The sequence below is a fragment of the Macrotis lagotis genome, chromosome X (genome assembly GCF_037893015.1).
Source record: "Macrotis lagotis isolate mMagLag1 chromosome X, bilby.v1.9.chrom.fasta, whole genome shotgun sequence".
Classification (NCBI taxonomy): domain Eukaryota; kingdom Metazoa; phylum Chordata; class Mammalia; order Peramelemorphia; family Peramelidae; genus Macrotis; species Macrotis lagotis.
In genome coordinates this window covers 280554094-280682338 of record NC_133666.1, presented here as the reverse complement: position 1 = coordinate 280682338, position 128245 = coordinate 280554094, and the positions used below count along the sequence as shown (strand labels likewise).

General features: G+C 36.1%; 3 protein-coding genes across 4 annotated transcripts; 2 read left to right on the top strand and 1 right to left on the bottom strand.

Moving 5' to 3' along the window:
* Positions 1-16601: 16601 nt before the first annotated feature.
* On the bottom strand, positions 16602-18559 carry LOC141496932 (legumain-like). The gene has a single exon (XM_074199509.1). The coding sequence runs from the start codon at positions 18542-18544 to the stop codon at positions 17234-17236; it is 1311 nt and encodes a 436-aa protein (XP_074055610.1). The 5' UTR covers positions 18545-18559; the 3' UTR covers positions 16602-17233.
* A 2563-nt stretch (positions 18560-21122) lies between these two features.
* RIMOC1 (RAB7A interacting MON1-CCZ1 complex subunit 1) lies at positions 21123-41787 on the top strand. Of its 2 annotated transcripts, none has more exons than XM_074199451.1 (6): positions 21123-21260; positions 23389-23495; positions 28827-28973; positions 34962-35093; positions 36150-36264; positions 39057-41787. In XM_074199451.1, exons 1-6 carry the CDS (start codon positions 21155-21157, stop codon positions 39338-39340), a joined length of 891 nt encoding a protein of 296 aa, XP_074055552.1. In that variant the 5' UTR covers positions 21123-21154; the 3' UTR covers positions 39341-41787. The 2 variants fall into 2 exon arrangements, with proteins under 2 accessions (XP_074055552.1, XP_074055553.1); XM_074199452.1 differs by lacking the exon at positions 21123-21260 and adding an exon at positions 22498-22828 and having other exon boundaries at positions 23406-23495.
* A 4933-nt stretch (positions 41788-46720) lies between these two features.
* Positions 46721-87864, top strand: FBXO4 (F-box protein 4). The gene is made up of 7 exons (XM_074207136.1): positions 46721-46980; positions 59439-59674; positions 61696-61916; positions 75782-75857; positions 75971-76146; positions 78930-79105; positions 81888-87864. The coding sequence occupies exons 1-7, from the start codon at positions 46813-46815 to the stop codon at positions 81975-81977; spliced, it is 1143 nt and encodes a 380-aa protein (XP_074063237.1). The 5' UTR covers positions 46721-46812; the 3' UTR covers positions 81978-87864.
* Positions 87865-128245: the final 40381 nt, after the last annotated feature.

The window sequence follows — 128245 nt, the reverse complement described above, 5'->3', positions numbered from 1 at the left end:
CACACATACTTACAATTTTAAGTTTTCAAAGTGCTTCACATATATTCATTTTGTTTGTTTCTCATAACAATCCTGAAAGGTAGATGCTCTTATTATCTCCATTTTATAAATGAACTGAGACTGGGAGAAGTTAAATGGCTTGCAAGGGCAAAAAGACAAAAAAAAATGTCGAGGCAGGATTTGAACCATGGTTCCTTGACTCAAACGTTAGCAAGCTCTACATTGCATTACTTCTCTGCCTAGCATTTTATTCTGTGCCCTTTATGAAAGAAGAAATGTTAGATTTTTTATGAAGTTCTCTAAGACAGTGATATCAAATTCAAACATAAAAAGTTAACCATCCTTATGGATTCCAGTGGGAGTATATTGAAATAGAAAACTACATAATGACATGATTTATGTCCTACTGTATTTTTATTTATTTTGTTAAACATTTCTCAATTACATTTTAATCTTTTTAGCCTCACTCAGGAATGTTGCAAGTCAACTGTTTGACACATGTGCTCTAGGAAATTTTCACTGTGGAGCTGTGCTGGGATCTCATTATACTAGGGTATAATTAATTATTCATAAATTCACATTGTCACAAAAAAAACATGGAATCTAGTCTTAAATACAAATATGGACAAAATATCTGTGACAAATCAAGAGGAAGAAGACATTTTTAGAAAATCTAAATTTGGAAAATTCTCAGATTGTTATAATGGCTGCAGAGAAATAGAAAAAATAGTCTTTAGATAGATGGCCAGAGTGTGTTGTCCAAGAAACAGCTTAGCTATGTACAGAGATAATTGTCATTTGTTGACTGCTAGGAGATGAATTTTTTTGGTTCTCAGCAACCTGTGAAGACTCCATGTAAGAGATGGAGGGATTGAATTGGTGTGACTGGTCATAACACTAATGAATTCATGGGTTTTTTGAAATACTGAAGATTCACAGAATCATGGCCTGTGTTCCCTTCCTTCTCTTCATTACTTTTCTCTCAACACTTCCCCTCTTCTAACATCTCTAATTCAATGCTGTCAACTCTCTAGAGAGACTAGCTGTCAACCAAGGTAGTAAAATCTATTAGTCATTTTATACTCTGCCTTTTCCTAATCTTCACATGAAATCACTAGATAAATGTTTTTGATGTTATTTCAAGAATATTTCTTCCTCCATGACCTTTTTTCATTTCCTTGGTTACCACCCTAGTTTTACCAGTCAGTTAATATCTAAGGCAATAATGATGATAATGTTTATCCTTCTTTTTTGAAGAACACCATATCAGGGAAGTGATGCCATGATATGTCTGTGAACTGAATTTGAGTGAGGGGGTGCTGTGCTAAGTCACCAGCTTCATTTTCTCTTCCAGAGCCATCTGGGTCCAGTGGCCAGATATAAATCAGGACTACAATTACATTAGGTGACTTGCCCAAGATCACCCAGCTAGTAAGTGTCTGAGACCAGATTTGAACTCAGGTCCTCCTGACTTTAGGGTTAGTGTTCTACCAATTGCTTTCTTTTGCACAGCTAGTATTACTTCTTTGTTCAAAAGAAACTGCAGTGACTCCTTATTGCTTCCTAAATGAAAGGCACATTTCTCAGTATCTGTTGAGTTCCTTTCCGGACTCCCTCAATCTTTTCCCCAGGTAAGCATTGGAGAGACAGGAGTCAAGGAAGACAAGTTTTCCCTTTGTACACTAAGGTCTCCAAGGTCTCCATTTATTGAACCAAATACCAATACTTAAATACCTCCCCAGTCCCTTAATCCACTCCCACTCCTGTGGCACTTAGTAAAATAAGGCTCTGGTGCTCAAGGACACCAGGTGATGATAGTTTACAATGCTCTCCCACACACAACTGTCCCTAATATATCCCCCTTCTTGTCTTTTTTTGAAACAAAATTATTACATAATGAATGCTACATAAATTGTAAACAAAAGTTCAAAAATAGTAAAAATAAATGTCAATTAAAGAATAGTAAAAACCAATATTCCCAAATTCCTTAAAATGCATTTTATCCCCAATTTACAACGATCACAAAGTTTTTCTTTTGCCAACAAAAAACCTTTCAAAGCAATCAAATTCAAAATCCAAACTAAAAGGAGTAACATTTAACTGAATTACACACACATGGGAGTTTAGATACTAACACAAACACAGAAATAACTCTCTTGTATCACATTTACCAAGCCAGTACATTTACCTGGCCAGTACCAGATCTCAGAATAAAGAAATATTTTCCCACCTCTCTAGGCCAGTGGAGCAATGTAAAATGTCCTATAGATGTTTAAATATACATATACACACATAACACACCAAAATATTAGCCACAGGCACAGGTTTCATTTGGAAGACAAAATTGAAATTTCCCAACCCCAGAAAAAAAGTCTTCTTCCTAATGATGTTGGTTCTCTCCTTCGGTGATAATGCGGACATTCCTTTCAGGAACCTAGATTTTTTCCATTTACTGTGGAAATACAAACATATCCTAGCCCTTGGATTATTACCTGGTCAGGTCCTTTCCATTTTCCTTCCCTATCTTTCTACGTTACTTTTTCTTGCATAGGGTATTCATATTGATTCTCTTGAAATACCTGCTTATTTTGTTTGTACTGTTCAATTCCCCAAAATTTCATAGCCGGAATAAGCCAATTGGAATCAAATTTCAAAAAATTAATGGTATAAGTTGCATAATTCAATCTATTGGTGGGTGTATCATGTATTCCCCCTTTTTGTTTTTGAAGCACAATTTTAAGCATCTGGGTCATTATTTCCACTACCCCTTGCCCCTCTGGATTGTAAGTAATTCCAGTAATATATGTGTGATAGCAAATTCTGCACAAAAGTTTTTACACGATTGAGTCAGATAGGCCAGACCATTATCAGTCTTCAAAGTCTCAGTAAGTCCACCAGGAGAAAAGCAACTCAATAAATTATTTCTCACATGTTTAAAGGCCTCCCTGATTTGTGAAGTCACCCAGACAAAGCCCAAATAGGTATCAACACAGACATGAACATACTTCAGTCTGCCAAACTCAGATACATGAGTGACATCCATCTGCCAAAGAGAATTCAGACTCATCCCTTTGAGATTCATGGAATCCCTTGATGTTTTCAGGAGAAAAGGCACACAATGAGTACACCATACCACAATTTTTCTAGCTTGTTCTTTGGTAATCTCATACAAACTTCAAAATGAACACACCGACAGATGTAATTTATCATGACCCTTCATAAGCTTCAAAAAATGGGAAATAATATAGCATCAGCAATATTATTTCCTTTAGCTATAGGGCCTGGAACATAAGTATGAGATCTAATATATAAGCAAAATAAAGGATAAGTGTGTTTTCTAAGTAAAAGTTGCAATTCCTGAAATAAATGAATAATATTCTGGTTATTGGTGTCCTTGATTTGGGAAGTTTCTAACCCAAATATATTTACTATCTGTGATAATAATGATGGGTTCATTAATTGTCATAGCTTGTATTATTGCATAAAGTTCATTTTGTTGGGTGGATTGAAGATTTAAGTCTTTAGATGCAGGAGTTTGACTTCCTTATCTTCAGATTGAGTATTTTGATCCTAGAGATCATAGAGAATGTATTTCTCAATTTCTCCAGCCTGTTCCTGGTTTTGGGGTGCTTCCTGAGTTTTTTTGAGTATTATTGGGATCCCCCAAACAGGGATCTCCTTGTGTGAAGCTCTGTCCTCCCTCCTGATTTGTGAATGAACACAAGTGCACTCCTCTGCCATGGGGCTGAGGTGGGGCCGGGGGAGCTGTTCTATGGAGGGCCTAGACTGTGATCAGGATATGAATGTGGTCAGAGCCCCAGAGTCCTGTTCCAGGTACAGAGGACAAATCTCAGAAGTCTCCTTCCCTTCAATGGACTTCAGTTGCCTGGAAGCTCCTGCTTGCAGGCTCTACACCTTTTTCAGTTTCCTGGACCTGGGCTGCAAGGGCCACTGCCGCTGCACTGAATCCACTGACTGTGGCAACGGCCCTGATAGCCTGGGCTTTGCACACTCTCTCTGGTAGAGGTCCCCCCCACTGATCCCCCAAGTTGTGCCCGGTATTCCCAGGGTTGCAGATCAGGAACCTTCATCTACTGCTGTGAGCTGTAGGTTGAAGTTTTTTCACTCCTCTAACCCATGGACCTGAGCCTTTCCACTATTTTGCAGGTTACCTTGGTCTGGATAATTACCTCACTAGATCTTTCTGTGGGTTCTGTCTCTCAAAAATTTAGTTAGAGTCATAATTTTAAGATTTTTGAAATATTATGGAGAGAACACCTAGGTGAGGATCTTCTGTTGCCATCTTGTCTCCACCCTCCTCATTCTGCTCTTTTCCATGAATATCATTATCCAGGCCTGAAATTGTTCTCCCCTACCCCCTTAATTTCTACTTGATGAAAAGCTTCCTTTCATTCTTTCATTCAAGGGCCAGCTCAAGATTTATCACTTCCATGGAGTATTTCCAGGATCTCCTCAATTGATAAGCAACTATTCAGTGCTAACTATGTACTCTGCACTGGACCAAGAACTGGGGAAACACATGTAAGGATATATGTAAATTAACAAAGTTAAAGGTTAGAAAGGGCAAACCTAGAGACCTTGAAATATAAAGGTAATCCCTTTTGGATGTAAAGGGAAGTAAGATTTCCCTGAAGGTAGTATAATGATTTAGAAAACCACAAATCCATATTATTCATATATTATTGCATTTTAATTTATTTTATAACATTTTTCAATTACATTTTAAACTGATTCCTCAGAGAATTTTTGTGGAATTTTCCTGTCAACTGATTTGATGCCTGAGCTCCACACCTTAGAAAGGGTCTGAAACATAAATAGTTTAACTGTAAATAAAAAGAAAAGCAGAAACAGCTAACTTATCCCTGAAGTGAATCCTGCTTTTTTGTCTGGAGCTACTCATCTGTATAAGATTTCACTTGGAATCTGGGAAGGATAACCATTGATTACCACAATAAACAATTTTAAACTGGGGTAACAAGGGAGGCTAGAATTTTTCCATTTCCTGCCTGGAAAAAGGAATATTCAAAGCTAAATGCTTAAGGGACTCAGAATCCTTCTCAGTTTCTGTCAATAACAGGGTAAACTTAATAATAAAAGAGCATTGTAACACTCTAGTTGGGAGAGTTGGCAGTTCAGTAAATTGGCCCCTTCAGCTAAGGTTGTGTCCCTCTTAATCTGTGAACTGAGGAATACTCCCCTTCAAGGCTGTTGAGTGGCATGCCTAGCTCTGCCCATCAGCAGCCAAATCTGGCAGGGAGATCCATCTATAATTAAGCTGCCTATTTGACTCAATAAAAAATGAGGAGTCAGCCTAGCTAGCAGCCAAGCAGCTCACACATCATTGGTGCCAGATTCAAAGTGAACTTTATGAGAATCCTCTGGAAAAAGATCCTGTAGTTCTACAATTATGAGTTGCTTTTGCCCCTAAACTCCCTACATATGTCCTTCAATACCCTATAAATTTAGGACCATTCTTTCTTCTTCATGGACTTTCTATAGATGGCACCCTAGGTTTGAGACAGAAAAATTTTACAACTATTATTACTATAGTACTGAGGAGTTAGGGTTTTTGAGGTAATATCAATATGTAAAATTTTGGGTGACTTCACATGTAGAATTACATGTGGTGGGGGAGGGCCAGGGAAAGAATTTGGAACTCAAGAATTTTTTTTAATGAATGTTAAAAAATTTAAATATAATTGAGAAATATTTATAAAAAGAAATAAAGACATAATTTTAAAGTATGAATAGTTAGGTTCTCTAGTATAAGGACAGGAGTTGAGATGGAGAGGGTGACTGTGAAAGACATTTAATTCACTGAAGAAGGAGGGAACATATCCTGGTGACAAAGAGATATTGACCATCAGGGTCTGGATCAGGTGACAAGTCTGGATTATGTGAATCTCAAAGGAAGAAGTGTTGCTGAATGAGAAGAAAGGAGGGAAAGAAAGGAAGTAGTTCTTATTGGGAGTAAGGAGTATACTGAGTACATCTCCAGGATGATCTAGTTGAGGGGTATGAGTGAAAGTGGGGCAACTAGGAGTGGACCTCCTCTTCCTGAGTTCATATCTAGCCTTAGAGACTTATTAGTTTCATGACCCTGGACAAGTCACTTAAACGCTGTTTACCTTAGTCTATTTGTCTATAAATGGGCTGGAGAAGAAAATGATAAAATTTTGCACATCTTTGCCAAGAAAACCCAACTAGGATGATGGAGAATCAGACACAATTGAAAAATGACTTAACAACAGTAGCAACAACGTGACTTCAGGAGGGCCAGGTTTCAGTGAGTTTCAGAAGATAAATAGAGGTAGAAAAACTTCAGTAACTCTGGGATGAGAAAAATTAGAATTAATAGGAGTCTCTTAATCTTTGGGGAATGGATCTTAGAAGGGTATTAGTGAGGTCTTCTGAAGAAAGGCAAGTGAGTAGAAGGTCACAGAAGCATAGAATGTCAAAGCAGAGAGGGACTTTTCATAGAATAATGACTTGCATTATACTTATTTGTATATTTGTCTCATTCCTTCTACTAGAACAAGATCCAGTATGGTTTGATGGAAAGATCACTGGACTTGGCATCAGGAGAACAGAATCTGAATTCTGACTACTTCAAGCTAAAGTCTAGCTAAGGGAAAATAATTCAATATTCAATATCTAACAAACATTTAAGTGTCTACTCAGGTTCTGTGCTGAATCCTGGGTACACAATTCACAAAGAATTCTTAAAGAGGACAATCCCTGCCCTCAACCTAATGATTTTTGGTTTTACATTCTGGAATATTTTAAAAATCTGACTCTATTTTATAGAATGCTACATAGTAAAGGCACTTCCTAATTGATTTGAAGTTTTGGAAAACTGCGTAACAAATGAAACATACTTTCATTCTTTGTCCAAAGATATTTTAAAAACTAAGAAATTGCACATGATAAAAGAATGAAGGCATAGCCCCTTATAAAAGGTGAATCCATTTCTAAATTGACACTATCCAGCCTCTTTTGAAGGCGAGATATTTTATTTCACTTTCCCAAGTCCAGTTTTTTTCTATTAAAGGGTAGATTGGTGCATTCCCTTATTTCCGTTTAATGTAAGGTAACTTTAATCTAGATGAGTAAGTGACAGTGATTGTATGCATATAAAATTGATATCTTGTTTTTTCATAACTTAAAATTAGAAAGGGCAAAATACTTCACTTGCTTGAAAGATGTAGCAACATAACTAAAGGGGAAAAAACTGTCATAAGTGTTTCAGAATAATTTAGGCCAACAGGTCTTTGTTGGAATACTTTGTATACCATGAAGTATTGTGCTTATCCCAGAAAAGTGTTTGCTAGATTTAAATGAAGACTTCATAAAATAATGTCAGCTGTACATGATTATTTCTACATCAATTTTGGTGGGGAAAATTTTTATAGGTACTATAGTAAAAGTGTTGTTATTTAACATACAGTTGGCAGAACTGGATGTTGTGTGATTCCAAGAAAATACAAAAGGATAGAAGTATATTTTCCAGAAAAACGAACATTAGTATTCTTGTACTCCTTACTTATTAAGTATTACTTATTATTACCTCTTAGACCACATCTGGAATATGTTAAGTTTTAGACACTATATTTTAAGACTGGCATGGACAGGCTGCTCTGCATATATAAGAAGGCAATTATGAAGGTAATGGATTAGGAAATAGTCTCATAACATGATTTAAAGGAATTATAGATGTTTAGCCTTCAAAAGAGACATTGTAGGAGGAACACAATGTCTTATTCACATTGATGGCCCTTCAAATAGTTGAAGATGCATTAGGCTCATTCTGGTTGTTCAAAAAGTTAAAAAAGTAGGACTAAAATAAGATTTTCCAGGAGGCAGATTTTAATATAGTGTAAGAAAGAACTTTTTAACAAGTAGAGTTTTTCCAAGATGGATCATATTCTACTTTGTAAAGCAATTATCCTCTATATCTGGTGGGAACCCTGGACGAGTTCTCTTTTCTTTGTAAAGAGTAGAGTGTCTTGGTAAAGGTGGTTGTGACTTGGAAAATGAGCTCTGGGAAGTTCACTTGCAGAGCTGAGCATCATAAACCACTGAGTTATAGGTTGGCTTTGTCATATTATTGAGGGCTTCTTGCCAACTCAATACAGTTGAGTGGTCCATTATGAGGTAAGCTAGTTTTTTACCTTATTGAGCAGGTTAGCTTTACCTTACTGGCAAAAGACTGTCACCAAAATCATTTCACAGTGTGGTAGATTTGGATGTATCATGTTGTTGCCAATGCTGTGAGACAGATTATCAAGTTTATCAAGTTTATCAAGTTTAGTTTATCAAGAGACAGGTTTGAATTTACCAAGTTCTCATATTAAATCTATAATAATCACATGCTGGTGGCACCAATACAGGAGCAAATGAAACCAATTCAAAGGCCAAGAGACTCCTGCAGCAGCCAGATCATCATCAATAGTCCTGTTTCCCATCAGATCAGATCATAGGGTTCTGGTATAGGCAAGTGAGAAGGATGTTTTTGCACAACATTCCTCTCACTATAATAAACATGGTTGTGTAAGTCTTGTCATCATGTATATGAGACATGGTTGAGTTGTCTTTGATTACAAAGGACAAACAGCAGCAGTCTAAAGGAGAACACAACACACAGTGGTGGGATTCCAATAAATTAACAACTAGTTGTCTTCCCTAATGACCATTTTAAGGATACAAAATGTTATACCAAAAAGTAATTTAGTATTTCATGCATTTAATCCTCAAATAAGAATAATAAAAGAGGTACACAAAACTAGATTATGTTCTATAACTCACAATAAGCAAACATCCTATGTAAATGTAAGCAGCTATGTGACCACAGCAGTCAATGTTGTAATACAGGCAGAACCAAAACTTATTCTACCTATTCTAACTCTTTTTTTTCCTTCTACTTCTGTGGCTTCCAAAATGGGCGCTAAGATAACCCTTAAAATCTATACTACTATTGGTTCATTGTATTTCAGCTTCCTATTAGTTTCACCATTCAGGAAACACCAGCACACTATAATATCTTGGGGGAATTTAGGGCATAATACAAAGCAAAAACAAATGACAGTTTGTCACCCCCTCGTTGTTAGGCACTTTCCCTTTTTACAGTATATGCTTGTTTACTGAAGTAACAAAAATGATGGAACTAAAATGTAGTATTTTATCAAAGGTATAATGAGTTTTAAGAAACAAATAAATAAATATTCCAAGTATATTTCTGTCAATTTTTTGTAACCTTATGGATGGAATGAATGTTATTGCATATGCTTAGAAAACACTGTTGCACAGATGAATATTAAAAAAGAGTAAGGAATGCAAATTTTCCACATTGAGTGACTTGACTGCCCATATGCTTACCTTAGAGAGAACCCTGATTACAAGTGCTATTTTAACAACTGGTTCACTGAACTCAACATAAAATTAGGTATTTGTTCTGCCAAACCGGAATAAACCAACTGAATCCCACCATCGACAACTCAAAAAAGGAGGCAGGGAAAAAGGGGGATGATACCAGTGTGTACCTGGCCCAGGGCTATCTTATTCAGTAGACTTGAAATCCAGCAGAGTAACAGATGCAAAAATGGAGAATTAATACTTCTGAGCTTCAGTTTCTTCATCTGTAAAATAAACCTGTGTGTCATACTGGATAGAAAGCATAGCATAGTTAGGAAATTAAAGTCCTAGTATCTGATGCATCCTGGTTGTCCAACCCTGGGCATTTAATCTCCCATTGGCCATAGGTAACTCTCTAAGTCTGTAAATTGTAGAGAAGTTCATGACCTGCCCTGGGAGAAGGTGTGTCTTCAACTCTACCCTTCCTGACCAAAAAAAAAAAAAATCAACCGAAAGCAAAAGCAAACACCAACAATTTTGCATTGTCTATTTCACAGGGCTATTTTGAGGAAAACACTTTGTGACCTGAATGCTATATAAATGTGAGTTAATACTACAATCTTTTAGAAATATTTTATTTATTTTGAATTTTACAATATTCCCCCTAATCTTGCTTCCCCCCCCACAGCAGGTAATGTTAGTCTTTACATTGTTTCCATGGTATACATTGATCTAATTTGAATGTGATGAAAGAGAAATCATATCCTTATGAAGAAACATAAAGTATAAGAGGAGTTGATACTATTATTGTAAATTCTTTGAGGGCACATTATTTCATCCTAATAATTCTAGTATAGTGTGTTACATAGAGTCATTTGTTTTGACATATCTTAGCTGGATTGAAAACAAATATTGAGTTTAATTGAATTGCTCTGCTTCCTCTTAGCTAGTGAGTACAATCAGTTATGCTTAGGTCATGGAAACATTTAAATGATATTTGAAGCCCAGGCAATAAGTGCATGCCAAGAATCTAAACTTCTCATTAGTGTTAAGGAAACAAGGTAGCATAGCTTACTGAAGTGAATAAATCTGGTGATTTGTACCTATATTTATTGCAAATAGGTGTCCTTTGGGAAAATTAAGTTAAATGTTGACAAAATCTTGAGGAATAGATCTGGAAATGTGAAATCTTAAACAATAATATCACTGTTCAGATGTTAAAGACTGTTCAGAACTTGTTTTACTGTTTTGACTGAAATTAAGCCATTTATTCTGATTATTTTGAATGAAGAAAATTGCTTGAATGGACTTTTTAGTTAGACCAGGACAGATAAATGGGCTGTCCACAAAAAGGAGTGGAAAATGGAGGAAATAATAAAAAGAGTTCACATTTGTATAGTGCCCCTGAACTCACAAAAGAAGTCATCAGAAATATAGAAGTTAGGGATAGTCTACAGATTCTACAGATTTGCAATATCTCTGTTAGTGACCAGTTCTTTACCAGTTTGGGTACTTCTTTGACACCATCAAGATCCTATATTTAAATCACAGAAAAGTTTTCAATGGAAGAAATTTTGTCACACTAGTGTTATCAGTGATATCATTCTAAGTCCAAGTCCAATGACTTTTTTCCTTTTCCTTCTTCCCCCTTCTTTTTCTTCCTTTCTCTTCTTTTCTTCCTTTTTATTCTTTGTTCACTTCTCTTTCTCTGTCTTTCTCTTTCTCTCTCTTCTATCTCTCTAGGAAATGTTTATTTTTTTAAATCACTCTCATTTCCCAATAATACTACCCTCTTCAATAAAATCCTCCCTACATCAAAGAAGTACAGATAAGCAAATTGACACATTGACTATCTTTGACAGAATATACTTCATTCTATATCTGTAGTCTACTGCCTCTCTAGGATGATGGGGGACTGGGGGGGATTGGGTGGTACTGCCATGAAGATGAGAATTCTTTTGAAAGTGAAAAATTCGCAATTAGCCCCAGAGGTGGAAAAGCTCAAAATTTTTATTTTACAAGCCCGAAAAGTTCACAGAAACAACATAGACCTAGGAAAGAATTTTGTTACATGCCTAGAAACAACATAGGTAAGACCTTAGAGGAAAGAAGAAAGAAGGAAATGTCAGGGAGCCCAGGTGAAGAGTGAAGAAAAGCTTAGCCCAGCATAAACCTGGCCACATGAAGTTGAGGCCATATTTCTCCAGCGGCATAGGCTGGGAGTATGTGAGTCTATCTTAGAGAAAGTGGCCATGCTGCAAAGAAGAAAAGAGAGAGAAAAAGAGAGCTCCACTCCAGAAGACCTTGCTTAAATGCATTTCCAAGTGGGTTAGACAAGATTGGTGCATGGGGAATGCTTCAGCATCTGGTTCCAGGTATTCTCCAATACGTATGCCACAGGGGCAGCCCCCCAAGAAGTAGCTATTCTGCACATGGGTGGCATTAGTCTTTCCTGTTCCAAAGGGTGTGACCTTCAAGTCCAACATGGCTATTTTTTGCATGACCTTCAAGTCCAATATGGCCATTTCCCTGTGCCCTGCTTCACTGATAAAAAGATTTATTCAGTCATCTGTATCCAGGATTGGTCATTGCAGGGAGTTAAATTCTGATGCTTTTTTGCAGTCCAATGTTTCTTCCATTGCACCATGCTGCTTTTCTACATCAGAGGACATCAAGGGACCACTGGTGGTCTATTAAATTCTTAATACCTTTTTCTAGCAGCAGGAGTTAATGATTCTCTTTTAGGGAATCCTGATTAATTCTTACCTTAAATCTGTGGTGATGATTTACTTAAATGATTTACATTTAATTAGACTTTTTTAGTAATTTGAATTGTTGATTTTTTTCCCCTTTAGCACACAAACTGTTACAGGAAGGGTGTAAGGGTATCTGTGTAGAGAAGACCATTATTTTGAGACATCTACCTGCCTACTTAAAGCTGGCTTTGGTCTTATTCATGCTAGCCCAGGAACATAATTCAGCTTTATTTGCAGCAGAGCTGACCTTCCACATTTGTCCAATTTCTATACCCTCAAATTGTCCCCAAGGAGACTATGACTTTAAAACTTCACTGATGACTATTAGTAGTATTTTCTCATTTTCAAAATGAGCATATCAATATTTGTACTATCTTCCTCCTATAATTATTTTAAGAAAAGTACTTTTATGTCTTTTTTTGTTTGTTTTTTACAAGATTATGGAGTTAAGTGATTACCCAAGGACACACTGCTTGATAATTATTAAGTCTAAGATCAGATTTGAACTTAGACCCTCCTGACTCAGGCTTGGTGCTCTAATCACTGCACCACCTAGCTGTCCCACTTAAGTCTTAGAAGGCTAGATCTGTGAATTATAACAACTACTATTATTATTTTTACTACTTCTAATTTATTTATTCTCCATATTTTCAGACTTCATTTCTGCTCATAGAAATTTAAGAGCCCACTTTGAACATAATAGCCTCTAGTTTCACCATCTTCTTCTTCTCTCCCTTTTGAACTCTTCGATAGCCCAAAGGCAGGCTATTCTTATAACTCTTCTGTTCCTAGTCTCCTTATTTGTTGAAAGGAATTCATAAGGAGGTTGCATGAGGTAATTAAAAGAAAACTGCATGGGAAAGTAGAAAACTTGGGCTCAAGTCCAATCCCTGCCCCTACTAGTTATATGATCTGGGGCAAATCATTTAATATCTATAGGTTTAGGTTAATTTGCATGTGAAATATTATTGTCTGACTAGATAATTCCTAAAGTGCTTACCATTCTGACATTTTGTGATTCTGTGATGATAACTTGTTTAAAGTGAATAAGATAAGGAAGTCTGACATGATTTAAGTTGAGATCATACACCTGAAAGATACCAGAGAAAAAAAGACATTAATTAGGGTTAGTGGCAATGACTACCTTTGTCCAATAAGCTACACTGCCTTCTCCCTAAGTCCTTAATAGTTCTCTCCACTACTCTGACTACTTACTCAAAAATAGCAGCCCCCCCCCCCCCCATTTGTATCCTACACATCTCACCCTTTGGTCCTTAAAGTGGAGGGAAAAAGAAATGGACAAAGGGACTGCAAAATTAGAAATGCTGTGGTAGATCAATCGAGGCCAGTATTTTGTCTCTAACCCTGAGAGATTTGACATCTAGCATAAACATCCTTTACTTACCTTCGATGTGTTATATTTGAAATTATCTAAGTGCTTCTTGAATCCATTTATAATAGCAGCTTACACAGATTTTTGTTGCGGAGAACCCTGTATCTGAATGGCTTCAACACTTGAAGGAGTTGGGGTTCTGGGTGGGGAGATGGGGGGGAAGGGAGACAGAGAGACAGAGAGTGGGAGGGAGAGTAGCAGGTCACATAATTCATATATGTGACTCAAGTCTTTAGGAATTTCAATTGCTAAAAAAATCGCTGCAACTAACACAGGGAGCCTTTTTAAATTTAACCAACTTGTTCCTCAGTCAAAAGGCATTCTACCCACATTGGCCCATATATGAAACTTTCCAGCTTGGTAGGACCTACCAGAACTATAGACACATAGATGACTTCTCTTAGGCTTAAAATAATTTGAAGGATTAAAGGCTTCAAAATACCTGTAGAGAGTGCCTTATTTTTGAGGTTGCCTTGTTTCTACTTTGTATATATCTTGGATGTACCAATAAGATACACATTATCTCTTCCATTTGGGTATATTTTCCTTGAGGACAGGGATAACATTTTTTTTACAACCCTAGAATTTGGTGGCATATAGGGAGCTGGCCTCAAAACCAGGAAGATCTGGGTTTAAGTTCTACCTTTGACCCATACTGGATGTGTCTCTAGAAAAGTGACTTAACTGCTCAGTGCTTTTGATGGATAAGAGGCTGATCTGTATTGGTAGAAGTTTCCACACCACTGGGGGTTCTCTATACCAATGAAATCATAGGTCTAGCCCCATCCTTATCTCCTAGTACTTAGCACCAATTGTATAATAATCACCTAAATGCTTGCTGACTATTATTTAACAGGTAATAATGATAATTAACATTTATAAAGTGTTTAGTATGTATCAGCAACTGTACTTAGCACTTTATAATTATTTTCCATATGATTCTTACAACCCAGGGAGGTAGTGCTATTACTATCCCTGAAACTGAGGCAGATCAAAGTTAAATGATTTGCTCAGTATCACGCTGCTAGTCATTGTCCGAGACTGGATTTGGACTCTGGTTTACCTGACTTCAGACTGTACCATTTAGCTGCTTCTTATGGTCACCTGAAACTTTCTCTGGATTTAAAGTTCCAAGTTTCTTTAACTAGTTCTCATATGATCTTCATATGAGGTTGGCTTCTTGAGCTGTTTTCCAGGTCTTCTCCTCTGAGGAGACCACATGGCCCAGCCTCATAAAGCTAGACTTCAAATCTTTATGTTGTTTTCAACATTTATTTCCCTAGACTAAGGTTTTTGTGTCTTTGCTCATCAGGTTCACTCTTCTTATTATATATAAATATTATTTATTTTATTCTGAACTTAAGAAATAAAATAAGCATTTCTATAACATAGTAGAATAGAAAAAATGTGCATAAAATTGCAAATCTATTGGGTACAATTTGCTCTTCCTTTTAAATTTATGATAAAGTTACCATGTAACTTCCTCTTTTTTTCCTCTTTCCTCTCCCCACCTCTCCCCCCTCCCTGCCCCAATGGCTACCATTTTATACACAGTTCTATTTCTCAGTTCTTTCTCTGGAGGCAGATAGTCTTCCTTCATATATCCTTTACAGCTAATGTCAGTATTTACAATAGTTACAATGACTTAGCTCCCCAAAATTGTTTTTCAAACAATATTACTGCTATTGTATATACAACATTCTATTTTACTCTTCATTATTTCACGTGTCTATCCTTGTTTTTCTAAGATCATCAAGCTCATCATTTCTTAGCACAGTAGTAGTATTCCATCATAATCATATACCACAACTTGTTTAGTCATTCACTAACTGATGGACATCCTAATAATTTCAGTCCTTTGCTACCACAAAGAGAGCTATTATAAATATCTAAAATACATTAATATTTTAAAATGTTCTTTTGCATTTTCCATATTGGGAAACAGACTTAGTGGTGGTATTGCTAAGTCAAATTGTATAGGTAGTTTAACAACTCTTTGAACATAATTCCAAATTACCCTCCAAAATGGTTGGATCAGTTCACATTTCCATCAACAATGAATTAGTGTCCCATTTTCCCCCTCATATCCTCTTCAACATTTGTCATTTTCCCCTTAAATCATTTTAGCCAATCTTATAAGTGTAAGCTTGTTCTTCTAGCTTCACTTTCCACCAAGTACCTCTTTCCAGGGGTAGGAAAAGCCTATGTTTGCCACCATGGGGCTGATTTGGTTTGGGGAGTGCTTAGTCCAGAGAGGGGAATGGTGAAGTAGTTACTCACCAGAGGAGGGCACCAGAGAGTCTAGTCATGAAATGAAGTGAAAAAAATATCAGTGTCTTTACAGATGAGGAAGTAGAATCCAACTATGAATCCAATCCGTACACCGGGGTGTCTTGTGGATTTCTATTCTATTGCATAATTCCTTTATTTATATTTTTTATTTTTATTTTATTATTATTTATTTATACTTATAGTTATCTATCTCTATTGTACTATATATTTATACTTACAGTTATCTATCTCTATTGTGTCTCCATCTTTATTTTTCTATCATTCTCTATGTCTATCTATCTTCCTATCTATACTCACACATATCTGGACTGGACCTGTGACTTCACTGATATAGGGAACTATCTCTACCAATACATATCAGCAAATACTCTGCCACTTAGAGTCATAGAAAAGAGGAGACAAGGATTATAGATGGCCTACTTAAAGAGATTAGACACACAAAAAAGAAGAATATAACACCAGATTATTGAGATGGATGAATCAAGTAAGGACTTTTTGAGGAGAGGAGAAACCTGGGCATATTTGAAGCCAATAGAGAAGAACCAGAAGATAAGGAAAAACTGAAGATAAGTTAGAGGATGGGGATGATGGAAGAGATAATCTGTCCAATAGTGGTATGAAGATGAGATCAAATGAAATGGTATCTGAAAAAGAGTTTAGCGAAGAGTTTGGCACATATTAGGAGATTACTGAATGTCCTTTCACTGGTACTTGCCATGGGGTTAAATAAATGTGTAGTTATGGAATCATATATTTATTTATTTATTTTTTAAGAGTATAAAAAATAACAAATCATAAAACTTTATTTTTAGGCACTGAACTTGTCATATACAAACTCTATGCATCTTCACAATAATCTTGGAGAAACATGATCGTAAGATAAGTTTTCAGAAAATAACTTTCTAGTCCATGTTTGCAATTTCTCTAAGTATAAGTCTTCTTACAGCTCTGTGAACTTCAGCAATAAAGTGAACACTCAGGTCAAGCATAGTGAGGTTACTCTAAAGGGAACCAAGTGAACTTGTTTTGGTTAAGTTACTAGTTTCCAAACTGGAAAATTTTATATGTTAAGATTTGGAAATGTTTCAACCATACCATTTTTCAGCAATAAGTCATATATCTGAGAGTGAGGGAAAGGAGGAAGAAAGTGAGCAACAGAAGCTTTGGGAAAGCTTCCTGGAGAAAAGCTCCACATATAGAGCTTCTGAAGATTTAGCAGCATTCACGAGAGGACAAAGATGTCATCCTTTTTCTTGCTACCAAGCTGTAGTTTCAGTCTTCAATCAGTATAAATTTCACATTTGTTCTTAGAAATCCCTGGAAAGCCTTAGTAGTAACTCAAGCACACTTTGTCCATGGCCAGCTTGATTCTGTCAAGTGAATGAGCTCCTTCACAAAGATTGGCGAACACATATAATTGTCAGAGAGCATACTCATACAAGGGGTTGTGCCAGTTAAAACAGTGGGTCCTATAATGAGTCACAGCTGCCTGGGCTGTGAGTGGCCATCTCTCAGAGAGCATTGTCTCAGTCTGTATACTCGATTCAGTCACTACTGATACAATTTGCTGCATAGTCTTCTGAATAATGGTTCTAACCTGTAGATGTGTGTGCAATTGATCAACAATTTTCTTAGATTCATTTGCATCATTAGTAGCCATTAATTTCCTTTTCAGGATTGCAATGGGAACATCAGGGCTTAGAGTAAGGTCATAGTGTTTTACAGGTGGCAGAAAGATGGGAGAACTCTCTTGGTGTTTCATTCCCTGGAACTGCATCACTTTCATGTAAGAGATTGTCTTGTTTCCAAACTGCATGACATGACTGGTATTGGTATGCTTTTTCACTAATTGAAATTGCTTATGCAGAGTCTCTTTAGTCAAATCTTCCACATCAGAATCTTCCATCCAGTTGACACTATACCAATCACCCAGGAAAGTACCTCTCTCTTCATCATAGTAACAGGCATACGAAGATTCCACAGAATTGGCAGCAGTAGTTGCAAAAACATCAATATTATCAGGCAGGTGGTTCATCATTGAGCCAGATTCACATGCTTCAATATATATCACCATCTTTTTATATTTTTTATGTTGGTGCATGTAATGGATAGTCTTATTCAAATCCTTTACATGAAGATCATCACTAGGGAAAGCCAAGAGTCCAGGAGCTCCATGATCCGTGAAGTAAATAAACACATGATCCTTGGGACTTTTCAAAACCTTCCCAGACCCTTTATTCTTCACAGTTTCAGCATCACCTCTTAATACAGCAAGGAAATTTTTTGGGTTGACATCCTCTCCTGTATAGTCTTTTGGGACCCCTTTATACACATCAGTGCCATTGGGTCTATTGATGACAATACCTTTTGTAGGATTTGCTTCATTATCTGCAATATCATTATACATCATGACAATTATTTGTTCATCAGGAATCCCATTTCGATGAACGATCTGGTATGCATGGCAGGCATCAGCCTGGTGTCTATAGTTGTCCCACCCATTTGAGCCTGCCACAATAACAATCCAGTGCTTGCCTCCATCCTCAGGATCACCAAGAGGTAAAGTATTAATTCCTAGGACTACAGTCAACAATAAAATTGCCTTCAAAATCATTCTGTTCTTTGGGCTCAGACTGCTCGGAGGGGGCAAGGTGTCCGTTCGCGGGAGGGCCCCAGAGAGCACGGTGGCAGGCTCTGCACTGATTGAGCGCAGCCCCAGCTCTGGAATCATATATTTAGAACAGGAAGAAACTTCTGAGAGCAACTAGGTCAGTCTTCTCATTTTACATATGAGGAATGTTGAGGCCCAGAGAGGCTGAGTAACTTTCCCAGAGACACATAGGTAGTAGGCAGCAGAGCCAGCATTTGAACTTGAAGTCTTCTCTTAAATTTAGTGCTCTTTCCCAGTAGCACACTGTCAGTAATGCACACATAAAAAGAAATAACTCCTTTGTTATTTTACCTTGAAACTGTCTGATACAAACAGCCATGAAAACAAAACAAACAAACACATGCTCAGTTACATGATACTGGCTCTGGATATTTTCATTATTAGGAGAATATTTGTGAAATTCCTGGGTAGGAGAGAAGGATTAAAAGGAGATTTCACAGGAACACACACAGAAGGGGAGAGTTTTGGATAGCTATAAAAGAAATAGCTTTGAGGAAATGGCAAAGGGGCAGGAGAAGGAGGGGGAAGAAAAAACATGAAACCTACTAGGTTTGTATCATACATTTCATAGGTAGTTTTTTTTTGAAGGGGTAGTCAATGGGAGGAAAATACCCTAGATTTGACATCAGAATACTTGGTTCAATCTAAGCTGTGTGTGTGTGTGTGTGTGTGTGTGTGTGTGTGTGTGTGTGTGTGTGTGACCTCGAACAATCTTTCTGGGTCTCCTTTCCTTAATCTGTAAACCATACTGACTAGGTTACATGAACACTAACTCTAACCTTATGATCTAAATTTAATTCAACAAATAGTTTTCTATTGTCAATTAGATGCAAGGCTAGAATGCTTTACAGCTTTTGCTTGTTTCTTAAATTAGACTAAGCTTTTAGGAGTCTAGGATAATGTCTTATGCTTACTTTTCAGAGTTGGGAGTTAAGAAAGAGTTTTGTAAATCTTTCTTTTTTGCAAGGCAATGGGGTTAAGTGACTTGCCCAAGGCCACACAGCTAAGTAATTATTAAGTGTCTGACTTCAGATTTGAACTCAGGTACTCCTGACTCCAGGGCCTGTGCTCTATCCACCGCACTACCTAGCTGCCCCAGAGTTTTGTAAATCTTAAAGTCCAAGTATAAATATTGATATTATTCTAATTTTGTCTCTGTACAAAATATATAGCACATAAGGCATCGCAGAAAACAACTTGATACTTGATGACCAGAATTTGAATCTAGCATCTGGTACTTACTAGCTATGTGTGCTTGGACAACTGAATCTTTCTCAGCCTCAGTTTTCCTCATCTGTAAAATGAAGAAATTAGCACCTACCTGGCATCTGGGGGGGTTGAAGTAGATAGAGCACTGATCTTGGAGTCTGGAAAAGTTACTTATCCTCTGTATGCTTCAACTTCCTCAACCACAAAAAGGAATTATAGCAATAATGATGATGATGAAAATAGTAATAATAGTACCTATCTTACAGGGTTGTGAGAATCGAATGAGATATTTGTAAAGTGCTTACTACATTGTCTAGTGGACATAATGAATCTTTAGCAAATTAATCCTTTCTTCATTTTTTTCCTTGTTTCCTTCTATCCTCATGAGGATCAAATGAGATACACATATAGTGCTTTGAAGTTATAAAATTTCATTTTTATATCATTAAGTATTACAATACTTTATAATATAATTATGGTGGGGCGGCTAGGTTGCACGGTGGATAGAGCAGTGGCCCTGGAGTCAGGAGAACCCTGAGTTCAAATCTGACCTCAGACACTTAATAATTACCTAGCTGTGTGGCCTAGAGCAAGCCAGGTAACCCCATTGCCTTGCAAAAACCTAAAAAAAATAACTATGGCAATTATTATAATTACTATGAATTCAGGTCTACACCTGCTCTGAAACTTAAGAGTGCTGCCCTGAGCATTGCAGGTTATAGGGATCTTAACCACGTGGTGCAGTGGATAGAGCCAGGAAGGTCTGAATTCAAATATGACCTCCGATACTAGCTTAACTTGTTTACCTTAGTTTCCTCAACTGTAAAATTAGGACAGTAATAGCTTCTACCTTCCAGGGCTGATGTGAAGGCCAAATGAGATACCTTGCCGCGTGACGGGTGTTCTATACATGCTAGTTATTACTGTCTTCAGTGAGACCGGGAGGCTGTGCACCCTCAAAGCGCTGCACTGCAATTATTAGGCCTGTGACCGAGACTGCCAGCGCAGAGGCAACTATTCCTGACTTTCTGGGAATACTTGTACAACTTGTCTCGGAGCAGACTTCCAGCGGGGCAATTTAATACTTTGGTGGAAGACCGTGTGGTCTCCCCGCAGCCAGACAGCAGCCGCCCCACTGGCTTCTTTTCTGGGCCATTGCTGCCTTCTGATAGGTTCACGGTTAGGGGTGGGGCTGAGGACGGCTTTCTATTGGTGGAGAGGAGGGGCGGGGGAGGGGCGGGCTCCGGCGTTTCCGCCCTCGTGGAGGCCTTGGCGGGGGAGGGAATGGAGAAGTGAGGCGGGACCCGATGGACTTGACCTTCTGACGCGGCCGGGCTCCAAGCTTTTCTTGCTGCTCCTCCTCCCCCCCTCCCCGCGCGGATCAGGTGATCCCGTCCGACCACCGCCCCTGCCGCGTGACGGACTCGGGCGGGGCGGCCCTTCCGGAAGCTCGCGGGCGCCATGGCTGCGGGCCGGCGGGGCCTCGGCGTGGCCCGCCTGCTGCGAGGCCGAGGCGATCGGGCCCTGGCTCGCCTCCTGCCGCTGCGCGACGCGGCCGGCGGAGACGGTGAGAGGCAGGGGAGGGCTGGGGGCGAGGGCTCCGCGACCGCCAGCGGCCCGAACCGGGGCGGATCGGGCGTCCCGGGGCCGGAACCTGGGGCCCGCGCACCGGCCTTGCGCTTGGCCCGGGAAAACGGCGGCGTGATTGGTTCCACCTGCTAGCGTGGCTGTGCGCAGGTGTGCGTCCACGCGTGCACGCGCGTGCACAGACGGTGGGCCTGTTTGCATATCACATAATGTCGTGCGTGTACATTTGGTGCCCATCTCGATAAATAAATAAAGTTTACATAAAGCATTTGTGCCGGCGTCCGTACATCGGTAGTTGTAGATGCATGTTTATTTTGCACCGAGCCGCAGGGCAGCGCGGTGCTGGGCATGAAGTCAGGAAGACAGCTCCCTGAATTAAAACCTGGCCGCGGGTTCCAGCTGGGTTCCTCTGTTTGCTTCAGTGTAAAAGAATTAAAGATTAAAAAAAAAAACATGCTCCCGTATCTTTGCTAAGAAAACTTTTAAGTGGGGTCATAAGGAATCAGATGCAACTGAAAGGAGGCAGCATTGTACACACATGTCCGTATACACATCATTTCATGCATTTAGAAACATTCCGAAAAAAGGAGCTTTTAAGTATTGCCGTGTCGCCAACAAAATCAAGAATCCCTGATTCTGAAGATTTTCAGGATGTTTTCAGATCTAAGATTGTGTGATTCAGTTCACTAGTTTTTAAATAAGAGCGATCTAGTGACTCAAATGACGGAGAAGCTATGATCAGATGAATTGTAACTAGCTGAGAAAAGACTTTAGAGATTGAGTTAAAATCCCTTCATTTACTGACTGCCTTTTCTTAATCCTTGCACATAATAAGCTGTTCATAAATGCTGACTAATTCATACCACTAGGTACCAAATAAATGTTAATGTTTAAGTTGAATTCAGTAACAACAGTCAACACCTGGTATCAACATGTAAAGTCTGCCAATAATAATTTTCAAAGCTGGAAATCAAATAGTTCAAAAGAAAACAGGAATAAAAAAAAGATTTTTTTTTCATTTAATAGGAAGGCTGTGAGGTATTTGTTTCTACTGATTGTGTGTTTAAGCTTAACAGTTCAAATATTAGTTTTAATTATGATTTGTCATAATTTGGTTTTGTATCCTTTTCCCATATAGATCTTGATTTTTTATTTGAATTTTTTAAAGTTTTGAAGTCCAGTTCTAAAGCTTTCTGTTAATATAAGTCCAATGCTCAACTATTTTTATTCTAAATTGTTACACATTTATATATTATATCAACATATTGAAAATGAAAATATTACACTCTTCCAAAAATTTTTCAACTTCCAATTTTTAATCACATAGAGCCTTTTTCAAAGATGTCAAAATGTGTAACAAAAGAAGTCATTAATGTAACTATTTATGTCCAGAGATAACTTAGGAACCCCTGACTGCTAGATTTATTCTTGCCTTTCTCCCATCTGTCATCATATACTGCAAGAGGCCCATAGTATTTATTACATTTCATTCCTAGGAACCTTGGATGAATGGAAAGGGATGTACAGAGTAGGAAGAAAAGGCACAAGGTAAGGGAGTGCTAAGTTAGAAAAAGAAAAGAGAAATTAAGAGTAGAATGGTGTGAAAATAAACTTATATTGGGAGCAATTTTACTTATTTGTTTCTCCTAGACTTTGATGGAAGAAAAATGCTTACTTTAAAACTGAAAAAGAGGTTAACAAAAGTGCTACTTGTCTTTGTGTATATATTGTTCCTAAGGAAAAATGAAAATTCTGTAATATTTTTTATTTGATCATCCATGACTTAACAGAAGATGGTTTGAGTTTTAAGAGAAAATTAATACTTTTAAATTGAAACCTTCAAATGCATGTAATTATTATTATTATACTATATTATAAAATCAATATTGCAGAAAAAAATACCAGACCTATAAGAAAAAGCAAAGTTTGGAATGTATTTAGTGTTTAAAGTACATGGTGTGACTTGTAGTAGACCTTTTATAGAAGGCACTGTATTATAGATACTATAAAATAATACTTTGGGGAGAATAAAGGGAGATAATAGCAGGGTTTTTTTAATTGTTTTGGAAAAGATACTGTATGACATTGTACTCATTTCTCTTTAACAGATATATTTTTAATTCAGGCTTCCACATCTCTTGAGAAATTAAAAGTCCTTTGTAAAGAAGATGAAGAAAATGTGAATCCATCGATTCTTATAAAACTTTTCACACAGGTAGGTAGATTAATTTGTTGAAATAAAGTTCTTGTGTAGGTGGCGTTTGTGTGTGTGTGTGTGTGTGTATTTGATGAAGCATTAACTGGTCAAAATTTATGTTTAATTTTGCTTGTCAGAGTGCTTTTTTATATGTTGATAGTTTGTCAAGTCATTGCTTAGAAAGGTGGGGTTGATATATAGGAAATGAACAAAAAGATAACTTCTAGCATTTTGTGTTCAAACACTATGTTTGAGTGGAGAGAGGGGGAAGTTGGAGATAACTTTGCCCACCAAAACCACCCAAAGCATAGGGCTGGGCCTCACTTCCTTCCTAAAGAAGTATCAGTATCTCTACAATAATATACAAAGCCCTCTGTTTGGCATTTAAAGCCTTTCACATTTTGGCTCCAATTTATCTCTTTATCTATATTCAATGTTATTTGCTCTCACATAATTTTTCTTCCACCTGAAATGGACCTCAGCTTGCTGTTCTTTGTACATTACATTTTGTGTCACACCTTGTCTCTGTTACTGAAATGTTCTCCTCATTTCTACCTCTAGTCAAATTGCTACACAAATATCCCTTCTACCTGAGGTCTTTTCTGATAAATCTTTCAATCAGCAATCATTTATTCAGCACCTAATTATGTGCCAACCATTGGATTAGATGTTTGAGGATGGGGGGAGAAGGATGCCTAATAATAAATGAAGCAGACCTACTTTCAGGGGGCTTACATTCTATTTGGAGAGACAAGGACATATGTAAGTATATCTAGAGTTACTATATAAGAAAAAATACACACTTAATTCAAGAATGTTTGAAAGGGAAGTCACTGGGCTATTAAGGGGATCAGGAAAGGCTTTATGTAGAAAAGGTGAAAGGGAAGGAAGAAGAAGAAATGAGGAGGAAGTGCTTTTCAGTCATAGAGGACTGGAGTGGCACTGAGATGGAAGATTGTTGACATTGTTCCCACCCAAGTTCCTTTTTTAAAATTTTTTTAGTCATAAAATAATACTTTCCTGCCTACTCATGTAGGTTAAAGATCATATGAAATGTCTGCAAGAGATTAAACATAAGGCATGCTGTTACCATCTAATTTGACCCTCTTAACTTTACAAATGAGGAAACAAACATTTAGAGTACTTGAGTAATTTAACCAAGGGATACAGCAAGCAAATGCTAGACCTGCTTGTTCAACTGTATCATGCTACACCTTTTTACAAGGTAGAGCAACAAAACTTTTTTTTTTAAATCTAACGGTAGGAAAGACTGATTCATAGCAGATTACCTTAAAAATTAGTCTGTGGCTGCCTTCTTGGGGGAGGGGAGGGAGGGGGGGGAATTGTAGAATTCAAAACCTTACAAAAATGATAGGTAGAAACTACTATTGTATGTAATGGAAAACATAAAATATTAACAAAAAATTTGGTCTGTGGAAGACAACCTGGAATTATATTAAAGTCACTATGTCCATACCTAGAGTTAAGAGCAAATGATCCAAAAGCTTTTACAACATTTTAAGTTTTAGAACCACTTACTATGCAACATTCTGATTGGTTTGTATATAAATTTTAGAATTAAATGCTCAAGAAGAAAAGATCAGAAAAGGAAGACATTCTGTATCAAAGGAATTTAGTTTTTTTTTTCTCCAAATGATTTGTCTTTAAAAAATATCTACACTGAACTTTTGATAAATTTGGATAGTTTTCATCTTTATTTTTTGAAGGGTATAGGAAACTTAGGACTATGAATCTTTGGGGATTTGAGTAGAAACTTCATCTAGACCATCAGCACAGATGCCGTATCACTGTTTGAATGAGGTGTTTGTGGTACACTGACTCCACTCAGAGGCAGTATACTTAAATTGCAGGAGCTGCATTTGTGAACTTTGAATCAAAATTCCTTAAAGATGAATAAATACTGTGACCTTAGGAATTAGGGCTGGAAGGGACCTTAGCAGTCATCTAGTACTAAATCCCTAATTTTACAAATGAAGGAAGTGACTTGCTGAAGACTGTAAAATCCTGTCTTTTTGACAAAAAAGAAAATATTAGGAAGCTTCAACCACCTTTCTCATGCAGGAATACCCTATAATATTAATGACAAATAGATATTCAATCTTTTCTTGTCTCCCCTTATTTCCTATTCAGGAGTTCTATTTCTGAAGCTATGATTTTTTAAATCTCTTTTATATGATAGCTTTTCAATATTAAGATAACTGTCATATTGCAGTTATTCCATGTTCTGCTTAATGCTAATTAAGTGATTAATCTTTATCTGATATGGTTTCAATTTAGTAACACTCTTTATTAAGTGTAAAGTACTGAACTGGGCACTAGAAAAACAGAGATGAGTGATAAAATAATTCTCTACTCTCCAAGAGTTTACATTCTATTGGGAGAATATGATATAACTATAATGCAGTATTTGATATTTCTGGGAAGACAGAAGGAAAGATCCAGACAAATTGCTTCAAGAAAATTTGACATGGGACAGGTCATTTTCAGCTAAAGGAATAGCCCTCTGTTTTGGAGGAATAGGCAGGATTCTAAAGGTTGAAAGTGAGAACAGCCTGTTTGGCAACCTGTGGGAATGCTCAGAATCTGGAGACAACTTATCAAATTCAGTAGCATTCCAATGTAGTTAGTAAGGTAGTATTCTGAAGTAAGACCAGAGAGGGAGGTTGAAGCTAGATAACCTTAAATGGTACATATTTAGACAGTAGAGAAGCAGTGAATGATTTTAGTAAGAGGGTCATGTATTGGAATTATTAGTATTAGATGGATTATTTTGGCAGTTATGTTAAAAAAAAGGTTAAAGCTATGGGATGACAACTGGAAGCAACAAAATCATTTTGGAAATGTTTGAAAGAGTCCAAATGAGAAGTATGAGGACCTAATAGGATGGTGATTTTAAGAGTTTTATGTGAGAAGAGGACAATTGGGAGAGAAATGAAAGTAGAATTATAAAGACTTAATTGGGCAATTAGATTTAATGGGGTAGGGGAAAGCCCAAGATGTCTCATTTTTTTTTAAATTTCAGAGTAGAGCATGATGGTGAGGATTTAAACTCAGGTCCTCCTTATTCTAGCCTGGTACTCTATCCACTGTGCCATCTAGCTGCCCCAAACACATCTTTCTCAATAATATTGTTAATTTTGTTTTTCTTTTTGGGGTTTTGTTGTTATTGTTGTTGTTTTGTAAGGCAATGGGATTTAGTAACTTGCCCAAAGTCACATAGCTAAGTATTTCGTTTCTGTGGTTAGATTTGAATTCAGGTCCTCCTGACTCCAGAGCCAGAGCTGTATCCATTACACCACCTAGCTGCCCCAATATACCAAACACTGAGGTTTTTTTTTTTAGGTATTACAAGGCAATGGGGTTAAATTACTTGTCCAAGGTCATACAGCTAGGTAATTATTAAGTGTCTGAGGCCATATTTAAACTCCTAACTCCCCAGGGGCAGTGCTCTATCCACTGTGCCACTTAGCTGCCTTTTGGAAGTTTTAAGGTATAGATAAATTTACCTTTTATTTTATTAATGGTTAGAAAATTATACAAACAATATGGGTAGCAGTCATGCTATATGAGTGTATTATTTAATTGTCTTCAAGGAATATATTTTATAGTGATTGTTGGGAGGTGATTATTGTGTCAAAGGAACATGTATTGCAAGAAAGAGAGGAGGGGGTGGCTAGGTGGCTCAGTGGATAGAGCACTGACCTGGGAGTCAGGAGTACCTGAGTTCAAATCCAGCTTCAGACACTTAATAATTACCTAGCTGTGTGGCCTTGGGCAAGCCACTTAACCCGATTGCCTTGCAAAAACAAAAACAAAAAAAAAAAGAGAGAGGAGCATCCAACACGACCTTGGGAGAATCTGTATGCTTAGAGTACAGATGTAGGATAATAAACCAGTAAAGGGACATCAAGAAGGAATAAATGAGATGAGATGAATGCCATAGAAGACATGGAGAAGAAAGAGTAGTTAGGATTTGGGGAATCAAATACTACAAAAGAGTCAAGGAGAGTGAAGCCTGAGCAAAGGCCACTCACCAATTTTCTTTTGGCTGCAGCTTCACAAAATTGAAAATCTGATTGCATGGGTTTGAGGAATAAATGAGTAATGAGAGAGTAGAGGCAGTTTTCTCCTGTGTATGCATAAATAGGAAGATATATATTAATTATAAATATTTATTTCAATATTAATTGCAAAATTTTTTTAAGGAACTAATGGCAATTAAATATTTTAATAAAGACCTAACTGTCCAAATTTGTATAAGATTTAGAACTTTACATTTTTCCTCATTATATTTCACAACCTTTAATGAAATGAAGATAAATAGAGATAGAAAGAAGAGAGACATAGAGAAGAAAAAAGAGAGGGAAAGGAGAGAGGAAGATTAAAATTAACTCTATGCAAATCAAGAAGCATGAGAAAAAGAACCCTGAATTTTAATATGACCAGTTGGACTTAAATAACCTTCTAAGATTCCTTGAGGTGCTAAGTCTAGAATCCTATAAAAAGTGAGACCAGGGGAGGAGATTACAGCAGATAATTAGTGGATGCAGAATTCCAAGTCTGTAGAGAGAGAACCACAACCCAAAGCAGAGAACTATTAATTAAGAAACTTTGTCAGTATTAATGTACAAAGGTACACACAGTCACATTCATTTCTTTTGCAATTTTGATTTGTTTGTTTGTTTGTTTGTTTTTTTAGGTTTTTGCAAGGCAAATGGGGTTAAAGTGACTTGCCCAAGGCCACACAGCTAGGTAATTATTAAGTGTCTGAGATCAGATTTGAACCCAAGTACTCCACTCCAGGGCCGATGCTTTATCCACTACGCCACCTAGCTGCCCCACAATTTTGATTTGTTAATAAACACATAGATAAGGAGGATTTCTGGCCCACTGCTGGAAATATTAGATGTTGAATTGTTGAAGAGCTTAGAGTAAAGCTCTTTAAGGTATTACTTTTATACTTCTAATCTTTACCTAGATCTTATTCTTCATTAGACTAAATGTCCATGGATGTAGGGACCACAAAGAGTTCATGTTTCACCCAGTAAGCAGTGCCTACACATGATAGGAACGGAATGTTTGTTAAACAGAATTTTGTATAGTGTTCATTTCTCAGGAGAGTCAAAAGGGAAAAGGCCTAGCATAGTGCTTCAGGGGTAAATTATTCTTGTGGTTTTTGTTGTTATTGTTTTTAAGTATTATTTGTTTTTTGCTTCAGTCATTTTCTCATCAGTTACTGTCTCATATTGTATACTATACATTTAGAAAAGTCATACTTATGGGTTTGAACACCTTAAGTAAATACCTCTGCCCCTCCAATTTCTCCAGGCTATATTGGACATGACATATTTTGAAGAGAATAAGTTGGTAGATGAAGATTTTCCAGAAGATACTTCTTTTCCAAAAGTAAAGGAACTAATCGCTATTCTTTCAGAACCAGAAGTTGTCGTTAAAGAGAGTAATCTGCATCCAAAAGTGAGTATAGAAATACTTTGGATTATATTGGAAGGTGGATATTTCTTAAATTTTATTATTCCTACTCCTCTGATATGTATCTTGTCTTGAATAATGATTGACTAGGAAGACTGTGTCAGATCTTAGATTATACTATAAAGCAATATTTATCAAAATGATTTGGTAATAGTTAAAAATCTAGAGAGTTTGGTCAGCAAAACAGATTAGGTGCACAACATCAAACAAACAAGTAACAGACTGTTGGATAAACCCATTGAATCTAATTATTGGGTTAAGACTTCAATATTTGACAAAAATTACTGAGAAAACTGAAAAAGTCCAGCAAAAATTAGGTCTAAATTAATATTTCACTCCGAGATAAGCTCCAACTCAATACATGACTTAGACCAAAAAAAGACTGTCATAAGGAAATTCGAGGAACAAGAAAGAAACCATTTTTTGTCCTCTAGAAAAGGAAAGGTCCATTATTCCTCCTAAAAAAGGATGGAGAAGATTACAGAATATGAAACAGATGATTTTGATTACATAAAATCAAAACTCTTTTTTACAAGCAAAACCAGTATAAATCAAAATTAAAAGGGGAACAAGAAATAGAAAAAATTTTTGTAGCAAGTTCTGATAAAGGTATCCTATTTAAGATTTGTAAAGAACTGATTGAAATTTGTAAGACTAGGAGCCTTTCCCAAATAGATCAATGGTCAAAGGATATGGAGGCAATTTTCAAAGGAAGAGATTTAAGCCATTAAAAAAAAATACAAAAATGCTTTAGATCACTAATAATTAGATAAATGAACATTATAGCAACTCTGAAATTTCACCTCACACCTAGAAAATTGGCAGATGACAAAAATAGGAAAATGACAAAGAGTAGAAGATCTAGGGACATATAGGCACAGTGATACACTGTTGATGGAGCTGTGACCATTTTTACTCTGACCATTTTTGAAAGAAATTTGAAATTGCCCAGAGTCACTATAGTGTGTGTGTGCACCCTTTAACTTAATCATAGCTCTACTAGGTCTGTATCTCAAAGAGATCAAAGAAGGAGGAAAAGGACCCATATATTTAAAAATATATTTTTAGCCATCCCTTCTATGATAGCAAAAAACTGGAAACTAAGACCAAATTTCCATTTTTGGGGGAATGACTGAACAAAATATGATGTATGAATGTAATTGAAGTTTATTAAGTCATTATATATGAAGAACTGGATAGTGTCAGAGAAATTATGAATTAACAATAGGTAGCATTTATGTCATATGTTAAGGTTCACAAATGATAGACATCAATTATAAGTATTATCTCCTTTATTCCTTGTAGCAACCTTGAGAGGTTTGTGCTATTAATATCCTCATTCTGAGATGAGAAAAATGAGATTTAGAGACAATAGGTGACTTGCCCAAAGTCACACATCTATAAAATGTCTGAGGGAGTATTTGAATTGGGGGTCTTCCTGATTTAGGATAAGAACTTTGTCCACTATGTCACCTAGTTGCCACCCAATTCTGTGAATTGGTAGAGATTGAAATGAGCAGAACTAGAAGAACCATTTATACAGTAACAACAAAATGATAAAAACAATATGAAAGATTGTAGAACTGTATCAGTGTAGTGACAAAACATTTTTCCAGAGGACCAGAGCTGAAGTTCTATACCCATCTCCTATCAGAAAAATAATGGCCTTAAAATATGAAGTGAGACATAATGTTTGGTCATGACTAGCATAGGAATTTGTTTGGCTTGAATATGTATTATTTCTTCTAAGCATTTATTTTTACTTGTCTTAATTATTTGGGAGAGTGAGGAGAGAGAATATAGATTTGTTAAGGAGGAAAAAAATTAAGTTAAATTAAAAAAACCTGTAAAATACTAAGAAAAAAGGATAGAAAAAACTACATTGTAATCTGATTATATAAATTCCTCATTTTATATTTTACACATACATTTTATAATATTAGTGTAATTAAAATGCAGTAGAACAATGTTTTCAAAAACATGACTATTCACTGTTTTGCTAAATTCAATATTTTCTCACAAAGAATAGAAATTAGTGGTTTCCTTTTTAGTATCACTTTATTTGAATATCTTTTTATAGCTAATATAGAAACATCCTGCTTTTAAAAAACTCTGAACAAAATTCATCTGTTACAAAAACCTAATTTCATAAAATTTTAAGTTAGGGGATGATATTCAAATCCCATCACAGAAGTATTGTTCATAGTAGAGTTTTTTTTTTAGGTAGCGGTGTCTACACTAAACAGAAAGATTCATATTTCAAAAGAACCTTAGCATATCATATATCTTGAGACTGAGAGGATTTCAGAGGCTCTCAAATACAACCTTCATTTTATAGATGAGGAAATTGAGGCCTAAAGTGGTAAATGGACTTGTCCAAGTTAAATAGCTAGTATCTGAGGTCAAATTTAAATCCAGGTCTTCCTGATACTAAATCTAGTGTCTATTATTCTCTCTCAAGTTTCATTTCAATTTGGCTTAATTTGTTTTTATATTAATATTATTTATTTTATATTATTACAATAATCTTATTGTGGAAGTAAACATGAACCCCCTTCCCTAAAAAGATAGAGAAACCTCAAGAAAAATGAAGTGAGAGAAAAAAAAGTGTACTTCAGTCTGTGTTCATATTCCATTGGCTCTGTCTCTGGGATAAGTTGCCTTCTTTATCATAAGTCCACTAGACAAGGTGCTTCAGTATTTTTTTCTACAGTTGCCTTTACTAACTGTATTTCCCACCATTCTATTCCTTCCCACTCTGATTTATTCCATTTTCTCTCTATACTTTCACCCCTATCCCTGTTGTATCTGAGTACTTTCTCTCATGATCTTCCCTCTCTTCTATCATCTACCACTCCCCCACCCCCAGTCCCCCTTATTCCATCCCCTTTCCTCTCATTTTTTCTAAGGTAAGATAGATTTCTAAACCCTATTTAAGTGTGTTATTTCTTCACTAAACCATTTCTGATGAGAATGAAGGCTCATTCATTCCCCCTTGCCTTCCTTCCATTCCATTGCAAAAACTTTTTCTTGACTCTTATGTGAAGTATCTTAGCTCCTTCTTCCTCTCCTTTCTCTTCTTCCCAATACTTTCCTTTATCATCCATTGATTCCATCTTTTTACTATATTATACCATTATATTCAGCTTCTTCCTGTGTCATATATATATATATATATATATATATATATATATATATATATATATATATGTATGCTCCCTCTAACTGCTCTTATATGAGAAGGTTCATATGAGATTTCAGTATCTTCTTTGCCTGAAGAAATGTCCATAGTTCAGCATCATTAAGATCTTCATAATTAGTCCTCTTCTCATCTACTCTTTTTATGTTTCACTTGAGTCCTGTACTTGGAGATCATTTCTAGTTGTTTCAATGGGAAAATTTGAAAGTACTCAGTTCCCTTGAAAATTCATCTTTTCCCCTGAAAAAGTATTTTCAGTTTTGCTGGGTAGTTGATTCTCAGTTGTAAACCAAGCACTTTTGTTTTCCAGAATATCATATTCCAAGTCCTACGAGCCCTTAATGTAGACACTGCCAAATCCTATGTAATCCCGACTGTAGAGCCACAATAGTTGAATTATATGTTTCTGGCAGCTTTTATTATTTTCTCTTTGCCTTGAGAGTTTTGGAATTTGGCTATAATATTCCTGGGAGTTTTTCTTTTGGGATCCCTTCAGGAGGTGATTGGTCAATTCCCTCAATTTCTATTTTACCCTCTGCTTCTTAGGATCTCAGGGCAATTTTGTTGAATTATTTCTTGAAAAATGATGCCCAGGTCCTTTTCCTGGTCATGACTTTAAGCTAGTTCAATAGTTTTTAAATTATCTCTCCTGGATTTGTTTTCTAAGTCAATTGTGTTTCTAATGAGATATTTCATATTTTCTTCTAATTTTTTGTTCTTTTGATATTGTTTTATTGTTTCTTGATTTCTTGTAAAGTCATCAGCTTCCTTTAGCTCAATTCTACATTTGAAGGAGTTATTTTCTTCAGAGGGCTTTTTTAATCTCCTTTTCCAGCTGGCCAATTCTGCTTTTTAAGGCATTCTTCTCCTCATTTGCCTTTTGGGCTGCTTTTTCCAATTGGACTAAACTGATTTTTAATATGTTATTTTCTTAAGTATTTTTTATTTTTCTTTCACTAAGCTGTTGACTTGGTTTTCATGATTTTCCTGCATCTCATTTCTCTTCCCAGTTTTTCCTCTACCTCCCTTACTTGTTTTTCGAAGTCTTTTTTGAGCTCTACCATAGCCTGAGCCCATTTTCTGTTTCTCTTGGAGACGTTGGATACAGAAGTTCCCATCTTTGTCGTCTTCTGAGTGTGTATTTTGATCCTGCAGGGGACCAAAGTAATTTTCTATGGTCTGGTTCTTTTTTTTTTTAGGTTCTTCTTTTTCTATTGTTTACTCATTTTCTTAGCTTATGACTGATTTACTGTACTTCCAAGGCTTTGGAGGGTTTTGGGGGCTCTGACTGCCCTCTTGCCTGTGGTCTGGTCTTTGGATGACCACAGCACTCCCTCTGCCCTGGAGCTTTGAGAAAAGTCTCTGCTCCTCTGTGGTAGTATGGGGACCCAGACTGTGACCTGGATCTGAGTATGGGCAAAGCAACAGAGTCCTTCCCCAGAGAGAGCAGAGAGACCTCTGCACTCTTACTGTCTGTGGGCTGAGTGCTCTGGAAGCAGCTGCTGGGTGGCTTTGTAGATTGCTGTCCCAGGCCAGTGCTGGCTGGGCCTCCAGGCTCACTTGGTGCTTCAGAGTTCTCTCACTGCCCCTTCAAACTGTCCTTGGAGATCTCTTGGTCAAGAGGTCTGGAAAACACCCCCACTGTCACAGACACAGGCATGCCCAGGGACCCAGGTGCCCCATGGGCTGTTCCTGGAAGGCTGGACTAGTTTGCTCCAGCCCAGCTGCTCCGCAGCTCTTTCTAATTCCCAGTCCCAATGAAACAGACCTTTCCTGTGCCTCTTCTAAGTTGTCTTGGACTGGGAAATTGTATCATTCATTCTTTCTGTGGGTTTACCCCTCTAAATTTTGGCTAGAGTTATAATTTGTTGGCTTTTGAAATTTTTTTGAGGGCCTGAATTTCTGGAAATTCCTGCCCCTCACACTACCATCTGGGTTCTGCCTGGTATAATTTGTTTTAAAAAAAATTTGTACTCAAGTTTTTTGAGTCACCTATCTCATTTCGTGTTTGTTCGTTACTTTTTTTCAGTAATACTGAATAATATACAATGGTAATATATCATATTTTAGGGAAGCAATTGATTCCTGAAAAATTGAGTATAATTTATGACCCAGAAGTATATTTTTTTTTTGCAAGGCAATGGTGTTAAGTGGCTTGCCCAAGGCCACACAGCTAGGTAATTATTAAGTGTCTGAGGTTGGATTTGAACTCAGGTATTCCTGACTCCAAGGCCGCTGCTCTATCCACTGTGCCACCTAGCCACCTCCTAGAAATGTATTTTTAAATTCATAAGATTTCTCCAACTATATTACACTGAATTGATATTTCATTCTATGTAAATAATATCCTAAAAGAAAGTGCATATGCTAGTGATATTTTCCAAATTAATATTTCATAGGGAAAGGGGCATGTATGAATGGAAATAGATTTTTTAAAATAAAATCTACTGGTCTTATTTTTAAATCAGCGATAATATAGTCTCCTAAAGCTCTTGCACCAGTAGTTATAGGTTTTCTTATCATATTTTAAGCTCTTCATTGGCAAATTGGTTTGGAAAAAAGCTACCCTATGGAAACTCATTGCTAATACTTTAGTAAGAAGAATTCTTTAAAGTAAATGAGTACTTCCTGTTTATATTGTATAAAATGGATTTTTTGCATGTTTAATCTAAATGGGGTACAGTGTTGATTTATAATTCCATTGATTTTTTTATAAAAATTTGTAAGCCATATGAATATTAAAATTTCTTCGTTCAATAATATTTTGCCTTTAGCACTATGATTTGCTTGGGACAGAACTACTTGAATGCCTTTATTGGAGAAGAGGAGCCCTACTCTATATGTATTGCCATACTGTGACAGCAAGGGAAGAGTGGTGGTCAGCAAAGACAGATGTTCTTAAAAAGGTAAAAAGCTTTTTGTCATTATGGATATGTTATGTGATATTGACTATTGGTTTCAAGAGCACTTCTTTTTTTCTCAGATATGAGTAAAATTTATCAATCCTTATGCCTATAATTTGATCAGGCCAATACATATTTAGTTAATAAACTTTATCCACTTTTATGTCTTGTTTATTAGTTTTCACAGAAGAAAAGAGGAAGCAGGTTTGTATTGTAACAATGCTAATTTAGTTTGGCAATAGGAAACAATTTTCTGACATTTAAATATGACTTTGTTTTCTAGAGAGGTTGTGAAGTCTTCCCCTTGGAATGCAAAAATATGTTTTTTACTTTAGATTAGTCATATGTGAAGGGAGGATGGTGAAAATTTTTATTTGATGACATTGAAGTCAGGAATAGTGAAAGAACTTTATTTGAGGACTTCGATGTCTCTTCCAACCCTAGGATTGTGTGGTTTTGTTTATTTATTTTCTTTCTTTTTTTTTTTTCCCAAGGCAATGGGGTTAAGTGGCTTGCCCAAGGCCATACAGCTAGGTAATTAGTAAGTGTCTGAGACTGGATTTGAACCCAGATACTCCTGACTCCAGAGCTGGTGCTCTATCCATTGCATCACCTAGTCACCCCAGGTTTTGCTTATTTAAGGAATGTGCCAAGTATTGTGTGAAATCTTGCCATTGTGAACAAACGCATTTCCTGAGTATTTGTTGCTTTGATGACAGATACATTAAAATGTTATGTATATTTAGAAATAGTAATCTGGAAAGGATCTGACTTAGCTATAAATCTAGGAAGTCAGTATGCACAGTATGTTGATTCAACAGTATTTGGTCTTGTCTGGTGTAGCCTTTTTGTTGAAAGAGGTATTAACCTTTTTTTTTTTTTTTTTTTTTTTTTTTTTTAGGAATTGCCCTGATTAGTTTTGTTATTTATATCATGGATATTTTAACCAATGGAAAAATGACTTTTTAAATTAAATTGCATTAAAATGAACATGAAACAAGTTTAATGTCTAAAGTTTGTGACTTTGAATATAACATACACTTCTCTATTTTTCTTCAGTGCCTCATTGATGGAATCAGTTACTTGCTAAAGATGTTTAGTTTTCGATGCCCTCTTCAACTAAATAAAGACGTTTCTTTTCAAGATATAGAAACAGCTAAGTTACTTAGTGAAGGTAAACTGATATTTTTGTGTTTATTTAAATTTAAAATTCTATGGATATTACATTTTTAGATTTCACTGTGAACCAGATGTCTAAAGTTTGGCTTAGGTATGTGATGCTTAGATTAAAAATTTTTTTTTTCAAGAATTTTGCTGAAGATGTGAGATTTCTCATGTGAGAAATCTATGAAATTATAAATAGTTCTTTTAAAATTTTGACAACTAGATATTTAGATCAGAAGTGAATGAAATTTCCAATTAAAGAAGGGAAAATAGGATGAATTAGATTTCTTTTATACTGACTTTGATAAATGATATTTTATAATAACAATAGCTTAAATGTTTATGAACATTAAGGTTTTCAAAGTTGCCCTCATAACAGTCTTCTAAGGTACCTGGTACTGGCTTCATCCTTATTTTATAAATGAGGAAACTGAGGTTCAGCATTTATCATTAGTTTTTACAATGTTACTATACAGATTGTGAATTTGGAATAATATTTAATAAATTGTCTTTTAACATATCTTCAAGGCATAATAAGTTTTTATAGCCAGACTTTATTGTTCTCCACTTCAAGTGAGTGGTTATTCCTTAATTCATCATTGTATAGATTTTCATATTTTCAGTTTGAGATTCCCATGAACTATTCCATTATTTACTCTGATGAAGCTAAAAGACATGACTGTGGTTTAGAGTGAAGTGGCTTATTTCTTCAGAGTTATTTATGCTAACATGATAAAAATTTAGGTACATGAATGGCTACATTTTTTTGTGTAACTAGTATATTATACTATAGTAATATATTGAAGTATTGCTTTTTGCTTACAGTTTAATTTATAAAGTTCAAAATACACTAAATTTCATTTGTCTATTACATTTTGTGATGTTATTTTCTAAGATCAGAAATCTTAAAGAGATTTTTACCTTTAACTGTCTAAGTTAATTGAGAAAGCTAATGAAACTGTTTTTTCAAAAGAATTGTATACCTTTTACAGAAAAATTGTAGCTTAGACATAGATATGTGGATACATTTATATTAAGTGAGAAAATCTTGCCTATTTTAAGGTAAAGTAAGATGTTCTATTTAGCTGTACTTTAGTTATTTTACCTCCAGTACAATCCTCTTCAGTACTTCATTGATTCGTGGGGATATCCTTCGCTTTTCAAAGACTCTACCAGAACAGTGCTAGAGAACTAGCCTAGTACCAGAGAAGCTTATTAGGAGGTTCCCCATTTTTTTATCACAACTTGTGGTTGTTGCCTGCTTAGCTTTGTAATTCGTACTGCAATGATAAAGTAATGAATCTTTCAGATTGGTTGCCTCTAAATAGCTAGTTCAGCTTATAGGACCTTCGTGTTTATTCCATCTCAGCCATCTGTACGTGTGATCATCCTTTAGAGCTTTTCCATCCCCCCTCACACTAGACTTCATCATTTTCATGTTCCTGAACTCTGAAAATTCTCCTCAGACCAAAGTCTCCTATCCTTCGATCTTCATTTTCCTCACATTTTCATAAGCCTGCTCTTCAGCCTTATTTCAGCCTCTAGTCCCACTGTTCCCTTTCTCTTTTTCCACCACCTCTGTTCCAGTTACATTACTCTTTTCACATTATGATCCTATACCTAACAGGTTAACTATGTACTATATACTCTAATGCCTGTTAATTTCCTGTCAGTTTGCAGCCCTCAGTCATCTCTACCATCTGCCTTACCCTTAAATGGTACAGGAGAAAGTTGGTCTGCTATTAAAGACTGGGTCTACTACAGCTTTATGAATCTAATCTCGCTGCTTCTTGGAGATCCCTTTAATTTTTCCCTCATAGGCTTTCTATTCTCCCTGTACTATTCTAAACCTGTTCGGGAAATACTTTTTTCACATCCCATTTAGTAATCTCTGTAATCTCTTTTACTTTATTCCCTTTGCATCGCTTCTCCTTTGCTTTGGTCTCTTAAGAAGTGCTTCTACTTACCAAGATTCTTTTCTCCACTTGATCATATTACCCAATCAAAATATTCCTCCTTTCATCTTCCATCTCTGCCTCTACAAACATGCCTGCTTGATATTTCTTATTTTTTCCTCAAGATGCCACCCTATCTATGAAGCCTTCCCTCTCAGTTATTTATTAGTGTTCTCTTTGCTCAAATTACCATTTATTTTTTTATCTTTGTATATATTGTATTCCTTTAGTAGAGAGCAAAGACTATTTTGTTTTTGTCTTTATACTCCTGCTACCTTTCATCGTGCTTTATACATTGATGTTTATTGAATGTGTTTACTACATCTCCATCAAAACTTTATTATTGACAATTAAATTATAATTGAGAACATTATCTAGATTCAATGATTGGGATCTTCTGGTTAATTTAGAAACTGTTTTTTGTTTCAACCATCTGTGCTGAAAACATTTCTAAAATATTTTAATGCTTTTTACTGCTATAATCAATAAAGTATATCGAACATGGCAAAAACTTTTTTTCATTGAAAATCTTGAAATGCTTCTAAATCATGATTCTGATCTTCTGTGATTTGTATAATGTGTTGTAGAAGGAAGATATTTGACTTTGGGCTGAATTTTATATATTTTGGAAATTTTACAAAAACAAATAGCTCTGGCAATTTGTTGTATTGTGACATACCTTTTCTAAAAATCAATTATAGAGGGAAGGAATGTCATTTATCTGAGTTTTTTGATTGATGAAGTTGTGATTATTTGAAGTTTTGTTATACATGGGAGGAATTAAAAATATAGAGGTTATTACAGAAAGTTTTAAGGAAATATTAAAAAATGTAAATGATTTTTTTAGGTGTGTTCAGTGACACTCATTTGCTGGCCATGATGTACAGTGGAGAAATGTGTTATTGGGGACTGAAGTATTGTGTAAATGAAGAGTCAGAAAATTGTGACATAGACACTACTGGACCTGGGACAAGCAGCACTTCACTCAAAGAATCCTTGGATTTTCGAGAAATAGGAGAAAAGATTTTAAGAAAGTATATATCTATTTGTGAAGGACCCCTAAAAGGACAATCATGGAATACAACAAATGCAAAGAAAATAATAGACTTCTTCCAGCATTGCCATCACTAGTACGTTCTTAATTTTTAAAATTTTTTTTTTCCTTTTTCACCCAAAAAGATACTTTTTTCAAGAACTCTGGAAAAGAAAAGACTTGCTGGTTCTGAATTAATGTCATTTTATTCAATTATTCAATGTAGGATGGTTATAGATTTTCCCCTTCTGTTTAGCTATCAAGATCATTTTAAACCTCTGGAATAACATTTCAAATGACAATCTGAATATGTGTGTTAATTGTTGAATATTTCTAACTTCTAAAAGAAGAGTTCATTGTACTCTGAATTTGAATAGGAAAGCTTCTAAATACCTTGTGGCTAAGAGTCTGATAGTATCTTATTTAGCTGTTTGAGAGCATGATAACTTTTCTGGCTTCTCCCTTCCACCCCTTTTCATCAAAATTTACATCTTTCATACTTCTGTAGTTGTGTTGAAATTTTCACCATCTTCCTATTGCTCAAGTTTGTAACTTATAGGGCATTCTTTATTCTTCCCTCTCTCACCTACCAATGTATGTATTGATCATGGAGAACCCAGCACCTTTGGTGTGAGGGCTGCCAAGCCCTTTTCAGGGATTTTCATCCATCTTTGGTGTCCACTTGTCACAGAACTCTCACCTGTGGCTCCATGTAGCTGTAGAATATACAGTGGCCACATCTCAGTATCAGTGATCTAGGCAAAAGGGGCTAGACCAGATTGAGGCCTTAAACCCATTGGCCTGTTGGTGACTTTGGAAATATCTCTTCCAAGCATATGAAGTTTTATCCCCAGCAGAATGGGTAGATAAGAACAATTTGTTACAAACTGACATGAAGGCAACTGAAGCAGGTGTTGTGAACCACTTAGAGCTCAATCAAACATCAAAGATGCCAAGGTAATCTACTGCATCTCAGGTCATTGCCAGTCATCCTAACTTTTTTTGGCCACTGAACTTTGATGACCCTGGAAGAGAAAATGAGGCTGATGACTTTTTGTGGTTCTGCCTCTGCCTCACTTAAAACTAATACACATTGGAGTTAAGACATCACCCTGTCAGTGGTCTTCTTTGAAAACAAACAATGAACATCATTTACCAAGTTTTATTGATTCTACCTCTATCCATTTTCTTTTCATTTTCTTAATACACTAATACAGTACTTCATCCAAATTTGTCTGTTGACTGTTTACAAACTACAGATGTACAAATAGCCTCCTACTATATTTTATCACAAATTTAATGTTTCACATCTTCCTAATGTACTTTTTTAGCTTTAAAAAAATTTTTTTTCATTCCAGACTTGACAAATGCTAGTAGACATATTCATTTCCATGTATAAAGAAGAACAGAAAAACAAAATTGCATTTGAAATCATACATCTTTCTTCTGTCCTATTTGTTTTCTGTTTTAAGGCATATGGTATTTTCAAATAATTTAAAGTCTATCTATATTTGTCTTCTTTTCAGCCTTCATCTTTTTCCTTTTGTGCATTTTTTTAGTACTTTGTTGATGCTCTTTTCTTCATTTTTTGCGATAACTAGCTTCTCCTTTCCCCTAATGTAAATATAAATTTCCCAGAATAAAAAATAAAAACCACCTCTTTCTTGAAACAAGCAAGTAATAGTCAATCAAAACAAATCCACATATAGACTATGTTGAAAAATTTCTTGTACTTTTAGTAAGTGGGAAATATACAAGCAAGTATAGTCAATCAAAACAAATCCACATATAGACTATGTTGAAAAATTTCTTGTACTTTTAGTAAGTGGGAAATATGCTTCGTTGCCATACTTCAGAATTGTTGTTAGTTAATATATTGCTCAGAGTTCTTAAGTCTTTCACAGCTGTTTTTCTTTATGTATTATAGCAATATAAACTGATCTGGTTCTATGCACTTCATTCTGCTTTCCTGATTTCTCTGAATGCATTCATTTTGTCACTTGCTTTGATACAATTTTATGTCAATGCCAGATTTTATTCTTTCATTTGATGGACACCTCCTTAGTTTCCAATTCTTTACTGCAACAAAAAGTGCTAATATAAATATTTTTGTACATGGGGGTCGAGTCCTTCTATATTTAACATCTTTGGGGCATATGATACCACTGTGTCAAAGGAAGTTTAATTGGGGTATAATTTCAAATCATTTTCAAAAGTCCTGTCTCACAACTTTTCATACAAGCTGCCCCTAATGACCAAGAAGGCTCCATTTCCTCAGTGTCACCTTCTTGAAGCCTCCTTTTCCTCCAGGGGTCAGTTCAGGGACCATCATTTGTATAAAACTGGTTTTAGTGTTTTCTCTTTTTCCCCACGCCCAGGGTTTTTAATGTTCTTGCCTTCCTTTAATTTACATTATATATGTTTGTGTACAAGGAGAATATAAGCTTGCAGGCAGGGCCTGTTGCACTTTTTGTCTTTTTATCCCACTACTTGACATAGTGGTTTGTACATAGTAGATGTTTTAATAAATGTTTATTGATTTGAATTTTGGGATTCTGATCATCTTTTTTTAGCAAAATTTGCCATCCTTGTTACTGTGAGAGTCATCAAGTGATTGTTTTGATTATAGGATTTAATTGTAAAAAATCTATATTGTATAGCACCCACACTAAACTTGTTTAAATCTTAGCACTGCCACTGATTGTCAAGTTACTTAACTTTTCTGAGTCATGTCTGTAAAATGGGAATAAAACTACTTGACCTGCCTACCGTAGGTGAATTGTGAGGTGGAGTGAGATAAACTAGGTGAAAGTTCGATGTAACTATAAGGAAATATTGTTGTAATAAACAGAATTGTCATTTTATAAGAGCAAAAAGAGCTTTCTTCCCATTGTCACTACATGAAAAATGTGTAGTTTAGTAGGGAAGGGAAGGGAAGGGAAGGGAAGGGAAGGGAAGGGAAGAATCAGGATGTCCAGTTTCTTATTAATTAGCTTGTGATGGAACTTTTACCATTTAGGCTTGTATTTTCTGCCTTCTTAATAATGAGAGGCAGCAGAACTTATTCCCAGATCACACATGCAATAAGCCTGGATGACCCTAAACTCCCAATCTGTATGAAGGGACTATGGGACTATTTCAGGAATCTCCTCTGCCATTTTCATTGCATATTGTTAACTAGGGGACTTCTGGAAATGGGGGGGGGGGGGCAAATAGTGATTTCATTGTCTATAAGGAGCCTTATGGCACATTCACAGTTGTGTAATAGCTGAGACCTACTCCTGTGTGACTTCTCAATCCACTGAATATTTCTGTCTGCACCCTTTCCTCCATTTAATGCATCTTTTATAAAATTCCCAAATTCATATCCCTAATGCACATCTGACCCTGTCACTCTCCCATCCAAGAAGGTCTATATACCATCTTCCTGTTCCCCTTAGGATAAAATACAAACTTCTCTATTAGTCATTTAAAACCCTTCACCATTTTGTCTTTCCAGTCTTGTTGAACATCATGCTCTACACATTCTACCTATGTTCTAGTCAAAATAACTTAGCTGCTGTACTGCACACAACTTCAAGCCCCATCTCAGTGTCTGCACAAGCTGCTATCCCATGCTTAGAATGCCCTACTAATCTCTGCTTGAAGAATTCTTAGCTTCCTTTAAAGGCTCTGCTCAAGTTTAATCTCTATAGGAGGCCTATCCTGATTCCCAAATGCTAGTGCCTATCTGTCAAATACAATATTACATTTACTTTGTGTATATATCCTTTTTATATTTAAGTGTGTATATGTTGTGTTTCCTTTTCCCTACTGTCACCCCTACCTCCTTGAGGACAGTTATTGCTTGGTTTTCTGCCTCCTAATACTCCCACAGCGACATGTTTGTAGTTGGCTCTTAAATGAATACTTGCTGAATGAATAAATGAGTTGCTGTTTGGGACTTTGAAGGCAGTCTTCAATTAGCAATCGCTTTTTTTTAAAAAAAAATTTGAAAGGCTGGGGTTAAGTGTGCAAGATCACACAACTAGTAAGATTCAAGTCTTCTGAGGCTGAATTTGAATTCAGGGCTTCCTGGCTCCAGGGCTAATGCTCCATCCAATATACCACCTCTTGCCCCTCAGCAGTCATTTGTTAAATGCTTTATTCTATTCCAGACAAAACATTTGGTGATATGCCTACAATTGTATGCCATTATTAATTCTGGAATATGAAGAATTATGAAAGAATAAATTTACAATGACTATCTGCTTGGAGCTTGACACAGAACTGTGATAGAGTTCATACATAACCAGGAAGGCAGGGACATTTCCCATTCTTGTCTTTGTATGCCTAGTTCCTGGCCCTATACCTGTGGGAAAATTATTTTCCTCTTTCTGTTTTTAGACTGTATCTCCCTATCTTGCCCAGACTAGAAGTGTAGCCAAATCCCCCGATTGATTATCAGGGAAGCTTCGACCTGTTTGATTTCCTACTAGTGTGCCTCCTTAGGTAGCCTGGTAGTTTTCTTCTTTTGGGAGCTCATCATGCTGGTGTCAACACCGGACTGTTCAGCCCTAGCTCAGAACTTCACCAACCTCAGCCTTGTAACCTCAAGGACTTGAGATGTGTGACATCAACCTAATTTTGCTTGTTTGAAATTATGACAAATTATCTCTACCCTACTGTTTAATGGTTAACCCTGAGATATGATTAAGCTCAGTAGTTTACTGTAGTTTGGAAGCCTCTTGGTAAAGGACTCTGCTCTTTGGTGGAAGTGATGCCCTAGGCTTGCATGATGGGTGGAGTGGAATTGGTGATGAACTGGTGGTACTAAATAAATGCTTGTTGAATGAATGACATTGATCTAAATCTATACCTTGCTTTATCTTCTTTTGGTTTTTCTAGTTCTCCCACCTAAAAAATTGTCTTTGGGGTAGGTTAAATCAGTTAACCTTGAGGGTTTAGTTTTTATTTTTTAATTAAAGATTTTATTTATTTTGAGTTTTACAGTTTTTCCCCCAATCTTCCCTCCCCTCACAGAAAGCAATTTGTCAGTCTTTACATTGTTTCCATGTTGTACATTGATCCAAACTGAGTGTGATGAGAGAGAAATCATATCCTTAAAGAGGGTTTAGTTTGTACAGTTGCAAAATGAAAGTGTTGAACTAGTTGATCTCTGGCACTAAAGTTGGAGGCACCTATAGGACTATTTTATGCATGAGGAAAGCACCATGGTTGTTGCTATAATTATTTATTGTTTTTAATGATTCACTGTCATCTCTCTGCTAAGCCATCCTGTCTTCCTTGTGTATTTTTCATTGCCAGACCTTTCAGCTGAGGGTGCTTGCTGATTGGTGGGAGCTTGCCAAATAGAATTGACCAACTGTATTTCATCTGCCTTCTCTCTCTCTACCCATTTATATGCATATTTGGGCACAATAATTAAAACCATATGAAGCATCTGTTATATTCCTGGAGCTTGAGAACCAAGAATGAAGTCATCTAAATAGGCTTATATTCTAATGAGGGAGACAAGTACATATAAAAATATATGCAGCATAAATACTTAAAGTTCATAAATACAAACATAGACAATGTAGATAGTACAAAGCCGTTTGAGAGGGTAGACACGCAGTTGGGGGATTTAGGAAAAACATCTTGCTTTGGGGGAGGCTTTTTAAAGGAAGACGAAGAGGTTTACAGAGAAGGTCTATTGCTGGTATAAATAAGAATTGGTGCAAAAAGAATAGAGACTGGAGGTGGAGGAGGAACGGAGGGGTTGTCAATTTGACTGGGTCCCAAAATACAGAATGGGGAGTAGATCATAAGTAATGAAAGATGAAAGACTGGGACCATGTTGAGTAGGGCTTCAAAAGCTAACTGGAGGAGTGCACATTTTATCCTAGAGGCAGAAGGAAGCCACTGGAACAGTCATCAAGGATTTGAGTGGTGAGAAGCTTGAGGAAGAGAGGCCAATGATGAGGCAAGGTGATGATGGGCTGAACCAAGTGGGTAGCATTGTAAATGGAGAGAATAGATCAGATGTGAAGTAGAAGTCAAAAGGTATGGCAACAAGAGACAATCACAGGTCCAAAGTACTGTGTTGGGGCTACTCATGCCCCCCCCCCCCCACCTTGTTCCCAAGAGAGTACAATTTAGCACTGAAGTAACTTTTCAAGAAGAGATTGTTGGGCATATTTTTACTTTATTGCCCCGCTTGAAAGTAAGTGGCTGGATCAGATTACATAGAAATACTTTTCACTCTATTATTCAATATACTATCCAATCTCAACAAAAGGGATTTCAGAGATTCTGTAGTTCTTTGTTAGTATGTGGGGAAATTATCTTCCCCTTTTTGTTTTTAGACTGGGTCTCCCTATCTTGCCCAGACTAGAAGTGTAGCCAAACCCCCCTACTGATTAGCATTGATGTCCTACCAGTGTGCCTCCTTGGGCAGCCTGGTAGTTTCCTTCTTTTGGGAGCTCACCATGTTGGTGCCAACACTGGACTGTTCAACCCTAGCTCAGGACTCCACCTGCCTCCTTCTCCATGTGTGACATCAACCTAAATTTGCCTGTTAGGAATTATAACAGATTATCTCCACTTTACTGTTTAATGGTTAATCCCTAGAGATAGGATTAAGCTCAGCAGTTTCCTGTAGTTCAATAAAGGACTCTGCTCTTTGGTGGAAGGGCTTGCATGATGGGTGGAGTGGACTTGGTGAAGGTGAACCCTTGCTTGTGTCCCCCCCAACCCACATTTAGATAGGGAAGGGAACTTTAAGGCTATCACTTTACAGCTGAGGGGGAAATTTAGGCACAGAGGAATTATTGAAGGGATTTGCCTGAGAACACACCCATAATTAGATAAGAGACTAAAATCAGAACCCAAATCTTTTTTTTTTAGGTTTTTGCAAGGCAAACAGGGTTAAGTGACTTGCCCAAGGCCACACAGCTAGGTAATTATTAAGTGTCTGAGACCAGATTTGAACCCAGGTACTCCTGACTCCAAGGCTGGTGCTTTATCCACTATGCCACCTAGCCACCCCTAGAACCCAAATCTTGATTGATTGATTCCAAGTGAAAAACCCATCCACCAAAGAAGACCAACTTTCCCACAATTTACAAGCTTAGAACTGGCCTGGAGACTAAGGAATCTGTGCCTAGGGGCAGCTACATAAATGGGCAGGGTCTGACTCCTCAGACTCCGCCCCCTCGGCCCTCAGACCCCGCCTCTCAACCCTCAGACCCCGCCCCTCATCCCTCAGGCCCCGCCCCGGCCCTCAGATCCCGCCCCTCATCCCTCAGACCCCGCCTCTCAACCCTCAGACCCCGCCCTGGCCCTCAGACCCCGCCCTGGCCCTCAGACGCCGCCCCCGGCCCTCAGACCCCGCCCCTCGCCCCCAGCAGGCGCCCTTCCGGGTCACGGATGAGGCGCAGCTGGCGCCCTGCGCCCCGCGGCCCCGCGCGCCCTCCGGAAGCGGGGCGCGCCCGGGTCTAGTCTCCGGCGCAGGCTGGAATGCGGCCCGAGCTCCTCCTCCCCTCCCCCGTCGGCCCCCGCCGGTGCTGCGAGCTCCGAGCCGGCCGCCATGGCGGAGAGCGAGCCGGGCTGCAGCAGCCCCGGCACGTCGAGCCGCCTAGAGGCGGCCATCCTGAGCGGCTGGAGGAGCTTCTGGCAGTCGGTGGGCAAGGAGAGGCCGGGGCCCGGCGCCCCCCCGGCGGACGAGGAGGACACCAGCGCGCTGACCCGGCTGCCGGTGGGTGAGGGAGGCCGGCCGCGAGTGCGCCTGCGCCGGCGGGGAGGGGGCGGGCCGGGGCCCGCGGCCGGCTTGGGCGCCTTCGCCTAGGGTTGCCCCGGGTCCCGCGGGGGCCACCCCCCCCCCCAGCGTGCTCCGCCGGCACTGATTGGGCACCTGCTGTATGCGGGAGGAGCCGGGCCAACAAGCGGCCAGCGCCCCCGTGGCGCCTCCGCAGCGCCGGGCACGGGGCGGGGGCACGGGGCGCAGCGCCGGGCACGGGGCGGGGGCACGGGGCGCAGCGCCGGGCACGGGGCGGGGGCACGGGGCGCAGCGCCGGGGAGGACGGCCGACGCGGGCCGGTGACTCGGGCCCCCGCGGCGTGTCCGGGCCTCCGTGGGGGTCGGAGTGGGTGGCCATTTCCGTTTACAGGCGAGGAAACTGAGGCAAGCATGGGCTCAGGCTCACTTAGCCAGTAACGTCTGAAGCTGGACTTGAACTCGGGGCTTCCGCACGCAAGCCGCCGCCTCTAGGTGCCCCAGCCCCCTTTTTTAACTGACGAGGGAAACGAGGCCCATAGCAGCCTCATAGCCTTCGCTGTGTATGGGCTGCCGAGTGCTCATCGGATCCCCACAGCACCCCGGCCGGGGCCCTTGCTGTCCCCATTTTACAGATGAGGGAACTGAAATGTTGACAGAAGTGAGAGATCCTGTAAGGAAGGAAGAAGAAGGACATTTAAGCATGCAGGAGGTGACCTGGCCGAGATCAGAGGGCAGGGAAGTAAATCTTGATTTCCAGAAGCTTCCTTTCTACAGGGACTACCTGCCCCTTCCAGGCTTCTGCTTTTTTTAAATTTTTTAATTTTTAGGTTTTTGCAAGGCAAATGGGATTAACTGGCTTGCTAGGTTATCATTAAGTGTCTGAGACCGGATTTGAACTCAGATACTCCTGACTCCAGGGCCAGTGCTCTATCCACTGAGCCACCTAGCCACCCGGCTTCTGCTCTTTTAGACATAGCAGTTTCTACAGAAAAGACTTTTGAAACTAGTCATCGAAGCATGTAGAATAATAGCAAACAGTTCCTTCGTTTTAAAATTTGTAAAGTGCTTTATGCATTAGTTCATTTCATTCTCCTTATAACCCATGAAGGTAATTTCTGTGATTATCTCTGTATTATTGATAAATAAACTTAGGCACAGGTGTTAAGTGACTGACTCCTCCAGGATCACACAGTGAATAATCGGTGAGAAGCAGGATTTGCACTCAGCCCTTCTAATGTCAGATTCTGTACTATCCGCTATGCAGCATTGACTTCACTCAGAGTAGATACAGGGGAGTTAGGGAGGGCAGCAGAAGTTGGGAGGGTCCAGAAAGAACCCATGGTGCTTCAGCTTAGTCTTGAAAGAAGTTTAGGGATTCTTTGAGGCTGAGATGAAAAGGAAGAGTTTAAAATGTCGAGGAAAGACAATACAAGGGAAAGTTGGATTTCCACAGGTGAAGGACAAGAAAAGGGCATTCGAATTTGTTCCCTCTATTGATTTCCCCCAGCTTATATGCATATATATATATATATCTTGTTTGTTCATAATTGTCTGCATATGTGAGCTTTTTGAGAGTAGAGCCTGTCTTTTGCCTTTATTTGTATATCCCAGTGCTTAACATGATGGCTGGCACAGTAGGTGCTTTAATAAATATTTATTGACTGTCCTAATAAAGAACACTGATTAATGATGTTGGAAACAGAGTTTGGGATCATGTTTTGCAAGGTTTTAAAAAACACAAGTTTATATTTTATTCTAGAGAGAAACTGTAATTTGCTAAGCAGGGAGTAAATGGCCAGATCTACTGTAAGGAATATGACTGTAGCAGCTCGGTGCACAATATATTAGAGTGGGGAGCAACTTGAGGTGGGAAGACCAACACAATAGTCCAGGCAAGAGATAATGAGGACCTGTGTTAAATTGGTAGATGTATGAGTATTTAGAACAGAGTAGATGTGGGATATTTGAAGATACATAGGCTAAGATTTGAAACTTGGATTGGATATTTGGAATAAGAAAGCAAATTGAAATTATGCTGAAGTTTTGAACCTGATTGGGAGTCTGAATGAAAGATGGTGCCCTTGACAGACATAAAGAAATTGAGGAGAGTGGTAAGTTTAATGGAAATATAATGAATTCAACTTTGTTCATGTTGATTTTGATATATTCTGTTACATGAAATTTTCAATAAAGTGATACAGAAGTGAAGCTTAGGAAAGAGAATGTCTGTGTGTGTGTGTGTGTGTGTGTGTGTGTGTGTGTGTGTTTGGGACTCATTGGAATTAGATACTCTAAGCTAGAATGCACACAGAAAGAAAATAGTTTATCTAAGATAGTGTTGGGATATCCCCAGTATTGAGAAGAATAATATGGATGATGAACCTTTAAAGAAGACTGAGGAGAGTTAGGTAGGAGAATCAGCAGAGAGTAGTATAACAAAAACTTTGAAGTAATTTTGTTTGGGAGAGAGGAATGAGTAATCTTGTCAAATGCGGCAGAGAGGTCAAGATAACTTGAGATAGAGCAATCTAAGTTGAGTGATAAAACTGGAAGCTAGATTGCAAAGGGTTGAAGAATTAAGAGGAGAGGAAATGGAGGTAATTAATTGAATATTTTTTCCTAGGAGTCAGTAACTCTTATTGAGGTTGCTGTCCTGTTGTTTCAGTTATGTTGATTTTTCATGACCCTATTTGGGTTTTCTTGCCAAAGATACTGGAATGGTTTGCTATTTTCTTCTTTAGCTCATTTTATAAATGAGGAAACTGAAGCCAATAAGGTTAAGCTTAAGGTTACCCGGTTAATATGTTTCTGAGACCAAATTTGAACTCAGAAAAATGAGTCTTCCTGATTCCAGACCTGGTCCTTTATCCTCTTCACTGCCTCACTGCCTGAAACTCTCATTATTAATGAGTTATGAATAAGAAACACTCTTAGTAGTGGTTGTTGTTTTTTTTCCCCTGGGTCTTAGTGGAGGTGGGCACAGTTTCAGATTTGCTGTTTAATCTATCTAAAGAACTGGTATAAAAAATTGGAAATTCTTTCCACAGATGCACATAAGCACTTATCCATATCTTACAGTATTATAGTTGCCTCAGGTAATGAGAAGGTAAGTGACCATGGTCATCCTGTTTGTGCTCAGGGTAAAATCAATCTGTTAAGCTGTTATAAAGTTATGAAGCATAATATTAGGGATACAAAGACTATTAAGGGACTTTACAACTGGCCTGCTAGCCAGTCATGCTGCCTCTGTGATAATTATTTTTAATCCTAAAAATAACTGGAGGAATCCAAGATGGCAGAATGGAGAACTCAAATGATCTCTCCCAACTTCCCCTCCAAACAACTCAAGTAGAATACCTCAGAATTCTGAAGTTGCAAAACCAACAAAAGATTGCATAAAACAATTTCCCATGACAACTTAGGCGATTAGCAGGAAAGGTCTATCTCATCAGGGTAGTAGTTGGGCCTGGAGCTCAGTGCAGACAGCATGGTGCTAGCAGTGAACCTTGGAGGTGGCTTCATTGGCAACAGCGACAGCAACTTCAGAAGCTCTCAGCCCACAGTTGGTATTGGTGGTGGGAGGGGGTTAGGTTGGACAACTTGCTGAGAGGAGATTACTAAGGACACTTTGGTGCTGGATTCAGGTTCCTGTTGCATTATTGCTATACAGTTCCAGACCCCAATTTCAAAACTAAAAGGATGGGGTGGCTAGGTGGTACAGTAGATAGCGAGCCAACCTTGGAGTCAGGAGTACCTGGGTTCAAATCCGGCCTCAGACACTTAATAATAATTGCCTAGCTGTGTTGCATTGGGCAAGCCACTTAACCCTATTGCCTTACAAAAAAACCTAAAAAACCCCCCAAAACAAACAAAAAACCAAAACAAAACAAGAAACCCCAAAAGGAATGATAGCACTTACAGCCACGGGGGAACAGGCACCTTGCTTTGAGGTTCTAAGGTGGAGATGAGTGCCTGTGGTCATTCATGGTAGGAGTAGAGAACTAGGTTTCAATTCCAGTACATAGGAGAGAATAAGCAGTTTTGGATGTAAAAGAGTAGGGGACTTGGTCATTGTTACAGGTCCAAGAGGAATGCTTGTGCTGGTGACTACAGGAGACAAGTTCCTTTTCTGGATAAAGAACAGAGCACAGACCAGGAGGGCAGTGATGTCTCCTTAGATTATATCATTTAGGAAGCACCAAAAACCCATACAATTCTAGAGCTAACTCTGACAACATCAATAAGAAAAGCCTGATGTCCACTCCACTCTGGGAGCAGAGCCCAGCTTTACCATAAAATTAGAAGTCAAGAAAAGCCTGAAAAATTAGCAAAAGACAGTAACAAAGGAACCTGACCATAACAAGTTACTATGGTGGCAGGGAAGATCAAAGCATAAACCTAGAAGTTAATGACATGAAGCAGCTATGAGCAAAGCCTCAAGGAAAATTGTGAATTGGACATAAGTTCAACAAAAATTCCTGGAAGGATTCAAAAAGGATTTAAAAGACCAATTAAGAGAGGTGGAGGAAAAAATTGGGAAAAGAAATGAGAGTGCTAGAAAATTAGAAAAAGAGAGTAACCATCTTGGTAGAAGAGGCATAAAAAATTACTGGAGTAAATAATACCTTAAAAATAGACTTAGCCAAATGGTAAAAGAGACACAAAATCCATTAAAGAGAAGAACTGGCCAGATAGATAGAAAAAGGTATGAAAATTCACTGAAGAAAATAACTCTAGAAGTAGAATTGACCAAATAGGAAAATATACAAAAACTTAGTGAAGAAAATTCTGAAAAATTAAAATTGGACAAGTGGAAGCAAATGGCACCAAATAACAAACAAAAGCAAAAGAATGAAAAAAATTGAAGAAAACCTGAACTATCTCATTTAAAAAATGACAGACCTAGATTGAGAAGAGATGAGTTTTAGAATTATTGGACTACCTGAAAGCCACGATTAAATAAAAACACCTAGACATAATATATCAAGAAATTATAAAGGAAAAATGCCAGATATCTTAATACCAGAAGGTAAAATAGAAACTAAGAGAATCCTTGATCATCTCCTGAAAGAGATCCCAAAATAAAAAACTCCCAGAAATATTATAGCCAAATTCTAGAGCTCCCAGATAAAGGAAAAAAAAATATTACAAGCAACCAGAAAGAAGCAATTCATACATTATGGAGCTACAGATAGGATCACACAAGATTATGTAGTTTCCACATTTAGGAAGACTTGGAATATGATATTCTGGAAGGCAAAGGAGTGAGGAACAAAACCAAGAATCACCTATCCAGCAAACCTGAATACAATCCATTCACTCTGCTTCATATCTGCACACTGGACCCAGATGGCTCTGGAGGAGAAAGTGAGACTGGTGCCTTAGCACAGCATCTCCTCATTCAAATCCAATTCACTTCCTTATCATGGCATCACCTCCCTCATGTCATGGTCTTCTTCCAGAATGAAGGAAAAAAAATCAGTCCTTGGGGGGGGGATGAATATTTAAAGAAATAGGGGACTTTCAAATTTTCCTGATGAAAAGACCAGAGCTGAATAGAAAAGCTGATGTTCAAATACAAGACTCAAGAAGTATAAAAGGGTAAATATGAAAGAGAAATCATAAGGGAATCAATAAGGTTAAAATTTTTACATTCCTATATATTTAGGTGATTAGTCATGTCCAACTTTTCCATGACCCCATTTGAGGCTTCTTGGCAACGATACAGCAATAGTTTGCAGCTTCTTTATCTAGCTCATTTTACTGATGAAACTGAAGGAAACAGGATTAAGAGACTTGTCCAGGGTCACATACCATATTTTTCCCAAAATAAACCCTAGCACATTTTTTTTCAGGATGCTCATAATAGAAGTCCTTTCCCCAAAATAAACCCCAGATAAGATTGTCAGCTAGAGGTTGCATTTTAGTAAGTCCATTGCAACACATGAGAGACATAGTGAATTATAGAATAATAATATTAATATATAATTAAATACAAACATACTGAAAGAAATGATAACATAAATTATAATTATTTATCTGTAAATATCCAAGCAGAGCCATAGGATAAGAGATAAACACCTGTGCTAACTGATTAATTGTAAATGCCTATGTAAACATGGAAAGAGAGCCCCACATCTAATCACAAAGGACAAGAAAGTTAATACTGAATGTCTTTCAGGCATTTATATTCTTGAAACTGAAAAAGCCTGGTGCACACAAGCAGTAATAAGGAAGTGGGTCAGTTTAATCCTGCCATTTGTCATGCGAGATGGCCAAAGAGGTCTGCTAGTCTGGGATTCAGCCAGCACAGGTCAGATTCAGGTCAGCTAAAGACATGAAGAACTTTCTTACAGAGAAAAGAAAGGATCAAATAATGATTCCCACAGGAATGACTGCCTATCTCCAGACTCTTGGTGTTACCATAAACAAGCCATTCAAGGACCACTTGCACATGGAAATCAATGACTACATTGAAAATAGAATGGAGAGAAATCAGCCTGGAAACTATGATGCCTGACTTGCAAGAAATCATGACTTGGGTGAAGAATTCATGGGATAAAATCACTGACAGCTATGTTGCCAATGCACTATGAGAAGACTACATGGATAAGAAGTGCTCATTTAAGGACAGGTCTATTGCTGGACATGAGAAATTGGGGTCAATGGTTCTACCAGAAATGGAGTCACAAGAAATAGAAGTTAGAATTCTGGGTTTGGAGAGTTATGACAATGTTTTAGAAGATGACATTACTGTTTGAATAAATGTAGATTTTTTTTACATGAATAAATGAATAGATAGTGGTACATGAAAAAAAATTAAAACATCTCCTGAAAATAAACGTTAATGTGTCTTTTAGAACAAGAATTAATATAAGATCTGGTCTTATTTTCAGGGAAACATGGTAGTGAGTGTCTGAGGCAGCATTTGAATTCAGGTTTTCTTGATTCTAGAGCCAGCACTCTTTAACTACTCCATCTAGTTACCTACATAGTTCTATATGAGAGGATGATAATTGTAACTCCAAAAAGCTGCATCATTATTAGGACAGTTAGAGGGTGTCTGTATACTCTCAGAGGTAATAGGTGTGAGTTGTCTATGATAGGACAATTTCAAAAAATGTAATATTTTGGAATGAGAAAAGAGTGTTACACTGGGAGATGGAAGAAAGGAGAGGTAGAACAGGGTAAATTATTTCATGTAAAGGTGTGAAACGAAGACTTTTTACAATGGAGGGGAAGATGGACTGTGGCAGGCAACTCTTGAACCTTGTTCTCGGGGTGGCTGGGTGGCACAGTGGATAGAGCACCGGCCCTGGAGTCAGCAATACCTGAGTTCAAATCCAGCCTCAGACACTTAATAATTACCTAGATGTGTGACCTTAGGCTTTCTATTTTCAGAGAAAGAATTGATGGAGTCTGAGTGCAAATTTAAAGACACTGTTAGTAATTTCTTTATTGTTCTTTTTTTTTGTCTGCGTTCTCTTTTCCACCATGGCTAATATGAAAATGTTTTGTGTGATTGCATAGTTATTACTTAAATCAAATTGCTTGCCTTTTAGATGAGGGGAAGGGATGGAAGGGAGAGACTTGGGACCTCAAATTTAAAAAAAAAGGTTAAAAATTTTTGTTTACATGTAACTGAGGAAAAAAATAAAATGAAATGGAACTTTAATTTGAACATATAGTAAATAGTCTGATGTTAATTGTAATTGCTTAGCATATTTTCTACTTTTTCTGATTGCTTTCAGGTTATGTTTCATTTATCACATAAGTGATATTGTTTTCTTAGCCTGTGAGTGAATTGTTTTTCTATATTAGATATTTAATGGAAGTGGGTGGTTACATTTTGAAGGATGGCACAGGAAGGATCCCTCTGAAAATCTTCATGAAAATGATAGTAGTGTTTATTACATTAAATCTCATGATCCACAGTTTTGAGAGACGTTAGTTCAGAGATGACCATGAAAAAGTTCTTATCTTTACCTACAAGTATTGTTTCCCTAAGTTTGAATTCTGGCATTCCTCTATATGACTGTAACTTATCATCCCCCTTCTTACTGTTGTGTTGCTGAATGGAGCATTATATGAGAAAAACTAAACCAATCTTACTAGGAACATTGAAAATCAATGTTGTTTAATCATACCTGAGTCCTGCTGCAAAGCAGTGCCTAATAAGTGTTTATTGATTATTTATTGATTGATTCCTCTTAATTCACTATTCCAAACCTTTCCCTCCTTTCCCTCTAAACTCTTAATTTACTGAGAAAATAGAGAACATTTAATATGACTTCTCCCATTCACTTCATCTCAGAATCCCTTGACATCTCTTAGTCTTCCTTTCCCCTGCTTTTTATTTTTTTAAGTATTTTTTTAAGTATGTTTAATTTAATTTTTTTTTTTAAGGTTTTTGCAAGCTAGGTTATTATTAAGTGTCTGAGGTCAGATTTGAACTCAGGTACTTCTGACTCCAGGGCCAGTGCTCTATCCATTGTACCACCTAGCTGCCCCAAGGATGGGGCTCTGGATTTTGACTGTAATATACCTCAGAGTTTTTTCATTTGGAAATTTCATTCAGATGATCAGAAAAATCCTTCTAGTTCTACTTTAGGTTCTAAGAGATTTAGATTAGTTCTACTTGAAATAGGTTGCTTAGGTTCTTTGGCCATGGTATTTAGATAGTTTAATAATGCTTAATATTTTTTCCTTCATTGTTTTTCAGGTTAGTTGTTTTTACTATGAAGGTACTGTACCTTTGTTTTTGTTTGTTTTTCAGTGGATTTTATTTTAATATTTCTTGTTGTTTCATGGAGATTTTGAGTTCTTTATTTGGTACCTTTTGATATTTTGGTAAGTTTTTTTTTTGTTTGGGTAAAGTTTTGTACTTTTTCATTTCTTTCTTTCATACTCTCATTTCTTTTCCAGTTTTTTTTCCTTTTATCATTCTCATTGCTTTGACAAAAATAATTTAAGTTCTTAAAAACCCAAATCTTCTATTCTTCTCTTCCAGGAATTCTAGTTGAATTTGTGCCCAAATTTCTTTAATTTCAGGCTATGCCAGTAGTTTTAGAATAGTTCTTTTATTATATATAGTTTTGTGCCTTGAGCATCCTGATTACCACAATAACTTTTTTTATGGTGGATTTTTTTTTTTAATTCTTCCAGCCTAGTTCCTGAGTTAGGATATGATGTTGATCCCTGGCTCTGTACATTTCTGTTGCGAGCACCTGGGGTTTGTCTTGTCCCTATCTTTTTGGTTCATTGAATGTTCCTGACTTAGATTGGGTCTGATTGCTGCTGAATTTGGCCATGGTCAGCCAGGTGGGAAACTGCTTGTTTAGTTACAAAACTGAAAGTTTTCCCTTTGGTCTAGGGTTCCTACCCTGTTTATTTGTTTGTAGATTTCAGGCAGAATTAAAGGCTTAAAATTATAACTTTACTCCCATCTTTAGGGTTTGAGCTACACAGTTACTTGTTTGCTTCTGAACCTACTTCTTGGTATAATGTCTAGATCTGAGTTGGCTTTGTGTGGGAGTGGTGAGGGGAGAATGGAGGAGTTGGAGCACATGTCTTCTCTTTAGACCCACCCTAGATCTTCAACCTGGAACTGAGTATGAGATAACAAAGCTGCCAGGTTGGACCTTTTATGGTGCCCTGTTATGTGTCTGAGTGTTCTTGCTCTGATTCTCAGTTTCTCTCTTGAGTGCAGTATGCCCAGGTTCCCTCCCCAGTGTCTATAGACGTCCCCATCTCTCTCTCCCTATGTCAGTTTAGACTTGGAAAATAACTCCCTGACTTTTTCTTGTATTTGCTCATTGGAATTTGGTCTGGTTTATTTTTTAGAAAAATTTGAAGGGGATTTGGGGGAGCTTGTTGTGCATTGCTTTCTATTGCTCCACTATCTTGGCTCTTACTTTCCCCACTTTATCACAATTGACCTTTTTTTCCTTGTCAAGGCCAACTCTTCTAACATGTGTTTGAACCCCTCTTATTTTCTCCCAATAGACTGCATCCTCAATTATTCTCTTACCTTTATTTTTCTCTCCTATCCTGCTCTTATCTTCTTTTTCCTTTTCTCATCTTTATCTCTTGATTAATTCATCTCCTTAATCCTTTCCTACTGCCTCTGAATCACAGCCTCCTTGTTAAAAAAACCCCATAAAACCTCTCTTCATTATACCATCTCATTCTTTCAAGTTATAATCTTACATTTCTTTTCTTAAATTCCTCAAAAAAGTTGTCTAAATTCCCTATTCTTCTACTGTTAGTCCTTAACCCTTTGAAGTCTAATTTCTGACTTCATCATACTATTGAAACTTCTCTCCAAAGTTACTAACAGTCTCTTAGCTTCAAAATCTGATTTTTTTTCTTAGTACTTATCTGTAAACAATCTGCTTCTTATAGCATCTATTGACCATCTTCATGCTTCTCTACTCTGGGTTTTCATGGCACCACTGCCTTTTGGTTTTCTTCCCACCTTTTTGATTGACTCCTTCTTAGTTTCCTTTGCTGACAACATCCAGATTATATTACCTAAGGGATGTTTTCTAAGATTCTAGGCTAAATCCTCTTCTTATTCTATGATTTTTTTTTTATCAAATCTCATACATTTAATTATTATCTTTATGCAGATCACTGTAAGATTTATAGGTCTACATCTAGTCTTATGTAAATGATTATCTATTGGACATTTTATTTTTATTTATTTATTTAGGTTTTTGGCAAGACAATAGAATTAAGTGATTTGCCCAAGGTCACATAGCTAAGTATTAAGTGTCTGAGGTCAAATTTGATCTCAGGTCCTTCTGACTCCAGGGTGCTCTTTCCACTGCACCACCTAGCTGTCCCATCTTTTGAACATTTTAAACTGAAATTACTAGAGACATCTTAAAACTCAACATATTCACAACTGTATTATTTTCTCCCCTCATCCCACTTGCCTTATAGCCATTCAGTTGCTGAATTTTCTAGGGATACTACAATACTTATCTTGTGTCCAGACTCTCCTCTTTTGTCACAAGTTACCATTTTTAGTTCATGCCTTCATCACTTCTTTCTTAGATTATCATGACATACTCTTCTAAATGGTTTCCTTGCCATAAATCTCTAACCACTCCAGTCCATCCTACATACTAAAGTAGGTTTCCTTCAATGTAGGTCTGACCATGTTACATTTCTACTTAGTCAACTTCATTGACTCCTTTACTTCTAGGATAAAATATAAAATCTTCTGCTTGGCGTTTAAAACCCTTTACAACTTGACCACATCTTCTCTTTCCAAAATTGTTAGATATTACTCCTCTTCCCGTCCTGTAATCCTGTCAGACTATCCTTTTGTCTGCTCTGCCCCCCCAAGCCTTTGTATTGGCTTTCTCCCACATCAGGAATGTACTTTCTCATTGCATCCTTTTCTCCTTTCATCATGAAATTCAAACATTATTTTCTACAAGAAACCTTTCCTGATCCCCCAAATTCTAGTACTTTTTTAGACTAGTTTGAATTTAACTACATATATATATATTTCTTTTACTTTAAATTTCTGCAGTTTGTGATCCTATATGTATGTGCTTTCCTTCCTCATTGGAATGTGGTTCCTTGAAAATAGGAATTGTTTCTTCTCTGTATTTTTCTCCATAGAGCCAAGCACAGGTCATACAAATGGAAAGCAATTAATAAATTTTTGTTGATTGATTGATGGCTTAACTGCTCCCAAAATTATATTTGAACCTGTCATTGATTGAAAATATGGGTCAAACTTCCATAAAATAGTAAATTAGATTTTGGATTAGAACTCAGATGATGGACTTTTACAGTATAGTGTGATTTTTAAAAAATAATATAATTTAAAAATCATAATTGTCTGATGAATCATTGTTATATTTCTGCAAGAAAGACAACAGAAAAGCACTAAGATTTAAAACTTGGAAAGATACATAATGAGTGTGAAATAGTGATTAATTTTCTCCACTGAAGGGAGAAAAAACAGACTTCAATCATAGAATGAGGGATTCGTGTTAGGCTTCAATATGTTATAGTTTCACCACAGAGACAGGCAATGTCCTCCAGGGGGTAGGAAAGTTGATCTTGGAGCCAGGAAGCCCTGAATTCAAGCATTGCCTCTGATACATAATAGTTTTGTGACCCTCTGAAAGGCCTAAAGTGATACTTAGGACCAAAGGTACCAGTGATGCACCCCAACAGCATCTGTGGAAGGAGTTTCCATATCTGGTACTTCTTTATATCTCCAGTGAATAAATGAAATTATTGATATATACAAAAACAAAAACTTCAACTGTAAGGATTAATATCCTTTGGAAATCTTGCAGACCTATAATTCCTTGATTATTTTGTAATTGCTTTTCAATCAAGAACACATTATCTAGGCCATGATTTATTGAAGCTCCAATTTACCCAGTTTCCTGTCCTTCTATATTTCAGATTTATGTGCAGTTGTATATTATGTCATTTCTTTCACCTCATGATCTGTTTGAACTGGGAAGGACAAGTCGATATTGGAATATAACTGTACGAGATCCTATGCTCTGGAAATATTTTCTTTTGCGGGATCTTCCTTCTTGGTCATCTGTTGACTGGAAGTCTCTACCAGACCTACAAGTCTTAAAAAAACCCTTATCCGAGGTTATTGATAATGAACCTTATGACTATATGGCAATGTAAGTATTCACTTTCATAAAATTAAAAAAAAACAGTGACGTAACATTTATTGTTCATAGCCAGTATAATTTTAAATTACATTTCAAATTTAAATTTAAATATAGTTTTAAAATAACAGTTTTACCTGTTTTATTACTAAAATTATTTTACTGGGTTAGGAAAAATAATAATAATAAAGTTGATTTGGAAGATCAAAAGGTCAAAACTTCAAAGAAATCAGGGGAAAAAGATATAAAAGAAATAGATTCAGCAGCATCAGATCTTAACTATAATATAATATGTGAGAGCATTCTTGAAGTGTAAAAAAGATAATTTCATTTATTTTGAATTACATTTTTTTGGTATAAATAAATGAATGTATTCAAGAATAGAAGGAATGCAGAAAATGGGGGGAAGCTTTCTTAGATACTCTGTCAGATAAATTATGATTGGGTTGAAATACTGTTTTGATTGAGGAAATTATGAGAAGAAATTAGAAAAACATGGAAATATTTGGGACTTATGAAGGGAGATGCTATCCACCTGAGAAATAGATGATAGAAGGAAATAAGCCTAGTATCATATTATATATGTGTATATTAGTGTATTTGTTTATATTTGTAGCTATGTATATATATATGTGTGTATATAATTGTAGCCTCCTTTAGGTGCTGATAGAAAGGGGGGGAGTGCACAGCAGAGAATAAAAGAAAACCATAAGGAAGCAAAGAAAAGCTGAATGGCTTTGAAAATAAGTGGTATTTATTATATAGGTTTTCTTGAAATGGAAATTTATTGCTTTATATTGAATCCTCTCTTATGGTCTGTTATGTATATGGCATCGTTTCTTTTTTCTTTTCTCATTTGTATTTGAGTTGTAAAAAGTTTTCAAACAAACCAAAAAACAGTGGCTGTTGGCTTCCTGTGAAGACAGTGGAGTCAGAGGATTTAGATGCCATTCCTGACTGCCATTTGCTAGGTGTGGTATCTTCAGCAAATCCTTTAAGTTCTGTGGGCTTCAGTTTCCTTATTCATAAAACCACGGTGTTTGGACTCTATTAAATATAAAGTCCTTTTAAGCTCTAAATTTAGTAATGCTTCCCTGGGACTTAGGTTCTGGTGGCAAGACTATGATGTGTCAGAGAAGGAAAGCTATTCTTTTCAGGGTATGTGGTAAGGGAATACAATCAGTCAAGTCCCAAATTTTAGCCATTCTAGTTGCTATTTCCTAGCATTAAGTGTAGATTCTGGGATTTATACTGACCCCATTAGGCAGATAAGTGGTTAGAACAATTTTCATCTACAAATCTTGTTCCACATGCCTAGCCTTAATCACTTAACTGTTTCCCATTTCTCATCCCAGTTTAATTTGAGTGAATAGAGTATTAAGTTGTGAATTAGATTGGGTCTTTCCTATGACACAAGTTGTGTGACTAGACTTTGTAGTATTTGAGGATTTTTGTACCCACTTTGTTTCCAATTCTTTCCTATATAATGCACTACCATGAATATTTTGATAATATATTTAATTTTTCTGTATTTGACTTATAGGAGGTATGTGTATAAATGTGTGTGTGTGTGTATATGTTTATATACCATAGTTCATGTGTATACACGTTCAGTAGTGGGATCATTGGGCAAAGGTTATAAGCAGTTAACTTTTCACATATAATTCCAAATTGTTTTTCAGAACACTTGGAGCAAATCACAGTCCTATTCACAATATATTGATGTTCTTTTTTTTTTTCCCTACAATCTTTCCAGTGTTGACTATTTCTGTTAGGTTCTTTGGTTGTTTGATCTTGTAATCTTTCCCAATTTGCTCGGTATAAGGTAATGGAGGATGATGTATTTCCAATATCTGAAATGCCTCTTAATGTATTTGCTTTTTATCTATTGACTTAGCAAACATTAATTGACAGACTTAAATTCCTCATGAGACAGTCTCAATGAGTTAATGAGCATGATAAAAGAAGATACATTATCATAAAAAAGATATTTTTCTAGGTTTTTAATTTCTAGTTATGACTGTCTTAAACAGGTATAAAATGAGCTGTCCAAATACCAGAAGACACTTGAAATCCAGTCGCCACATGTATGGAGCTGTTGCCTCTTTTTTGCAGTCACTGATCCTTCAGACAGAACCTCGATTTGCTATGTTTGGACCAGGTTTGGAAGAGCTGAATATATCTTTGGTGTTGAACTTGATGTCTTGGACGGAACTTTCCCCAATGGCTGGTTTACCTCAGAGGCAGATTGATGGTAATGTCCACATTCATCTATGGCATATGTTACACTTGGTATGGTTTATTTGAGACTTGATACTACTGTTGAGTAGGCAGAAAATTATTCATTATTTAATGGTAAATTAACTCTTTGAAACAAATTAGGTAGTTTAATTTGATGCAATGGAACATCCAATAGTATCAGTGAGCTAAAAGTAATTCACCTAAAAATATTGAGCTTTTTTCTTAGAAGTTAACAAAAAATAACTTTATATGATTTAACTGAAGATTATTAAAAATTTTCTGTTTAGCCGAGCATTTAATTTTTTTAAAATAAGAGGTCATAGTTGTCATCATTTAAAAGAATTAGCAGCAAAAAAATTTGTTGAATTCTTACTCTATGCAAGTCATTTTACTAGGTTCTGGGGATGCAATAACATAAGATTTGGTTCTAACCCCTCTGGAGCTGATAGCTAGTTGAAAATGCAAGGCATATATGTGTATATATACACATATTTGTAAATAAGATATGATGTGCTAAGTAGCAGTTAGGTGATATTTGTTTCCTTACTCCAACTCCTGTAGTAACATTGAATGCAGTGTCTTGGAGTTGGGAGAAAACTGGAAGTGGAAAGACCAGTAAATTTTTTCAGACAGTGATGAAGACCTGAACTAGGATAACAGTAGTGAATATGGGAAAAGGGGATAACAGATATAAGAGAATAAGGTGGAAAGAATTCATAAGACTTGTTAATTAGATCTTTAGAATAAGAGGGGGAAGACAAGGAGAGAGATAAATCCAAAGTTTCAGACTTAGGTACCTGGGGAAGTATTGTTGACAAACATAGAAAAGTCAGGAAAAGGAACTGGCTTTTGGAGAATTGGGATGCTTAAGTTTTTAACATGTTGTATGGAAATGGCAGATGACTAATGATACAAGCCTGGATCTTGGAGGAAAGATTTGAGTTGGGCATATTGGTTGGTTGGTTGGTTCTTGTTCTTCATTATCAAAGAAGATCAAAATGACATCACTGTTTGAGACAAATTACAGTGCATCCAATTGTGGCTGATCAGACCAATATGAACTTGGAATGTTCTATCACAGATTGGCTACAAAAAAGTCTGTTTGAACACCTGGGGTGCTTATTCTAAACTTACATATATCATGTTTTCTTTGAGCTGCTTCAATTCTACATTCCTCATAAAGTGCAGCAGCACCCTCTCTGATAAGGGCACAACATGTCTCCCCATGCTTTATTATCTAATTGTAGGACCTGAACAGGTTCTTAAGAGAGTCCTTCAGGCTGTTCCAGTATCACTTCTTCTGACCCCCCTTGTGAGTGTTCACCCTGTGTGAGTGTTCCTTAAAATAGTCTTTTTTTTTTTTGGCAAAGATATCTCTGGCATTCTAACAATGGGCCCATTCCATCATAGTTGCTCTCTCTCTCTAGTAATGTTTGAAGGTTTGGTAGTTTAGCATGAGAAAGGACCTCAGTGTCTGGTATCTTCTCCTGCCAGATGATCTTCAGAATCTTCTAAGACAATTTAAATGCAAGCGATTTAGCTTTCTGACATGGTGCTGGTAGACTGCCGAGGTTTCACAGGTATACAACAATGAAGTCAGTACAATGGCTCTGTAGACCTTCAGTTTGGTAGTCTGTCTTCTTTCTTATATTTTCTTTTGGAGTCTAGCTTTGGCACTTCAAACTTCAACCTCATTGTTAATGTCTACCTCCCTGGAAAGGACACTGCTAAGTTAAGTGAACTTGCCCACAATTTTCAGAACTTCTCCATTTACTGTATTCGATGGTTCCACATATGGATGGACAGGATGGTTCTGGCTGATGGAACACCTGTGTTTTCTTGGTGCTAATTGTTAGACCAAAAGTAGCACAAGCTGCAGTTGAAGAATTTGCCATCAATGTGATAGCTGACCTTGATGTTGTGTTTATCCTTAGTGAAGGCATTTGATAATATGACTGAAAATGTCATGCTAAAAAGCATGAGAGCAAGGACATAGCCTTGTTTTACTCCATTGATGACTGGGAAATCTTGAGAGCATCGTCCCCTAGCCAGAATTTGGGTAATCATGTCACCACGAAACTGATGTACAATACTGATGAACTTTTCTACACAACCAAATTTTGCCATAATTTTCCATAAACTCTCCCAACTGATGGTATCAGAGGCTTTGATCAGTTCTACAAATGTTGTATACAGACTTCTGTTCTGCTCCTAGCATTTTTCCTGAAGTTGTTGGGCAGCACACACCCTTTCTGAAGCCACCCTGGCTCTCAAGGAGGTGACCATCTTCTAGGTGAAGGATCAGTCTTTTGAGAAGAACTCTGACAAGAATCTTAACAGCAATTACTAAAAGAAAATACCCTGTTATTGTCACAGGACTATCTATTCCCTTTACCTTTTTAGAGATGGACAATGGAGACATCCTTGAATTCTTGGGGGATAATCTCTTCATGCCATATAATCTGGAAAATTTCAATCAACTTTTGGATGAGCAATGGACCTTTCACCTTGTAGATCTCACCTGAAATAGAATCAGCAGTATGTGCTTTGCTATTTGAAAGGAGCCTAATGGCATTCAAAGCCTCTTCTTCAGTTGAAACTTCAGCTAGGGAGAAATTGACTTCAACTTGAGCTAATGGTCAGTGACTTCTGCATCAATTGATGATGGTCTATTAAGCACACCAATGAACAGTTCAGCTTATCTCTCTAGGATCATATCCCTATCATTAATCAATGTGGCTCCAGTAGCAATGAGTAAAGAAAAAGCACTAGATGTCTTTTGATCTATTGTTGTCAACTCTCTGTTGGCTCAGTTTTACCACCAAGTTAGCACCAAACTCCTGCCACTCAGGGAGACACTCCATTCTCTTAATATGAATTCTTCTGGTAGTCACTTTGCCTTGGGGCTACCACTTTGGTTGAATATGAATAATTAGCTTGGAGAGGATGAGTCTGTGATCAGTCCAGCATTCTGCACCACACAATCCCTTTGTCACTCTCATATTCTGTCTGTACATTGATAATAAGTGTCTCCAGATCTTCAGAAATTTTTTTTTTTACTTCATGGTGGGAGCATAGGTACTGATGGTGGCATGACATCTTCCGGCAAGTGGCAGTCTTGTTGTTATAAGTCTGTTGTTCACTCCTTTTGGTAGGCATTCAAACTTGTTGACCAGATTAGTTTTGATTACAAAACCTACCCCAGCTTTATGGTATTCTCCTTCACTGTGACCACTGCAGAAAAACGTATGTCCAGTTCCAACTTCAGTAAGCTGGCCTTCATTTTCCATCCTTGTTTCACCCAGGGTGCTGAGTGATACCTGCTGAGTTCTTTTGCAACAAATGCTGTTAAAAATCTTGCAGCTTGATTGAATCGTGTTGTCTGTGAGTGTACCCATATTTTTTGCTCTGTTGGTAAGTGGAATCTTCTTTGAAGAAGTTTTTGTAGACTTTTTTTGTTCTCAGCCACAGGGTGGGAGCCTGCCTCAGGAATCAGATCAGGGTTGGGTAAGCAGACAATTTTTAGGGCACCTTTTCTAACCCTTTTCTCACACTAGGAAGTAAACAGTGCAGTCCTTAAAAAGACTGTTCAGACACCCAGGGAGCTAGTGAATCCCACTGCTGCTTTCAGTGGGTAAATGACTCTATGATCTAGGTAACTTGCCTATCACCACAGGACTTAAGAGGAATGGTAAAGTGATATGGATAATGTCTTTTGATTTATGCATAAATTGGATTTAAGTGAGGCAGAGTTGCCTGAAGTCATTGGTCTCACTTTCTTTTCCAACATCATCATGGTCCAGTGGCAAGAGAGAGTCAAGACAATTGGTGGTAACTCTAGATGCAGTGGATGACCTTGCTTCTTGGATGTCTAACCAGGCTCTGAGCACTCCACAGTACCTGCTTCAGCTGCTTTCATGACCATTGGAATGAAGTGACCCATTCCACCAGTAGAAGACCTCACATTCTTTGTGTAGATACCCACCACAACTTACTGATGAGTTTGATGCTCCCTTGGCTTAACCTGCCTGTCAAAAGGGTTTACTGTGGTGTGGCTACTGTGCCATGCTACAGCTTCTTGGAGCTACAGGTGGACATCAAAGGTGGTAAGTGGCCCTGAAAAGTACTTGGCAACCCTCACACCAGAGGTGCTACACTTCCTTGAACATACCCTATACCCTTGGGGCATATTGATATATAGAAGATATTTATATTGACATGATGAAAATGGATGAGATCTAGAAGGAAGAGGAATTTTGAAAAAGGACTACCTCAAAATCCCTGTACACATCCTCTATTTTATTCCTCCTTCACTACAGTCTCTATTGAAGAAGGAGCCTTTTTTTTCTTGCCAAGGCCAACTCATCTCACTGTGACACTGATTTCATCCAATCCTGCCTCCTCCAGGATTATTTTGCCCTTGAGCATTTATATTTATTCATTCTCTCTCTCTCTCTCTCTCTCTCTCTCTCTCTCTCTCTCTCTCTCTCTCTCCTGGCCTTTCCATTTTGATTTTCATCTTCTTTCTTCTTTCTCTTCTTACTCACTGACTCCATATGTACTAACTACAAACATGCTCATTTCTCTCTCTCAGCTTTAAAAAAATATTCACTTTTACTACTCTCATAAAGTGTCATTCTACACTCTCTTTCACAAGTAAACTATTATAGTCATCTATACTCTTTAGTTTATTTTTATATTATTACAATAATCTTGTATGAGAGTAAATATAAACTCCGCTCCCCCCAAAAAAGATAGAGAAACCTCAAGAATATGCCATTATATTCAACTCCTTCCTGTGTTTTGTCTATATATGCTCCTTCTAACTGCTCTTATGAAAGAGAAAATTATATGAGTTATCAGTATCTACTTCCCAAGTATGAATGCAAGGAGTTCAACATCATTAAATTAGTCCTTCTTGTCCACCCATTTTATGCTTCAACTGAGTCCTGTACTTGGGGATCAAACTTTCTGTTCATCTCTTGTTGTTTCAATAGAAAAGTTTGAAAGTCCCCTATTTTATTAAAGTTCATCTTTTCCCCTGAAAGAAGATGTACAGTGTTGCTGGGTAGTTGATTCTCGGTTTTATAAACCAAGATCTTTTGCTTTCTGGAATATTCTATTCCAAGTCCTACAAGCCTTTAATGTAGATGCTGCCAAATCCTGTGTAATCCTGACTATAGAGCTATGGTAGTTGAAAAGTTTGTTTCTGGTAGCTTTTAGTATTTTGTCTTTGACTTGGGAGTTTTTGGAAGTTTTCCCTTGACTTCTGAGATTTCTTTCTTAATTTTCTGCATACCTGTTTGATTGCTGCATCTCAAAATCCTTTGTTGGATAATCATCCATGTGCCATGCATTAGATGTAGGACTCTCCAAATTTGTCTTGGACCCTCTTCTTTTTTTACACACTCATTGTAATCTCTTCAGCTCCTATGAATTCAAGTATCATTTGTATGCAGATGACTCCCCAATCTTTTAATCCAGCCCTAATTTGTTTCCTGAACTTTGCTCTTCAGCCAAAAGACTGATTGCCTTTTGGCCAACTGCATCTAGATATCCCTTTGGCATTTCAAACTCAAATATGCAAAACAAAATTTAGTATCTTTTCTCCAGAACCTGCCCTTGCTTCAAACTATGCCTTCTTATGTCTGCTGAGATAGTTCCTCAGGTTTGGAAGCTTGGAACCCTCCCCGACTTCTCCTTCAGAGCTTCCTCCATCCCATATCTGTACTCAGTTGCTAAATCTTGTCAATTCTTTCTCACCAGTAATTTATAACAATTATCTTCTTTTCCTCATATAACAAGCTGCTTACTAATTTTAAGTTCTATCATACTAATGAATAGTCTCCATGATGCTAATTTCTCTATATAGCTGCCAAATTTATATTTCCAAAATATTGGTCTGACATGTCCTATCGGAATGGCATGGAATGACTTACCATTCCCTTACACACACAAAAAAAAAAAATCCCTTGTGGCTCTCTGTCATCTCAAGGATAAAACACATCATTCATTCTTCTATTTGAAACTTTCCATAATCTGCTTCCCACTTAACTTTGTAGCCTTATTTCACATTTTTCCCCTGTATTGATTCTCTTTCCCTTTGCACATGCATAAAATAGAAAAAACAGCCTGGTTGTATGGAAAGAGCAATGGACTTATAGTCAGAGGACCTGGGTTCAAATACAATGATGCTACTTCCTTTTTGACCTTGGGCCATTTAAACTTAATTGTAAAATGTTGGAGTTGGACTCTGATTCTATGATGCTTTAGATGTGCTTCTTCATTCCTGATTTTTAGAATTTCTAGCATCCTTCAAGACTGAGTTCACTTTTGTCTCAAAGTCTTTTCTTCAAGAAATCATAAATGAAAACTCAGATTTATTAGAACCAAAGGGCAAAGTAAAGCTAGAAAGAATCCACCAGTCAGTTTCTAAAAAAAAAAAAAAACTCCAAAATGAAACATGCCAGAAATGCCATAGCTAAATTACAGAGTTATGACATAATAATTACAATTCTTTCCCTCCCTAAATGCCTTGGTTGAGCACAACTGATAGTAAGGTTAAGGCTTGGGAGCGCTCATCCTGGGAAATGGCCTCACTTCTTTTCTTCCTTTTTTACCTCACAATATTCTAATACTAAGTAACAGAGTTGGAAGTCAAAAATAATCTCTGTTAGATTTTGTAGCAGCTAAAAGGTGTGTGGGATAGAATGCTAGTTTCTGAATTAGGAAAACCTTATTTTGAATCTTGATGTGTATTTTCTCTTTTGTCTAATCTCCAGTTGTGATGACATGTCTTGCCATTGAACTTTGATGATTCTGGAGGAGAGACTGAGACTAATGACTCTGCACAGTTATCGCTTCACTTAAGTCCAATTCACTTGCAAGTCAAGACATCATCCTCCTAAAGTCATTGGTCTTCTTTGAGGATGAAGAATGAACAACAATCTAGTTTTATAAATTTACTCCTTTCTCTTCTAAATTATTCTCTTTCCAGTTTTTCTCCTCAGATCTTTTATTTCATTTTTTAATCTCTTGCTTCATTTACTCTAGATATTTATATAATCTGTGTAGAAAATTCATTTTTTAAGTTTCTGCTTAAAATTGCTATTGTATTATCTTTTTTTCTTTGGGGATAACTATAGATTTGCATTATAGTTTTAATACCGGTCAGTGTTTTCTTTGATTTATTCATCTTTACATTTGGATTTCTGAATTGAGTCTTTGTGCTATTACAAGTGTTTTCCCCTTTTGTGCTTTTGAGCATAATGGTTAGCCCTGTTTGCTCTTGCCCTGGGACCTCTAAGTTCCTACAGATCTATTGTGGTTGCTTCTGTTCTCCAAGGATTCCTCTTATCATTTACCAGTCTTTTGGGATTTTCTTCTTTGGAATCCTCCACTCATAACAGAGAGCAAGGAAGTTTACTGTGTCTCTAGTCCATTGTTGAGTTGGGAGGTTATTGGCTTATTTGTCACATTGGTCTTGGTATTGCTATTGGAACACTTTTCTAATGTCTTTGAGCTGCTGTCTGAATTTTTTTGTGAAATTATGAGGTGGATGAAGTGTGATTTCAAATGGCATTTTTTAATCATTATTTGGTTAGGTTCAAATTCCAGGTTTTGTTGAAGCAAGTATTGGAGAAGCTGGGCAGCCTTGCCCTGTTCCAACAGTCCTCTTAGCTGAAAGTGCCCCATCTTCACACTTTTTTTACTGGCTATTCCCTATGAGTGGAATATTTTTCATCCTCTCCTTCATCTTTTGAAATTCTTACTCTCCATAAAAACCCAGTTCATAAGCACAGAAGTACTTACATGAACTGGTGCTAAGTAAATAGATGCAAGAAAACAATAAACACAATGAATACAATGTAAATAAAAAGAACAGTAACTCTAATACATTTGACAATGAACATTGTAGTTGTACAAAAAACAAACTTGGCCTCAGAGAAGATATATAAGACACTTTCCTGCAACTTTGTCATTTTGCAGAAATGAGAAGTCTCATTACTGCAGAATAGTGAATATATTATCACATTTTTAATCAATTTTTTGAATTTTTTCCCTTTGTCTTTTTTTAAAAATCATTTTCTGTTATTTTTAAAAATCTTTGGAAAGGAGAAGGAGAGAGATGGGGGGGGGTTAGTAATGTAAAAGCAAATTATATTAATACAAATTTAATTTTAAAAAACAAACACCTGTTCAGGCATTACCTTCTACATCAAACCTTTTGTGGTCCCCACAACTGTTAGTTGACATTCTTAGCCAGATTATCCCCTATGCATTTTGTGTATAGGCTGTATATTTTTGTACAGAATTGTAAGTTCCATGAAGTCAGGAGCTTTTGTTCTTTTCCTTGTATTTCCAGTGAATAGTTCATTTTTTGTTGTTCTTTCAATTCAATTGTGTCTGACTTTTCTTGACTCTGAACCATGGTGCTATAATACTGCCTATGGAGTTTTCTTGATAAAGATACTGGAATGATTTGCCATTTCCTTTTCCAGGATTTAGCATGTGATAGACACAGTAAATTCTTCTTGCTTGATGTTCTAAGATTGAAGGAGTTTAATTCTTTGCCATTGTTAATTGTACATGAAATGTACAATGAAATGTACAATTACTATTATTGCTTATGATTTTACTAAATAGTCATTATATATGTCAGTTTTCCTAAACATGAATTTACCTTGTTAGCAAAAAACCCTCAATAATGCCCTAAATTGGGAGAACTTTTTGACAAATGGATTATTTATTAAGCTATTATGCTTCCTTTTCTATGAAAAGTGATAGATATATATGATTGGAAATGAGATGGACTGATCGCGTAATGAGATTGAAAGAAAATAAGCAACAATTTGAATACACTGGAACACCCTGAAATAATAAAAGAACAGGGAGAAGGTCTCAGGTGCATTGGAGTGGATACTTCGTTGAAACTTTATGTGAATAAATGGACAAAAATTGTGTCCTGATGATTTGTATCCTGATTTCATAGAAGTTATATGTTAGCCAAGGCAAAATAATATACTTTTAAAAAAGCTTCCTTAGAGGGCGGAGCCAAGAAGGCGACAAGAGCAGATTGTATCTTAGGCACTCTCTCATAAATCTTTGAAACTAAGGACTTTAACTAAATTTTTGAGAGACAGAACCCACAGAGGGACCCAGTGAGGCAGTTCTCCTACTCAAGGTAACCTGGAAAAGAGCAGAAAGGCTCTGCTCCCCGGGGTCGGAGGGGTGGCCTGCCAGAGCGAAAGAACTTCAGCCTCCTGGAGGCAGCCCCAGGGCGCTGGGAGCTGCAGCTCACAGCAGTGGGGGAGTTTCCTGAGCTATGCCCTGGGGAGCACTGGCCACAAATTGGGGGAACAGCAGGGGACCTCTGCCAGAGCAAGCACATGAAGTCCAGCCCTCAGGGCACACAGCTAGCAGAGTGGCCACTGCATTCCAGATCCAGGAAGAATAAGCAGGTGGAGCCCTTTAGCAGGAGCCCCCAAGGCATGAGCCCATTGAACTGAGAAGTGAAGAGAGACTGCAGAGCTCTGTCCTCTGCCTCTGGAACGGGACTCTGGGGCTCTGAACACATTCAGATCCAGATCGCAGTCTAGGGCCCCCCCCCCCACCTCAGCCCTGTAGCAGAGGGGGGCACATATGGTCATTCACAGACCAGGAGGGAGGACAGAGCCTCACACACTGAGACCCTTGTGGGAGTGTCCCTAAAGCTCAGGAAGCATCCCAAAAACAGGCTTAGGCTTGGAAAATGAGCAAGCAGAGAAAAAAAGAGGAACACCATTGAGAAATACATTATCTATGACCCCCAAGAAGGATCAGTATACTCAGTCTGAAGATGAGGAAACACAAGCTCTTGCATCCAAAGACTTCAAGAAAAACAGAAATTGGGATCAGGTTATGACAGAACTCAAAAAAGACTTTGAAAATCAAATGAGGGAGTAAGAAGAAAAACTGGGAAAAGAAATGAGAGAGATGCAGGAAAAACATGAAAATGAAGTCAGCAGCCTAGTCAAGGAAATCCAAAAAAATGCTGAAGAAAATAGCATGCTAAAAACCAGCTTAGGTCAAATGGATAAAACAGTTCAAAAAGTTATTGAGGAGAAGAATACTTTAAAAAGCAAAATTGACCAGATGGAAAAAGAGATAAGAAAACTCTTAGGAAAACAAATCCTTCAGACAAAGAATAGAACTCGGGGAGATTGATGAATTTACGAGAAATCAGGACTCATTACTTCAAAATAAAAAAAATGAAAAATTAGAAGAAAATGTAAAACATATCATTGATGGAAAACATATAAAGGTAATTTAAAAATTATTGGAATATTTGAAAGTCATGATCAGGAAAAGAGCCTTGACATCATTTTCAAAGAATTAATACAGGATAATTACCCTGATATCCTAGAAGCAGAGGGCAAAATAGAAATGGAGAGAATGCACAGATCCCCCCAAGAAAGAGATCCCCAAAAACTAAACCCCAGGAATATTATAGCCAAGTTCCAGAACTCTCAAGTCAAAGAGAAAATATTACAAGCAGCCAGAAGGACACAATTCAAATATCGTGGAGCTGCAGTCAGGATCACACAGGACTTAGCAGCAACTACATTAAAAGCTCGCAGGGATTGGAATATAATATTCTGGAAGGCAAAAGAGCTTAGAATGCAGCCAAGAATGAACTACCCAGCAAGGCTGAATGTCCTCTTCCAGGGAAAAAGATGGACTTTCAGTGAACCAGGCGAATTTCAAATGTTCCTGTTGGAATGGCCAGAGCTGAACAGAAGGTTTGATCTTCAAATACAGGACTCAGGTGAAGCATAGAGAGTGGAGGAGAAGGGGAAAATATGAGGGACATAATGATGATGAACTGCATGTATTCCTGTATAGAAAAATGACACTGATAATACTCATATGAACCTTCTCAATTAACAGAACAGGTAGAAGGAGCTTTTATAGATGAAGCACAGGAGAAAGCTGAATTTTAAGATAAAATAATGGTATAAAAATGGAGTCAATAGAAAAAAGGGAAATGTAATGGGAGAAAGAAAAAGGAGAGGGGGAATAGGCTGAGATAATTTCATATAATAAGATTTTTCTTTAGTACAATGAGCTATTGCAATGATATGGAAGGGGGGAAGACAAGGGGGGAATGAGGGAATCTTTGCTTTCATCAGAGGTGGCTAGGAGAGGAAATAGCATATATACTCAATGGGGTATAGACATCTGGAGTAAGAAGGAGAGGGGGGGACAGGGGGAAGGGGGGGGATGTGAGTGATGGAGGAGAGGATGGACCATGAGGGGAGAGTGGTCAGATATAACACATTTTCTTTTTTACTTCTTGCAAGGGGCTGGGATTGGATGGCCTGTCTGGGACTATAGGGCCAGGTGGATGCTGGGCCTAAGGGGTGGTATGGGGGTTCGGGGCCTCTTGGCCCCAGGACCAGGCATCTGTCTGCTGTGCCACTCAACTATCCTACAGCAGAGTCAGTGAAAGGAGAGAGAAAATATAGTACAAGGTAGTGGAGAAATACGAAAGGAAGGAGTTGTGATCAGCAATGGCAATGGTGGAAAAATATGGAAGTAACTTGGACTTATCATAAAGAATGTGATCCACCCACGACAGAGTTGTTGGTGTTGGAACAATGACTGAAGCATATTTTTTATTATTATTGTTTTTTGGGGGGTGCAGGGCAAATGTGGCTGGGGGGCCTGCCTGGGGGGCCACATAGCAGGCTGATCATTGGGTGTCTGATTTGGACCTGGGTGCTCCTGGCTCAAGGGCCAATTCTCTGTCCGCAACCCAGCCACCCCTACTATTATTACTATTTTATTTTATTTTGGGTCTTTTTTCTTCTTTTTTTTGGTTTTTGCAGGACAGTGGGGTTGGGGTGGCTTGCATGTCACACGGCTGGGTGATCATTGGGTGTATGGGGCCGTATATGGGCTCGGGTGCTCCTAGCTCCAGGGCTGGTGCTCCATCCATTGCGCCACCTGGCCATACCTGCAATTATTACTATTATTTTTTTTAATTTTAATTTTTTCTCTGCCCTTTATTGCTCAAGCGAGTCTATATTTTTTGGGGGAGGGGGTATTTTGTTTACTCTTAAACAAGAATTTTTTTTAATGTATAAAAACATTTGTACAAAATGAGAATAAATAAATATTAAATATTTTTTAAAAAGCTTCCTTAAATGTTGGAATGTTAAAGTTACCAGAGCTGTTTATTTAAAAAGATATTGACTTTGGCTGATGGGACAAAGGAGTGAATATTTTGGTAGGGCATGGTATTCTCTATGAAACATAATCAAATAACTTGTCTAGTAATTTGTATATTCAGTAGTTTTGTACTAAGAAACAGTCTCAAAAGAAAAGTCCAAAGAATAGTAGACTGGGAATTGAAAATAACAGAGTAAACACTTAATAATTGTGTGATTTTGGATGAATCATTAACTTCTCTAAGCCTCAAGTTTCCTTATCTGTAAAATGGGAATATTAGCACTTTTCAGGGTTATTTAAAAATTCAAATGAGAAAGTATCTATAAAACACCTTATAGACTTTAAAGCACTATATGTGCTAGCTATTTTTTGTATATGTGCATATACTTTCATCCTAATTTCCTCACATTCAGGACCATCTCCAGTCATCCTAATCCATTTCTGGCTATTGGACCCATATGGTAGCTTCATATGCAAATATCTCTTTTATTGTACTGTAATGGAAACTACTGTTTTATTCCATGACTTTAAAATAAAATAAATAGAAACTTAAAAAGAATACAAAATGGGGTCTTGTAAACTCAATCCACTGAACAACAACAAAAATAAGTATAAATATCTATATGTGTGTGTTTGTAATATATATATATATATATATATAATATAAACATACATAGACACACACTTGTCTATGAATATATACATATATATGAACCATTTTTGTTATTTTGTATAATTTGGCATTTTCCAACTTTGTTTTGATTAGTTGATGACTGACTTTTTTAACCAAGGGAAAATTTTAAAATTCATGGATCATATTATCTGTAATTCTATTCCTCAAACTTCTTATGTATATAAGAAGATTTTCCTAAGGTTTGGTACAGTTTTGATCGAGTTTTACTTCCAGGTATGAAATCTGATGTACTTGTAAAATCTATTTTACTAGTTGTCATTGGCTAAATGGTCATGGCTGCTGCTTCTTAGGAAAATGAAAATTCATTTTGGGAATGATTCTGTATATATAATAACTTGCAAACTGAATAATTTCTCTTAGATATTATCTAATCTCTAGACCACTAATTATCCACTTTTGCTTTTAATTTTGATTGCAAATTGTCAAAATGGGGTATAATACACCACCATCAAAACCATCTTTTTTAGTTTAATATAAAAATACAGAATACTAATCTTGAACCTTTAATATAGGTTGGCACTTTTCAAACTGCTCAGTCTTTATATATACTTTTTAAGATTATTAGAGTGTTATAATTGTTTTTTTGTGGTTAGATTGAAATCATATAATATATATATATATATATATATATATATATTATTTTTCAAAGTAACTAGTTTAGCTTTTACCAAAAATCCATGTAATTTAGTTTAATGGTTTACATTAGCTATTTGCTGCAAAAAAGGTAAAAGAATATTGTCTAAGGCTAATTGTCCTTTGTTGTTCTCTATCCAGATTTTTAATACTGCATGAATGAAAGTCACATGCAGCCCCCTTTTTCTTCAGCTCAGGTATAATGTTTTATTTCAGAGCCACACTTACAGAATTATCATTTGGCTCTTTTTGTTCTTTCTAGGTGTTTTTTCTTTCAGTCTTTTTCTCTTGTTGTATTCAGTAATAAATTGTTTTGATTTTGTATTTTTCTCCTTCAGGTATCGGATCAGGAATCAGCTTTCAGTTGAAAAACCAACATAAATTCAATATCCTGGTATTATATTCAACCACTAGGTAAGGCTACTTATGTTGTGGTCTGCCTGGGATCTTGTTTGAGGCATTTTTATGGGTTAGGGCCCTTTTGAATTTTTGCTTGTGTGTTTTATTTAAAAATTTTTCTCTTTTAGAAAGGAAAGGGATAGAGCAAGAGAAGAGCAAACAAGTGCAGTCAACAAAATATTCAACAGGCAGGTTCCAGGAAATGATGAACAGAGGAGCCGATACAGTGTGATTCCACAAATTCAGAAGGTGTGTGAAGTGGTGGATGGGTTCATCTATGTTGCAAATGGTGAAGCTCACAAAAGTAAGCATTTTATTATTTAAAAAAAATCACATTGGCCATTTTATTGTTTGCAATACAAATGGGAAAATGTATTTTTTAAATATGGCTTTCTTAAGAGTGACTGTTTAATTTGGATGATGTGATTATGTGGTAGTCTATTAAACAAAGTTATCATTTAGTACTACTTCTGAAGTGAGTTTTATATAGATTCTCTTATTCAGATAATTTTGACCAAGAATAAAATCCTATGTTTACTTTTTTAAAAATCACCTAAATAATAAAGAAAAAAATGGGAATAGAGCATTGGCCCCAATTAAGAAACTTTGTTGTCTGTGTAATCTAGATTTTCTGTATAATTGTGAGCTTTCCCTTTTGTATTGTGTAACTCTGACAGAGTGCAGATGACTTGGGGCCAGTACATTAATTTCCTATTTAGGTAAGGGAAAGGGGAGGTAAAGTGGAGGGGGCGGGGAGAGAACTTATGATTTCATTGATAACTGAATTCCTAGACAAGAAAATTCCCTCTCCCATTATAGGTCAATGCCTTTTTTTTAATTTAGAAGCTTAGGGAGTTGCCTAGAGCGATGAAATATTAAATGACTTCCCCTTTTTTTATTTCAAATTTCGGAGGTCTTTTTTTTTTAAACAAATACTTTTTAGCTCTTTACCAGCAATAGACTAGAGATTTTGAGAGAGCTTGCTCATAAGAGATTAATGAAAACAGTAAGTACAAAAAAAATAGAATATATTATGATAGCTTATATACCTAGTAAAGGAAGGAATTTGAAAACTCTAAAGTGCTGTATAAATGTTAATATGTTTGGATAATAGAATTGAGCTAGTCTCTAGTAGAAAAAATTATGGTAGCATTTTATTGTTAAAGAAATGCTTTATAAATATTTATGGTCAGATAGTTACCATGTAGAGACAAAGTTATGTTTATATAATTACCCTAGCTTAATTGCTAATGTCTACAAAATGACTGAATTAGCATTAAAGTTTATCTAATTTGGCCATAAAGATAACACTCCTCTCCCCAGTTCTTTTGCAGCTTGAACATAGACTTTACTGTTCTTTAGTCTGATTTTTTTAATTTATATTTTGGGAGGTATATTATGATTTAAGTGGAAAGAGCCCTGAACCTGAGTCAGAAAACCCCATATTTGCTAGATGTGTGACTTCAAGTCTCTTCACCACTCTGAACCTTTTCTATCAAATCAGGATCACAGGGTTTTTGTGAGGAAAATACTTGGTAACCTAAAACATTTTATAAAATGTATTTTTTTCCTATTATTGATTGTGAATGGGCCAGAGCAAACAGTGATTAGATTACTTCAGGAAAGACAATTTTTGTTAGGACTCAGCTTAAATGCCATATTTTTCCACAGCCTTTCTGGACACCATCATCCATAAGTGATGCCTTCCTCCTTTAAACCTCTGTAGTAATTAAATCAGTTTGTTTAACTCTTAGGGAACTTCCCTCATATTGTCTCATATGTAGTTAGTCATGTACATGTTTTATGGTTCCCATTAGATTGTTGCAATCAGAGACCAAATATCTTTGTTTTCCCAATACAAACCTAGTACAAAGATTTTTGCAGAAGAGAGACTCTCTACTTGGTAGTTTTGTTTTTTTTTAAAGAACAGCTTCTGTGATTTGATCTATGAAGCAGAGAGGTGAACTGATTGATTTTTCAATGTTCCTTCCAGTCTAGGACTATCATATATAGACAGCCATCAGTTTCCCCAGTATGTTGAAACCTAAAAGGGAAAATGAACTTAGTATGCTTCAGGATCCAGAGCCATGTCTGCTTTTGTGTCCCCTGCAGCACCTTCTAGGTGCGTCTCACACAGTCAGTTCTTGATGAGTACTTGATGATTGAATGACTGGCATTATCCTATTCATTAGTTGAATAACATCAAAGCTGATGTTTAATTCTACTTCATTTTTGACATATGAAGCTGAACAGTCAAAAGAGAGAAGGAAGAATGAAGGCAAATAGAATAAAATTATAGCATTAATACTGGAAGAGACATTGGAGATAATCTAGGTCAAGAAATATGAGACTTGGAAAAGTTGTGCCTGGTATGAGGTTATAGAGCTAATTAATAAGTGCTAAAGCCAGGAATACATTAATATCTGATTCCTAATCCAGTATTCCACATGAGAGAGAATAAAAAGAAATGGAAAAAAAAAATGAGTGGGTAGCCTAAATACTCATGAGCAGCAAAATTGTTCTGTATCATTGAGGTCAGGGAAAATTGAAATTGGTTATAGTCTGTGTCTTTAAAATGATGAGAAACAACTATAAGGAATTTGTGAATGACTTGAGTATTAGATTATGAGTTCTTGAGACTGTTATAATTCTAGAATTCCTCTTAAAAACTTAAAATCACTTAATTAATCCACAAGCTTAATTAAGTTCCTAACTTATGCTAGGCAATATTAGGCTCTGGTCATAGAAATATAGAAAGATGAAGCAATACTCTGAAGTATGCTTAGTACAATTTTTTTCAGAATAGCAACTGAATTTAGAAAATGAGTATGGGGGCGGCTAGGTGGCGCAGTGGATAAAGCACTGGTTCTGGAGTCAGGAGTACCTGGGTTCAAATATGGTCTCAGACACTTAATAATTACCTAGCTATGTGGCCTTGGGCAAGCCACTTAACCCCATTTGCCTTGCAAAAAAAAAAAAAAACCTAAAAAAAAAGAAAATGAGTATACTTTTCATAAATTTTATGTAATTGTGGTCACTTTTTTCCTCTCACAAAAAAATGCAAAATTTTCTTCTTATGTTTTTTAGTACATGAATGGCAAGATGAATTTTCTCACATTACAGCAATGACAGATCCAGCCTTTGGCTCCCCAGAAAGACCTTTGCTGGTTTTATCTTGTATTTCTCAAGCCACTGTGAAAAGGATGCCCTGTTTTTATTTGGCACATGAGCTGCAACTAAATGAACTTCAACTACCATGGATGGTAAGTTCTCACTTTTTTTCTTATTCACTTAGTTTTTCTAACATTTTTCTTTAGTAGAATAGCCTACCAAAGTCAGTCATAGAAGTCAACAACTACAGAATGCTTTGGTAATTTGGAATCCATAAAAATTAGTTTGAAGTGATCAACTGCTAATGTTTTTCACTAGTCTTCTATCCATATTAGAGTATAGGAAAACAATAAAATGGCAGTTCAGTTCAGCAAACATTTGTTAAGTGGCTACTTAATATCTATGAAGCATGTTTTAGGCTCTCAAAAAATGTAGATACCTTTGTTGAAAGTAATTGTGATTTCATTAGCATAGGGAAGTCCAGGTATGGAAACAACCTCTGCCAATATACATTATAACCCATCTATGTCTTAACAGGTCACAGGATCATAGAGTTGGAAGGCACTTGCTTTCATTTTAGTCCAATTCCCTCATTTTATAGTTATCTTAGAGAATTGCCTTAAGCACATGGAGTTTATGTAACTTGTCTATTGTCATCCTGCTAGCAAATATCAGAGGACACAATCATAGGATAATCATTTTGTTTTATCATCTTCATCACTGGAATTTTTTCATAAGTAATACACTGTTTTGTTAAAAGCTCATACTCCATAATATTGATGGCAGTATGGTTTGGGGAAAAGAAGTGTTAGATTGGGAGTCAGAGTACTTATATTCAGATCACAACTTTGTCAATTGTAACTTGTATAACAAATCACTTCATTTTGTTGGGCCTCACAGTAGTTTACTTATTTGTCATAAAAATACTAATAAGGAAAGAGTTGGACTAGATGGAATCTGAGTTTCCTTCTAACTCTGTTCTAACTGTATTCTTTTGTTTTCTTAGGTGTTTTTTGGGGTTTTTTTGTTTTTTTAGTTTTTGCAAGGCAAGGGGTTAAGTGGCTTGCCCAAGGTCACACAGCTAGGTAATTATTAAATGTCTGAGGCCAGTTGTGAACTCAGGTCCTCCTGACTCCAGGGTGGGTACTCTATCAAATGTGCCACCTAGCTGCCCTCCTCCTTCTAACTCTAAATCTTTAAACCTTGTATTTCTTGTGACAGTTGTGTGTATATATATATATATATATATACATATATATATATATATATATATATATATATGTATATATATATACATATATATATATATTAGAAATGAAAGTATCAAAAATACTTTGGATTATTTCATTGGTGCAATGTCATATTTCTTAATAGCTGCAAGCTTTGATTATTTTGAATTCAAAATGAATCCCTTTGAATAATTTTTCTTAATTTAAATAAACTAATAATGACCTAGAAATTTAGCAATGATGTGCTCCTTTAGTGTAATATATATATTAAATTTAATATTTATTTATGACTACAGTGTAACTCATTATCAATGAATATAATAATAAAATTTAATAGTGTGACAAATTATAATACAATGAGTATTATAATATACAACTTTCCTTTTTTAAGCAAAAAATTAAAACATACCATTTTTAATGATACTAGTGTATCTACTATCTGATTTGATAGAGGCTATAATGATGCAAAAAATATTTTCAAGATGTTCATCTGAAATTTTTGTTCTATTTTTACTTTTTGTATACATTATCTATGTAAAAAGTTGCTCACAATTATACATACTCCCATGTTCATACTTCATGTTCGTGAAATGTTGGATATTTTTCTTTTGACAGGTACAACATAAAAGTCCAATAAGAATCTTAAGTAAATTTTTTTTAAGTTGCATATCTGATTGCAATTCTATGCATTCTAATTGCAGGTTTGTAGGCAATGTGTTGATGTCAACTGAAAATGGAATAGCAATGCAATTGGTGTGCTCTGAAATCTTGAACTACCTTCTCAAAGTCCTATGACAAAATAATTAATGTTGCATATAATAAAGTTGTGTTATAATTATGATAAATCATTTAACATTTTAAAATAAAGATCCTAATTCTTATTTGCATATCTTTGTAAAAAAGAACAAAAGAACTCCTGTAGTCTGTAAGACCACACAATATTAGTTAATGTGAAATGTCGAGCCAGGTTAGTTAAGGATTAAGTTGATCTATGGTATTGTAATATTGGTGCCTGTGCTCATTGATCCTTCATTTTCCAGTTGCAATGCAGGCAGCATGAATGGACTTTGAAGGTTTCATGCAGCCTGTGGACTGCATGTTGGACACTGATTTTAGAGGTAGTGCTCACAATGGTGAAATCACATGTCAATTGAAATATAATAGAAATTATTGTAGTACACTTCTATCTTGATAAAATTTGAGTGACCCATTCTAGGGTCTTTATTTTTCATATATTTGTGTAAATTCCAGCTTAGTTTAAGTACTAATATTTTTGAACACTGCCCTTCATTATATTACTTAAAGCAAGGGAGATTGTACTCCAGTTTTTACCTCTTCTTGTCCACTTTACCCACCATGGAAGTCAGTTGAGTGCCTCTGCCTCAGCCATTATTTGTTTTATTCTTGCAGTTACGTGAAGTGTCACAGTTCTGATACCTCAGAAAGTCTAGACCCTACCTTGATCCTGCCACTCAGAGTCCCAAACACAGTGTTTTCTCTTTTTCTCTTGATTATTGTATAAAAATATCCAGAACATGAGACCATTGAGACAGTTTTTGAGAGATTGATTTTCAAATTGAAACTCCAAACATTCTCACCCTCAATTAGAGATTCTTTGTTCTATAACTTTGAGAATATCTTTCTTTTTTTTTTTGGTCGTAGTATTTTATTTAAAAAAAATATAATCTTTTGTGTATTTTCCTAGGTGCAGGATGTAGAAACTGAGACTTTAACTGGATTTTTGAATGGCATTGAGTGGATCCTTGGAGAAGTTGACTATAAACATCCACGGTGATCCTTCTTATGTGCACTGACTTAAGGACTAAACCATTTGAAATTTGACTTTAAGGATATGATCTAGGTGTTTCTTCAAGCTTGCTTTGCCCTTTCCTTGGTTTTCTGCCAGATGAGTTTTAAATGGACTTAGCTGTAACTGCTGAGTTTTCCACAATAAATCTAGCATTAATTTTAAGTGAATTACAAAGAAAATGTTTATGTGGTGGCACCTAACTCCCTCCCAATGAATCTTTTTTGATAATTTTATTTTAAATTTTCTTATTTTACTGTTCATAAATTCAGAAATATTAGTACATTTGTAAGGGTCTTTGTTCTCAACTTTTCACTTCTATCTTCTCTTAATTGAGAGATTATAATTTTTAGGGAGTGCCTGGATTTCAAAGCTTTCTAGAGCTTTCCTGAGGATCCATAAATCTTTATCAGGGAAGGGATGCCTAATCTTTGAAGGCTGCTTGGAAATAATTGGTTGCTCTAATTACAGTGCTAGCTCTTATACTGTACTAAATTCTGTGACTTGTTGAACATTAGTGGAAACAACTTTTCTTGGCAGATTTTTCTGATTTTTTTTTATAAAGTTGGAAAGCCCATGATGTACCAAACCCACATTCTATGTGATAAATGTTTAAAATATATTCTGGATTTGTACCTGTATTATCAAACTTTTCATACAATTTTAATAGTAATGGAAATTTAATAGCATAATTGAGAACTAAGAAATGTAAAAATTTTAATAAAATTATAAATATGTTCATTATTCATACAAGTGTAATATTTAAATGTGTTTCTTATAGCAAAAAATTGGTTCTTGAAACTAATTTTTTAAACATCTGACCTAACCTCCCAAATAAATTTTTAGCAACATCACTTTTCATTAATGAGATTATATTTTGTCTGGTCAGTTTGCTGAGTTATTCAAAGAGATTTTAAAAACCCTAAGGTAGGAATATTTAGCACAGGAAATTTAATGAAAGCAGTAATTAAGATTGAAGTAAGGATAAGGATGAGAAACTGAAAAATATTCATACAGTTGTTTGGTAAATGACCATTTTGCCTAAACTCTGAACAAACAAACAAACATTCTTCAAAGGGTTTTTAATCTCTTTTGTATCATAGACTTTTTGGCAATTCAATGAAGCGGTCGCCTCAGAATAATGTTTTTGAATTCATTAAGAAAAACATACAAGATTACAATACAAATTGTATTGGAAAATATAATTATCAAATTTTATTTTTAAAAGTTCATGAAGCCCAGGTTAAAAATTCCTGTTTTAACAGTAAGATATAAAAAGGTAATTATGACATAAAGACTAGTGTAAAGAATGGTTTAAAGTATTTTCATAACTCTTAATATGACTTTTCTGCATGGTCTGCCATAATATCATTCTTTCTTTGATGTCCAGGGCTTCTCTTCCCTTTCAATCCATGTTTCTCATTCTGCATTTCCAAATCAGAATCCATTTTGTACTTGTCTTGACCAATCCCTTGTGTCTAATATAAAATCCACTCTAGTAGCCAACCATAGTTGTTGGTAGATATATCTCTTTGTCCTATTCTGTCTTCAGGTTAATCAAAGGTTTTCTCCTTCAGTATAGATCTTGTCCCTCTGCAATTTTGTTAATTGGGGAGTGAGAGCAAGAACTTTTTTTGCTAAGTGTTAAATATACATTTAAAAGTATGCCATTGATTCTAGGGGAAGCTAGATGGCGTAGTGGATAAAGCACCGGCCCTGGAGTCAGGAGTACCTGGGTTCAAATCCTGTCTCAGACACTTAAATAATTACCTAGCTGTGTGGCCTTGGGCAAGCCACTTAACCCCATTTGCCTTGCAAAAACCTAAAAAAAAAAAGTATGCCTTTCAATCAGAAAGTTGGTAAGCACTGATTTTAAATGACTGGATGCCAAATGGAATTTTTTCAAATCTTGACCAGTAATAATAGAATACTTTGAAATTTGATGAGAGTTACTGAAAAAAGAGACAGTCTTAAGTGCTTTCATATCAATTTTCATTTTTTATTTTTGTGGTATTGTCAGGCAATTAGATTGCTCTTACTATTCCATTTCTACAAATGTAAAAGCCATAACACAGAAGCTTAAATTGTTTGCTTGTAGTTGACCTCTTACCAAAATAAAATCAAGTTTGAGGCCTTATGATTCCCAGTCCATGGGTCCTTAATAGGTAACTATGGCAATGAATCCATTAAATGGCATCTGAGGTCATAGGTAGTAGTAGAATAGGGGTAGAATACCCCTCCTCTCCATATGTATCCTCTATTTTCTTTTTCTTTTCCTCTCCTTTCTCTTAATTTTTATATCTTGCCTATTTTCCCCTCTTAGTTTAACAAGAACTTAAGTACCCTAGGTACATGACCATGGAGTAACAAAATAAAACTGAAAAACAATCCCCTTTTCCCAAGGAAAGACATTCTGTTAGATACAATACAATACATATATACCCACACACACACACACACACACACACACACACACACATATATGTTTTTACATACATCTATATATTCCTCAGACCTCATAGTGAAATTCTCTAGTGTTAATCCTTAAGGTGCAAAAGTTAGTAAAATCTTTACTAGATCATGCTGATACAGATAAATCTTATGACATTTGTTCTTTTACTTTCAGCAAATGTTTTGATAACTCTTTAGTCTTAATAAAATCTTTAGTCAGTATCTTACTCTATAGATAAGAATCTTATAATGTATATTAGGTGAAAGTGATTCCTTCAATATTTCCCTCTCCTCCCCAATTCAGAGTCCCTGTCCTTTATTAAATAAAAAAGAAAGGAAAAAAGAAGCATCCAGCACATTAATCAATTCTGACATCATGTGGTAAATGATTATTTCATAGCTAACTAGTTGTTATTAACTAACCCTGTGATTAAGTGGGTCATTAGCTTTATTTATTTATTCCATAACCACATACCACCCTAACCACAGATTGATATCTTGCAAATATGGTCATGGAAGAGAGGACCTAGATCAGATGGATCTAGGTGAATTTATCATATCAGGAAAAATAATTCAAAGCTCATCTCCTTGTTGCAGACAAAATCTAAATACACATCATAAGTAAATCAATCATGATTAATAATTTACTTCTTTCTTAGGTGTCCAACTGGAAGTCTTTATTTAACAGAAACATTTAATTAAAATAGGCTCTTCCTGAAAGAAATTTTAATGGGGGTAGTTATTTTAACATACTTAGGAAATGTCTAAAAGAACATAATTCTCTCAGCTTAATCTTAAAATGTGATTTTTTATCATGTTATTTTACCTTCAAAATTCTAGGTGATTCTCCACTGCCAGTGGAGACCTGGGTCTTTGAAAAAAATGGATTCAAACTTAAAAGTGGCTTTTACTAGGTTCCTATTATGTACTGTCTGTTATATTGTATGCTTAAGATGAAAAGTAAAACCAAAACATGTCCAAGCTAAGAAGCTTATGTTCTAAGGGGGTGGTATGTATTGGTATGCATGCATGTTTATGTATTTACTAAATCAATTCAAGGTCATGGATTTGGGGAGAAGGCACTAGAAGGAGAATCAGAAAAGTTTTCATATAGCATATACAGTCTGTAGGATAGATTGGAAAGGGGAGAGATTGAGACAAGGAATCAGGGTCTTGCAACAAACCAGGGGAGAAGCAATGAGGACCCAAAACATGGTCGTGTTTGTGTGAGTCGAGAGAAGCCAGTGGATGTGAAAGGTGTTGAGATATGGAATCAGCAAGACTCAGTATTTTAGTGGAAAACAGAATGTGACTGGAAGAATGCTCATGCTCTTGACAGAAAAAGGAAAAGTTCAGAAGTAGGACTTGGGGCCAGGGGTAGAGTAGATACTTTTATTTTTGATAAGCTTTACTTAAGGTGAGTTCCATTACAACAATTCCATTGTCTTTTGTGTTACTCCAGATTTGGATTTCTCCCTGAATTATGATGTGCTTTGACATAGAGCAGCAAGAAATACTGCTGTCAGGGTGATGGACTTTTCTTTTGGGGGGGGGTGACAATAAGCAGCCTATGCTTATTAAAGCTACTATGCATTTTGTCAAAGTAACCTACCTCTCCTCTTCTATGAACTAGGCCTAGCTCATGTCCTTACCGGCAACTTCTAATTCCAAATTTGTTTCTATCATTTATTTCTTATATTCTGGGCAATATGTGATTTTAGTTTGCTTTCATTTAGCCATTGACACATAGTCCGGTCCTCATTCTAGGAATTACTATCTATCTGTTGTAATCTTGAATTTGATGTAACTATTGCAGTATCTTTTTAGACCTTGGAACATCTATGAAATCTTGGCTTTAATAATAATAAAAAATATTTTGAGTTTGAACCTTTCACAATCTTTCACAATGACCTTCACAGGTCACAGAGTCAAACTTAGTCAAGTGTAATTGAAATACAAAGTTTTGGTGGTATAATCAATGGATTAAGCCTGGACTTGTCAGAAAGATTTGATTAGACATTTACTAATTAAGTGACTCTAGGAAAGTTTTCTTTTTCTTCTATGTCTCAGTTTCCTCATCTTTAAAGTTGGGGATATTCATCACATCTACTTCATAGGATTGCTATAAGGATCAAATTAGATATCCATGTAAGGTACTTTATAAACCTTATGACATTATACAAATGATAGCTATTATTATTTCCATGTTCAGTCAGTTAATTCTTTGACTGTAAAGATGACTTCTTTTTATTTGTTTTGTTTTTATTTTTTCCAAAAGATGGTTTTCAGCATTCATCATTTTGCTAGCTTTTTTCTACCACACTCTCTCCCTTGTCTCCTCCCCTCCCCATGCCAGCAAGCAATCTGATAGAGGTTATACGTGTTTAATCTTGTTGAATATATTTCCACATTGGTCATGTTGTGAAAGAAGAATTAGAATGAAGGGGGAAAACTATAAAAAAGAAAAACATAAAGAAGTTTTCAAAAGCAAACATAATATGCTTTGTTCTGCATTTACCCTCCAAAGTTTTTCCTCTAGATTTGGATGGCATTTTTCCATTACAGGTCCTTGATTGCTGAACTGCTGAAAGGAGTTGCTTCCACCATAGTTGATCATCTCACAGTGTTGCTATTAATGTAAACAATGATCTCTTGGTTCTGCTTATTTCTCTAAGCATCAGTTCATGAAAGCCTTTTTGGGCTTTTTGGAAGTCTGGCCACTCATGATTTCTTAGAGAACAGAAGTATCTATCATATACATAATCATAACTTGGGTTAGTCATTCCTCAATTGATGGACATCCCCTCGATTTCCAATTCTTTGCCATTACAAAAAGAGCTGTTATAAATACTTTTGTACATGAGGGTCTTTTTCATTTTTTTTATCATCTCTGGGATACAGACCTATTAGTGGTATTGCTGGATCAAAGGATATGTACAGTTTCATTGATCTTTGGGCATAGTTCCAAATTGTTCTCTGGAATGGTTGGATCAGTACACAACTCCACCATCAGTGCACTAGTGTCCCAGTTTCCCCTATCTTCTTCAATAATGATCATTTTCCTTTCTTGACATTTTAGCCAATCTGATGGGTGTAAGATAGTACCTCAGAGTTGTTTTAATTTGCATTTTTCTAATAAACAATGATCTGGAACATTTTTTCATATGACTATACATAGTTTTATTTTCTTCATATGAAAATTGCCTGATTATATCCATTGACCATTTATCAATTGGAGAATGACTTGTATTTTATAAATTTGACTCAGTTCTCAATATTTAGAAATGAGACTGTAAATATGTGTTCTGAAGAAAATTGCCTGTGAAAAGCTACATTTTTTTTGTCATAGCCTTTTTCAAAGGTAATAACCCTTGATAATCTTCCATTACTTATCTTACAATATATCTTTGCCATCACTAATTTTTTAAATTATGTAACTTTTTGGTTTCATATAATTTATATTAATTAAATGATTTGAACAATAATCTGAATTTTTCATAATTATTTTCTTTTGTTAATTGTGATAATAATCTCAACTGATTATTACCTTTAATTTGTTTCTTTTATTTTTTTGTCTGTAGAACAAACTCATATATATATATTTATCCTTCATTCTCAAAAAAAGACCACAACATCAGGGATGTAATGCCATGACAAGCATAAGAATTGGATTTGAGTGAGGCGAGGCTGTGTTAAGTCACTAACCTTACTTTCCCCTCCAGAGCCATCTGGGTCCAGTGGTCTGATATGAATCAGGATGACTGGAGATGGACCTTAGATGCTAGTCATTCAGGGTATTGCTTGATACTGCACCCTGTTGTAGTTTTAATTTTAATTTGTCATATTTTGATTCGCTTGCTTTACTAACAAATTATTTCCTTTTGTTTTTCCACACCTTATTTGTTCATGTCATAATCATAGTTCTTGGTCTTAAAAACACTGTACTTATTAACTTTTTTTTTTTTTAGTTATGTTTTACCAGAGTCTACTAAAATGATGTGAATAGAATGCTAAAGCACCTTAGGAAATGTAAGATAGCTAATTGTAAGCACTTGGTATCAAAAAATACTCCTTATATTGTTTCTGTAGGCAGTTTAATACAATAGAGCCTATTTTTAAAATATGGACATTAATAACAATCTATCTGAAACTCCACGTTAAAACTCTATGGCATTGTGTCTCATGAAATAATAACTTTTGGTTGACTTCCTTGATCTAATTTAGGAGCATACAAAAATCATAGATGAAAGATGGGCTACGTTACTTGAAGGAAGATATCAGGAGACTTGTTCACTCTCCCTCCATAGAGATCTTAAAGAAATCAGGCTAGACAAATCAATCAAATTATTAAATATTTGTTTTTGCTGGACATTATTTGGCAAGTATAATTTTAAGTATGTTTTTTTCCTTGAAGAAGACTACATCAAATCTTTTTTAACTTGCTTGTGAATGATTCTGTTCTAATAGTTTACACAACCATATTTTTATTATGAAAAATATTCTAATTTTTAAAATTTTATTTCCAGTAGGTGGCATAGTTGTAACATGGAAAAAATAAACCAGAGAGAATATAGGAACAAGATGAAATTCCTAAATATTGCTTATCTAGGAATAGTTTTCATGAAGTTAGCATTGTAATAATTACTTGAGTGGTATGAGATTTATAAACATGATCTTGATAAAGAGTTACTGCACTAGAGAAATGCAGAATGAGATATGATTATCATGTTGATTTCTTCTGATCGATGATGCATATTTATTAGAATAGAGAAAACTGCTGTTCCAGGGAAAGGATTGATAAGTTAGTGGGTAGTGATGGGCAAAAAAAAAATCGAGCATTAATAAAATGTTTTTTTTTAAATAAGAAAAATGCAGAAAGGGACACAAGAAGCTTATTATTGTCTTATTTATCATACACATACAAGCAAACTATATATAATTGTATTTCTTAGATAAACCACATTTAATGTATATTGTAATATTTATTGATTGCTAAGTTCACAGAAAAAAGAAGTGTAAACAAAACTAAACCAAGTGTCATATGCCAGATTTGAAAATAGAGAATGTAAAATCTTCTTATATATATGTATATATGTATGAAAATATGTGTATACACACACACACACACACACATATATACACTTATATATGTACACACACTTTGACACACATGCATATAACCATACCCATTTATAATGTTCTGGTACTTTTCCCTCTTTCCATAAAAGTCATATACCTTATTTACTAAAGGTAATAACTAAGTAACTCTGTGTTAATCTGAAGAACTCTTGAGTGTCTAAGACAAGCCTCTTTAGAATAATCATTTAGAGTCATTTGAATATAATGACCCCAAAAAAGTAGTATAGGAAAAAAGCCTGAAAAATAGAAACTTGAAATTTCTTCATTTTGTGATATGGAATTATAGCAGTTATTGAAAGGCTTCTGTATAAAATTGTTTTTCACTTTTGTTCTGAGCAGATCAATGTGTCCTAAATGCTCTTAAGTACATATAATAGTAAGTAAACTATAGACTGGCTTGAATAAGCTAAGTAATGACACACATTTCAATTTGGCATTTAATACTAAAAGAGTATGCTAATGAATTATAAACATGGTCCACTGATTCTCATCTCTATGGAACACTAAGCAGGATTAAGTACACAGGTGATTGTAGGGGTTACTAGTAGTTTTGTCATAGGCTGCTATGCAAGAGAAAATAGTAAGGAGATGCAGGAAATGCAGGAAAATTTTAAGTTGGAGGTAATAGTAAAAATGGTGTTATCATTATTTTCCAAAGTAAGCAGAAAAAAATTTAGGAACAGATGAAACCAAGAAAAAAGAAAAAAAATGGAATTTGGGTCCTAAATGATCCTCATCCCAGTACTGATTTATTCACCCTCAGTGAATTCCTTTGTATTTTTTCCTTGTGTAAATCAAGACATTTAAATCTCAACCTTTGGGGACTTTGGAAGCAGTCAAGAAGACCTTTACTGTAGTAGTAAGCCATGCTACACTCTTAGAAGTATAAGAGGATTGGGAAACATTTATTTTAAAGTTAATTTGTTGTGAGTTAGCAGATAATTTTCTTAAATAACAGTAAGAAACTTGGTTGTCTAGGCAATTAAAATTTGGCACATATGTTACCACATGCTTTATTGTGTTGTTTTGTGTCTTGTTGCTTCTCTGATCCTTACTTAATGTGATACTAATTCATTGATACAAGGTGAATCGCATTGAATCACAGAATCTAAAAATTCAGAGGTTTTCCAGTCTAATCCCTATCCGAGAGATTGTAAACAACTAGTCATCCAAGTTACTTCTTAAAGACTTCCAGTATCAGAGAACATACCTCCTAAGTGATTTCATTTCATTTTTGGATGACTCTATTCCATAGAAGTTCTTTCTCATAAGAATCTGAAATCTGCTTCCCTATAACTTTCATACATTGATCCTTATTTTATTCATTGGACCCAAGGTAAATGCATCTAGCTCCTTTTCTTCTTGACAAGTCTTCATAGTACACAATTTCATATTATATAGATTTTAGAGTAAAAAATTTCAGCATTCTACCTAAACATTTCTATATGCCAAATATTATGTATTATTTTCAAAATTAATACATATTATATAAGAATTCATTTATTATCAAATAGAATTTGTAAGAGTGGTACAAGGATACTTATTATTAGAAAGGAAATCAGTGCATTAAATCATACCAATGTAAAAAGCCCGTTTTTTTTTTAAAAGATACAGATGTCTTTTGTTAAAATATAGTATGTATTAGTTTTAACCTAAAAATGATACTGACCCTAAATGTGGCATGAACTGGATAACTTTTATCAGGTTAGGAGCAAAAGAGAAGCATAGATGTGAACTCTTGTAATTGTGCTAAAAATAATCAAATCTTGCCTTTTCTATCTTTACAACATCTCCACATCTGTCCCCTTTTTTACACTTAGACAATTGCAGCTTGAGTTTGACTCTCATCATCTTTCACCCAGATAATTTACAATAAATAATCTCTTATTTAGTCTCCTTTACCCAAGTCTCTCCCAACTCCAGTCCATCCTTTCACTGCTCTCAAAGTGATTTTCTTTAAACATGAATTTGATTTTTTTCATTGCACTACACAGTATACTCATGTGGTTTCCTATCGCCTCTAGAATAAAATACACGATGTCCCAAAAGTCATTTGGAATACTTTTTATGAAAATTTCTCTGTATCTTTGATAGCCTTATGGGACTTTACCTCTTCTCTCACATTCTGACATCAAACCAATTCGAACTTTCCATCTCTTGGCTCCTATGTCTTTGGCCAGCCCATTGCCTAGGATGTACATCTTCCTTACCTCTGCCTCACAGAGTTTCTTTTCCTTTATCATAGCACTCAAGCACCATTTTCTGCATAGAGCCTTTCTTGATTACCACAACCTCCCATCAAACTGCCTCATAATTAACTTATATGTGTTTTTTAACTTTATGCTTATGTTGTAAGATTCTAGAAAATCTAAACTTCAAGACTCTCTCTCTCTCTCTATATATATATATATACATACATACATATATGCTATATATAATTTACATTTGTACTTATGGTATCTGCGTCTAGAGTGTAAACATCTTGTATATCAGGTCAGAATTATTTTATTCTTTGTATTTGTATCTCCAACACTTAGCACAGTGCTTGGCATATACATACAAATACATATATATGTATATGTATATGTATATACATACATATATAGTGCTTAATACTTGATTGAATAAGCTTCACAAGTGAAAGTGGGAGGATGTGTAGATGAACAAAAATTTGTCTAAAAATGATCTTAAAATTTTAGTGAAAGCAATGTGAATCAACAGTGTGATATAGTAGTCAAAAAAATCCAATGTGATTTTAGAATATATTAAGAAAGACAGGGCCAGGACAGAGGTAAGTTAGTCTTGCTGTATTCTGCACTGTTCATTCCACATTTTGACATTATATTATAATGTCAAAATGTGGAATGAACAGTGTATATTGATTATATCAAGTCTGGAATGAATCTACAATAACTCAGAAGAGTTTGATCTAACAGTCCACACTGGTAAAAACCAAATGGAGTCATTTAACTTGCATTTCTCTCCCTCTCTCCCCCTTCCCCTCAGTTTGCTCTGAGTGCTACATTTTAGGAAGAAAATTGATCATCTGAAAAATATCCACAGGAAGGCATTTGAGATCATGCTGAATGATAATAAGTTGAAGGATCTAATGCCATTTACCCAGGAGAAGAGAAAACTGTGTTTGTGTGTATGTGTGTGGTGGTGGTGGGATGACAGTGTATGTTATATATCTTCAAATATTTTGAAATACTGTAATGGATAAAGGGGTTCAATATGTAGTGCTTGGAGCTAGGGAGAAAAATTAAGAGTATTGGGTGAAAGTTTCAAAGAAACAAATTGAGGTTTCATATATGAAAAACCTTCCTAACAATGAGATATCCCAAAAGGAACTGGGCCGTCAAGAGGTAGTTCCTTTTTTTCTAAATGTCTCGCCAAGGTAAGTCTAGAATATCACTTGAGCACATTGTCGAAGGAATTCATGTTCAAGCATAATATGCTCTTGGAGGTCTTTTCTAATTCTGAAATTCTCTGATTTTGTAAATGCTCTATTCCCCATTCCTAATGGATTCTGAAGAATCTTAACTTCAAGTCTACTACATGAATGTGTACATATAGATTTTGAGAATCATTTGGAAAGTTATTGAAACACTTTAGTAATCAGAGAATTGCAAGTTAAGTGTTGTTGAAGAACCCACACCCTTAAATGCTTTCTGCCCAAGGAGGTGTCTCCTATGCATTTGTTAAAATTATAGAATATTACTTTTTAGAATTTCAATGATCATCTTTTCCATTTTAAGCAAGGCAAAAACAAAATGAAACAAAACATGGAAATGAATGCTTGCCAAAAGTATTGCGTGAGACTAAGACTATGTGAAGCCTCCCTCATGGTTTCAATGACTCTTCCTTTTCCCCAAAGCCACATCAGCAAGATTTGCAAAGTTTCCACTTCCCCAAGGTCAGTTGGTAACAAAAACTAAACAGCACTGTGCTGATTGACCCCAAGTATGGAAGGATATGGAATTATCTCTCTGATAGGGTAAAACTGAATCTGAATAATTATACAAATAGGGCTTGAAAATGCTTTGTGTAGATTGGCTAGATACTTGGCAGAAAGATTGTGAGCCCAGCTATCTAGCCAATAGGTAATGGGCCAGGGTGTTGGGGACTGCATTAGGGACTAGGATAGAAGCGGCTTGCAGTCCTTGTCATTTTGCACTCCTAGAGGTGAAACTCATGCTATGGAGATTGTGCCCTCTTTTTGATTATAGCAAATAAACTTTATTTTTTGGTCTGGGTCTTCTGATTATTTTGTTTAAGGAGAACCAACACTGTAACACACGGTTCTGTTCCCACACAGCATTTACCACTGATAATAAAGATTTACGGGAAAATATTTGAATTAAGAAGGGATTGCCTATAGATGTTTGATGTTCTTCATATGCTTCTGTTTACAAATGAAGCTATATTGATGAAATAAAATCTGGGATTATTGAATTTCTAAAACTTGATTTACAACCACTGACAAAAATAATGCACATAGACAAAAGCAAATGAACTCTCTCATTCAAAAGTATATATTCAGCCAACATAGATTAAGCATATACTGCATACCAGCACTGTTCTTTGTGTTGCAAATATGATGAAAGAAAACCCATGGGTTTCTGAGTAATAATTAAATAGACTAATTAATAGCAAATTGATGATCAGAGGTTTCTCTCAGAAAACCAAAGGAAAGGGGCAGCTAGGTGGTGAAGTGGTTAGAGCACCGGCCCTGGAGTCAGGAGTACCTGAGTTCAAAACTGGCCTCAGACACTTAATAATTACCTAGCTGTGTGGCCTTAGGCAAGCCACTTAACCCCCTTGCCTTGCCAAAAAAACAAAAACAAAAACCATGGGGCAATGAATACTTAAAAAACCCTAATTGGTGGACATTTAATGAGGAGGTGGCTAGGAAGTCTTCAGCTGCTCAGGGCAGGGCTTGATTTTGAGGCTCTGCTTCCTTCAGCAATCTGGCAATCTGGACCAGGAACCCACCTCCACCCAGACCAATTTGGTTGTTTTTGTTTTTTTGTTTTTTGCCTAAATGAGTTGGGTCACCTAGAATTCTATTGTAGGGTTGCAGGGACAGGGTTATTCTCTCACTCAGACCTGATTCTGCTGAAACAACCCCATTGGGTAGGATCTGACTCAAACCTGTTCCCCCAGTGCTAGGAGTAATCTCATCAATTGGCCATGTCCTTCAGAGACTGAATTTTTACAAAGTTTGGGCCCTACTTGAGGAAATAAAAGAGAAAAAGCCTTGATTCTAATTTAATAATTGGTTATTGATGCAATAAAAATATTTTTCTCACAAAGAAAAGTAAAGAATCCTGTTTTCAGGGTTTTTCAAGGAATTCACAGGTTGTCTTGGACACTTATATGTTTCCAAAATACAAATTAAAAAAATGAACAAAGAAGCTTTTATTCTATTAGGGATAAACACAACAGATAAAAAATAAATGCAAAGGAAGGACAAGCTAAGTTGACAGTGTAGAAAAAAAAAACAGCCTAACTCCCTATTTCCCCCCAACAAGAAGAACAATGGCTGGAATAGTGATTGGGAAACGAAAGAAGAAACTACAGGGTTTAATCTTTTCAGTTCAAGTTCACAAATTTCATTTTTAGGCAGTTGACCAGGCTAGACACTATGGAACAGGGCTGAACTGACATTTAAGACTCTGGCCTGGGGTAACAGCTAAGGAATAGACTCATCTCTGACCCCAAACTAGTGGCAAAGAGTTGCCCAGAAGGAATCCCAGAGTGATGAGTGAGGCTAGCCCAAAGCAGATGTAGGTCTAGGTCCCTAGGCCAGCAGCTCAGGACCAGAGCATGGACTCAAAAGCTCAGGGATGCCCAGAGCAATGATCTAGCCCCAGGCCCAACCCTGGGAGGGGAGATGGTCTCCCAGATGGCCCCAAACCCTAAGTCAGGCACTTAAGAGCCCTCAGGACATGATCACCCAGAAAAGATCATAGACTTAGTCCTTTGCCTAGGAAAAGAGCTCTTAAGAAGGGCTAGGATAACGGCCCCCAAAGAACTCCCAGATTTCCCAGGAAATCTGTGATTTCCAGAAACGAATGCTGTCAGAATGACTGAACAAACAAGCAAAAAAGAGAAGGAGATATTGTGGCCAGGGATGCTCAAGACAAAAATTCAGAATAGTATACTTCTAGAGATATATCTTACAAGCAAGGCCTCAAAGAAAAACACATTTTGACTACTAGATCAATTAGAATTTCTAGGAGAAATGATATACGAATTTTTAAAAAATAGTTTAAATGGCATTATAAATGAAATAATAGAGCAAAGAATTGGAAAAGAAATGAGAGATGAGAGTCTTGAAAAGAAGAGGTTGTTTCAAGAAATAGAAACTTACCCAAGTAACAGACTCCCTGCAAATAAGAATGGGCTGAACAAAAAGTTAATCACACCATGAGAAAATATTAAGACAAAATAATCAAAAGATTGGAAAAACAGAAAAATAAAATTTGTCATTTTTTAAACCCTGGAATTATAAATCAAAGTTTAAGAATCGGAATTACCTGAAATCTATGGTCAAAAAAAAAGTCTTATAGTATTTCAAGAAATTATGATAGAACCAGGAACAAAGGAAAAACAGAAAGCTTCTCCCTGTCCTTGGGGGGGGGAAAAAACCTCAAAATGAAAACTACTAGGAATGTCATGAACAAAATCCATGTCAAAGAAAAAATATGTCAAGCAATCAGGAAGAAAGATTTTAAATTTTGAGGAAACAATTAGTATCACAAATTACTTAGTAGGTACCACTTAGAGGAACAGAGAGCATGGAAAAGCAAGACTTAACAACCAAGAATAGCTTCAGCAAGGGGGACAAAAAAGACAAACCTTTAATGACATAGAACACATCCAATGAAAAGACTGGGACTGAAATTTTGAAATAAAAGCACAGGAATAAAACAAAAAAGTGAATACAAGTAAATGATCAGGATGAAGGATGATCAGGAATATAAAGATGAAGTGTTTATATTCTAAAGGGGAGGGAAATAGATTTAACATCCCCTAAAATTTGTGAAGTCAGTAGGAATCTTAGAAGAAATCAAAGAGGAACTAGGAGTGAATTTTGTTATGTTTTTAATTATTTTAAAAGAAGAATTGAAAAGGAATGAGGGAAAGAATATGTTGGGGAAGGAAGAAAAGGAAGAGGTGTCAGATGATTAGTTGGCACAAGTAAAAGTTATATAAGAGAAATAAGGGATGGAGGAATGGGTGTCATTTAAGTCAACTTTGATGCAGAATGAAGCAAGCAGAACCAAGAGAACAATTTAATACAACATGAACATTATAAAAACATAATTTTAAAAGACTCAAGAACTTTAATTCAGTGTGGAATAGTGGAATAAGATTAGCAGGATGAGACATAAATTTTTGGACATGGTCAATATAGAAATGTGTTTTGTTTGTGAATTTATTGTTGAGATTTTATTTTTTTCCCCCATCCTGGAGTTGGGGTGGGGTGGTGGTGGAAGAGAGCACATGCTTATTAATTTAAGACGAATTTTAATAAAACCAAGTTAACGGAGGGCATTAGCAACTGTGTATATCAGAAGAAACCTCAAAGTAGAAGGCTACACTTGACTTGAGGAGACCAGAAACTCGGTTCTGATGAAGTACTTTCAGATAAACGGTACAGTTTATGCAAAGTCGGAAAGATGCAAGAATAGATATAATATTAAATGACCCTGATATCAAATGCTTCATAAAATGGATATTTATACTTGTTAAAGATATTCAGTACTGTAATGAAGGGCACCATAAAATCTAAATGAAGAAGGGATTTCCTTTTAAAAATGAAGTCCTGCATGTGATTCTTTTTGGTAATTGACAATATTCTGCTTGCACTAATCCTCAAACATTTTAGAGTTCACAAAATAAGATCTACAATTACTCAAAATAATATGACCTAATCATTGCACAGGAAAATGCAAGTTGATGAATAATGCCTATTGGTTGCCTGAAGCCTCATTTATTTTCTGTATTGGTGTCCTGCCAATCAAGTGAAGGCCATCACTCAATGTTGGATAACAAAATTAATCCAACCTTGAAACTTCTAGTTAAATTTGATCAGCTACTCATTTATTCATGGGACTATTTTAACTCAAATTACAACTTTTAATATAATTATGAAACAGTATTTCTAAGGAAAGCAAAGGACTCACATAAATTGGTTTTTATTATTAATTATTTTTAAAATTTATCTTGCAATCCATCTAACCCAGTCAGAATTTTTTTCTTTAATTAATTCTGACTTTTAGTTTTTAAAAATATTAATGAAATATATGGTCAGAAGAAGAGACAGTGCATTTCAAGAAATTATGAAAGAAACCAAGAAATCAGCTTCTCTAACAAGTCTCAGAGAGATTGTTACTTATCCATCACACAGCTAGCTGCAGAGCCAAGACAAGAACCTTATTATTGGATCAGGAGACTGACAATTGACATTTCTCTTTCTGGTATTGTCGTTTTTCTAACCTTTACTAACATGAGATACTTCTTTCTGTCTTTGACCTTCTTGAATAAATGCCTAACAAGATATAGGATAAGGACATTTTAGTGACTTTTGTATTTTGGAGCAAGTTCCTGTGCAAGTCATTCCCTAATTGATAAATGGTCAAAGGATATGAACAGGCAATTTTCCAATGAAGAAATCATAACAATTTATATCATATTTTTAAAAGTTTAAAATAATTATAGATTAGGGAAATGCAAATTAAAACAACCTTAAGAAATCATTTTACACCTATTCAAATTGACTAAAATTATGGAAGTAGAAAAATGACAAATGTAGGTATGTGAAAAAATTGCAACACTAATTCACTATTGGAGGAACTGTGGACTGATCCAACCATTTTAGAGAGCACTCTGGAATTATGCCCAAAGAATTATTAAGTTGCCTTTACCTTTGTTTCAGCAATAATGACTAGGTCTGTTTCCAAATATAATTAGGGAAAAAGGAAAAGAATCTATACATTCCATTGTAGTTATAGCAGCTCTCTTTGTAGTGGCAAAAAACTATACATCAATTGGAGAATGGTTGAACAAGTTGTGGTATATCATTGTGATGAAATACTATTGTGCTATGAGAAAGGATGAGCATGATTATCACAGAAAAACATGGAAAGACTTGCATGAAATAATGAAGAGCAAAATGAGTAGAACCAAGAGAACATTATATACAGTAGAACAGCTTTGAATGAATATGTCCTTTTGAATATAACTACCTAACTAAATTATAAAAAGACATTTGAAGATAGTATATATTTCCAGAGAAAGAGCTGATAAATAGAAGTACATGTAGAATGATTTTATGTATGTGTGCACTTGTGTGTGTGTGTGTGTGTGTGTGTGTGTGTGTGTGTGTGTGTGTGTTTCTAATGGTAACCATTTCTAGGTTAGATTGGGGGAAGGGAGGAAAAAATGTGCAGATAAGTTTATTATATATTTAAAAGAAATAGCAAATTGTACATAATAGATTTGCAATTTCATTTGCAATCTTTTTTATTATGTTATTTATGGAAATGCTTGTTTTATTCCATAAATAAAAATGAATAATTTTTAAAAATTTCCAAATTGCTTTCCAGAATGACTTGAAGCAATTCATATTTTTACCAACAGAAATGTCTGTCTTCTAGTAGTTCCTCCTCTAGTCCTATTTCTTGCTTTGGTCATCTTTGCCAATTTGCTGGGTGTAAGACAAAACCTCAGTTGTTTTGTTTTGCATTTTTTCTTATCAGTGGTGATTCGGATCACACCTTATATGCTTAATAGTACTATAGGCTATATTTCTTTTGAGATATGTTTGTTCTTCTTCTTTGACCATGTATACATTTAAAAATGTTTCTTATACATATATTTGTTTCCTATAAATGTAGCAGAGAAACTTGATGCAATGGTGGTCCTGTCCCCCCACCCCCCTTCCTTTTGGCAATTGAAAGTTTCCCTTTTTAATCTGGCAGCAGTAATTATTTGTACAAAATTCTTTCAACTTCTTAAAATCCAAATTATCTATATTATTTTTTGTGCTTCTATTTTTAAAAATAATTTTCCCCCAGTCACAGTTATGAAATTAATCTAATCTTGTTCTCATCTTTTTTTTATCATATGAAAAAATATTGTGTTTAAGCTTACTGTAGTATTTTGTGAAAGTAAGGTGTTGGTCTTAAGCTGATTTCTGCCAATCTGCTTTCCGTTTCTAATAGCTTTTGTCAATAGGGAGTTCTTCCTTAAGTAATTTATGTTCAAGGGTGTATTGAATGCTATTTCTGATTCTCCTTTGTCTAGTTTCCTATTGATCTCCCCGTTTCTGTACTGTTCCATTTTTAACCGATGCCAAATAGTTTTTGATAATTATTGCTTTTTAACGTAATATGAGGCATGAAAATGCATTTATCTTTTATTCCTACTTTAAAAAATATTCTTGAGATTCTATACCTTTTATTCTTCAAAGTAATTTATTATTTTGTTTCTTTAAAGTATCCTCTTGATAGTTCTATAAAGTGCTTCTCTATAAAACACCCTTTTGATTGGTATAGCATTATATCTCTAAATTAATTTGGGTAAAATATTCAATTTTATCATACCAATGTCTTCAAAACATGAGCAATGAATATGCCTCGCCTTCAATTATTTAAGTCATTCTCTATCATTAAATTTTATTGTGAATTGTATCACTTTGAACCACAGTATGAAACACATTCATGGACAATATCTTCAAAGTCTCCAAATATTTATCATTCTTTATTATTATTATTATCATTTTGTAATTGACTTTTACTGTGAATTATGCTGGTTAGGGCCACAGTTTGAAGCAAGGTGAATTACTCTACCCAAAGTGATCTGAGGATACTAATTCTGGGCTCATTTCCCCCCAGTCTAGATCTATGCTTCATCCCAATACACATCTTTGATTTGCCTGTGCCCTCAGTTCTTTAAATACTATGGCTTTAAGCTTGTGATGGGGCATCATTTTGTATATCAGTAACTAAGTACAGTTCTCTGTCTCTGTCTCTATTTTCCTGTGTCTCAGACACCACACACACACACACACACACACACACACACACACACACACACACAGTCAAAGATACACACACAATTGAAAGGTGAAGAATCCAGAGAAGTATGAAAAAGCATTTGAAAACTACATACCACAGTGCTATGATAATGTGAAAGGAAAGTACAATATGATCAAACTGAATGCTGTGTAATTGGAATGATCAGTCTAGAGTTCCTGGTTCCGTCTTTTACTTATCCTTTTCCATGAGGTCATTGCTTCTAACATGGGGAGTCATTCAAGACTATTTTCACAATGGAAAAGCTAGAAAATAATAGTTTCTGGTAGATCAGCAAAATGGTGAGTTTAGTTTGTTTGGTTCATTTAAGTTTTGCCCACTATTTTTTTCCCTTCAAATCCTTCAGGGGAAAGTGTTGCTTCATCTTTTTGCTTTCTTCCTTGCCCATATAGACTCAATCATGATTGAATACTTCAACACTTCAGCTGCTTGATTTTCCTGAGCCAAGCAGGTCATTTTCCTTTAAGAAATGATTAAACATACTCAATCTATTGTTATACCTGCCTTGTAGAGAAAAGTAAATGTGACAATCAAAGCATTTGGAAGATGAAAATCTTTGTGTAGTGCTGTGATTAATATTTATTAATATAAAGGTCTGGAATAATAGCAAAATTGAGAAGCAATTTTTGCTCTCATTCCTGTGCATTATGCATTCCTCTTTTTTCTTTCTATTTCTTTTATATAGACCCTGCTATCTGAATTTCAAATTAAGACAGGCAGCCCATAGGACCTTAAAACTGCCTTCCCTTCAACAAGAGTCCTTGATGACAGTTCATGATCATAATCACAGCGCACTGTTCACATCCAGCCAAACCTACTATCTTAGAATTGATGAAAGTGGTTTTGCCATTATTTGAGCACCAGCTGGTGGCCTGTTCTGAAAGCTGAGAATAAAGGCAGCATTTATTGTGCTGTTGGACAGGGCTGTATGGCTGCAGGCTTTCAATTCATCTGGATAAATCTACAGTGGCAGCCCAGAGAGAGGTGTTTTAGTGTATGACCAAGGGAGGAAAGCAACAAGGTGAATTACTCTATTCAGGTCTCTTCTGATCCCTGATTGTGACAAGGTATTGTTTATCTTGTTCCAAAGTGCTAACAGTGGAATGTGTTAAGAGAGGAGAGACCTCCAAAATTCATTTCTAGTTGCTTGTCTTAAGTCTAATGACTTCCAGCTGAATAGGACAGCACCTAACATAGTATGACTATAACAGATAATAATAGATGTGCTTATTATTTTTCTTATTTTTAATGGATCATTTAGAGAAAAACCAGTTAGGATCAGGCTATTTAAATAAATGCCCACATTGGGCAAAATTCCAGTATGCTCAACCACTGAATAATTTCAGATGTGGTAGGTTTCCATTGTTACTCCTTTCTCCACATTTAAAAATGAAAGAACTACAGTAGATCCATACAAGCTACTAGAAAAACAGCTAATTATTTTCAGAATAATACTAAGATGTTTTAATTTTTATTATGGTATATGCACAAACACACACACATTTACATACACATACACACAAATATATATATATATATATATATATATATATAGATAGATAGATAGATAGATAGATAGATAGATAGATAGATATAGCCCAAATAAATCAAAGCTCTTGGAGAGAACTCTTAATAATTTTTAAGAGTGTAAAGGGACCCTGAGAACAAGTTTAAGAACTGTTACAATAGAGGAATTATAAAAATCTGCCACAAAAGAAACAATTATTCAGAATCAAAAACGTAAACCCCATCTTATTCAGGACTGTTGTAGTCACTCCTTGCAAAAAGGGCAACTATTGATAAATGTGCTTAGTATAAATTAGAGGCACATTCCTGAATTCTTTTATCTATTGTAGCATTGACTTTTTCTTTTCATAATGTCAGATATCCTGGAAATTGTGGTAGTATACCACAATAAACAAGAATAAAAATTGAAGAAATTTTTAACTTTAGAAAAAGGGGGAGGAATAGAAAATGGAAAAGTTCTAGAAGTGGTTATGTAAACTAAAGAGATGGAGAAGTTTTCATATGAAAAGACTCAGGCCTGTTTCTAGTGTAAAGGTGGGTAGCATGACACTTTGCCCTAGGGTGCCATCCAGGGGTGATTTGGAGCCAGTTCCATGAATCTAGGGGAAAAAAACCTCATTGTTTAATTTCATTGTGAGCCTTTATACCTCAAAATTCAGCAAATGCTACAAATCAGGGCTTGCTTTATTGCTTTGTTGAGTGTCTAGATTTAAGAAGTTGATGAAAAGAACTTAATGCAGATTAAAAATTATAAGTGTTTCATGCATTTCTTCTTTAGGGAAACAGTTGTTTGTTAAACATTTATTGACACATCACAAGTACCATCATTCAGCAACATGCAGTTCCTCTTCAGGGGGACACAATTCTCTTGTCTGCTACCCTTGGATCTTACCTCTGCCAGTGATTCTCTGAGGGAAAGCTGGTCTTCATTCTAGAAACAATTGTAAAGAGTTCAATAGAGTCCAATATATCCTATACTGAGATTCTCTAGTCTTCCTCACTACCATGCTTTTTCACCCACTCATTGCACAATCATAGTTCCAAATGAAAAAGACCTACTTTAGACAGGAAAACAAAAGGTGAAAGACTGAATGGAGATATGAAATTTCTCAAAATCATAAAGGTATGAGGAGATGAAAATGGGAGGCAGTAGGGTACAGTGGAAGAAACACTGACTGTGGAGTTAGAGGTCTTGGGTTCACAGCCCATATCTGATGCTTACTACCTATGGTGACCTCTGAAGGCTAAGTTTTTTCATATGTACAATGGACTTAGATAGCCCTTGAGGTTCCTTCAAATTTTATCTTTATGATCTTTGATCCTATGAACTTTTCACTTGGAATTCTAAAAACAGGGGATGTCCTGTTGTGGAAGCTGGCTCAGGGAACAGAGAAAAATGTAATACATCGAACATGATGTTTGTCCTTTGTTCTTGAAGAAGACCATGACATCAGGAAGATGATACCATGACAAGTAAGTGAATTGGATTGGAATGAGGGAGTGCTGTGCTATATCACCAGCCTCACTCCTCTGGAGTCATTTAAGTCCAGTGGCCAAAAATGGAGCAGGATGACTGGAGATGGCCCTGGATGGGAGGCAAACAGGGTTAAGAGATTTGCCCAAGTGTCAAGTGTCTAAGGACAGATTTGAACTCAGGTCCTCCTGATTCCAGGGTTGGTGCTCTAGCCACTGCATCACCTAGCTACCCTGCATGGGCCAGATACCTTAGGGCAGTAAATCTGAATTTTAATATATGACAGAAAGAGGAAATAAATAAGGTCCTCTAGGCTGGAACCTTTCAACCTCAGAAGATATCATAGCAACGGTTCACATTTGCTTTGAATTTTGGGTACAATGAAGAATCTTCTTTTTTCCACATTTTTATAGGACTCAGAACTTCAAGTCAATGGACCATAAAAACTTGACTCTGTGAAGGGTTCATGATTTCATACGGAGCATTACTGTCTCCTGCTGTAATGACCACAAGAGCTCTTTCCCACAGATTTCTGTTCCTGCTTGTCACCAAGCTTGTCTCATCTTCCAGCTCCTCCTGCTTCTCCTTCACCTGGTCCAGTTTCCTCTTCCAGTTCTTCTTTCCTTCCTTCTTCCCCCTTCCTTTTCTTTCTCCTCCTCCTCCTCAGATGGGATGAGGAAGAGATAGGAAATTATGATCCCCCAGACAAAATAATACATGAAATGACTGGCTGTATGTTTTCATTAGACTTGAATTCTTCAAAAACAATGTATAAGTAACTGAAGTTAATTCAACAAAAATGTATTAAATGCCTACTGTGTGCAGATGCAGAGACAAAAGCAAAATAGTCCCTGCTCTCAAGGTGTTTCCCATCTAACAAGGGGGACAGTACAGTCACAAAATAAGTAGGTAAAAACATATATAAAATAATAAATCAATCAATGAGTAGTTATTTAGCAACCTATTGTGTACACTATGTTAAAAGAATGAAACAACTCCCAGCGACCAGAAGATTATACAAAGTTACATTAAGAGGGAGAAAATGTTGCTAATTTGTGGTGTGGGAAAGAATGAGGGAAGGCCTCAGGCAGGAGGTGGCTCTTGAGTTAGTCTTTGAAGTGTGATGAATTAAAAGTTCAAGAGATAATTTCTGAATAATTAATCATTTCTTATCAATTATGGCTAGCAAGTAATTAATGACCATTTAGTTTTCTCTCATAAACCAAAAACCCCTCATAGAGGTCTCTTGGTGCTATACACTCTAGGAAGAGTAGTACAGGCAGCAATCAACTCTGATTAGATAACAATTAATGAGAATGAATATTATCATGAGACACTGGTTGAATATGAGGGGCTAGTGAATATGACTTGATCATGTTACTCTTACAGACCACCCCCAGCCACAGACAAAGGATCTACCCCATGGGTAGCAATTCTACCTAGATAAGCTTGTCCAGATGGGATAAATTTTGGGGCAAGATCAGTGATGTTCTTCAAATACAATGGGAGTTTATTTCTGAATGAGGAAATAGGAAAAAAATTCTTAATCTTGGTAAAGAGAAATAGTAATTTCTCTCCAGGGATTCTATGAGTGAAGCAAGATGGCAGCAGTCCATTTTAGACATGAAAGATCACTTACTTCGGCACATCACAAGCACCATCATTCAGCAACATGCAGTTCCTCTTTGGGAGGTCACAAAATGAAAGATGGAACAAAAGGAACAAAAGTGGAAGATGGAATGTTCCAGATGAGCAGTAGCTAGGCTTTTCTAGATCCCCATACTTACTGTTTCCTACTTTCCTATTTTTCCACACCAACCCTGTCAAACTTATTTCATGTCTACTTTACATGCACTTACACATCAGATATATGTATATATGCACACACATGCAGACACAATGCACATACAGGTGCATATACACATATATACACTCATGTATACATGCACATATATAAATGTATACATACACACATATTTGTATATGATGGACTTGATTGGCAAAGCGTGCCACCATATACTATGGCTGAAGTCCTAGACAAGAAGTCTTACTTTTAGATATAGTTCCCTCCCTCTATTTGAAACAGTTGCGGAGTTATAGTGCACAGCATCATCTTCATTTGAAATATCTGTCTCTACAACAGATTTTGGTAGTTCAACTAACTTCTGTGGTCAATAAGTAAGTTCTCTTCTAGTTTCTGGGCAAGTTGCCCTTCTCTCCATTCCTAGTCATGGAGTATCTTTTCAACCTACTAACCAGCGTTTCTCATAAATACCAGAATTTCTCAGCAAAACCCATTCTCCTTGAAAGTCTAGACTATGAACTTTGGAATGACACTGATGCTTGTTTCCTTCAAAGCCCTTTTGCCTGAAGTCATAACTAATTGGTCAACTTCTCTTAGTTTCTTAGATTACTTCTTGCACTCTCCAGAGCTTTCAAGTATCTGGGACTGAATTTGAACCAATATGGGCTCTACCACATCTAGCTGCCCAGCACAAGGGAAGGAGGACCAGTACAATGGGATCTTGATGGACACCCACAGATTGAGGAGTGAACCAGACAAAATCTGACTTGGTTGGGGGGCTTGATCATGCCCTGTGGGGTGCATAGAAAACAAATGTTTGGAAACCAAGTTGGAAAACCAATTGAGGATTCAAGTTATTTTTTAGTTAAAAGATAAAAGAGTATTTTTGGCCTCAGGTCACTCCTCCTTGGGCTCTTTGAAAAGAGGAAGACAGATATGGATTCATTAGCATTCTAGCTGCATTAGAGTAGATATATAGCTTATCTAGCAACTAAAGTTGGTGGAAATATCTGCCTCGGAAGCCAAGGGTAAATTGAATGCTCTGAGAAAAGGCTAACTCAGGGATCTACAAGAAATCCTGGAGAAGAGCTATGCTGTTATTAAGGGGAATATACTGAGGACTACAGAAAAAAGACTTCCAATAGCTACTGACTCAGTCCTTTGCCATATGTTTTTTTTTTAGGTTTTTGCAAGGCAAATGGGGTTAAGTGGCTTGCCCAAGGCCACACAGCTAGGTAATTATTAAGTGTCTGAGACTGGATTTGAACCCAGGTACTCCTGACTCCAAGGCCGGTGCTTTATCCACTATGCCACCTAGCCGCCCCCATATGTTCTTTCTAAGCTTACACCTGCCTGTCCTCTGGACTTTGTATATATTGGTGGGAAAATATGTCACTGTTGTTTTTTTACCAACTCATCTTACTATCCCCATTTAGTAAATACCCATAAAAATTAAGTCTGACTGACCAATATCAAGTGATAATCATGGGAGTTGGAGTATGTAATTTAGGAGATTTGAAAAACATCTTCCAATCCCTTAGGGCTAACTCTAGAATACAGTCTCTGGAAACTCATCCTATCAGGGTGAATAGCGCTCTGGTAGAGGATATTCCAGAGTATGTGCCATACAGCACATAGAAAGAAACATTTTTAGCAAAATTACAATCGCTGGCCAGAGCTTTAGAGATTTTCTGAACAATGGACCAGATTCTTGTTATTCTAGTAAAAATCTGGACTTACTCTCCTAGATTCAGCTATACTCCCCTCTTGGTCTTAGTGGTATCCCTGAGAGATGAGGGAGTGATATTTCTCCATTGTTATTAGCCCATGGCCCTACTCAAGGGTACTATCCCCACTCTTAACCAAACAAATATGAAGCCACAAATGATTAGTGCCTCAGTTTCATTTAGCCAATTGATATCAATTAGTTTTGTTGTTGTTCAGTTGTTTCAGTCATGATTGACTCTTTGTGACCCCATTTGGGGTTTTCTCTGCAAAGACACTGGAGTGATTTCCCATTTCCTTCTCCATTCATTTTACAAATGAGGAAACTGAAACAAATAAGGTTAAATGACTTTCCCAAGGTCACACAGCTAGTAAATGGCTGAGACCAGATTGGGAAGATGAGTCTTCAGGCCTGGCACTCCAGCCACTGTGCTACCTAGTTTCCCAATTATCTTTTTTTTTAGGTGTTTGCAAGGCAAATGGGCTTAAGTAGCTTGCCCAAGGCCACACAGCTAGGTAATTATTAAGTGTCTGAGACCGGATTTGAACCCAGGTACTCCTGACTCCAAGGCTGGTGCTTTATCCACTATGCCACCTAGCCGCCCTCCCAATTATCTTTTGCAAAGAAATATTTATCACAAAGCTTTATAATAAGATCAGAAGTACAAGTCCTTTTCTTGCCAACAACCTCTGTCCTACTTCTTGTTCTGGAGAGAATAGGCTAAATCTGAAAAGTAGATTCTATATAGTATTTGTCTTACTGCTACGGGCCAGCTCCTGGGAGTGATTTACACATATCCTTTTCCATCAGAGATATGTATGTATTTTTGCTCATTAAATGGATTTGTTGGCTCTCCAGTGAACCCTGACCTGGGACAATCTGTGGCTCCAAAGGTGGTTGTAAAAGGCTTTTCCTGCTAAAGAAGTATGTAGATTTCTAAAAATAAATATTGTAAATTTACCCAGGAAATTGTGAAACTGGATCTCTTCTAACCTGTCATTCCTGAGATAAGTTTTTGTTATAAAAGATCTGAGTTTCCAAAAATAAACCAGTAGAGTTGTATCACAACCTTGCTTGTATGTCTCTATTCTAGCTGACTCTCTAGCAACTGTCCAGATACATACCAGAATTACTGCTGGCGATACCTTACCATGTTCACTTCCAAAAGTGGCATAGCCAATGGATAAATTAGCTTGTTTTTTTGCTGCTGCTAATTTGGGCCAGGTGGCCCACTCTGGATTTTTGGTCATCACCACCAAGCTTCTGGCAAATCCCAACTTGGACTCTATTACAGATTTCTGGTAACTCTCTCCTGATGTACAAAAGCTCACAAAGGGGTAGCTAGGTGGCTTAGAGGATAGAGCACTGGTCCTGGAGTCTGGAGGATCTGGGTTCAAATACAGTCTCAGACATTTAATAATTACTTATCTGTGTAATTTAGGGCAAGTCACTTCACCCCACTGCCTTGTTAAAAAAAATAAAAAGCTCACACAATCATAGTCATTCCTAATCTCCACCTAAAAATAGGAAAGAATGTATAAGCAATAGACCTACACTATTTAGGTGATAAAGATCTGAGGTCTCTCTCCCTACCAAGTCCTGCCTTTTCACTTGAATAGAGTACACAATAAACAGTTTTTAAGTGATTACTGCATGAAACTTAGAAGAATACAAAGAAAATAAAATGGATCCCTTTTGTCCTCAAAATTCTTAAAATCTAGTAGTGAAGATAAGGTATGGACATACATAATCAGAATATGGAAGAGAACATAAAAATAGACAACAAAAATATTGACATGAGGGAAGCATAAATTCTGAAAGCAATTTCTGAAGAGGAGTTCACAAAATGATATGAGGGATGGTGGCTCCAAGACTGTGCCTCGAGTGACAACTTTGAAGGAGCTAATGCTCCTGACAATGTTAATTTCTACTGTATTTATTGAAAAAAAATCAGCAATACTACTTGGGATTTATATGCTAAAAAATTCAAAAAAATGAACAAATAATATCCTTTCACAAAGACTAGTTATATTCTAGGCTCATAAAACTGTTTCATAGCCTATTTCCCTAGAAATACTGCAAGTAGATACTATGTTAGATTACTGTTTTATTCTGGATGAATAGAATACACAGAGAAGGGGGGGGGAAGTTAGTTTTGGGTGTATTATTCAACAAATATTTATAGGATGAAGATATGCTTCTATTGTATTTTCTGGATAATTCAAAGAATTATATGGAACTTTGGATATAATTGATTGGGATGACTGAGGAGTAGAAGGGTAAGAAGGTTATGCTCATTTTAGTTTTATCCACTGCATTGCACTTTACCTTTCTGAAATACTTTAAAAACACTTTTTGCACAAAAAATTTTGTAATTTTTGCATAAAAGTTGTTTAAAATTATTTTTGGCCAATAGTAGATTAACTTTAAAAATTCTGATTATAAAGTAAAAAAAGTAGAACTAGAGGAGTACAGAACACCCTAAGATCAGATAAAAGAAAAAGGTGAAAAAGTGAATGGGAATGAATGGATGAAAATTCCTAATGAGGACTTGGAATGACTGAAGCATTTATGAAACTTTACATGTTGAAATTTTTATTATTATTGTTGAGTCATTTTCAGTCATGTCCGAGTCTTTGTGATTCCATTTGGGGTTTTCTTAAAGATATTGGAGTATTTATCCCTTTCCTTCTCTAACTCATTTTAAAGAAATTGAGGCAGAGTTAACTAATTTACTCAGAAAGTATCTGAGGCTGGATTTGAACTTAGGTCTTTCTGACTTCAGGTTTGCTGTTGTGTCTGAATCATCTAGCTGCCCCAAATTGTGTTTGAGGATTATCATTTTAGCTACTATATGGAAAAGTGTATTAGATAACAACAATGATAGTAAATAGCATTATCACAATGTTTTAAAGTTTTCTAAGAGCTTTACAGATATGTATATATATAATTATATACATATACACTATATGTATATTGTATGTATGTATGTATGTATATATGTATGCATTTATCTAACTAAATTTTTTAATTTTCACAAATTCCTTTGCCACTTTTGAGTCAGACTTCTTCATAAGTGCAACACTGAGAATTACTCAGCTTACTTGTTTGTCCTTCATTTCAAAGAGGACCAATGACATCATGGGATGATGTCTTGATGCACCAGAGATGCTAGTGCTCCAGTGGACAGAGTGCTCACTTCACTGTCAGGGAGATGAGTATTCCCGAGTTCAAATCTGGCTTTAGACACTTAGCTGTCTGACCCTGGGCAAGTCACATAAACCTGCTGGCCTCAGTTTCCTCATTTGTAAAGTGAGCCAGAGAAGAAAAAGGCAAACCATGCCTATATCTCTGCCAATAAAACCCCAAATGTGGTCATGAAGAGTTGTACATATAACTGAAATAACAGAAAAGGCTACATGTAACAGATTCTGTGAAATTTCTGGCATAGTTTTAGATTTTTTCTTCTTTTGTGCATATGGATGATAATAATAGCACCTACCTTGCAGGGTTGTTGTGAGAATCAAGTGAGATAATATTTGTAAAGCATTCAACATAGTATTTGAGACATAGAAAGCACTTATTTCCTTCCTCTCCACAGTCATTTTAAATAATCAAAAATATATTTTTTTAAAAAACCAGGAATAATAGGAAAAAATTAATGGAACTTTAAGATTGATTGAGAAAGTATGAAAATGGAAATGTTTCATAGATGTGGACCTCACATCTTTGCCAAATAATGATGTGTGTGTGGATGTCTTCTTGTGCCTTTTCTTTGGGGACATGCATTTTAGTAGCTTCCATTTTAATGAGGGAAGACAACACATCAAAGAGAGCTAGAAGTGGGGTGGGGGAATGTGCACAGGGGTATAGTTCATACATAACTAGAAAATGGTGTGGAGGAGAAGACAAAGGGAAAGTTCTCCTATCTGTACCTCTCTGCAAAAGACTAGTATGAGAGGGATAAGAGGGATGGAAGAAGTCAGACCATCAATCAAATGGAAGGGGATGGTGGGTAACTGGGAAGAGATCCAGAAAAAGGCAATTCTGTGTTTCCATTAGAGGAGAACTTTGCCCAGAAAAAAAATGATCAATCCTGTGTTGATTCTCCTAGATGAAGAGAGAAGCTGGGTGTTGAGTTAGAAACTATGCTCGAAAGAGAAGTTGCCTGGGCTGTGGTTACAATCCTATCCCTGACTGGGCAAAGGCTCAGTTTTCTCATCTGTCTAATGGTAATAATATTTTTCCTGTCCCTCAAGGTTGTTGAAGTGGTCATTTGAGATACTTAATGAAAAAAAACTTAAACATTTTTAAAGTGGCCTAGAGAGTTCTGTATAAAATGAAAATGTTTACCTATTACTGTAAGAAAAAAATGATAGAACATCTAAAATAAAATCTGTTCATTATTTTGAAAAAGTTAACACATGGAGTGATATTATGCTCAAATTATAATTATTTGAAGTGTTACATTAAGGTGAGATAATTTTGCTATTAAGTGAAAACTAGTTGAGTGCTAATTTTCTTTAGTCCAAAAAATTTTCCAGTTGACAATATATAACTGTAACAGCTCTTTTTTAACCTTGGAGATGTTTATGTGGTTTTTTTGAAGATTTTCATCCTCATATAATTTTAGTTTAAATTTACTATTTGTTTTTTCTTTTCTCATATAACTTTAGAGAAGCAATGCATTTAATTTGTATTTTTTTTAGTGAATAGGTATCTGTAGTGTTCAAGGGGGACTTCCACCTCTGGTGGGAGGTCTTGCAGAGCCCTTTTTCAGGGCTGCTCATCCAGCTTTGATGTCTGCCTATCCCCCAGCTCAAACCTATATATAGCTCCAAGAGGCTGTAAGATGCACAGTGGCTACACCTTGGGAAAACCACCTCAGCAGATAGGTTAAATCAGTCTGAGGGTAACTGATAGGACTCAAACTCATCAGTGATTCAGAAGGTCTACCTCAAACATGTGAAGACTTTCCTTAGTGGACTGGGCAAATGAGAACAATTTGTTCCAAGGTCATGAAGGTTGAAAAAACAGGTATTGTAAACTCTTAGAGCTTGTATTGACATTGAAGATGCCTAGGTCATCCATTGAAGATTCAGTCATCCTGACATATTTTGCCACTGTACTTCAGTGATTCTCTGGAAGGGAGAGTGAACCTGAGGACTTTGTCTGACTCTAATTCCCTTACAACCAATTCATGGGCAATCAGCTGTGATATCATTGGTCCTCTTATTTTTAAAAGTTTTTTAGAATTCTATTTTTCCATTTCCTTCTAAAATGTTCTTTGCTTTGTAAATTTCTTTAACACATAGTTGTGGGTCATGTTGTACCAGGCTATTGATATTTTGGCTGAGAAAACCTTGGTGATGGAGAATGAAATCTACATTATCAGACCCAGGAGTCCAAAAATCTTTTTTAGATTATCATTAGAAATTAAAATTAAACCATTCCCACCTGCTTTAAACAAAATGGGGGAAAGGGAGAGGAGAAGAAAAATAAATAGATCATGTACAATTAAAATAATGTTATAATGTATTGTTGAGTGTGACAAGGACTCAACTCATAGAAAAGACCAAAGTGGTGCCAAAATATTTTTCTAATTTGTTTTGTACTTTATAGTGTTGGCTGTGAAGCTTATAGCGAAGGAGGGTTGAAGTCATTACCAAGTCAACTTTTTTGTATTTCATTTTGGTTCAGGAATTTAAAGATAATCTTAGTAATTATTGTTAACATCTTACTCTCAAAACTTATTTCTGTTTCTACTGAGTTGTGCAAAATGAGGGACGGTGCTAGTTATTCAAAGCCAAGACCCAGAGAGCAGCAGGCTTTGTGGGGATCCTACCATCTTCTTCTTCTTTTTTTTTTATGTTTTTGCAAGGCAAATGGGGTTAAGTGGCTTGCCTAAGGCCACACAGCTAGGTAATAAGTGTCTGAGACCAGATTTGAACCCAGGTACTCCTGACTCCAAGGCTGGTGCTTATCCACTATGCTACCTAGCTGCCCCTCCTACCATCTTCTTAGAGTAATCATTAATCTCCTAGAAAGTTATTTTAATAATTTTTTCTGTAGTTTCACAAATTGTTTCTGGTCCTGTTTGGAACTTAATGCATTTTTATTCTTAAAAAGTTTAAAACTGAAGTCTTGATTCCGAAATAAACTTGCCCATTCTTCTAGAAAAGTGGAGTTTTCCCTTTCTATAAAGCATCTCTAGAGCCAAAGGGAAAACTGGCCTTTCCAGGAAAAAGAACCTCAGCAGTGAGGCAGTCTTCACTGGGAAACAAACAAGAAAGACTGACACCTCCTTTTCTCAAGGTAAATGATTATTTACAGAAAACAAGGCTCGCTGGCTGCACAGGCCTCTGCCGCCCTGCCCTGCGGCTTCAAATCCAGGTCCTAGGTAATTATTAGGTGTCTGAGATTAGATTTGAACTCAGGTCCTGACTCCAGCCAGGGCTGGTGCTCTATCCACTGTGTCACCTAGATGACCCCCATTGCATGCATTTTAAAATTGTTTTCTGTTTTGACCTTTTGTTGATTTTTGGTCTCTTTTCTTTTTTTCTTTAAAAATATTGTTAGATGGAATGATTCTCTTAGAGGGTAAAGGGGGAAGGATATTGGGAGAAATTCTGATGATGTAAAAAACAAAATAATTTTAAGAATTGAGAAATAAAAAAGAAAATAGAACCATTGAACTATCATTTTACATAACGACAGCATTTTCCTACTTTCCCTCCTGTCACTGACTCTAATGGCTGAACATGGTTATGCAAGCTTCTTCTCGCCTGTAAGCTGCTCAAGGTGGTTATAACCTAATAGGGATCTGGGAATCCACATTAGCAGCTGTGAAGGCAAGATCCTTCTACTCTAAAACATCCTCTAGTTCACCTCCTGTTTGAGGCAGGCATCATCTGGGTAGGCTCTACAGGACCAGTAAGATTCTCATATTATCCATCTTTTGTGGGAAAAGAGAAAGGCAGAATGATTTACACAAGATAAGCAAGAATAGATTATGATTGAAATTTCAGTACTTTTCCCTCTCCTATCTAATAATTTGCTAAATCTTGTTCATTCTTCCTCCATAAAAATCTCTCATATCTCTTTGCTTTTCTTCATTCACATGATCACTATATTTATTCAGACCCTGCAATACCACTACTTGGTTTATTTTTCAAACCTGATTAGGGAAAAATGAAAAGAACCTATAAGTTCTAACATATTTTATAGCAGCTCTCTTTGTGGTGGCAAAGAACGGGGAAATTGCAGGGATATCCATCAATTGAGGAATGACTGACCAAGTTGTGACATTTGATTGTGATGGAGTACTACTGTTCTATAAGAAATGATGAGCCCAATGATTTTAGAAAAACATGGAAAGACTTGCACAAAATAATAAAGAGTGAAATGAGTAGAATCAAGAGTACATTGCATTCAGTAATGGAAATAATGTTTTAAGAATAGTTTTTAGTGAATAAATTATTTTGTTTATTATAAATATCCAAATTAAGTATAAAGGACTTATGAAGAAAAATGCTAGCTGAATCCAGAGAAAGAACTGATAGAATTATGTATTTAAATAAATATATATGTGCATACACATACATTATATATATATACATATATATGTATATGTGGCTAATGGTAGTCATAGCTAGGAGAGGAAAGAAGCAAAAAGAAATTTATATGATAATTTTGTTGTATATTGGAAAGGAATAGCAAATTGTGCATCATAGATTTGAAGTTTCATGTCAAATCATCATTTCATTGTATTTTAAGAAATGCTTGTTTTGTTCCATAAATTAAAAATAAAATTTAAAAGGATTCTCATCACCTGCTACACACATTATTATAATAACCTTCTAATTGCCTTATCTTTCTCAAAGCTCTCCCAGATCAAATCTATTCTTCCCACAGTTGCCAAAGTAATTTTCCTAAAGTAAGGTCTGATTATGTCACCACCTTAACTCATTAAATTCTAAGAACTCTCTGTTGACTCTAGGACAAAATATTTTTCATACTTTAAAAATTTTATTTTGGTAAAGATTTTATGATATCCATTAGTTTACAGTTTTATATGTTAGGAGATAGGTCTTGGACTAGATTTGTTATTTCTTTGATATAGGCTTATAAAGTAAAGAAGTTCATCAATTCAGGTTGTGTACCTTCTCTTCAACGTACAGTTTTAGAGATGTGCCTAGATCTAGGGCACCTAGAAGTTAAGTGATCAATTTGGAGTCATACAACTAGTTTATGTTGAATATAGAGTTGGACTCATGTCTTTCTCATTCCAATGCAAGCTTCTACCCACTATACCACACTGCCTTTTAATACATGCATAAAAATTTGTAAGTAAATAATATATATATGTTTATATACAGAGAGGTGCATAATCCATATCTGAACAAAAAAATTCCCCACCACTGAATGCGTGACAAATGATCATCAAGTCTCTGCTAGAAGACCTTTAAGGAGGGGAAACCATTACTTCCCAAATTAGTTCATGGAAAAACTCATGATTAGAATTTATTTTTCTTACACTGTATCTAAATTTTTCCAGCTTCCAAACTTGCAACTTGTTTTGCAGTGTCCCGGACCGTTTTGTTTCCTCCTTATTCTTATCTTCTGTATTTTAATTGTCTCTGGTTCTTTCAATCAAATCCTCATGATATGAACTTAAGATTCTTCATCTTCTTTCTTCTGGAAACTCTTCAGTCTATCAATGTCCTTACTAAAAATGTGGTACCCAGAATAGAAAACAATACTATAGGTATTGTACAACAAGAGAGGAATGCTTTGAGACTTATCACCTCCCTAGTCTTGGGTCTTGTTGATACAACATAACAACTCATTAGCTTTTATTGTTTCCCATCCCACATTTTTGATTTACAATTGAGTTTTTAGTCTACTAATAGGCCCTACATCTTTTTACAGATAAATTGATTTCTAGCAACACATCTCAAATCCTGTACTTGGGAAATTGATTTTTTGACTTCAATTGTAAAAAATTTCCATCCAATTCCATCCAATTATATTTTGCCCAATATTCTAGCTTGGTTGAGATATATTTTCATTTTGATTCAGACATTGTCAGTCAAGTTGACTATTCCTTTTATCTTTATTCCATGAAAAGAGATCACAATGGCTAAAGAAACTAAATTTCTTCATCTACAGCCTATAGGTAGAAAGTGAGATTGCTTAGCTGAGTATCTTATGTTGAAGTGACTTAGGGACTAATATTTGTTGAGAGCAGTGTCTGACTTACAAAACCAAACCATTGTATAACCAAACCTAGGAAAGAGTAACTGGAGCTTTGTCCTAAATTTTTGTCCAAAATTTTAAGGGGTTCAAAAATTAACCCAGTATTTCTTCACTTCCCAACAGTGTAGAAACAACCAAATAATACCTAATTGGTATTGTTTACCATTTACTAAAGACTGTCTTGGAAAAACAGAGAGCTGAACTTAAAATCAGGATGATCTTGGTTTAAGTTCTGCCCCTGACTCTTAGAGTCACCCTCCCTCAGTTTGTTGCACCTTTCTTTGCCTAGACAACATTAAAATTGTATTTTATAATGAAAGCAGATTGTAATGGCAGGCAGTTTCCTCACAAGGAATTCCCCATATTGATAAAATCAATACCAAAAAAGATTTGTAGCCATTTGTGAATCCCTATTGTGAGCCCCTATAGTAACTAATTCAGTCTCTGGTTCAAGTTGGTTTGCCTTGGTTTTTGTTGTTCAGTCATTTCAATCATATCTGACTCTTTATGACTCTATTTGGGGGTTTTCTTGGCAAAGATACTGGAGTACTTTATCATTTCTTCTCCAGCTTATTTTATTGATGAGGAAATGGGGGCAAACATGGTTAAGTGACTTGCCCAAAGTCACACAGTTACTAAGTGTCTGAGGTCAGATTTGAATCTGTGAAGGTGAGTCTTGTGATTCCCAGCCTAGTGCTCTATCTGCTTCTATCACCAAGTTGCCCTTTTTCTTGGCAACTTAATGCATTATTTTAAAATCATGAATTACAAAGTAAAGGTATGCAGTGAATTGCTTTCTGGACTCCAGAACTGCTTGTTTTGGTCAGTTCTGTCTTTTCTAGTGGTGTTTTTCTGGTTGCAAGAAGATGTTGATGAGCTCAGGAATTCTGGAGCAATGTTATAGGGAGGGCAGCAAACTTATCAGTTTGGCTTGCTCTGAGGAAAAAAATGCCTTTCTGAGACTTTAGCATTGCTTCTGTCACCAGCTATACATCCCTGAGTTTCCTTATCTGCAAAATGGGATAAAGATATCTACTTCTCCCTAGCATTCCTTAGAGTTAACAATCTTCAGAAAGTCCTTTGATATTAAGTCATAGACAGATAAGCCTGTACTTTTATTATTTTTGAGCCTTGTTAGCAGGAATAATAATCCATCCAAAAAAAAAGCCCCCGAATGATGCATGTTATTCTATATCTTCGAGGAGTTGGGCTTTTAATTAAATTTTAAGGTGGCAGTGTTCTGCTGATGTCCACATAGGACTAAAATGTTTTCACTGATTCCATTATAATCCTGCTTATCCATATTCAGATAATGTTGGAGGCATGAATACATTTTCATTTATTCATCTTATCTTGTTCCTTTGCCTCTGAACATGATGTTGACTTTGAAGTTCTTTTTGAAGCTCTTGCCACTTCTGTAGAGCACTAGGGAGGGAGTGAGCATGGCAGGAAGAAAACCCAGAAGGCTGTGAGGAGGGATGTGTTGATGCTGTGATGAATTTGATTAGGTATCTGGCACAAAATCTGGCACCCAACCAGGCAGTTTTTCAAATACAGAAGATATTTTCGCAAGAAATGAGCTCTTCATAGCCTTGTTCCACAAAGCCAGTTAAAGAACTGGATAGATCTCTCACTGGTTATTTACATTTATGTTTTTTTCTGCTTGTATTTTTATTTTTCCATTTTTTTCTGTATTCTCTTTAGTCCCATTCCCTCACCTTCATCTTCTGCTCTGAAACTCTTCTCAGTCTTCCTTGAAGGACCCATTATTTCTTAAGTTTCCTTTACTGATAATCGTAAGGTCATCTTATTGCAAATGGCCCCTTGGTGCTTTCCCTTTATGGTGAACTCCTAACACTGCATTGTATATAGCTAGAAATTAAAAAAAAAAGTTGAATTATTGAATTGAAATTAAACTGAATTGAACCAAAAGTGGTAGTTAGATTTTTGACTTATTCTCTTTATTCTATTATCCCAAAGATTTGTTAAGGAACAGGATAGTTGACACAAACACATTTTATAACAATTCAACAAAAAACTCTTTTCTGAATTTTTTTAACTTTGAAGTTCTTCTAGAACCTTGAAGACTTAGCTTGTCTGAAATGTCTGAGGTTCTTCTTGCTATTTCCAAAATCTCCTGTAGGCATTGTTGAAAGAACATTGGAGTTGTAGTTGCTAGAATCCTATATTTGAACCCTGGCTCTGAAATTTGCTGCTTATAGGATTACTTGTAATCCATATAATTTTTCTGAATTTCTGAATTTCATTTCTTCATTTGTACAATAGGGTAGTAATACTGCTAGTAGCCACTTTATATAGTTGTTTTAAGGATCAGATTGGGAGGCAGTATCCAGAAGTGTTCTGGAACCAGCTCTAGTTGACTCAAGTGCCATTGTTAAATTTTCCCTATGAGTACCTGCTCCTGTTATAAATCAGGATTGTTTAATACATTTTTTTGATTGTTTAGAACAGAAATAGCAATATCTAGCCTGTGGGCCATAAAATCATTTTGTCTGAGGCTGCAAGGGAAGCCACAGGTGGAACTTGATATTCAATACATCTACAAATTAAATGTTTGATCAAATATGGCAAGTTAATTGTTAAATTGAATTTTGTATAGTCTCAAATGATGTTATAAATTTCCAAATGGCCCTTGGCAGGAAAAAAAATTCCCCACCCCAGGGTCTAAAATTAAGTAAGTAATGGAGAAAATGTACATATCAGTGCACCTTGGGTGTGGTGGAAAGAAGACCAAGATTTCATTCATAATACCTGAGTTCAAATCAGTTGGACAATGAGGCACGGGAGACTGAACCCTGAGAAAGAATAATGAAAAAATAGTTCCAAGAAGAGATTCTAAAATGGTCAAGGGGTTTGGTTAGTAGCTGGGAGCTGCTGGCTGCAACGTTCATATTCAGTGACTTAAGGAGAACCCTAGTGCTGATAGAACCCTCATCCTTACAGGGAAGTTTCTGCATGATAGCAGTCATATAACAGAGAGCAGCCTCAAACAGGAAGATTGCACTAGAGAACAACTCAAGACCAGCAGGAAGATGAGAAGACAGCAGAGAGCAATTCATCTTAGACATTTAGCAGAGGACTCCAAGGTATTTCTCCCAATTTATAGTCAGGTGATTTCAGTGGCTTTACAGGTACAGGATCATGAGATTTTTCTAGATACTTGTGTGCCCTGATCTTGTGTGTTCTCTGTATTTAAACCCTTTCATAATTTTCCTTGGTTACTCATGATTCCTTCACCTATACCCTGCTTGTGGGTTCCCTGGTCATGAGAATGTTCCCATGCATCCTTTTAGTGATGTGGTATGATAGCCTGTGACACAGTTCACTTGCTCTATTTGGATCAAGGGCTATTTCTTGTTATTTATTCTGCTATTTTTGATTAAATTACTTTTGTTTTGAGATAATATATCTTTTGATTTACCTAATCAAAGTGAAATATTAGTGGTGGTTTATAGAGTGAAGATTTTGATGCTGTCCATCTCCCAGGTCCTGGATCAGAGATAGCTTTCTTTTTAAAGAAATGCTATAGATATTTAAATAAATGAAATTCTTTGATTTTTTTTCCTCTTTAATTTCTTACAATACCTAGTTTAATGCCTGGCAAACCATTCATTGAAAAAATGTCAGATTTTTTTTATTCCCCTCTAAGAATGGGAGATGTTAGCTAAAGTATTTTTTATTCTAAAAAACAAAGCCAAAAACAACAACAATGTACTGACTCTAAAAATTTTTGTTCTATGTAGTATAATGCAGGATAATAGGCATGATAAGGAAGACAGCTATTTTCCTTCTAATACTAACTCTTTGCATGACTAGCATCTCATATATCTGATACTCTTCCTGGAAACAATTATTGTCTTGATTATCATTATCCTGGGTTTTTCATAGGCTTGTATATTACTCAATGTGCTTGTTTTCCCCTTTAAATCCATTTTAATTTAGCTCTTCAGAAACATTCACTGAAGTAAAAGTAGTGCCTCCATTCCTTCCTCCCTTCGAGCCCCCACAAATAAGCTTTTAAATGTGGTGTTTCATTTTCCTATGTCTCTCGTGCTTGTTTATTTGCTTATTTTATTCAGGTGTGAAATTGCAAACATTCAAAAGAAAAACCTGAATGCAATTTTATATGTAAGTCGCCCTCTGTGAAGTTCTTATTTACACAGTTTTGCTACAAATTCATTTCCTTAATTTTTATAATTTGAGAAAATCTTCTGCCTCACAGCCCCTCAAAATTGTTTCTGGTTTCTAGGCTCCATGCTCCAGGATTCAGTGGCCACAAACTTGGACTTGTTGACATAGCTTTCATACTATTTGGTTCCGAATCCAGGTGTTTATCAATAGTGTGGTTAATGTCACATTTGTGCTAATAAAATTATTAAATTGTCTTTTATATGTCTTTCAACCTATCAACATTAATTTCTGCTAATGAAACAGTTTAGTTCAAAGTTCAATGACTTTAAAAAATGGCATAATTGAATGAAAAAAAGCATTTATTAATATGGAAGAAAAATAGACCTTACCCTCAAGAAATTTACCTTCTAATAGAAGATTTTATATATATATATATATATATATAATATATATATATCTCTCAATCTAATCGATATACTCATATATACATATATATGTATATATACATACATACATATATATACATGTGTATATATATATACACATGTATATATATGTATGTATTTAGTTGTGCTGAGAAGGGAAATGTTTCGGACCAAGGAAAGTCAGAAGGAATGATAATTGACATTGCAACAGGGCGATTGTCAGAAATGGTAGCATTCTTTAGCCTTTGCTTTGAATAGAGAAGGTAGAGTGGGTAGGAGGAAAGGAAATTGAAATCACTTAGAAATCATATGGGTGGGATAACTGAGGAAATGTGTTACAATGGGCTCCTAGATACTGCGTTGTGTTCTTCTTTTTTGTTGGTCTAGAAGAAGTAATACATTGGTGTGTGCTGTTGAGTTAAGGTTTTGAGTGGAAATTGTCCATCCATCCAGGACCCTGAACACCATCCTCTGATGGATGAACAGAATCATTTCAAGCTTGTAGTTGTTCTCAAATGTGCTAGATTGTCAACGGTGTCAAGGCCAAGGAAAAGTGGCTGCTGCTGTATTTAGAACAGGTACCTAAGGATGTGATTGCTTCCTAGTCTTTGATTGTTAATTATCATCCAATGACATCCTCTGCCTTAATATTTTTCCAATCTTGGGGAGGGGCGGAGGACTGAGTTAAGTAAATTTTTTTGGGGGGGGGGCAATATTAATTTATTTGCATGTTATTGTATAAATATATACAATTTAAAAAATCATGTCTATGAAGGGTAAATAGTCTTCCATTAGGAACACAGGCTTTTGGTAGTATGCTATTTCACTGGAAAAAATATGTTTGAATTTAAGTTGTTTTTGACTGTAGTGGGTTTTTTTTTTTAAGAGCACTCATATCATAGGGTAAAATAAGATAATAAGGCAGATAGTTGCTCTGGTGATTAGTCACTTTCCAGGTATTTGACCTGGGGGCAAGTCATTAAGTTTCTCCTGGTTTCAGTTTCTTCATCTATAAAATGGGAAAAATAATAGTACCTCCCTTCCAGGCATGCTGTGAGGATCAAATGAGATAATGTAGGCAAAATGCTTAAAATGCTATATGAGTTATGGCTATCATATCATCATCATCATCATCATCATCATCAATCATCACCATCACTATATTTGTAAAGTTCTACCCTCATATGGCATTAATAATAAATTAAAATTGACTGTACTGGTTAATATATCTGGTGAAATTAACTATCTTTAGGTTATGATCTAATTATACTTTATTTCCTCATGTATAAGATGCACTCTTTCTCAAAAAATTTGGGGTCTAAAAACTATAGAGAGGTTGTAGATTTTTTGCTTGCATTTCCCATTTTTCCCCCACTTGTTTTTATTCTCATTGTTATAGATTTTTTAAATTGCATTTTCCACTTTTTCATGCTTGTCTTTGTTTCACAATTGTTACCAATATAATCATGTTTTGCCACATTCTGCCCAGAAATGGCTCAGAAAAGATTTTCAAGTTTAAAGTGATCCAGTTTGCAAAAGTGAATGGAAATCATGCTGCTGAACACCAGTTTGGTCCTCCAACTGAGAAAAAAAATCTGAGGCTAGGGGAAGAAGAAATCCCTGTCAGAAGGCCACAAGAGGCAAATCAGACAAATGGCCTGAGTTAGAGAGGGAATTGAAGAGATGGATGGAAGAGCAAAGGATGAGTGGAATTCCTGTGTCCACAAAGATGATTCAGCAGGAGGCAAGAAAAAGAAGTGACTTATTTCAAAGGAGGATACAAGTGGTGCTTCAGGTTCATGAACAGAATGAATATGCACCAGACTTGCCCAGGGAGAGCTTGTCCAGACCAGAGCACAGGCAGGAGAGCAGTCAGAGCCTCTCCTGAGACAGTAATTCATCATCAAATGCAGATGAAGATGGATTAATGAATAGACAATGATGAGGAATTGCAGGAATTTTATGATGAATAAAACTTGAGTTAAATAACCTTATGGAATACCTTTTTTTTTTAAATTGTGAGCCCCCAAAATCAAGGTGTGTCTTGTACATGGGAGTGTTTTATATATGGGGAAATATGGTACTTCCTGATGACAAATTTTGAAACTATGGAAAGCAGATTTTTACTTCAGGAAAAATTAAATTTTAGGGAAAGTTATAGTCATAAATATTATGATCCTTATCAGTTATGTAGTCTAGTATACTCAGCAGCTAAGTAGTACAGGAATTGGAACACTGGCTCAAAAGTCTGGAAGATCTGAGATCAAATCCAGCTTCAGATACTTTTCTAATTATCTCTCTGGGCAAATCACTTTTCTGTCTTTCTCAGTTTCCTCAAATGTAAAATGAAGATAATACTAGTAATCTACTTCAGAAGGTTGTTGTGAGGATCAAATGAGGTAATTTTTTAATTATATACAATTTGGCTTTCCCATAAAATCATCATGTTTGGTCTATTAAATTAAAAGCATTCAATATTTGACAAACCTGCCAATTTAATTTACTTATAAATAATTTAGATTTTCACAACAAGTATAGTTACAAACTACTTAGCTTTCAAAAATCTAGTACCCTTAAATTTTCTTTTTCTCTAGTTGATGAGAAACAGATAAAAACCTGGAAGAAATAACAGAGTATCATATTTTTTAAATTAAATATTTTATTTATTTATTTTTCCAACTACATGCAATGGGAGTTTTCAACAATCATTTTTTTTGCAAGGTTTTGAGTTTTACATTTTTCTTCCTCCCTCCCATCACTTCCCCTACCCCTAACAGAAATCTAATACAAACTATAAATGTATTTCCATGTTAAACATAGATCCATAATAATCATATTGTGAAAAAGTCAAATCCAAGTGGGAAAAAGTCTTTAGAGAACAAAAAGACATCCCATATAAGACAAATTTAAAAAATTGAAGATATTAAGTTTTGGTCTACATTTAAACTAAACAATTCCCTCTCTGGAAATGCATGGTGTTTTCCATCACAAATAATAATATTTTTTGAAGTTTTCCCTGGATTTTGTGTCTTTCCTAGTTACCAAGCAAAAGTCCTTTTTTTAAAAAAAGGAAATATCGAAAATCCTCCAAATCATTGACTATATCTTTTGATTCCTGAAAATTTGTTTAATCATGCTCTATTTCTGAGCTATGGCTGTTTGGGATTTTTGTTTTTTGTGATGCTTCATTTAAAAAGATGTTAAGGATAGATTTTATTACCCATTATCATTCCAATTCTCAAAAAGCATTGTTCAAAGAATATCTACTGGACAAATGGTATGGTGATAGAAAGTCACTTTCTGATTATTTGTGTTTTCTGTTATTGAAAGTGATGTTCCAGTAGAATAGACTGCCCTTTCTGAGAGTTGGCAAATTCTTATTGAGTTTCAGAAATCACCTTTTCTGTAACTGTAGTCATTGAGAATCTTTTGGGTAGAAAACTTTGGTTCCTTGATGTTATCTATTAGGCAAACCCTTGTGAGGATGCTGATGGGATAAACCAGCAGCAGTGGATGATCTTTTACATCATGAATTCAAGAAGAATGCTTATCTTTTCTTCATCAAGGTCTTTCTCACACACCTAATAAGGATGTTTTTATGTTAGGAAGAATGTCTTTAAGTATAAGGATGTGTTTGGTTTGGTTGTACAGTATTGGTCATTCATCCATTCTGTCTGCCAATTGTGTTTGACTTCTTGACTCCATTTGAGGTTTGCTTGGCAAAGATTATAGAGTGGTTCGCCATTTTCCGTAGCACATTTTACAAAAGAGGAAACTGAGGCAAACAGAGTTAAGTGACTTGCCCAAGGTCACATAACTAGTAAGTGTCTGAGGCTACATTTGAACTCTTCTTCCTGGACCAAAGTCCAGTGCTTTATTTGTTGTATTTCCTAGCTGCCTCTTAGCACCTGCCTATCCTTAATCACTGAATGGGTGTTGCCTAGGTCTAACTGAGAGATGTTAAATACCTTAGCTCAAAAAGACCTACATCTCCCATTGCATCCAGGACTATATCCAATCATCTTGATCCATATCTAGTCACTGGATCTAGATAGATCCAGAGGAGAAAATGAAGCTTTGCACAGTCCTCCCTCATTTAAATCCAATTCATTCTTGTCAAGGCTTCACCTCTCTGATATCATGGTCTTCTTTGACAACCAAGGATGACAACAACAACAACAACAACAACAAAAATTCATTAATTCAACAGTCATTTATTTATTGTGAACATTATTGTGCAGCAAACCGTTAGAAATGAGACCAGTAGATTCTGCAGATGCTCATTTCATTGGCATATTTTGCTTTTCTAATGGTTTTTGCTTTTTCCCCATCCAAAGTGCATCCCCATATGAGAAGTTTGTCTCTTCAATTTGCTGAGAAAGGAGGAAAATAAAATAATTCAGTTTCCAACTTTCAGATTAATACTATCAGAAGAAGAAACTGACCTGGACTTAGGTACTTGTTAACCAATTTACTTGCCAGCAAGGGAGGCAAGACACTCAGTAAAACCCAAGAATTTACTCTGGGAAGGGTTTTTGAACAGGCTACATGTAAGGTAGATCACCAAAGACAAGGCACCCATATTAGAGATGTCAAGGACCTATTTCTAGGAGAAGACACTCTGCTTTCTTCTATCATATTGGTGAGAATGGCCTCTTTCCACTGACTGTATAGTTGGAACTGGCTCCAACTTTAAAACTACCAGCCTGGAACATTATCTTGCTCTCTCTTTCCAGAGCCTCAGCATTCACACAGAGTACAGACATCTTGCACAAACTGGATGGCATGAAGGGTGGTTTCACCTTTCCCTTTCTCCTAAGCCTTGTGGCCTTGAAAATGAACTTGAGATATTGTTTTATTTGTTCTCTTCAAATGTGTATGCAGGAAGTAGAGTCTCTAGGCCCAGATACTCTTGAGCCTCAATCCCAGATGAATGTTTCTGCTATCCTTATAGGAAGTCCAAGAAGCTGGGATGCAGGGTCTTGACTCAGGGAACTTTTGTATTCGGAACTGCTTGGAACTTGGAATGCTATAAAGTAACTGAGTTAAACTCTAAACCTACAGAGAGCAGAGCAGGCATGGGGGGATTTGATTATGCTCCCTGGATTTTGGGGTTTTTTTAAGGGGGGGAATGAGGTAGAGAGCATGTTTGTTTTTGCCCTACCTTAAAAGTAAATATTCATTTGTAAAAACTAATCTGAAAGCTAAGTGGTTAAGGGCAACTAGGGTGCTAGGGACCTCTGAAAAGGAATGCAATCAGTATGGACTTGAGCCAATGATAGACTAGACATTCTGTCCCCACCCAAACTCTTTTAGGGTTCATCAGGGCACAAGGGGAAGAATGAAATATAATAGACTTGGCCCCTATGCAGTCAGAACTAGAGTAATCATTGTTATATGTATAATTGTTAGAACCATAAACAGGGTGGAGTTGTTTATAAATTATTAAGATTATATGCCAATTAGTGACATGGGGTGAGAATCTGAACTTATTGAGTAGCTGTGGAAAGTATTTCCAAACAGGATTACACTAACAAGATAATAGAGTAAAATAAGAACATTTTAGTCAAAAACCTGCAAGTTAGGGAGTTTAAGATGGTGGTTAAAGACAAAATAGAATCAGTGCTATTAATATTCCTAAATACCACCAAATCTCAGCATCAGCATTCACATATTTTTCCAGAGAACATTGGTTACATATGTATATAACAGTCTTTTATATTCTTTTAGTACTTTGTGATTTGTGGTATTTTCTCCTCACAGACACATCAACCCTTCGACACTTCATCAGGGTTTGACCCAGTTGCTGTGACCAAAATAGTCATCAACTTATGATCATCAATCTAGTGGAGCTTCACTAAACTTCAGCTAATCACTAGAAGTATTGATCATTGGAACTGTTCCAGCTTAATAATGCTTACTAGAGACTGGACATTGCTGGAACAGAGTTAACTCTCTGTCATAATTTGGCTACTACAGTAGGAATGTTTCTCAGGATGATTTGCACAAGACATGAAAATAAGCAAATTAAGCAGAAATGGCATTAAATATTCTGAATTCACACAAATTTAAACTCTAAACTGTCAGCATTTTTGAGTATATTTAACTTTTAGTATATCTAAATATACAAATAGATTGCACAACCCTCCCTCACTTAAATCCAATTCACTTGCATGGCATGGCATCCCTTTCCTGATGTCATAGCTCTCTTCAAGAATGAGGAACAAACAGAAAGACTCTTACTTCTGTATAATAAGTCTTTTGAACAAATAAGGCAAATTTAGACAAATAAGCCCCTTTTGCTTAAATCTTGCAGAAATAAGTGAATGTCATTCCTTGTAGCTAATCCATTGCCAGCTCTTTGAGGTCTCATCTGGAGAACTTTCATCTTTGTTCTTAAGCTAGGATTTTTAAAAAAAATTATTATTTATAACAAATTTGAGGAGAAAAACCCACTATTTTTAATATCTGCATTTCAATATAACTTATTTCCTTTATAAAAGATGTATTTTGTTTTATTCATTTAAAATATAATTCTGAGAAGGGGTCTATAAGTCAGTCAACAGATATTCATTAAGCACTTAATATGTATTGGAATTCAAAGAAAGAAGTTCACATCTTAATGAGAGACAACGCTAGATTGTCAAAGCAATCCAAGACACAAAAATGATTGAAAATCCCTCCTCCAGATCCAAAGTCAATATAAGAACATATAAAGGAGTAGATCATGGAAATCTATTGGCCATTCCCAAGCACATTCCAGGGGGCTTGGTCTTTTTGGTCAAACCAGGGGGGGAGATTGTTGACAACAGAAGTGTATGACAACAAATGATGGATAGGCCCTACCTCTGATTCACACCATGATGGTGACAGCAACAGCAAGAGATAGAAAAACAAAATTAAGATGAAATGGCAAATATCTCTGGTCAAAAATGGCTGGGTAGCTACAGTGAAAAGAAAAGTGGTGGGTCAACTGTCCTGCTTGTAATGCAAGATTATAAGACTTGGGGAACTCTGACAGGATCAACTTGCATCCAAATTTATACTTATTACTATGTTTAACAGATATGAGAATAAACTCTGATATTCTTAGTTTTTCTAGTCATTTTGGAAATCAGCTTTGAAACCATGCCCCAAAAGTTACATTCCATTTTACCATTACTACCAGCACACTAAATAAAGAAAAAGGAAA

Coding starts and splice junctions, on each gene's coding strand:
- FBXO4 (XM_074207136.1), top strand. CDS start 46,813: ATGGCGGAGAGCGAGCCGGGCTGCAGCAGCCCCGGCACGTCGAGCCGC. Junction 59,675..61,695: donor CCTTATGACTATATGGCAAT/GTAAGTATTCAC, acceptor TGTCTTAAACAG/GTATAAAATGAGCTGTCCAA. Junction 75,858..75,970: donor GTATTATATTCAACCACTAG/GTAAGGCTACTT, acceptor TTTCTCTTTTAG/AAAGGAAAGGGATAGAGCAA.
- LOC141496932 (XM_074199509.1), bottom strand. CDS start 18,544: ATGATTCCAGAGCTGGGGCTGCGCTCAATCAGTGCAGAGCCTGCCACC.
- RIMOC1 (XM_074199451.1), top strand. CDS start 21,155: ATGGCTGCGGGCCGGCGGGGCCTCGGCGTGGCCCGCCTGCTGCGAGGC. Junction 21,261..23,388: donor CGACGCGGCCGGCGGAGACG/GTGAGAGGCAGG, acceptor TCTCTTTAACAG/ATATATTTTTAATTCAGGCT. Junction 35,094..36,149: donor AGACAGATGTTCTTAAAAAG/GTAAAAAGCTTT, acceptor ATTTTTCTTCAG/TGCCTCATTGATGGAATCAG.